The sequence below is a fragment of the Eubalaena glacialis genome, chromosome 15 (genome assembly GCF_028564815.1).
Source record: "Eubalaena glacialis isolate mEubGla1 chromosome 15, mEubGla1.1.hap2.+ XY, whole genome shotgun sequence".
NCBI lineage: Eukaryota > Metazoa > Chordata > Mammalia > Artiodactyla > Balaenidae > Eubalaena > Eubalaena glacialis.
This window is the reverse complement of record NC_083730.1, coordinates 78,733,869-78,874,551: the sequence shown is the minus strand read 5'-3', so window position 1 is coordinate 78,874,551 and position 140,683 is coordinate 78,733,869. Positions and strand designations below refer to the sequence as shown.

General features: G+C 51.8%; 4 protein-coding genes, 1 non-coding gene and 1 pseudogene across 8 annotated transcripts; 4 read left to right on the top strand and 2 right to left on the bottom strand.

Moving 5' to 3' along the window:
* Positions 1–209: 209 nt before the first annotated feature.
* LOC133076071 (small nucleolar RNA SNORA70) lies at positions 210–341 on the top strand. Its single transcript, XR_009697481.1, has one exon. It is a non-coding gene; the product is annotated as a small nucleolar RNA SNORA70 (small nucleolar RNA).
* Positions 342–15,920: 15,579 nt separating this feature from the next.
* SDS (serine dehydratase) lies at positions 15,921–19,788 on the top strand. Its single transcript, XM_061170092.1, has 7 exons — positions 15,921–16,073; positions 16,370–16,409; positions 16,629–16,768; positions 16,867–16,958; positions 17,716–17,943; positions 18,745–18,869; positions 19,580–19,788. Exons 1-7 carry the CDS (start codon positions 15,921–15,923, stop codon positions 19,786–19,788), a joined length of 987 nt encoding a protein of 328 aa, XP_061026075.1.
* A 3,385-nt stretch (positions 19,789–23,173) lies between these two features.
* Positions 23,174–51,048, bottom strand: PLBD2 (phospholipase B domain containing 2). Of its 2 annotated transcripts, none has more exons than XM_061169808.1 (12): positions 50,670–51,048; positions 39,905–39,998; positions 37,636–37,794; positions 35,747–35,847; positions 35,313–35,527; positions 29,680–29,777; positions 26,809–26,969; positions 26,117–26,212; positions 25,785–25,856; positions 24,980–25,135; positions 24,270–24,432; positions 23,174–24,166 (listed from the first exon to the last, which is right to left on the bottom strand). In XM_061169808.1, the coding sequence occupies exons 1-12, from the start codon at positions 50,957–50,959 to the stop codon at positions 23,999–24,001; spliced, it is 1,773 nt and encodes a 590-aa protein (XP_061025791.1). In that variant the 5' UTR covers positions 50,960–51,048; the 3' UTR covers positions 23,174–23,998. The 2 variants fall into 2 exon arrangements, with proteins under 2 accessions (XP_061025791.1, XP_061025792.1); XM_061169809.1 differs by having other exon boundaries at positions 24,980–25,132.
* A 10,767-nt stretch (positions 51,049–61,815) lies between these two features.
* On the top strand, positions 61,816–62,189 carry LOC133075650 (small ribosomal subunit protein uS8-like; annotated as a pseudogene).
* Positions 62,190–64,500: 2,311 nt separating this feature from the next.
* On the top strand, positions 64,501–102,811 carry DTX1 (deltex E3 ubiquitin ligase 1). Its single transcript, XM_061169000.1, has 10 exons — positions 64,501–64,685; positions 65,183–66,165; positions 83,346–84,024; positions 98,592–98,653; positions 99,069–99,230; positions 99,534–99,595; positions 100,229–100,387; positions 100,482–100,643; positions 100,734–100,823; positions 101,542–102,811. The coding sequence occupies exons 2-10, from the start codon at positions 65,907–65,909 to the stop codon at positions 101,764–101,766; spliced, it is 1,860 nt and encodes a 619-aa protein (XP_061024983.1). The 5' UTR covers positions 64,501–64,685; positions 65,183–65,906; the 3' UTR covers positions 101,767–102,811.
* Positions 102,812–104,474: 1,663 nt separating this feature from the next.
* On the bottom strand, positions 104,475–133,153 carry RASAL1 (RAS protein activator like 1). 3 transcript variants are annotated; one of them, XM_061170433.1, is made up of 21 exons: positions 132,969–133,153; positions 128,845–128,901; positions 126,232–126,345; positions 126,012–126,073; positions 121,553–121,682; positions 119,395–119,476; positions 119,120–119,251; positions 117,238–117,326; positions 116,861–116,978; positions 116,574–116,727; positions 116,131–116,195; positions 115,726–115,838; positions 113,452–113,644; positions 110,406–110,543; positions 109,701–109,845; positions 108,320–108,492; positions 107,021–107,158; positions 106,798–106,933; positions 105,945–106,065; positions 104,899–104,975; positions 104,475–104,637 (listed from the first exon to the last, which is right to left on the bottom strand). In XM_061170433.1, the coding sequence occupies exons 1-21, from the start codon at positions 133,031–133,033 to the stop codon at positions 104,498–104,500; spliced, it is 2,442 nt and encodes an 813-aa protein (XP_061026416.1). In that variant the 5' UTR covers positions 133,034–133,153; the 3' UTR covers positions 104,475–104,497. The 3 variants fall into 3 exon arrangements, with proteins under 3 accessions (XP_061026416.1, XP_061026414.1, XP_061026415.1); XM_061170432.1 differs by lacking the exons at positions 104,475–104,637; positions 104,899–104,975 and adding an exon at positions 105,329–105,602; XM_061170431.1 differs by lacking the exons at positions 105,945–106,065; positions 106,798–106,933 and having other exon boundaries at positions 104,550–104,637.
* Between the last annotated feature and the right edge of the window lie 7,530 nt (positions 133,154–140,683).

Genomic DNA, 140,683 nt, shown 5'->3' with positions numbered 1-140,683 from the left:
GCATATAAAATAATACACATAATTTTATGGATGTTATTGCTTAGGAAGAAGCTAAGGCAGGTATTAAAGTTTAAAAATGGAGTTTTTTTTCTTTTTTCAATATTCAATAGTAGCAGTAATTTTCTGGCATGAAGAGGCAGTAACAATTAGAACATAGACCCTGAAGCCAGGCTCTAGTACAAATACCAGCTTTGCACTTACTGGCTGTGGCTTGGGTAAGTTATTTAACCTCTCTGTGCCTTGGTTCCTCAAGTGTAAGATGGGGATAAAATACTATTTCCCCAGTAGTGTATGCAGCCTGTTGCCGGTATGGGTTGCCCTAAGGGAGCTTGGAGACAGCCTTTTCCGGTGGACAGTCATGTCTGGCATGCAGTCCCCAGTCTAGGCTCCAGACAGGTATGCGCGGTGCCTTTAGAAAGCCCCAGGGCATAGCGGCCAGGGTCCACACTGGCCAAGTCGTAACGTTCATCCGCACCAAGCTGCAGAAGAAGAAGCGTGATTGCGGCCCTGCACGGGCGGAGTTCAAGTTCCCCGGCCTCTGGAACATTCACATCCCCAAGAAGTTTAAGCAGATGAATTGGAAAACATGGTGGCAGAAAAGTGGTTCATCCCGGATGGCTGTGGGGTCGAATACACCCCTCACCGTGGCCCCCTGGACAAATGGCAGGTCCTGCATTCATGAGAGCCTTGGCGCTGTCCTCTCCTTACTCACGCCCACCAATAAATACTACTTTCCTGTCCAAAACTTAAATTAAATTAAAAGCTATTTTTCCTTACATTAAAGCAGTATGGGAGGAAGACTTTGAAGTTTTGATTATAATACTGAATTTCCATTTGGTGGGTAGAAAAAAAAAAAATACTGCTTCCCTAGTGGAGTTGATGTGAGGATCAAAAGAGTTAACAGATGGGGACTTCCCTGGCAGTCCAGTGGTTAAGACGCTGCGCTCCCAATGCATGGGGCACGGGTTCGATCCCTGGTCAGAGAGCCATCCCCCATGTTGCACAGTGCAGCCAAAAAACAAAAAAACAAAAAAAAGTTAACAGATGTAAACTATTTAGAACAGTAGGAAGTACTCTGTGTTTGCTGCTGTGGCTGCTAGTGTTGCTTTATCAGTATTATAAAAGATGTGACACAACAGTGTGGCAAAAATTGCAAAGGCAGCACATGAATGTCTGAAGTTTGGGAACATGACATCGTTCTATCACAGGACGCTTACAACACCCTGGGGGAGGTAGGTATTGTAATGAACTCCACATTGTGGAATCAGATTTGGCTCAGAAAGGCCAAGTCATTTTCCTGAGGTCACACAGCAGGGGCAGAGCCAGGGCTTAGACCCAGAGCTCCTGACCTGGAAGAGGATGGAGTGGGGAAGCCAGAGTGGCTGCATCAGAGAGCAGATGAGGCTGGAGAGGGGTCCAAGTCACTGACCCATTCCCTCCCAGATCCACATTTGTTAGCCAGCCCCTGTCCCTGACACCTCAGGCTGCCAAACACCCTGGCCAGTCTCCCGGATTATTCATTAAGCTTCATTTCACCATCCTCACCCCCAGCTGGCCTTCTTGTTCCCAGGGCAAGGGAACTGCGTAAAGAGGAGGGATGGAGTCTTGGACACAGGTAATTGGCCCTCTGAATTTGCAGGTTTAACCCTGGACTCTGCGTCATACACTTTCCAAGCCACAGAGGTTCAGTTCCATTAACAGGTAAAAGAACTGGAGTTCATGCAGTCAAGCAGCCAGTCTAGTTAGTGAGTAGCCCAGCTGGGATTTGCCCTGGACCTTCTAACACCCAATACATCTTAGCTAATGTCTCAGACCCTTGCCAAGATGATAAATCATTCTAGAGCAGAGAGGGTCTCAAACTAGGGGGCCATGTTTTTGCTGGCTGGAGCTGATTCACTCTGTCCTCTGTAGAACTACCCCGTGGGGGATAGTTCTATTTGCCACTGTCCCCATCTTTCTCTATTGCATCCCTAACACCCAGAAGGCTCCTGCCTGGTTCCTGGAGTTCTTTGAGTTTGAAACCCTGTGCAGAGGAACTCTCCCTCTCTCCTCTTGCCCTGAAAAGGAAAGGAGTCAGTTATTAAGGGAGAAGCTGAGGCACAGAAAGTTTAAGTGACTTGCCCAGCAAATAGCTCACGGGACCAATCATTGAGGGATACCACATCCAACATGGATGTTCTTGTCCCGAGACTTACAAATTCACAGCCATGATATCTGAGCTGAAAGAATCTGTCAGGGCCATCTAAGCCATCCTTATTGTGGATGGGGAAAATGGGGCCCAGAGGAAAAAGGGGAACAGTTCTGGCCCTATGTTCAGATTTTTGAAATAAAGATAAATGGATAGACAGCTTGAAGGGTGCAGTGTATTAAATATTGCACAATATATTAAACAATTAGGGAATCTAGGAGGTGATACAACTCGATATACTTTTATACATTTAGTAGCACAAGTAAAGGCACAAGCCATGCGATTGGAGGAAAAACCCAGGACTGAACTGAGTGGTCCTCGGTTACTGATAGAAGCTCCCTGTGACTTCAGACCTGAGACCGAGGAGTCGGTCAGTATATAAAACGCACTGAATTCAAGACAGACAGTAGCAGCAGGGTAGATATTAAGGAATTGGCTCTTGCCAATTAGGATTGGCAGTGGAGGCCAGTCTGAAGTGAGCAGGGTGGCTGGAGACTGGAAATCTAGATGCTGCAGCTCAAGTCCAGGATCTGTAGATTAGAACAGCAGTCTAGAGATGGAATGATTAGTGCATTCTTCAAAAATCCCAGATTTTCCAAACAACTTCTTAGGATGCTTTCCTCAAACAGGGGTGTAATGACTTTTTTTTTAAAACAAAAAACAATGTTGCTTTTAACAAGACAACAATAACCAAAAGTTCCTGATACACCAGTCTATGATTGCATCAATACCTGTAGGTTCATGGAAAACAATACTGATAACATCATTTGTCCTGGGGAAATGGGAGAGGTGGGGATGAGGGTGGAGTGGGGCAAGGAGGCGGGGGCCATCATGGAAACATGACGATGAAAATGGTCCGTAATCTTCGCTGTGCAATATGGTAGCCACTCACCACCCATGCCTACCGAGCTCTTGAATTGTGATTGTGCAACTGAGGAACTGAATTGTAACTTTTGTTTAATTTTGATTAATCTAAATGTAAATAACCTTAGGATGGATAAACAACAAGGTCCTACTGTATAGCACAGGGAACTATATTCAATATCCTGTGATAAACCATAATGGAAAAGAATATGAAAAAGAATGTATATATATGTATAACTGAATCACTTTGCTGTACAGCAGAAATTAACACAATATTGTAAATCAACTGTACTTCAATAAAAATTTTACTTTAATGTAAATAACCAGAGGTGGCCAGGGGCTACCATACTGGACAGCATGAGCTAGAGAATCTGTCTAGGAGGCAGTGTGGACCCAGCATGAGAGGCATTATTGTCACCAGGGGAGGGGGAAGCGTGTTAGTCAGGCCTTCGGCTTTGTGTAATGATTCCCCCACTGAGACAGACAGATCCAAGTGACATGCAGACAGAAGGGCAATCACAAAACAAGGACAGGAAGTCCCCCGAGTAAATATGGGATCTGTGCGCCATACAGATGGACGCAACTCAACAAAACTCCACACCTGGAAGAAAGAGGAACGTTACAGTGGGGACACCTGACAGCCAGCACCTGGGCCAGGTGATCAAGGTCAGCATCCACAGTGATGAGTCATGTTGGTAGTTGGCCTGGTCTTAATGGGATGGGATGAGACATCGCCTCCATGGTCTTCCTCCCCAAATCCTATAACCCCCGTCCTTCCACTCATGAGAAAAAACATAAAATCCACGACAGTTCTGTTCAAATCTGTCAAGGTCATCAAAAACAAGGGAAGTCTGAGAAACTGTCACAGCCAAGAAGAACCTAAGGAGACAGGATGGGTCAATGTAACGTGCCGTCCTGGATGGGATCCTGGAACCGAAAAATGACGTCAGGGAGAAACTAAGGAACTCAGTAAAATATGGACTTCAGTGAATAATAAGTATCGATAGTGGTTCAATAATTGTGACAAATGTACCGTGTTAATGTAAATTAATAATAGGGGAAACTGGGTGTGGGGTATATAGGAACACTCTGTACTATCTACGGAGTTTTAGATTTCCATTTCTGTAAATCTAAAACTATTCTAAAATAAAAAGTTTCTTTTTTAAGTCCCTATACCCAAACCTGCAAAAGTAGCGGAAAATAACAATATTTCTTACAAGAGGATTCTTTGCTTTGCAGAAAGATTCTCCTCAGAGAGTGCTTCAATAACGAGGTGCTTTTTTTTTTTTCATTCTCATTCAAAGCGAGCTTAACTGACTAAAGTCCTATGTTTTAAAATGGAGGGAGAAACAGGCCCACTGCTTGGATGCAGATGTTGAGAAGCTAGCCGATGACAGAGAAAAAGCTGGAAAAGAAATTGACTACAACCATTAAATAAAGAGCGGGCAGGGGCTTCCCTGGTGGCGCAGTGGTTGAGAATCTGCCTGCCAATGCAGGGGACGTGGGTTCGAGCCCTTGTCTGGGAAGATCCCACATGCCGCGGAGCAGCTGGGCCCGTGAGCCACAACTACTGAGCCTGCGCGTCTGGAGCTTGCGCTCTGCAACAAGAGAGGACCGCAATAGTGAGAGGCCTGCGCACCGCGATGAAGAGTGGCCCCCACTTGCCACAACTAGAGAAAGCCCACGCACAGAAACGAAGACCCAACACAGCCAAAAATAAATAAATAAATAAATAATAATAAAAAAATTTTTTTTAATTAAATAAATAAAGAGGGGGTAATGAACAGGAGCCAGTCTGGGATCAGCAGTAACAATTTTTTCCCTTTTGCCATAGTTATGTTTCTGCATAATCAGGGGAAATGCATAGCAGAGTCATGCATGATGGAGGAATAATATTTTGAGAATATTAACTTTAACTCCCTCCCCCTCACTTCCCTCCCCTGGGGAGGAGACAGACAGTGAGAGACAGCGAGTAACAGAGAGACAGAGACAGACACAGAGAGACAGAGACAAAGAAAGAGAGACATTGAGAGACAAAGAGACAGATCAGAGAGAGACAGAGAAAGAGAGAGAAAAAGAAAGAGAAAGAAAAAGAAAGAAGGAAGGAAGGAAAGAAGGAAGGAGTCCTCATTTGTAACATTTGTTGATTTTCATGGTATCAATAGTCCCCCAGCGGATAGTTTCAAGCTACCAAAGTTTAACGACTTACTCAAACTTTCCTGCCGATTTACAGTTGATAGGCGTCTACTCCACACTTCACTGCTGGAAGAGGGGGCGTGCACTTTGCCTCAGGGAATGGTGATAAGAGAAAGTTTAAGGCAGTGGCCAAAACAGGGAGGGGAGTGAAGATACCTTGAGTCTCCAACCTTTCTCTGGAATGGTTGCCCGTGGCCCCCAGACTATGGGACAAGGATTCCCGTGGCTGGGAATGAGGAAGGGCCCCCCAGCAAGCTGGGGCGGGGGTCAGACAAGTGAGGACCAGGCAGCATCCCCACCCCACCTTGTGTTGACTCAGCCCTGGAACGTCACTGCCACCCCTGGTGGGGAGGGGGGAGGGAAAACCCCTCAGTGCCTCCAATTATTTATCTGCTTGAAACAAAAATTAAGCCGAGTTAGAGGAAAATTAAAAAGTCTTCATTTGTTGCACATGGGGTTTGTGTTCTGAGACTGAAATCCGCTGCGAATATCTTGGTTTTCTGGTCAACTTTGGACAAAATCCCTCATTAGGCCATTTGGACCCAGTCAACTCCTCACACGTTGATTGATGGGTGATGATAACCCCAAGGGGGAAGCCCCGCTGTGGCCAGTTTTAGCCATAGGGGCCACCAAGAGGCTGTTTGCCATGTTTGGGGATGACGCAAAGCCGGACAGCATCATCACAGACAGCACCGTCAAATGGCCCGAGGAGGGTTCCAAAAGGTCTTGGCCAAATTGAATGATGGATTGAAGCCAGGTGAAGGAAAATAAAGAGGGCTAGATGTCCAGTAGTACAGCCAGGGCCACAGAGGTTAAATGCATTAAATCCAAAACAAGGGAGGCGTGATTGGATTGTATTAATCGCACCAAGAAAAAAAATATTTTAACTTCTCCGGGGGTTGATTGAGTAGCATTTGGACATAGAACCACAGTTTTGTTCCCTGACCAGGGATCGAACCCGGACCCCCGGCCATGGAAGCACAGAGTCCTAACCACTGGACTGCCAGGGAATTCCCAGAACAACAGTTTTTAAGATAAAGCACATTTCACCCACATGAGGTTAATTAATTCACTTGGTCATATTAATAGCAGTAGAGAAGATAGAACAAGGGAGGATAGAGTCTCATTCCATATTACTCTTAAACAGAATTTTTCAACCTCAGCACTCCTGACATTTGGGGCCAGATGATTCTTTGTTAGGGGGTGGAGGGTGCGGTCCAGTGCAGTATAGGACGTTGAGTGAATGGAGGGGAAAGTGGGAAGTCCAGCGGGGAACAAGTTAGTACAGACCTGCCCTCAGGCTGCTCATGGTCCCCTGGGGTGACTCTCCAGGGGCTGCCAGGCTGCAGAACCTCAAAGAGGCTCCAACCCAGACTTGATGGGGAATAAACATGAATGAGGAGCCAGGCTTGGAGGGAGGACTCAGGAAAAGGGGACCAGAGGGGTGGGAAAGTCCTGGACAATAATAACACTACCAAAGATAATCATAATAGCAGCTACTATTCTTTCAGTCCTTACCCCGTGCCTGACACTGGGCTGCCACTATCTCTGTCTTGCAATACTCAGGAGGTATCATCATTCCCATTTCTTGGGGCAGGAAACTGAGGCTTAGGGAAGTTAGGTGACCACCCCAAGGTCACACAGATGGATGTCAGTTTCAGTCCAAGTCTGATGGACTCAGGAGTCAGAGACCTTAACTAATCAGGAGACTCTGGGGCTTGGCTGCACCTACCAGGGAGGGCAAACAGAAGTGAGAGCTGTCTGTTCCTCCTCGGGGTTGTGAAGACAGTCGACATCATCCCCACTTCCCACAACCAAGGAAACACTGATCTGAGTGTGATGCAACAGAGCCAGCAGGCAGAGGTGAGAGAGGCAACTTGCCCAAGATTCCACAGCCAGACTCCCACCCTCCTCCTGGGACTACCGGCTCTGCCCTCACCTCCCTACATTGGATAGATCCAGGCCTCAGTTTGCCCATCTGTGAAATGGGGGAAGGGGACTTTCAGTTTCCTCCCCTGTTTCTCAAGACCTTTCAAGGGAGGATTAGATGGGAAAGGAAAGCCCTGGTTCCCTATTACATAGAGCTAGGGATGAAAATGCCCTCTTGAGTACCAGAAAAAGAAAATAGCCATCACCTATTAAGAGCCCGCTATATGCTGGGCACTGTCCTTACAACTTTACATCAATTAAGTCATTAAATCCTCACAACAAATCTAAGGGGTGGATACTACTATCAGTTAAAGCAAGTTCATGGCAAAAGTTGGATCTGAACTTGGTCCTGTCAGGAAACTGACTCACTTGCTATCTGGAAACGGACACGCCTTGGATGCTAGAGTCATGGGCATGAACTGATCTGGCTGAGGTCTGTACAATGACAGCGGCCAGCCTCCCTCTAAGACCCTACAGCAGCTGACTGGTCACAATGTCCCCATCACACCGCCACTCTACCTGGTTCTCCATTTGCTCTCCAGGGTGACCATGGGTGAGCCCCCTGCCCTGTTAGGGTCTCGGGTTTCCATCCATGTGATGGGACACAGAACCACACATATACCCACACATGTACATATTTTTTTACATTTTTTAAAAATGAAGATATGCCCAGACTGCAAGTGTCCATCAACTGCTGAATGGATAACAAAAATGTGGTCTATCCATACTATGGAATATTATAAAGATATAAAAAGGAATGAAGCTTTCCGGGCGGCGGGGCCGGAACCCAGGTCCCCACCCACGCCAGCGCCCCCCGCCGGCCGAGCCCCGCGCCCCGCGCCTCCGTCCCGGGTCACGGTGGTCGGAGGTGCGCCCGGGTCCGCGGGACAGCCAGGCGCAGAGGTCACTTGTGTTGGGGTGGGTGGTGCGGCGAGGATCCGGGGCCTCCGCGGAGCATCGCGGGTCTGGGGCTGGGGGCGCCGCGGCTTGCTCTGCTCTCCGCACTCTCCCGGCTCTGAAGCCTTGAGAACACCGCTAGGCAGCGGTAGTTTAATGGGGAGTTTGCCTGCTGGGAACTAGGGGCCTGCTGGGGTCTCAGTTCTTGGCTGGCCCCGGAACACGAGGTTGCCAGGCGTGTGACGGCAGCAGGTAGGAGAGAGCCGCTGGTGCGGTGATGAGCAGGAAAGGAAGGACACGGGCTGTTGGCCTGTGAACCTAGGCAAGAACGACCAGCCAACACAATCCAGACCAAGGTCCGTGCGCCCAGCTCGGTCCTGGGCGGCTGGTCAGTGGAACAGACCTGCAGGTGTGGCTCTTGTCACTCTAGGACTGGCTTCAGGATAGAGCCTGCTGATGAGCCCAGGGCACCGCCCTCAGTTCTCCAGGAGAGTGCGCCTGAGTGGAGCCAGGGGGGTGTGCCCGACTCAGCACGGTGGGCGGCCACGCATGTCCAGTCTGCTGGCAAGGGCAGTGGGGAGCCGGGGAAAGTCATGGCCTTGCGAATGTCCTCTGATGAAAAAGAACCTGCAGGCTTAACTTTGGCGTGGAACATTGGTGTGTTGAAAAGCAGTTCTGTGTGCTGTTCCCCCTTGGTGTGGCTCAGCAGTGCTGAGGCAGCAGGCGGGATACAGAAGTGTGAGCGGAGACCGTCTGGAATCCCCGAACTCCAGGGAAACTAGAGGTGACAGCCAGCCTAGTGAAGAGGACAGGAGTTGGGGGCGATGGCGGCAGCCCAGCAGGCGCCCCTCGTCTCAGGGCCCTAATCCTGGCTCCAGCCGGGTGATCAGGGGAGCTGCAAGGTCTTCTGGGCGAGCAGAGCCCACAGTCCTGAGCTGTTCTTCGCTGTGTTTGGGTCATCTCCCCCCATCCAAGGGGAGAAATCTAGATGAGGTTTAAGAATTAGTGCTTTAGGGCTTCCCTGGTGGCGCAGTGGTTGAGAATCTGCCTGCCAGTGCAGGGGAGACGGGTTCGAGCCCTGGCCTGGGAAGATCCCACATGCCGCGGAGCGACTAGGCCCGTGAGCCACAATTGCTGAGACTGCGCGTCTGGAGCCTGTGCTCCGCAACGAGAGAGGCCACGATAGTGAGAGGCCCGCGCACTGCGATGAAGAGTGGCCCCCACTTGCCACAACTAGAGAAAGCCCTCACACAGAGACACAACACAGTCATAAATAAATAAATAAATAAATAAATAAATAAAAATTAAAAAAAAAAAAGAATGTGGATCTCATAGTTGATACCTCGGAATATGTGTTTTCAGCACAAGGTGTTAAAGTGAACGGAAGGATTCAACGCCTTTTCAAGGAGGGTGTCCCCATGTGGGCAGAACTAGAGAATAAATGGGTCTTGAATATTAAAAAAAAAAATTAAAATAAATAAATAATAAATAACAATAAAAAGGAACGAAGCACTGACACATGCTACAATGTGGTTGAACCCTGAAGACAGAATACTCAGTGAAAGAAGCCAGACACAAAAGGCCACATAGTATATGATCCCATTTATATGAAATGTCCAGAATAGAAGAATCCATAAAGACAGAAAGTAGATTGGTGGTTGCCAGGGGCTGGAGGGAGGGGGGAAAAGGAGCAGTGATTGTTATTGGGTAGGGGGTTTCTCTGTGCGATGATGAAAATGTTCTAAAGCTGATACTCTGTAAATGGGTGAATTGTACGCCTTGTGAATTGTATCTCAATAAAGTTACTTTTTTTTTTGGCTGCACTGTGCAGTATGGTGTGCGGAATCTTAGTTCCCCGACCAGGGATGGAACCCATGCCCCCTGCATTGGAAGTGCGGGAAGTCCCAGTAAAGTTACTTTTTTTTTTAAATGCCCAGACAGGATATCAAAAACGATATATATTTTGTCTTTTTCTCTCTTGTTGGTTCTTATATGATTGATTTTCTTAATTTGGTGTTTTTCAAATCACAGCTGTCATCCATTCTTGTCGAAATAAATGGAACAATACATAGAGGTCAAAAGAAAGAATTAATCGTCTTGTTTCCACCACTTGCAGCTTCCCACCACCCAGTCAGGGCGCTGCTCCACTGGAATGGAGCTTAATCCAGCACTTAAAATAGCTGCCTTCCTCATGTGGAGGTAGCATCAAAAGCCTAAATCTGGGACTTCTGACTGTGACCAGGCTGGACCAGATGCCCTCCCTGACCCCCACCTCCAACCCCTCCATCAGCCTTGTATTCACGAAGGACTCAGAATTCCTGACTTTGCATTTGACAACTGAAAAATGTCACTCTTCACCTGGTTCTACAAGAATGAAATCGCTAGCCACTGCAACCTCTGACCTTCAACACACCCTGCCCAAAAGGAGTTCAGGGCTGCGATCAGGAGTGAGGCACTCTGTGCTCTGGGAAAACTGGCAGAACAGGCCTTCAGACAGTTGGATATTTTCAGGAAAAATTTTTAGGAACCCAATTTCTTGTATCTTCTCATACCTAGAAAAGCACTAAAATCATTAACGGAGATGTCTGCTCCTGGTGACTAGCAGCAACGTTGTACCGAGATGTTTGCTGGATTGCGTGTACCCCCTTCACCAAATCTTATATGTACTGACCTCCCCCCCACACACACCTCTTTGGAGCAGCTCCTTAGAGCGATCTGGGAGGATGTCTCCCCCCCACCCCGGGCTACTGTCCTCAGTAAGTTCCCAAATAAAGCTGAAACTCACAGCTCTCACCTTGTGAGGTTTTATTTCAGTCGACTTATTTCATCCCTGCCTCCTGGGTGACCTTGGGCAGTTTTACTTCATCTCTGAGCCTGTTCCCTTACATGTGACGTGAGATTCAAAATGCCCACTCACCTAGTTATCTGAGGGTTAAGTGAAAACCCACATAGGAAACACTTGACCTGGAATCAGGCACAAGCAGATACTCAGGCAAAGTGAGCACCAGCTGTATACACTCAGATGCACACCGGGAGGCTGTGGTTACGCGTGAGCTTCCTGATGCCCACATCCCTTCAGCTCCGCCACCCTGGATCCCCAACACACACCTGTGGATGTCCCACTAGGAAGGGGGGTTTGGGATGGCCTGTGGAAAGTCAGAGGGGGCCAGCAAGAGGGGACAGCTTGTCGCATGGAGGGGGATGGCTGTGTGGGCTGTTTGTGCCCTCTCTGCCCTCTGTCTCATCGATATTCTCGTCCTGGCCAGTTGGACAAGAAACCTTTGTTGAAGGGGCCAGGGAGAAAGCCGACTGGGTGTGTGTGTGTGTGTGTGTGTGTGTGTGTGTGTGCGCGCGCGCACCACCCCTGTGGGGATACAGACCCCTGCAGACAGCCAGCGACAGATCCGAGGCTTGGCATGGGGCAGGGAGGCAAGACCTTCCACTTCTGTGATGATGAAGATGATGGTGAGGATGATGGTGATGGCTGCCAGCATTTACTGAACACTCACACTCAATTCCATACATACATACGTTATCATGTCATCTCATCCTAGGAGGGAGGTACCATTATCATCCCCATTTTACAGATGAGCAAAGAGTCCTCAGGAGGCAAAGTGACTTGCCTAGGGCCACGCAGCTAGTAAAGGGCGGAGCCAGGATTTGAACCCTGACCCTCCTGGGTCTTACGCATAAGGCTGTCTGCCCCTTTAGGACAAAGGAGTCATAAAGGATGACAGGGGACGGCAATTTTAAAAACTGTGTTTAGATTGCAGTTTTGGGAGTCAGACTGCTGCGTTCAAGTGCCAGCTCATCCCTCTTACTGTGTGCCTCAGTTTCCCTTTCTGTAAGATGGGGATAATTATAGTATCCACTTCCTCCACTGTTTGTTTCTTGGGTGCCTACTAAGTGCCAAGCACGCGCTAGCGACTTTAAGTGCGTTGTCGCACACCCTCCTCCAGCAGCCTCCTAAAAGCCCTAGGGAAGTAGGTGTTTGTCCTCATTTGCAAGTGAGGTTGTGGGTGGGGAAGGGGAGGTGGCTAGCGGGACTGGAAAAATGACAGAAGCAGCTGCCAGAGAGGCGCAGCTAGCTGCCGGTTCCCCTCCTGGAAGCCCCCGGCCTTGGGCCAGGGGGCGGGACCTGGCGGGGGTGTGGCCTGTCCTGGGGCCCCATTGGCTGCCCGGAGGCGCCCGGGGGGATAAAGCCCGGACCCGTTAGCCCCGGGGCAATTCTGAAGACACTCTCTACCTGTTCTGCACTTCATCTGTCCGTGGGCCGTCTACCCATCTAGACCATCTCCAATCTATCCCTCCCTTGCTCGCACGCTTTGTCCAGCCGCCAGCTCATCGCCTTTGCCCGGTAAGCGGCCCCATACATCCTCAGCTCCATCCCTGCGACTGGAGTGCCTGCGGCCAGCCTGGGTTTTCCCAGGGGAAGAGGGGGAGGTAGAGTCAGTTGAGCATAAAAACCCATGCTTTGAAGCCAGACTGTCTCGGTTCACTGCCAGCTCTGGGCCTCAGTTTCCTCATCTGTAAAGTGGGGGTAATAATAACAGAACCTTCCTCTTAAGGTTGTTGTGAGGGTGAAATGAGATAGTGCACTTAAAGTGTTCAGTCCGTGTATAATAATAGTTCATTTTTATTGAGCTCTTACTGTGAGTCACGTGAGACTGTAACTTCTGACTGCCGGGTGACAGGTAGGCAGACCGCAGCTTCCCGCGCCCTCTCCCTCCTCCGCGCCTGGCTCAGCCTCCTTTTTTGAAGTCTTACCTTCCTTAGCAGGTGGGAATGGCCGCCCAGTGCAGTTTACAGATGCCCCCTTTCCACAGGGCACTGTGCTGGAGGGACCCTGCCCCCTCACCTGAGGGCATCCGAAGGCACAATGGGAGATGGGTTGGGGGGGTGTTCCAAATCCACCTGAAAGAGGTGGGTGCCTCCCCCCGCCCCAACCAGGAGGGCTCCCTGAGGCCAGGACTTGGCTACCTGCATAAGACCTGCATAAGAACTTAAGGTCCAGTCAGCCAGAACAGGAGTGCCATTGTTTGAGGAATAACCTCCAGGAGCTAAAAGTTAATTCAAACAGATGTGGGGATGCCCCTGTTTTGGAGTGCCTCCTGTCTCTGACTTTTATTCAGCAGATCTAGGGGAGAGGTGGTGTGTGTTTGGGCCCCCGCAACCCAGGCCCTGAATGTCAGTTAATTCAGACAGACATGGGAGGCTCATATTTGGGGGGTGCTAAGGCTGCTGGGGTGGTCAGGAACGCCATCCCCCACTTTTCTTCCAAGCCAGGCATATCTGGACCATTCCGGGAGGGGGGATGCCTGGGCCAGGAGTAGCCAGGTCCAGGGGCTGGACCAGTGGAGTCACTGGAAATGTAGTGGGGGGATGGGAGAGGGTAGCCACCCTTGCCTGGCCTTCTAGAATGGGGGGGAGGGGAGGAGCAGATAGGCTGTTCAGCCACCCACTGATCAATTCTGGCTCCGATCAAGTTGGGGAGAATCAGTTTCCCCTGTGACTCAGCAGGAGAGGCAGGATGGAAAGCCTGCATGTGTATGCGGGGGTGTGGTCAGACTCTGGGCCACCTTAGTTTCTCAGTCACCGAGAATCCGTTCAGACAGGGGAGCCTGAGCCACACCCATGTGTCCTGGAGAGAGCCTGGCTCTGGGCCTAGACTGCCTGGTTCAAATCCTGTCTCCCCCACTTGGGAATTCTCTGGCAGTCCAGTGGTTAGGATTCCACGCTTTCACAGCCGAAGGCACAGGTTCATTCCCTGGTTGGGGAACTAAGATCCCACAAGCCACGCGGCACGGCCAAGAAAAAAAATCCTGCCTCCCCTACTCCCTAGTTGTGTGAACTTGGGCAAGTCAATACTCCAGTCTCTATTGCTGTGTGACAAACTGCCCCAAGGTGAGTGACTGAAAACAACAGTAGACATTCTTTACCTGTCATGACTCTGGGGCTTGATTGGACTCAGCCAGGTACTTCCCACTTGGGTCTCACTTGGGGGCTGCAGTGTGATGACAGTAGCTGGGCTAGAGTCATCCCTAAGTCAGACCCCATGTCCGGCCATCAGCTGGAATCTCAGCTGGAACTGTCAGGCAGGGCACCTACCTGTGGCCTCCGCGTGTGGCCTGGGCTTGCGCCCATCATGGCATCTGGGTTAGGACAGGGAGCTTACCAGCCAGGTGGAAGCTGGGTCACCTTACATGGACCAGCCTTGAGAGCCACGCTGGGCTAGAGCCACACACTAGAAATCAGGACTTTCTTTTCCTTTGGAGAGGCCATAGTTAAATATTCACCAGCACATCACTGCTTGGAGGTCACATAGTGTCACTTCCACTGCAGCCACAGCGCCCCTCCCACCCCCGACCCAGTTCAAGAGGAGGAAGCATAGACCCTACCCCACCTCCCATCTAGATAAGCGTCAATGTCGCATCATAAGAGGTACACGTGGTCAACCTGAAAAACAGAGTCCGTTTACTCACCATGAGAACTAGAGAATAATGACACCTCCTAGGACTGTTAAAAGGGTTAAGTGAGTTAATATTTGTAAAACTTAAGGCAGTGCCTGGCATATGGTAATCACTTTAGAAATGATTATTAAATAATATAATAATCATTATAAAAAATAACAATAATAAAAAGCTTCCCCTAACTGGGTACAGGGCTTTCCGAAGGTTAGTTTTTTCAAAATGCATATTTCGGACTTCCCTGGTGGCGCAGTGGTTAAGAATCCACCTGCCAGTGCAGGGGACATGGGTTCGAGCCCTGGTCCGGGAAGATCCCACATGCCACAGAGCAACTAAGCCCGTGGGCCACAACTACTGAACCTGCGCTCTAGAGCCCGCGAGCCACAGCTACTGAGCCCACGTGCCACAACTACTGAAGCCCACGTGCCCTAGAGCCCGTGCTCCGCAACAAGAGAAGCCACTACAACGAGAAGCCCCGCGCGCCACAATGAAGAGTAGCCCTGGCTCGCCGCAACTAGAGAAAGCCCACACGCAGCAACGAAGACCCAATGCAGCCAAAAATAAATAAATAAATAATTTTTAAAATAAAATTTTTTAAAAATGCGTATTTAAATAAGTAATATATATGCACATGGCAAAACATTCAAATTGTACGTAAGGGGATGCCGAGTGCCAGTTCTCCTCAGAGGCCCCCACCCTGACTGGTTTCTTGTGTGTTTCCTGAGATGTTCTGTGCACACGGGAGCATGTGGATTGTGTGTGTGTGCGTGTGTCCCTGCTTTTTTTGCACAGACTAGACCTGATGTCCCGCCCCTGTTTCAGCCACTTAGCCATCTTGTGCCTCATTCTGAATCAGCACCTGCCAATCTATTTCCACCTCGTGCTCTTCAAAAGCTACAAAGTCTGGATGTTATTTCTTTTTTTTTTTTTTTTTTTTCTTTTTCGCCGCGCCATGCAGCTTGTGGGATCTTAGTTCCCCGACCAGGGATCAAACTCAGGCCCTCGACAGTGAGAGCGAGAAGTACTAACCCCTGGACCACCAGGGAATTCCCTGGATGTTATTTCTGATGTTTGTAGCTTCCCAGCATAGTGTATGTGTGTCTTGGGGTGGGCAAGGTTGAGGGGGGCAGATGACCCTTATGCCCATTTTACAGATGAGACAGCTGAGGCTGAAGGGAGATTCCTTGTCCCATGTCAAGTAGGTGGCTGAGTTGAGATTTGAACTCAGGTCTCCAGGTTGCTATAATCTGGGCCTTGTGCTTGGCCTCCTGGGAAGTTAGGGACAGGGTCCCTCCCAGCCACACTGCCTACTGAATGGCAGCAGCTGCCACCAGGGCCAGCTCCCCTGACCCTCTGGGTTTCCTTCCTTTCTCCCAGCAATGATGTCAGGCGAACCCCTGCACGTGAAGACCCCCGTCCGTGACAGCATGACCCTGTCCAAAGTGGCTGGCACCACCGTCTATCTCAAGATGGACAGTGCCCAGCCCTCTGGCTCCTTCAAGATCCGGGGCATCGGACACCTCTGCAAGACGGTACAGCACGGGCTCTGCATCATCCGGGAGAGCGCGGCAGGTCCTCCTTCTGGACAGGCCAGGCCCAGTGCGGTGTGAAATCCTAGGAGCTACAGGCTAGGCCCTGCAACCTCCCCGCAATGCCTGAGCACCCACCATTAACGCCTCCTCTGGTTAAGGGGTGCCAGTTCAGAGGGTCCCCTTGTGGACTGATCCCAGAGCCATCAGTGGCCTGCCTCTCCTTCACCCTTCCCTGAGCCAGTCTCTTTGGGGAGGGAAGATGTACGGCCTGATCCCCTCCCTCTTTGTCTCTACAGTGGGCTGAGCGAGGCTGTGAACATTTTGTCTGTTCCTCGGGTAAGTGGCCTGCATGCCTCCTCCTGTCCTCCGCTGTGTGTCCTGGGGCCAGGGGCTCCACCTCTCTGGGCCCTGGTTTCCCCAGCAATGAGCCGTTGCAAACATCTGCAGAAGTCCCAATTTAGAATTCCAGCTGGAGGCCAGCAGTCACCCAGGGAGGGTTCAGAGCCTGGAGGTCAGGGAGTCCCACTAACACTATCCGCCCCCCACCCCTGGCAGCAGGCAACGCAGGCATGGCAGCTGCCTATGCGGCCAGGAAGCTGGGCATCCCCGCCACGATCGTCGTGCCCAGCACCACGCCTGCCCTCACCATCCAGCGGCTCAAGAATGAGGGCGCCATGGTCAAGGTGGTGGGTGAGGTGAGTGCCAACCTGGGGCAGGGGCCACGGAGGGCACCTGGTAGCAGGGCCAGGTCCCCCAGCCCCTCACCCCTCCCGCCTCCTCTGTGATCTTGCAGACATTGGATGAGGCTGTCAGGGTGGCCAAGGCCCTGCCGAAAAACAACTCAGGCTGGATCTACGTCCCTCCCTTTGACGACCCCCTCATCTGGTACGTGGAGCCCAGGGTCACCCGCGGTGGGTAGTGACCACCCCACTACACCACTGAGTAGACACCTGCCATGATGCACACCATCACACACAGCGGTGTACACGTGTGTGCACATCATCATGTAGAAGCACACACACAGGCATGGCAGCTGGTGCCCACACACACGTGCACCAATGCCCATTCTCCTTGACCATGAGCCAACACATGGGCTCAGATACACAGGTGTGTGTGATTGGGTCCCCCGGAATCAGACCCCGAGACAAAGATTTCAGGGAAAGCAGTTGACTTGGGAGGTGACTCATTAGAGGAGTGAGGAGGGAAGCCAATAAAGAGCACTGATGGGCCAGTGACCACTGTGGGCAGCTGGAGCTTAATCCCTCGGGGGACCCTGAAGCCAGTGTGGAACATGAACCAGAGTTACCACACCTGCAGAAGATGATGCTGGGGCGTCTGTGCATCAACTCCCGTAATTCTTAATCCACATAGTTGGTTGAGGGCTGCTCCCAGGGGGTTTCATCTCCTGGCACCGCCAGCTGCCACAGTCATAGTGCTCCAGTGGCCAGAGAAAGCCCTCAGGTAGAGATGCAGATGCTGGCAGCTGGAAATCAGGGTGGAGTCGGGGACGAGGGGACCAGCCCCGAGGCCCATCAGCTGCCTGGGATGAGGGCAAATACAGAGGGTAAGTGGCATCTTCAGCACTGCCTGGGGTCTCCAGGAAGCCCAGCTCTGACCTGCCCCGCCCCCCCACCTCCTCCAGGGAAGGCCACTCTTCTATCGTGAAGGAGCTGAAGGAGACGATGAGCACAAAGCCGGGGGCCATCGTGCTGGCGGTGGGGGGTGGAGGCCTGCTGTGCGGAGTGGCCCAGGGGCTGGTGGAGGTGGGCTGGGGGGACGTGCCCATCATCACCATGGAGACCATCGGAGCCAACAGCTTCCACGCTTCCACCAAGGCCGGCAAGCTTGTCACCCTGCCCCAGATTACCAGGTAAGTAGACAGGGGTGCTGCCACTATGTTCCGCGAGCGTTGGGGAGCTCCCCCCTCGGTGCTGGCTGTGAGGCAGAGCCCGATGCCAGTCCCATTTTATAGGTGAAGAAACCGAGGCTTTGGTCACTTGCCCAGAGTCACACAGCCAGTGAGTGGTACGGCTGGGACCAAACCCAAGTCTGTGTGACTCTGTAACATGAACATCACACTTCCTTGCATGAAAAGTCTAATATTAATCATTAATTGGGTTCCTCTGTGGCGGGGTTTTACACACCTCACTAATTTACCAACCATTTACTGAGCACCTAATATGTGCAATACACTGGCTGATCCTGGGGAGACAGTGGTGAATAAACACAGCTCCTGCTCCCAAGGAGTTCTTATCCCAGCCCCAAACCTTTGACAGATGGTGTTTGATTAGGATTAGGTTTGGCCACATTATACAGGAGCCCAAAATAACAATGGCTTAAACAAAATTGAACTTTATTTCCTCTCATATATAAAAAAAATCTGGAGGTAGGTAGTCCAGGGGCAACTCCACGAAGCCAGGGGCCCAGGATCCTTGAGTTTGTTCTCCGTAATCCTTATCATGTAGACTTATGGCCCAAAATAGCTGCTTAAGTGCCAGCTATCACACCCATACTCCATCTAGCAGGAAGAAGTCAGGGCAGAAGCTATGCCCCCTCCCTTTAAAGACACGATACTTCCATTTACCTCTCATTGGCCAGAAGGTAGTCACGTGGTCTGCCTCCCTCCTCTCTCCTATCTCTTCCCCCCCTTCTCCATCCTTGCCTCTCCCAGTGTCGCCAAAGCCCTGGGCGTGACCACTGTGACAGCACAGGCTATGAAGGTGTTTCAGGAACACCCCATTTTCTCTGAAGTTGTCTCGGACCAGGAGGCTGTGGCCGCTGTTGAGAAGTTTGTGGGTATGTGTCAAGTCCTTTCAAGACCCAACCTGCTGATTCAGGACCTAAGTGGCTGTCCACTTGGCATGCCAAGGGATCCCATTCACAGTTCTGTCTCCCATCCCTCCCTGGAATTTCCCATTAATGGAAGTTAATGCAATGCAGTGGTAAAAATGGAAAGACCAAAGGGACAAATGAAGAAGTAAGTCTGATAACATAACAGCAAGGAAAAATAACGGAGTATCTAAAATGTTGGCTCTGAGTTTCCCGGTAGCCAGGGTAAAAAAGGAAACTATGGGCCTCAGTGTTGGATTCAGAGGTGGGTCTGTAACTAAGTTGGACTCTTACTGGGTTCATCCTGGGACAGGGATGACAAACATACACACACACATACACACACACGTAAGCTGCCACTTAATTCTCCTATACTCACACTTAGTTTGGCTAATCAACCCTGGCACTCTTGCTCAGATGATTCCTCAGAATCCTCAACACGGTGCTCAGGAAATTACAATCATTTTATCAGTGTTAGCACTGATGATGAAACTCAGCCCTGGCTCAGACCTTGGAAGTTCAATGTAGGGTAATGATGGCGGGGTGGGGTTGGTCCAGGACCAGAGTCTGTGCCCAGGGCTGAGAGCTGATTGGCTCATGCTTTACCAGTGGCCCAACTGTTCCCTTGCACCCTGCGGAACTCTGGCTCTACCCTCACCATCCCCCTCCTCTGGCAGATGACGAGAAGATCCTGGTGGAGCCCGCCTGTGGGGCAGCCCTGGCTGCCATCTACAGCAACGTGGTTCAGAAGCTGCAAGGAGAGGGGAAGCTCTGCACCCCACTGTCCTCCCTCGTGGTCATCGTTTGTGGGGGCAGCAACATCAGCCTGGCCCAGCTGCCGGCGCTCAAGAAACAGCTGGGCATGAAGAGCGGGCTGCCCCAGTGAGGACACCTCCCCTACCAGGGAGTTCAGCCCTGGAAGGGCTGGAGTTTCATCCAGTGACTTGTTGTTAAATATGATTCTTGTGTCTGTTGGGAGCCTGTGGCCCGGGCCAGCCGGTAACCTCATTCTCACGAGAACACTGTGCGGAGGGCCCGGAAGGGAAGCAGCCAGCAAGGCTGTGAACTGAACTCTTTAGTATCTGTGTGACTGCTCTGTGGTCCCTCCCCGCCCCCCGCTCTTATCCACCCCTGCTAGGGTGGCAACCGCCCACATGGAATAGACCAGGTACCCAGAGCAGGGTGGGCAGGAGGGATAGGAGCCACAGCAGTGGGGCCTCCTCAAGATGAGATGTCCCCGACCCAGGCTTTCTCCCTGGGAAGGTGTACAGGGCCACCGTCCAGGGTGGAAGAACCATCTTGTCTCTCCTCCCAGAAAGCCCAAAGTCCATCCTTACTCACTTTTCTAATGTGCAAACTTTCACTGAAGAAGAAAAGCATTATTTATTGAAATGAAGCTCCTTTGAGTTTCTCCATCATGGCTGTCTTCCTCCCTCCCTCCCTTCCACCCCACCGTGCCTCCTGTCACCCCCAGCTCTCAGCACTGAGCACCGTTCCATCCTCCACCCGACCCCCACCCCTGGGAACCCTGGGCTCCCACTTGGAGGCCAGGATCCCAACTCCTGCTGGGCTTGTGTGCCGGGAAGGGGCATCCCTACATGGCAGGGAGAAGGTGAGGGGGAGCTGTGCTGAACACGAGGGGTTTGGGATGGGATGCGGGCCTCCAGTGGAGGCAGAAGAGTCCAACCTCATTCTGATCAGAAGTCCTTCCTGATAACAGAATGATTTTTATCACAGAACCACTGGGAGCGGAGTAGTGAGCCCCCCATTCATGGGGGTGTGTAAACTGACACTGGACACCCATCTCTGGTCAACATCAAGCAAACCCTCTCAAACACAAACCCTCTCTTCCAAGGACAGCACATTACTGAAGACAGCCGATAAACCAGACAGAAGAGGAACTGCCGGGGTTGCCTGGAGGTCCTGAAGGGAACCCCCCCATAGCCACTCAAGAACATCCCTGCACTGCCTATAGCAGCCCCTGGGACACTAGTGGATCCCCAAGTTCAAAGTGAAGTTTGAGAACCAACCTAACCCTTCGGGATACCACACAGATCCACGTGGCCTTGCGGTCCCCCACCCACCTTGACCAAGAGCAGGTGCTGTGAAATTCAGGGAAAACCCATCCCAGCGACAGCCCTACGTGCTGATTTCCAGCCAGGAGGGACAGCACATGTACTTTAAAAACCCAGGAGAGAGGACAGCAGGAAAGGGCAGGCAGGGATGGGAAATCATCAGCCCCTTGGCCCCAGAATTGTTCCCAGGGGGACAGGGCCTAAAATGGCATTCAGTTCAGGGAAACCTGCCCAGAACAGGAGTCTTCAGCTCCCACTGTCCCGCCTGAATCAGGCACAAAACCCCCAAAGAAGGGAGGCAGACATCTCTGCCCACTAAAGGAGGAGCCACTGTGGGCCAGGGCCGACCAGCTGGCCAGACCCTTGTCCTGCAGGGGAGGGCAGAAGTCACAGATGAGCCTGCGGCTGCCATCTTGAAGCTGAGGATTGTGGGAAACTCCCAGTGCAAAGATGCTGAGGGAGACTGCCTTTCAGGCTGCCCCTGCAAAGGTGGGTCCTGCCTTTACTGGATCAGCTGAAGCTCCAGTGGGGGACCATCTATATGACCCCCCATTCTCTGTTCAGTCACCTTAGCTTCACACCTACCCTTAACTCCTGAAAAGCAGAAAGAGGGACCAGAATCATTCTAGGGAAGAGACAAGAGTTGCCCCTTCCTACAGAGTGGCCCTGTTTGAGTTCCACCAGCCTGAGCCTCTGATTGCTCATCTGCCAAATGGGTCTCATAAAAGCCTCAGCCTCAAGAGTGGCTGGGAAGATCCAGTGGCCGGCGCACAGTGGTGGGGGGTGGTGACCTTTGTTCTGCTGGGGCCTGCGCCATCACAAGGAGATGGGGAGGGAGAGCTGTGTCCCATGGGAGAGTCTGCAGACCTGGGGCCCCGTCCTAGTTCTGAAGGGCCCAAGACTTGAGATTTCAGGCACGTCACTTCCCTTCTCCAAGTCTACATCCTCATCTTTTAACCACATGTGAACATCCCGGCCTACCCCACCTAACAGGGCTGTTGTGAGCTCAAGAGACCTGGGAAAGACAACACTCTTAAGGGAGCTGGGAAGTGTACCGGCAGAAAAGTTAATTTTTAGAACCACAAGTTGTCAATTCCCAGATAACAAGAATTGTAAAGCTATGGTGAGAAAAAGCAAACTTCCCTGGTGGTCCAGTGGTTAAGACTCCATGCTTCCACTGCAGGGGGCACAGGTTAGATCCCTGGTCAGGGAACTAAGATCCCACAAGCCACACAGCGAGGCCAAAAAAAAAAAGAAATAGCAAATCCATCCCCAGCCCTCAACTGTGCTTTAGTTTCTCCAGAGCATTTACCAGCATCTTACACACTGTATGTCTATTTTCACTATCTATCTACCTCCCCAATGTAAGCGTCACAAGAGCACGGATTTTTTTTTTTTTGGGTGGGGATACCTTTTGTTTTGAGGTATCCCCAGGACCTTATAACAGTGCCTGGCATGTTCTAAGCATTCGATAAATTCTCGCTAATGAATGAACGTTGAGTGTGTGAGGCCCCGTGTGGGCTACGTCACAGCCACCTTTGCAGCAAATCCTCACCCTCCCCCCACCAAACGTGCACACACATGCGCGGGGAAATGCTGCTCACATGGTTACCTATTTTACAGATGAGGTAACCGAGGCTCAGAGAGATTAAGTCCCATAACTAGTAAGAGGTGGAGACAGGATTCGAACCCAGGCCTCGGACTCCCGGGTTGTGTGCTTTCCTCTCCCTAAGCACATCGCATTGTACGAGTCTCCACTGTAGGCTTTGGGTAAGATCAGGTGGGGAGGGACTCTGTGTTGTGTTGATCTGTCCCCCCCCCCTCAACCCCCAGTAGGATTTGGGAAGGTCTTGGTGGTTAAGAGAGCCCTAGAACAGGACCCAGAACAAAGTAGGTGTTCAATAAACATATGGATAGAAGGATGGTCGGATAGATATGGATGGATGGATGAATGGGTAGATGGGTCAGTATCTGGATGACGGATGGATGGATGGATGATTGGAAAATGGATGGATGGATGGATGGATGACTGTGCAGATGGACAAGGGGTGGGTGGGTTGGCAGGTGAATGAATGTATAGATGGACAGACAGAAGGATGGACAGGAGATGCATAGGTGAATGGTCAGAACCCAAACCTGAGAAGAGAGAGGGCGCCGACCCAGCCTTCCCCACTGCCCCAAGAAGCACAGCACAGGGGCCATGGCCTCTCTTTTTAATGGCGGCACAGCCTGCGATTTGGTTTCTGTAGCAGGGGACCTGTGGGCACTGCCCTGAGGCCAGGGGCAGGCCTGGGTTTGGGGGGGCACGGGCCAAGGCTGGAGCAGGGGGCTGACACTCCTGCCTGCCCCCGGAGAGAGAAGGACACTCGGGCCCTTCCAGCCACAAGTGGCCAGAAACTTTGGTTCTTGTTTGGTTTCAAGTTTCTGTCCTCAAGGAGGCTGTCCAGGAGGAGAAACAGGGGAGCTACTTCCCGATGGAGCAGAGTGGGGCTGGGGTCGGGGGTTGGGAGGAGAGATGCCAACCGGAGGCAAGGCCCGGGTCTCGGGGGCTGAAGCTCCAGAGCCGCCGGCAGGAACAGCACTGGGAAGCAGGCACTGGAACAGGCCTCTCCTGCCGGCCCCACTAGGGGCCCTGGAACCTGGTCCCAGGATCCGGCTCCCGCCCTCAGGAAGGGGCGGCACGAGGAGGGGGCCCAAGGCTGGAAGAGAGAGAAAAGCAGGGAGAGAGAGAGACGCAGAGAGGCAGAGGGAGACGAGAGGCAGAGGGAGACGGGGATGGCATCACCCACTTAGGGGAACAGAGTCAGTCCTGGGTCCCATTGGGTTCCGTTCCCCACACAGGAGGCCACCCAGATGAGAGTGAACCTGGCCGACCCAGGTCCCCAACCTGGGCACAGCGGGGGGTCAACGCTCACAAGGGGGACCGGGGCGGGGGGACAGCCAGGAGGGCAGGGTGGCAGCCAGTCGGGTGGCCCCGCTGGGGTCAGCAGGGGCAGAAGGCAGCAGAGCAGAGATGGAGCCTCAGTCCCACCAGACCTCGATGGGTGAGAACTTCCAGAGATCGGGCTGGCCCATGTGCAGCAGGCTGCTGAAGGGCGAGGTGCTCCACTGGAACGGGGGCAGCTGGTCCCACGTGGGGCCGCTGGCCGCCAGGAGACGCAAGGCCTTGGCCAGTGCCGTGCTGGTCACCTGGGGGTAGAGGGGAGGGCAGGTCGTTGAGTTGTCCCAACCTGCGAGGCTCTGCTGCTTCCCGCCCCAACTTGGACCCCATCCACAGCCCCAGGCCCGGCACCTTCACGTCGATGCCCCCGTGGGAGCGCTGGTGCAGGGCCTGGAAGGGGTAGGAGCCATTGGCTGGGTTGAGGTCAGAGCGGGCCGAGATGGCATTCTCCCCGTTGGGCTTGGGGTTGCAAGCTTTGCACAATGACAGGGGGTCATGCAGGAAGTCGTTGTACCTGGATGCGGAAAGAGAGGAGACATCAGTGGTGCGGGGAGCGGGGGAGGCCAGACTGCTAGCGGCAGCCCCTCACCCAGCCGCCTGCTTGCAATGTGCCTGGCTCCCTCCCGCCGCCTGGGCTTCAGTCACCACCTCCCCCTTCAGCTGGTCACTCCACAGGCAGCACTCAGCCTCGGCTCTGCCATCCCTCCCTCCGGGAATCCCTCTGGGCCCCCATCCCAGGCCAGGCTAGAGACCCCGTTTTGTCCCTTCATAGCATTTCCTGGAGCTCAGACGGTCCCAGTTACACGTCCACATCGGTGTGAGTACAGGATGGATTTCTGCATCCCCCAAAGGACAGGGAGGTCACTCCACAGCTGTTCGTCATCCTCACCCATGACATGAGGACAGCAAGAGGGCTCAGCTGAGCGCTGCCTCGGTCCTGCTGTCCTGGCTGCTACACAGTTGCACCACCCCCCTGCCGCCCCCCCGGGCTTGTTGGGAAGTTGAAATGAGTTACAATAAAGCCCCACCACATGACTCTGGGCTCATGGTCCCTCACGTACCTCATAAGCCGGATCATGGAGTTCAGGTCGTGTACCAGCGACTGGTTCCGCCGGAAGATCTGGGCCCGGGGGCTCCCGTCGTAGGAGAACCAGTCCCCAAAGTGGGCCACCAGGGCCGGCAACCCACTGGTGTTGAACACAGACTCAAAGGACCTGCTGGGAACGAGGATGGTCACTCACGACCCCCACTGACTTCACCCGGCCGTGACCGTGGCCAGGGAGGTGAAGGGGGCAGTCGTGCCAGGACATTAACACCAACAACCACGACAGTCGGGATAGCAATAATCATGTCTTTTGTTTGTGCTGTGGGGTGGCCAAGCTAGGGCTCTGGGGTCCAAGAGGCACGGGTTCAAATCCTGACTTCACTGTTGGCCACCTATGGAACCTTGGAGAGTTAGGTACTTTCTCAAGGCCTCAGTTTCATCATCTGTGAAATGGGAATAGGAGCCGTGGCTACCACGCACGGTGGCTGTACGGATCAAAGGGGATAACCCAGGTAAAGCACAGTGAGGGTCAAGAGGTGCTGGCTGTGCAGCCCAGTTAAAGCAGCTCCAGCTGGAGAGCCACGGCAGGGGTCGGCACCTAAGCCAGGCCGCCCCCTACCACCCTGCGGTGGGTGGGTGCAGACTGGGAGGCCGAACGGATGCCAACCTCACAACTGTACCCTAAAACCGTCAGGGCTTTCCTGGAGAAAATGGGGGTAGGGCGGGTTTCTTTGTGGAGTTAAAGAATCACCTGGGAAGCACCCCTCCCCAGCACGGAGAGCTGAGCAAAGGGTGGGGAATACCAGGAAGGGGGTACATACGGGATATTGTAGCTGGCCCAGTAGGTCTTCTGATAGAGTTCCGAGGTCCTGTCGGCCACCACCACCATGCCCCTGCGACCGGGAAGGGACACGGGGCAGGAGTGGTGAGAAAGGGGGCTCCTGTGGGCGCTGCCCTGCTCAAGGACCCTCAATGGCTCCCCACTGCCTGGGGCTAGATTATGTCCCCAATCTTTAGCCCCAATCAGGGGCTGCCTTCTCCTCCAGGATTGCCTTCCTGAGGTTTCCCCTCCCGCACACGATTCAGCTGCCTCCAGGCCTCTGCCTCGGTAGTTCCCTCGGCTGGAACGCCCTGCGCCTTTCCGGGTACTCACGGGAGCTGCTCCAGAATGGTGAGCACCCTCCTCCCAGGGCTGGGCCCGCCGGGGACAAACGCCTTGTAGTCCACGATCATCCACTGGTTGTTGTACCTGCCGTGCCCAAGGAAGGAGGGCTGAACAGACCCTGGGGTCACTGCCCCAGCCTCCCCCTGCCCCCAGGGCCACACACAGTCAGGAATCATGGGGCCGGGGTGGTCTGGGCGCGTCCGGCCATCCGACCGTCACCCGGACGCTGCAGCTTGAGCAGGCGTCCTCAGACTTTTCTCTCATCATGCTGCTTACCTGCTCCAGAAGAGTCTGTGGCTCCCTAGTGCTTACTGGAACAAAGGTCAACTCTGCGCAATGTCCTAAGACCCTGCCCTATCCAGTTCCCGTGTCTCTGGCTCATGGGGCCCCCACCCACCCATGTCCATCTCCTCGGATGGCCCTCTCCACTGTCCCCAGAGCTCGCAAGTTCCAAGTGTCTTCCTGTCCTTCCTCTGGGAGCCTTTCCCTGGGTGGAGGAGCCTGCAAGAGGGGGGCAAATCCTTTCCTTCCCCGTGCCTCAGTTTCCCCACGTGTAAAACAAGGAGAGGACTCTGCAGAGGGTGTGGGTTGTATGGCCCTGGTGCCACATCAGGTCTCCCAGGGTCTGAGCATTAGTGGGGAGGTTGGGTGGGACGGCCGCAGTGCCAGAACCCACTCACGTGCCACTGTTGAACCTCTTGAAGATGTCAGCCCAGGAGTCCCCGTCCAAGGCCAGGCGATTGGCCACAACATTTCGCATCCACTCCAGCACACAGCCCTCGGGCTGCACGTACTTCCACAGGGCCGAGTTCCGGTTGCCGATGGTGGTCTCCAGGGCCACCTGTGGGAGAGCCGAGGGGGCGCTGCACGAAAGAGCCCCCTAACTCACAACCGGGGCGTGGTGCCACCAAGTGGCAGCGCTGCATCAATCGTGGTTCAAATTTGTTGACTAGTTTTTTAAAACTTCATGTCCTGGCTTAGGTGCATGTTCCTCACTAGTTCTTTGGATGAGCATTGAGGGGGTTCATGATCAAGATCATGCATCCACCTTTGCCCTGGGAACAGCCCCTAAGAGAGCCCAGGGTGCCGCTCCTACGGGACCCACTCCCCCTACCAAGTGGGTCAACTCTTTCCCCAGAGAGATAGCATCCCATCTCTACCCCTTCCCTGCAGTTCCGCAGGGAAAGCTGGGAGGCTTGGGGCTGCTAGCCTGGTGGACTACGACAGTCCCCATGAACTCTTACAGCCCTCCGGGGGAAAACACAGCACGGCTATTAAGCCCCCTTCTTCTTGAAAGGTAAACTGAGGCCTGGAGAAGCTAAAAGACTTGCCAAAAGGTCATGGCCGCTACATGGATGGGCCAAGATTTGATCCTCAGATTTCCAACTCTTAAATCGGGGCTTGCTCCCCTACAGCAGGATATTAGCATGCTTCTTCCTTTTTTATACGAAGCTGGAAAACAACTACGAGATAGCAGTAGCCATCAATATGATGTTTCAAAGAGGAATCTGCAAAGCAAGCCTCTCAATAGCGATGCCCAGGTAGGAAGAGCTTCTCTACTCCCTCCACACTGTACCCTCCTCATCCCTCTAGTGTCCCACGTCATCGCCAGGATTCAGACCCGCATGGCCTCAGAAGCCCTGGAGGGCAGTTTCCTCTCTCTGCGCCAGGGGCTGTTCTCAACCTGGGACAGTGCTCAGGGAGTCTGCAGACTTGGGCGGGGAAACATTACATCTTTATTTCCACTAATGTCAAACCGAAATGCAGCATCTCCTTCCATTGCTAATGAGGTGACACAGGACAGTGTTATTAGCGGTACCTGAGATCGTCACCAACAGAAATCACGGATGTTTTCCCACCATAGGACAGGACTGCACACATCTCAAGATATCGTTTACGCTCCTCATACTTCTAAATTATGGCAGGTAGCCCACCTGCGACTGGAGTGTCTTTCTTTTTTTTTTTGGCCACACCTTGTGGCATGAGGGATCTTAGTTCCCCGACCAGGGATCGAACCCGTGCCCCCTGCCTTGGGAGCACGGAATCTTAACCACTGGACCACCAGGGAAGTCCCTGGAGTTTCTTATTTAACGTGCTAATAAAGCAGCACATACAGGCTGACCCGAGAGATACTGCGGGTTCTGTTCCGGACCACTGCAATAAAGCGAATACCACAAGAAAGCAAGTCCCATGGATTTTTTGATTTCCCAGTGCATATAAGAGTTATGTTTCCACTATACTATAGTCTATTAAGTGTGCAATAGTATTATGTCTTAAAAACCAACGTACATACCTTAATTTAAAAATAGAAAAAAAAATACAAAACAAAAAACCAATTACAATAGTCACATCAAAGATCACTGACCACAGATGACCATAATGAATATAGTAATAATGAAAACCTTAAAATATTGTGAGAATTACCAGAATGTGACACAGAGACACAAAATGAGCAAATGTTGTTAGAAAAATGGCGCTGACAGACTTGCCCGATGCAGGGTTGTTACAAACCTTCAATTTGTAAAAACTGCAATATCTGCAAAGTTCAATAAAATGAGGTATACTTGTATATTACATTAAAAGTTTACTTATATAATATTTTGATAAATGCATGTCGATATAATTGGTTTCCTTTATAATCCCATATATGTTGGCTTGTGCATTTAAAAGCATTATTCTGAGAAGGGGTTCATGGCCCCAGACTGCCAAAGGAGTCTGTGGCACAAAAACAGTTAAGAACCCAGATGGAGGTAAATTTCCTTCCCGGACACTTTTCATAACTGGATCAAACTATTTCAACTGTCCTTCCCCAGGCTTCACTCCTGCTTTCCCCACCCCAGACCGCAGCAAGGGGGTCCCCTCACCCACTGCCTGGCCCCTCTCATGCTTCTTCCCACATTTAAGGGAACTAAATCCCACGCTCCTCTCACAAAGTAATAGAAGAAAAAGAGCCCCTTCCTCTCCCCTCCCCAGGAACTGGCGTCTTCTGCATCTAGGATTTTTTTTTTAAGTGATGTTTTTTCTCCTCTGCAGTGTTACCCTGGCGACTACAGGGCTTGCTGTGTCGTCTAGGGGTGCCAGGAACAGATTTCTAAATGAGTTTGGAGCCCAGCCAGGAAAACCGATAAAAACAACACATTGTAAACAACATTTATTCAGAAAACCCAGCCAGGTTTAGAGGGGGTTTTGTGGAAAGCAAGAGGGAAGGCTGAACGAGAAAGAGCAGAGTCATGGTAGGGAGAGAGATGGCTTGTCCTAAATACATAAACACAAAATGAGGTCACTGGGGCCACGGATATTTCAAAAGGGCCCAAACCAGGGATTCCTGAGGAACTGCAGGACAATGCAGAGTCCCAGGCCGGCTGCAGGGTCTGGAGGCCCGGGCGTGACCTGGGGAGCGACATTTTACAAGCGCTTCCTGGTGGAGGACGGCCTCGGCCCTGGGGTGGTGGTGATGCGGGAATGGGGGGTGTCTGCGTCCCCCTGCTGTGCCTAAGCTGCTGGGTGCGAAGCTGCCCCGGGGAGAAAAGTGACACCAGAGGATGACTCACCAGCCCGCTGCCCAGGATGTAGAAGTCATCACAGGAGAAAATGGTACCAGGGTAGGATGAGAAGGTCACCCTGTTGCCGGGAGCCCGGGTAGATTGCTCTGCAGGCGGGAGAGTGAGCCCGGGGAGGGGGGGGGGCAGGGGAGGGGGCCTGGTCAGACAAGCGCATACGGAGAACCCCACTCCCCCCTCCCAGCAAGACTTGGGAGTCTCCAGGTGGAACGGCAGGCTTCAGAGGAAGCCCCTACTCCATTCTTTCTGAGAGTCAGCAAACCAGGCCATTTGTGTAAAAGCTAGTAGCAATATATATATATATATATATATATATATATATATATATATATATACATATATATATATAATTTTTTTGATTACTGTACCTTTTTTTGGCTTTCCTTTTTTTTTTTTAATTGCAAAAACCTATTGTGAAAAAGATAATTCACAGAGCAAATACCGAGAAGTCTGAGAGCACGGAGTTTGTTTTTCTGGTTTTTTTGGGGGGTGGGGGGAGGGTTTATCTCCTGCTTTACTGAGGTATAATTGACAAATAAAAATTGTCTGTGTTTAAGGTGCACACTGTGATGTTTGGATAGACGTAGACACTGTGAAAGGATGGCCACAGTCAAGCTAATTTACACATCCATCACTTCACATAGTTACCTCTGCTGTGTGTGTGGTGAAAACACTGAAGTTCTACTCTCTTGGCAAGATTCAAGTATACAATACGGTGTTGTTAACTACAGTCACCATGCTGTGCTTTAGACTCCAGAATTCATTTGTCTTCTAACTGGGAGATGGTACTCTCTGACCAGCATCTCCCCATTTCCCCCTCCCCCCAGCCCCCTGCAACCATCATTCTACTCTCTGCTTATATCAGTTCAACTTTTTTTTTTTTTGGCCATACCACGCAGCTTGCGGGATCTTAATTCTCCAACCAGGGATTGAACCCAGGCCCGCAGCAGTGAAAGCACAGAGTCCTAACCACCAGGCCACCAGGGAATTCCCTCAAGTTCAACTTTTTTAGATTCCACGTGAAAGTGAGATCATACAGTATTTGTCTTTCTCTGACTTATTTCACTTAGCATAATGGCCTCCAGGTTCACCCATGTTGTCGCAAATGGCAGGATTTCCTGCTTTTTTCAGTTGAATAATACTCCATTGTGTGTGTGTGTGTGTGTGTGTGTGTGTACGTGTACATTTTCTTTATCCATTTGTCTGGCGATGGACATTTAGGTTGTTTCCATATCTCAGCTATTGTGAATACTGCAATGAACATAGGAGTGCAGACACTTCCTCAAGATTTTATTTCCTGGAAGTGAGATGGATGGATCATATAAGAGCACAGGCTTTGTGGGGAGGAGACCTGGGCAGAATCCCGGTTCAGGCCCTTATCAACTGTTTGATTTATGTCAAGTTACTTAGCCTTTCTGATCCTCAGTTTCCTTATCTGCAAACTGGCAATAATAATCCTTCATCCCACACAGGGCAATTGCAAAGATTTAATTTATAAGATCGTGGAGGTAGTTCCTAGCACAACAGTGGGTACCCAGTAGGCCTACAATCAAGGTTACTGCGTAACCAGACCAGCACTTGTCAAGGGATGGACTTTTGGTACAAAGTGTTCTGGGGTGGGGATGAGGGCCCCTAGGGACGAGGGGATGGACCAAAGGAGCTATTTCTATATAACTAATGAATAGATAAAAGTAAAAAGGGCAAAGTCATCAATGAACAGCTAAAACTGGAAGGGAAAACAACCAACACCAATGGTGGTTTTTCAGGGGCTGGTGGCAGGGCGGGTTACAAGTGATTTTTATTCCTTCTTTGTGCTCTATTTTCTAACTTTCTACAGTGAACATGTATGACTTGAGTAATTTGTTTTTTTAACTATTAAAAATAAGTGTAGAATACAAAAAGAAATAACCCAAATATCCATCAATAGATGGATGGATAAACAAACTGTAGTATCTCCATGCGGCGAAATATTAGGCAGTCAGAAAAAGGAATGAAGTGCTGACACCTGCTACGACATGGAGAAGCCTTGAAATTATGACGCTGAGTGAAAGAAGCCAGTCGTAAGAAAACCACCATTGTATGTTTCCATTTTTATGGGCTGTCCAGAACAGGTAAATCTACAGAGATAGAAAGTAGATTGGTGGTTGCCAGGGGCTGGGAGGAGGGGGAAAAGGGAGTGATTACTCAGTGGGTATAGGGTTTCCTCTCTTGGTGATGAAAACGTTTTGGAACTAGACTGAGGTGGCAGTTGCACACCACTGTGAATGCACTAAATGCCACTGAATTGTTCACTTTAAAATAGTTAATTTTATGTTATGTGAATTTCACCTCAATTAAATAAATAAATAAATAAATAAAACTAGAAAAAACGATTTTTTTTGGCTGCACCGTGAGGCATGCAGGATCTCAGTTCCCTGACCAGGGATCAAACCTGTGCCCCCTGCAGTGGAAGGGCAGAGTCCTAACCACCGGACCGCCAGGGAATTCCCTTAGAAAATTTTTAAAAATTAGTGCAGGTTTATACGAAGTTCTAGAACAGGCAAATCTAACCTCATGGGAAAGAAATCAGAAGAGCGGTTGCCTGGGGAGAGGGGGGGAAGCTAACTGCAAAGGTCACAGGGAACTTTCTAGGCTGACGGAAATGTTCTATATCTTTATGGAATGGTGTTTACATGACTGCAGATGTTTGTCCAAACCCATCAAATTATATGCTCTAAATGTGTATGTAAGCTATCCATCAATAAAGTGAATTTAAAACAAAAACAAAAAGAGAACAAACTTCATCCGGGACATCATTTATCACCCAGCAGAACGGCAAAAAAATTTGAAATGAACCATAATACCCAGTGCTAGCAAGGCTGTGGGGAAAGACAACATATTCACAGAATGGAAGTGTAAATTGGCCCAACCATTTTTTGAGGCAATTTGGCTGTTATCTATCTAGAAACTAAAATTTTAATTATAGTTAAATTAAACATCTTTTAACCCAGCGTTTCCACCAGGAAACACATCTGGGGGCCCACTTGCTTGCTGTAGTACTGTTTGAAACAGCAAAGACCTGGGAATTCCCTGGCAGTCCAGTGGTTGGGACTCCTTGCTCTCACTGGTGAGGGCCCAGGTTCGGTCCCTGGTCGGGGAACTAAGATCCCACATCCCACAAGCCTCACGGTGCGGCCAAATAAAGAAATAAATATTTTTTAAAAAGAAAGAAGGAAGGGAGGGAGGGAGGGAGGGAGGGTGGAAGGAAGGAAGGAAGGGAGGAAGGGAGGAAGAGCAAAGACCTGGAAATGGTCCATATCCTCAACTGGGGACTAATTAAAATTTAACGTCCAGCTGTTAAAAGGTGGACCGAACATGGCAACATCAAAAGCTCTCCAAGGCCGGCTGTGGAGCAAGAGGAACAAGTGGCAAACAATCCACGTAGCATGATCTCATTTATGTTTTTTTTAAAAACCCAGAAAGCAAACTTTTTAGGGCTGTGCAACTATTCTGTAGAATACTGTAATGGCGGATACATGTCATTGAGCGTTCATCAAAAGTCCATAAAACTCTACAAAGAGTGAACTCAAATGTAAACCATGGACTTCAGTTGACAATAATGTATCAATATTGGTTCATCAACTGTAACAAATGAACCACACTAATGCAAGAGGCTAGTAACAGGGGAAAGTGGGAAGGGGGATATATGGGAATGCTCTGTACTGTCTACCCAATTTATGTCAATGTAAAATTTTTCTAAGAAGTAAAGTCTATTAATTTTAAAAAGGTCCATATATACACACATATAAATGCATCCCCCCAAATCTAGATAGATCCAAACCAAAATGGCATCAGTGCTTTCCTCTTAGGAGAGATCTGGAATTTGGGACGAAGGTATCAAGGGAGATGTATTTCTTCATCTCTATTGCTGGAATCTGTGGCAGTGAGGGTGTATTTACATATAAATAGTATAATAAAAATATTGATAAGTTAAAACAAATGGAAAAGTGAGGTACATTTTTTAAAAGTCTAAAAAAACATAACCAAGTGTTTGCAGAAATGATCTCTTGTGGGATGTGGGGTGTTCCAGTGACTTTCATTGTGTGTATGTGTGTTTTGCCACATTTTCCAATTTTCTATAACATACGTGTATGACTTATGTAGGTTTTTCAGATATTAAGACAACAGTGGATACACAGCAATGGGAACGACAGATCTGCAGCTACAGAGGACAACGTGGATGAAACTCACAGACGTTACACTGAGTGAAAGAAGCCAGACGCAAACAAGCCCATGCTGCATGATTCCATTCGCAAAACATTCCGAATCCATCAAACCTAATCCAGGCTGTGAGAAGTCACTACGGGCTGGGGACAGTGCCTGGAAAGGGACAGGAAGGAAGCTTCTGGGGGCTGGGAATGTTGTTTCTCTGTCTGGATGCTACACACACAGGTGTGTGTTCAACATGCAAAAATTCCAGCTGTACACTTATCATGCACACACTTTTCTGTACAAATGTCAATTGAGAAGTTTAAATTTAAATTAATGGGCATTAGGTTGTTTCCAAACCACTAATGCAGCTGACATCCACGTATACAATCCCCTTGCAGAAATAGAAATGTTTCTCCAGGGACAGATCTGAGCCAGAGGGTTGCTGGATCACAGGCGAGACAGATTTTAAATTTTGTTAGACGCCAGCTGGGCTCCTCTTCAAAGTGGCCGTGCCAGCTCCCACTCCCGTTAGCAGTGAATGAGGGTATACATTTCCCCACCCTCTCGCCACCTCCTGGCAACATTAATTTTTTTAAGTTTGGCCAAGAAGGAGGCACTGCAAACATTTGGCAGTGGCTACCTCTAGACTTAACACTGGGGCCAGGAATGACAGGCACACTATCCAGCACTTGGGCCTTAGTGGCAAGGTTTTCACATTTGACAGGAAGAACGTATTCATCCACTCCTGTGTAGCTGTTTGCAAAAATGGCTGTAACTCTCCCCATGCTTGTATCCACGTCATCTGCAATGTGACTCTGCAGTTCCTTACATCACATGGTCGGGTCTATTTCCCCACTTCGTGAATCTGCACGGGTCACTTGACTTGCTTTGAGCAACAGAATGCTGTGCCAGTTTCAATCAGCCCTCGAGAGGCCTTCCACACTTCCCTGCCCACATGTCACATTAACAAGCCTGAGCTAGCCTGTGGGAGGATGAAAGACCACGTAGCCCAGCTGTCACATCATCCCAGCTGACAGCCAACCCCGAGACGTGCAGACGAGGCTATCCTAGGTCAGCCAGCTCACCCCAGCTGACTACAGAAGCATCAGTGAGCCCGGCCACGATCAGCAGGCTTGTCCCAGAATAACAAAACCACCCAGCAGACCCATGGCCATGTAAGCAAAAATAAATGGCTATGTTTTAAACCTTTGTTGTTTTAAATTTGGGGTGATTTGTTACGCAGCAGTAGCTTACTGATACACCTTGTGAGATAAAAATTAAAACGAAATAAACATGTTAAAAATAACACGAACTCTTAGAGTGGCCTTATGGTGACCTCAGTGTATACGGGGCTGAGGCCCACACCTCCCAGTACTATGCCCACTGTGTACCCACATACATGCTCACACACAGACCCACCCACATCTACCCACCTTGGGGCCCTTCTCTGAACTGGAACCAGTACTTTTTCATGATGCGCAGCATGTACTGGTAGGAGTGCCAGGTGTTGTGTGCGACCAGGAGGTCACTCTGGCCAGGCAGCAGCTTGATGAGGGCGGAGCAGGAGCCAGAGCCCATAGCATGCTTGGTCTTGGTCTTATTCAGGGCCAGCTCTAAGTCTTCGAGGTCCCCAGAGATCTGCAACAGGCTGAGGAGGGTCAGAGTGCCGGAGGGTTACCACGCCTGCTGGGAGTGCCATTACATACCCATTTCACAGAAGAGGAAGCTGAGGCACTGGGAGGTTGGGCGACCGGTCCGAGGCCATGTAGCCAGGAAGTGGCAGGGCTGGTATTGGAACCCAGGTCTGTCTGACTATAAGGTGTGTGGCACTTTCCCCTGCCCTGTCCACTCTGGGGGTGGCACTTACAGGAACCCCAAGGGTTTGATGGTGAACTTCCCAGTTGGAAAGGTCACACTGCCTTCATAGCTGTCCTCTAGGCCTTTCAGCTGCAGGAGGGTCAGCCGCACCTAGGGGGAGGGGGAGGGGGCAGGGGGCAGGGGGCAGAGGGAGTGTGAGGCCTCTCCCCCAGGCTCATGCCTTCTGCAATGGGAGGGGCTCCAGCAAGGGAGGCTCAGGTGCACCCTCCAGGCTCCAGCCAACCCTGACCCCCCCCTTAACCACCACCCACCCCTCCATGCCAAGCACCCTCCTGTCATCATTTAACTATATGTCTCCATCCTGTGGCAACCCCAAATCACCCCACTTAAGAACCCAACTCAAACCCACCTCCTCCAGGAAGCCTCCCAGCCTGCCCTGGCCCACTGTTGACTGCTCCCTGTTCTGAGTTTTACTGGCTGTGCTGCTGGCTCAGCGCACTTGTCTCGTGGCTGACTTCAACCCACTGTCACTGTCATTGTTCTATAACCATGGAGTATATCACTGTGTCCCCCACCGGGCCTTGGCCTGTGCTGGGCATACACCAGGCACTTAGCAAGCATCCTTAAGATGGATGGACAAAAGGACAGATGTATGGATGGATGGATGGTGGCTACCGAGTTAAATGAGAGAAGGACAGAGAGAAAGGCGATCATCTAGATGGACAGGAGAGTGAAGAGAAGGACAGATGTTCAGGCAGGTGCCGAAGCAGATGGACGGGACCAGAGGGATTCACTCCTTCATCTGTAAATACTCAACAAACTTTCACTTATAAAGCACCTACTATGTGCCAGCCCCTGTGCTAGGTACTGGGGATACCACAGTGGACAAGGCAGATGTGGTCCTTGCCTTGTCCTCATGGGGCCCAAGTCCAGTTGAAGACAGAATCTGAATGCCTCACAAGAGTGCTACGAAGAAGTGCAGGGAGGGGACGTGGAGGTGAGGAGTGGTGGGGGTGAGCCAGGCAGAGGGGGAGAAGGAAAAGTGTTCCAGGCAGAAGGAACAGCACATTTTAAAGCCCTGAGTGAAGAGGTAACATCTTGTTCAAGGAACTGGGAGGAGGCCAGGGAGGCTGGAGCACAGATCGAGAAGGTCAGTAGATGAGGCTGGGGAGGGAGAGGGTGCAGGGGGCTGTTGAGGCCACATTAAGGAGTGTGGGCATCACCCTGGAGAACGGGGCAGCCCCTGGCGAGATGTACGAGCAGCAGAGACAGAGCAGAGGGGATGGACCAACAGATGAACAGACTGAGAGGTGCCTAGGCTCTGGCCAGAAGGAAGAGGAGGAATGAAGCAGGGAACGTGGTCCGTCAGAAAGATGGCTAGGCAGGTAGATGGGAGGGTAGATGGACAGATAGGTAGATGATGAACAGAGAGAGAGAGACAGGCAACCAAATGGGGTATATCAACAAGGCGGGTGGATAGAATATCTGACAACTAGGCTAAGATGGGCAGGTTGGTGACAGATGAATAAATGGGAAGAAGAGAGTGAAAGATGGATAGACTTGTGGGTGGGTGGACGAATGTGCTGAAAAACTAGATGGATGGATGGATGGATGAATAGATGGATGGATGAACGGGTAGATGGATGGAGGGGTGGGTGGGTGGATGGATAGCCGGATGTATGGGAGGGAGAAAGGGAAGGATGGACATGGAGGGAGGGAGGGAGGGAAGACTGGATGGATCTGTGGATGGATGAGTAGATGGATGGGAGGATGGGTAGGTAGATGGGTGGATGGATGAGGGAGGGAGGGAGGAAGGGAGAAAGGGCTGGCTAAGAGGAGCAGGGGACAGCTAGGTTTACCAGCTGGAACAGTAGCAGCCGCAGTGGTAGCAGGTCCCCAAAGCAGCCCCAGCCTTCCGAGCATGGGGGCCACGCCCACCTGGTGCCAGTAAGCAGAGCCATTGTTCAACTCCATCTCCTTCTGCATCCACTCCAGGTTGGCCTCCAGGAATTTCTTGAGCCTCTCGCAGTAACTGACTTCGTACTCGAAGGGGCCGCAGTAATTCACCACCGTGTTCATCCAGTGCATATAGATGAGCTGTGGGGTGGGCGAGGACAGGGGCGGGGCAGCGGGGCTGCGCTCTTCCCTGAGGACCCCACTGGCCCCCACTCGGGCTCAGAGTCCTCACCCCTATCCAGGTCTCCAAAGAGTCGAGGAGCTCTGGGGAGGACACCTCTGCACCTTTGCTCACGCTGGCTTCTCTCACCCAGCCAGCTCTCACCCCCACCAGGGCCCAATGCCTCTGGATGCCTCCCTCCTCTGAAAGCCTTCAGCACTCACAGTCTGTCCTAGATTACGCCTCCTCTGTTACTGGGGACAGCCCCCCCCCATCTATACATGTATTCAGTGACTCAACTACCTTTTTTTTTTTTTTTTTTGAGCACCTACTATTGTCCTGTCCTGAGCACTGAGGACACAGCAGTGAACCTGGCAAGAGAACCCTGTGCCAGTTCCACCAGCCCTCAAGAGGCCTTCCCCACCTCCCCGCCCCGACGTCACATGAACAAGCTGGGCCGGCCTGCTGGGGGGTGAAAGACCATATGAGCCCATCGTCCCCGTCACCCCAACAGATGGAGAGCCTCCCTCAGGGGCTGCTGTGCAAGCTCAGAGAGGTAATGTGGGCAAAGCCGCTGGCACGTGTGTCTGGGGTTCCTCACGTGAGAACCACTTAGGGCCTTGCCTCAGTGTTCCTGGCTCAGGCTACGGGGCCCTTGAGAGATGGAATCTTGTCTCAGATACCACCAAGCACCCAAAACAGCGTGGCCTGACCCAGTGTCTGACACCTCCCCAGACATCGAGGTCTCAGGAGGGCATCTCAAACTGCAGCTGGGTGTCAGAATGAGGAGAGGGAGTTTATTAAACGCTGTCACACTGTACACCGTCTCCTGTGACGTGCTCTGTCCCTCTCACCACCATGCATCTCACACCCATCCACTCTGCTCGTTCGTTTTCACTGCTCTATGATCCTGTGTGACAGTACTGCAATCCGGTTACCCGTGCACCCACCGGTGGCGTTTGAGTGTGTTTGCCTCGGGGCTGTTTTGAACCCCTTGGGTCACCTCTAGGGTACACACCGAAGGAGTGGGGCCCCTGGGTCCTAAGGCATATGTGTATTCAACTCTACACGTTAATGCCAAATTACATTCCAACGTGGGTGTCACCCCTTCACGCACAGTGCGGGAGCACGGCCAGCCCACCACGGCCTCACCCACTCCTGATGCAGTCTGCCTTCTGAAATCTGTGATTATCACTTTTAAAAAGCCCAAAAGCAGGTAAAGCAAAATAATATGTTGTTTAAGGTTTCATCACATGTAGTAAAACTAGTTTAAGCAGAGGAAGGGAGTGGAAATAACTCAAATGTCCACCCACTGATGAAAGGATAAATAAAATAGTCTATCCCTACAATGCAATATTATTCGGCCATAAAAAGGAATAATGTACTAATATACACTAGAACGTGGAGGAACCCTGGAAACAAGTTAAAGAAGCCAGCCACAAAAGACCACATATTGGATGATTCCTTTCATAGGAACTGTTCAGAATAAGCAAATCCGTAGAGACAGAAAGTAGATTAGCGGTTGCCAGGGGCTGGGTGGAGAGGGGAAAAAGGGAGGTGACTGCTAACAGGTATGGGGTTTCTTTCGGGGCTGATGAGAAGGTTCTGGAATTAGATAGTGGTGGTGGTCGTGCAACCTTGTGAATATACTAAAAACCACTGAACTGTACATTATAAAATGGTGAATTTTATGGCATGTGAATTCTATCTCAATATAAATGAATGAATGAATGAATGAAAGGGAATGACAGCCACCACATGTAGTGTGGTGGGTGTCTCTGGGGTAGGAGAGGCAGGGGAACGGAGTTGAGAGGGGGTTTCAATGGTTTTAGTAACAGTCCAGGGTTTAGTTTGGGTGTTCATTTTATTACTAAGCTTCGTAACTTGGAATGTGTTGTGTATTTTTTATATGCATCAAATAGCACCCAGTGTAAATTTTTAACAAATACATGTGAGCCTTTTCTCCCCAACTAGATGGAAGGATGGGGGTGGGAAAGCCCCCTCTACACATATCTCAGAACCCTCCAAAGCTCCCTGGGGAACACACTTGATGGGCGGGGGGAACCCCGGGGTCCCGCATCTGGCCCTTACCTCCTCGGACACAGCGGCCTCCACCACGCCCGCTGCGTAGGCCTGCAGGCTATCGTTGTATTGGCCATTTGTGTGCAGCTCCAGAAAGGCCCACCTGCAGGGGGAGGAGAGGGGACACTTGGTCAGCGAGGGGGTGAGCGTGAAACGGGCCCTCAGCTCGGCATGCACCTGTCTGCAGTTTTAAACCATAGAAAACAATGCAGTGATGAACTGCCATTCACGTGAATGTCTGTCGGTCTGTCTCTGTGCACGTGTCAGGCTAAATCCCTAAAAGAGGAACTGCTAGGTCAAAGGGCACATGTATTTTTAATTTTAATAGATACTGACAAACAGCCTCCCCCAGGGCTGTACTAATCTTCATTCCCTGCCCCTCCCCCACGATAATACCAGCTAATATCTACTGAGGGTTTCTCCTGAGTCAGGCACTGTTCTAGGCACTTCCATATCTATTAACTCATGTACTAGTCCTCATGACAATCCCACAGTCCTGCAAGGCAGGCACCATTCTTGTCTCCATCGTACAGGAGGGGAAGAAGTTCAAGCACAGAGTTACATACCTGCTGTGGTAGATGGCATCGCAGCCTCTTCCCCCAACGTCCCTGCCTTTTGCTGTGTGGCTTTACATCCCTCCCACCACTGGCCAAATGTCCTTCCCTGTCCCCTTTATTTGGGCTCAGTCATGTCATATGAGTTGCTCTGGCCGATGGAATGCGGTGGAAGTGACTTGTGTCAGTTATGAGATTAGCCTTCAAAGGGCCTCCCGTGTTTCCACTTGTGTCCCTGCTATGGCCACGAGAGAAACATGCCCGGCCAGCTCACTGGTCCCAAGAATATGAGAGACACATGTTGCTGACCAGGTCAGCAGAACTATAGCATGAAGCAGAGCTGCCCCAACTGCTCCAAGGATCCACGAGCATAAACGGTTGTCATTTCAAGCCGCTGAGTTTGGGGGCAGTTTGTTACTACACAACACTGTTGCCCAATACTAGCTGATACACATACCAAAGGTCACAGAGCTAAGAAAGGGCAAAGCTAGGGTTCAATTCCAGGCAGTCTGGCTCCCAGGATGCAGATTCTGATCAGGAGGTCTGGGGTAAAGCCCAAGACTCTGTATTTCTAACTAGCTCCCAGGTGATGCCTGGGGTATATACTGCATTTCTACAACGTACAAACTCCTGTCTGTGCACTTCCCTGCTTAAAATCAATCTTTTTCATCCTTACTAATGTGACAGTTGAAAAATTCAATCATGTAATTATAATCCTTTAATGAGTTAAGTTACATATATTTTCTTATTTCTTATTGGTCATTTATAGTTCTTTGGTTCATGTCCTTTACTCATTTTTATCTACCGTGGTTTTTTTCATCTTATTATTATTATTATTTTTCGGCTGCATGCTGGCTTGTGGGATCTCAGTTCCCCAACCAGGGATTGAACCTTGGCCACGGCTGTGAAAGCACCAAATCCTAACCACTAGACCACCAGGGAATTCCCATCACCTTTTCTTATTGATTGGTGAAATTCTCTATATACATGTTAGCCCTTGGCTTGTCACTAGTATTGAAAATGCCTGTATTTTAATTGATTTTTGCTTTTGTTTTTGCCATATGGTAGTTTTCAGTTTTGTCCTATCAGTCTTTCCTTTATGGTTCTGGATTTCATCCTTGCTCCAAGGACACAAAGAATATTCACCCAGGTGACTTCTGTAACTAAGGAAAACACTTGTGAAGGCAATTTCTATTAAGAAAATGAGGGCAACAGAAGACACTAATGAGACCTTGAAGAGGCTACACAACACGGACAGCCAGGCTCAGCCAGGACTGTCTCACAGGAATTTGGCTAAAAAGTCACCAAAGAGCTCCAGGACAGGCACAGCTCTGCCCTAGAGAAGACACAGGAGAGGAAATGACTATCAAAATACTCACACCCTATAGTTTTGGCAATCAAGCTTCTTTGAGCACCTACTGGGTGCCAGACACCGAGGGTATACAAGAATGAATATATGTAACTGCTATGACGAGAAAAGGAAGAAAGTACCCTGAGGAGGTACGCTCCTGCTGCTACTGAGTAAAATCTAGGAAGGCTTCACAGAAGAGGTGACAGCTGCTCCAGGTTTTGAAGTTTAAGTAGGAGCTTGCAGGGAGAAGGGGGGTGGGGAGGAAGGAGAGGGAAAGTAAAAGAAGGAAGCCTGAGCTCTGAGAGTTCCAAAGCAAAGAACCTGGGCTACAAGATAAAATGGAGCTGTGGGGACTGGTAATGAGGCCCTGCTACGGTGGATAACAATAGCCCCCAATGCTAAGCACATCACATGTCTACTTTTCTCTCTAAATTCTCCCAGAGACCCTATGACATGAGTTTGATTCTCCCAATTTACAGATGTGGGACCCGAGGCTCAGAGAGGTGAAGTCACTTGCCCAACAGAGCTGAGACTAACATCACCGGGCATGATGTGCCCTGAGCCTCTACCTTAACTGAGTTTTGTGGGGGATTGTTTTGTCCTTGAAGGTGAAGGAGTTAGTTCTTATCAAACAAATCTAACAGCCATGAATTTCTGGCTAATGACTCACATATAATCACAGATATGGACAGAAAAACACAAGAGACTAGAATCAAGGTCTTAAATTTCAAGGAGAGTGGAGGACAAAGACAGTCTGGGATTGTGGGTCCCTCAGGCATCATTTGAATCCCCAGGTCTCTCTCTTATCAACTGTGTATCTTTGGGCAAATTGCTTAACCTCTCTGGGCCTCAGTTTCCTCACCTGTAAAATGGGCAAAGCGATTCCCACTTCAGAGGGTTGCCATGGCAAGTGCCAGACGAGAACTCACGTTTTATACTCACTAAATATGTGTCTCATCATGAACCTGAGAGGGGAGGTTTGGAGCAATCCAGTAGACTTGGTGATGGGAAGAAATTTAAAATAGGGTACAGAATGTAGTTCCCCTCGTGATTAAAAAAAAAAAAAAAGCGGCGGAATCAAGGGAGAACATACACAACTTACATAAAACCAAAAAGGCTGTTCAGATGCCAAGTCCTGGTTATAACTGAGAGGCCAGTGGCCTTCTTCCAGACAGCGCCTGCTTAAAAGCTCTCCTTCTGCAGGGAGCAGGCTCAGTCAAGGCCACAGTGCTGAGGCCCTGAAGACAGGCAGCAGCTAGGAACTCACCCTGTGACCGGTGCTCACACAGCCCTCACGGATATGTATCAGCATCCTTGTTCACAGCAGCATTTTTTTTTTTTTAAACATCTTTATTAGAGTATAATTGCTTTACAATGGTGTGTTAGTTCCTGCTTTACAACAAAGTGAATCAGTTATACATATAAATATGTCCCCATATCTCTTCCCTCTTGCATCTCCCGCCCTCCCACCCTCCCTATCCCACCCCTCTAGGTGGTCACAAAGCACCGAGCTGATCTCCCTGTGCTATGCGGCTGCTTCCCACTAGCTATCTACGTTACGTTTGGTAGTGTATATATGTCCATGCCACTCTTTCACATTGTCCCAGTTTACCCTTCCCCCTCCCCGTATCCTCAAGTCCATTCTCTAGTAGGTCTGCTTCTTTATTCCCATCTTGCCCCTAGGTTCTTCATGACCATTTTTTTTTTTTTGATTCCATATATATGTGTTAGCATACGGTATTTGTTTTTCTCTTTCTGACTTACTTCACTCTGTATGACAGTCTCTAGGTCCATCCACCTCACTACAAATAACTCAGTTTCGTTCCTTTTTATGGCTGAGTAATATTCCATTGTATATATATGCCACATCTTCTTTATCCATTCATCTGCTGATGGACACTTCGGTTGCTTCCATGTCCTGGCTATTGTAAATAGAGCGCACAGCAGCATTTTTGACTAGAGCTGAGGAAAACAGGACCCTCCCAAAACATCCAGTGTTAGGGGCCTGATACAATAATCTATCCATATATGCGGTGGGCTTCTAGGACCATGTGGCAGACCGCCATGTGCTGATGAGATGTCAGACACAAAGTTTTTTTTAAAAAAATAAGATCAGAGAAGGACAAACAGTGGACTCAGGATAACGCCATGTACAAAAACATTACACACACACACATACCAGTACATATACATATGTATGTATGTATGTATGTTTAGGCCTGTTTATGCATAGAAAATTCTAGAAGAAAGAACATTGGTTATATATAAAAAGAAAGAGTGGGGAGCACAGTTTACCTTCCACATTCCACCTCACCTTTCTAAACTGCTAGAAATTTTTTACCATGGAAAGTTAAGTACTTGTGTAATAATTACAAAGATTTAAAAGAGAGCAGTGTGACTCTTTCAAGCTGGACAGAAAGGAAAAGGATGAGTGGAGAGTGACAATTCCCCCCCGACCCCCCCCCCCCCCAGCCAGGCCACAGTACTGTAAATATGGAATTAGTCACTGCCCTTGTTGGAGGGAGTGCCTTCTGCATTCCTCTCTGGACCGCCTTATTCCAAAGGGCAACTGGGGTGATTCGGTTTGGATGGGGTTTGTGCACTTTGCTTGAGTTCTCAGAAAACCTGGCTACATAGGTGTCTGCCTATCTTTCCAGAATACCTTGGAAAGAGAGAGATTCCCATTCATGAGGAATTTCAGTGCTAGAGCCCCTCTGGCTGATCTCTGAGGATCCCTCTGTTGCCTCGGGCCCTAAGCCCTAATCAAATGATTTTCTTCCAGGCCCCTGCAAGGCTGGCGCCATCCTCCTCTTGGGGGGTGAGGCAGCTGCCGACTGCCACCTGTAGGAAGTGTCCAGGCAGAGATCTGAACCTAGATCTCTCTGATGTTAAACCTGAAACCCTGCCTCATACCACACCTCCACGCTTTCCCAGCCTCAGCTTCCCCATCTGTAAAATGGGAAGGCTTGGACATCAGCAAATGGCTTCTGGAATCCCTCACTGCTGTGCTGGCTGACAACTTTGGGAGACTCTACCCCAGTCCCTGGCCAAAACAAAACAAAACAACAAACCACTGGAAAGAATGTGTTTCTAAAGCAAAATGTCCCCATTAGACTGTTCTTGATTCAGAGATCATGTCCTTCCTGCTTGTTTGGTTCTAAAATAGCTGATCTTTTATTAGATGAAATGGGCAGAGATCAATAAATATTGTTCTGGTTTGTCTTTAATGCACTTGTTTGGCAAAAATAAAAAGTCGGCTGCACTGAATCTATTTCCCCAGTCTTTTTTTTTTTCTGGAAAGTGTATGGGCCACACTGTGGTTTTATATCAGGGACAGCTAATACCTCTGAGATGACTCCAGGATCTAATGAAGAGGCCACGTTTGGGAAAAGCCAGACCATTCTTGTGAGATGAGCAGCGGGTCACAAATCTCCCCTCACCTTCATTGTCCCTTCAGTGTATAGTGTGCCCTGGACACCCGCTACTATGCGGGATGTACCACCTCATCTGTGGCTATCACTCCTCTTCCATTCTTGATGGTGTAAGTTTATCTTTTGTGACTTTTCAAAGAAACAGTTGGATAACTAATAAGAACCTGCTCTATAGCACAGGGAACTCTACTCAATACTCTGTAATGGCCTACGTGGGAGAAGAATCTAAAAAAAAAAGAAATGTAGATATATATATAACTGATTCACTTTGCTGTACACCTGAAACTAATACAACATTGTAAATCAGCTATACTCCAATAAAAATTTTTTTTAAAAATTAAGGAGAGAAGAGAAGAGCTAACACCCATCCTTCTCAAACTCTTCCAAAAAACTGCAGAGGAAGGATCACTCCCAAACTCATTTTACGACTCCACCATCACCCTGATACCAAAACCAGACAAAGATACTACAAAAAAAGAAAATTACAGACCAATATCACTCATGAATATAGGTGCAAAAATCCCCAAGAAAATACTAGCAAACAGAATCCAACAATGCATTAAAAGGATCATACACCATGATCAAGTGGGATTTATCCCAGGGATGCAAGGATTCTTCAATATACGCAAATCAATCAATGTGATACACCATATTAACAAACTGAAGGAGAAAAACCATATGATCATCTCAACAGATGCAGAGAAAGCTTTTGATAAAATTCAACACCCATTTACGATAAAAACTCTCCAGAAAGTGGGCATAGAGGGAACCTACCTCAACATAATAAAGGTCATATACGACAAACCCACAGCAAACATCATTCTCAATGGTGAAAAACTGAAAGCATTTCCTCTAAGATCAGGAACAAGGCAAGGATGTCCACTCTCACCACTATCATTCAACATAGTTTTGGAAGTCTTAGCCACGGCAATCAGAGAAGAAAGAAATAGAAGGAATACAAATTGGAAAAGCAAAAGTAAAACTGTCACTGTTTGCAGATGACACGATACTATACATAGAGAATCCTAAAGATGCCACCAGAAAACTACTAGAGCTAATCAATGAATTTGGTAAAGTTGCAGGATACAAAATTAATGCACAGAAATCTCCTGCATTCCTATATACTAATGATGAAAGAGAAATTAAGGAAACACTCCCATTTACCATTGCAACAAAAAGAATAAAATACCTAGGAATAAACCTACCTAGGGAGACAAAAGACCTGTATGCAGAAAACTATAAGACACTGATGAAAGAAATTAAAGATGATACCAACAGATGGAGAGATATACCATGTTCTTGGATTGGAAGAATCAACATTGTGAAAATGACTATACTACCCAAAGTAATCTACAGATTCAATGCAATCCCTATCAAATTACCAATGGCATTTTTTACAGAACTAGAACAAAAAATCCTAAAATTTGTATGGAGACACAAAAGACCCCGAATAGCCAAAGCAGTCTTGAGGGAAAAAAGCGGACCTGGAGGAATCAGACCCCCTGACTTCAGACTATACTACAAAGCTACAGTCATCAAGACAATATGGTACTGGCACAAAAACAGAAATATAGATCAATGGAACAAGATAGAAAGCCCAGAGATAAACCCTCACACCTATGGTCAACTAGTCTATGACAAAGGAGGCAAGGATATACAATGGAGAAAAGACAGTCTCTTTAATAAGTGGTGCTGGGAAAACTGGACAGCTACATGTAAAAGAATGAAATTAGAACACTCCCTAACACCATACACAAAAATAAACTCAAAATGGATTAGAGATCTAAATGTAAGACCAGACACTATAAAACTCTTAGAGGAAAACATAGGAAGAACACTCTTTGACATAAATCACAGCAAGATCTTTTTTGATCCACCTCCTAGAGTAATGGAAATAAAAACAAAAACAAACAAATGAGACCTAATGAAACTTCAAAGCTTTTGCACAGCAAAGGAAACCATAAACAAGACGAAAAGACAACCCTCAGAATGGGAGAAAATATTTGCAAACGAATCAACGGACAAATGATTAATCTCCAAAATATATAAACAGCTCATGCAGCTCAGTATTAAAAAAACAAACAACCCAATCCAAAAATGGGCAGAAGACCTAAATAGACATTTCTCCAAAGAAGACATACAGATGGCCAAGAAGCACCTGAAAAGCTGCTCAATGTCACTAATGATTAGAGAAATGCAAATCAAAACTACAATGAGGTATCACCTCACACCAGTTAGAATGGGCATCATCAGAAAATCTACAAACAACAAATGCTGGAGAGGGTGTGGAGAAAAGGGAACCCTCTTGCACTGTTGGTGGGAATGTAAATTGATATAGCCACTATGGAGAACAGTATGGAGGTTCCTTAAAAAACTAAAAATAGAACTACCATATGACCCAGCAATCCCACTACTGGGCATATAACCAGAGAAAACCATAGTTCAAAAAGCCACATGCACCCCAATGTTCATTGCAGCACTATTTACAATAGCCAGGTCATGGAAGCAACCTAAATGCCCATCGACAGATGACTGGATAAAGAAGATGTGGTACATATATACAATGGAATATTACTCAGCCATAAAAAGAAATGAAATTGGGTCATTTGTAGAGACGTGGATGGATCTACAGACTGTCATACAGAGTGAAGTAAGTCAGAAAGAGAAAAACAAATACCGTATATTAACGCATACATGTGGAACCTAGAAAAATGGTACCGATGAACCGGTTTGCAGGGCAGAAATAGAGACACAGATGTAAAGAACAAACGTATGGACACCAAGGGGGGAAAGCAGCGGGGGATGGGGGTGGTGGTGTGATGAATTGGGAGATTGGGATTGACATGTATACACTGATGTGTATAAAATGGATGGCTAATAAGAACCTGCTGTATAAAAAAATAAATAAAATAAAATACAAAAAAATAGATAAAGAAAAAAAGAAAAAGAAACAGTTGGGTGGTATTTATCCATTTTACTGGGCTGGGTTTCTGCCTGTTGGGTGGTAGATTTGGGATGTTTCCCAGTTTCCTAATAGGTTAGTTCCCTCTTATTGGTATTCACTTCTTCTCCCAACTCGAAGGCTATTTAGGTCAATCAGCAGGTTGGGGGGCATCAGGTCAGAAAAGGAGGAAAAGGTAAGGTTGGAGGGTTCGGCCTCCCCAGGACCAAGACCAGAGCCAGGTTGGCGCAGGCGCTGCCTCTGGGTGCATCTCTGATCCCCTAGCATTAAATCTAAATGTTTCAGGCTCCATGGGGAGTGTCAGTGCAGAGTCAGATACAGCACAAGTAAGAGGAAAGATTATGGCAATCCCAGGATTGCCTGACAATCCCAGGATCTGGTGAAATCTGGGAGCCAGAAAGGAGGAAGGATCCCAATTCTAGGTGAACAGAAGAGTCAAACCATGATTTCTACCCTCCAAAAAATAAGACAGTCACCTGCAAATCAGCGGTTTTGCTGCTCGAGGGCCAGGACACCCCAGATGTCTTTCTTACATCTCACTCCTGAGTTCTCAAGAGGGTGTCTTTGAGGGCCTCCGTTTCCCTGCTTATAAAATGGGGGCTTCCCATACAGTTTTCCCTACATCATAGTCCCAAGTGCTGTCAAACCCACAGGGAAAGGGGCAGACTGGACAGAAAAGATGCTGGAACAGTGAAGTGAGAGCAAGAAGTGTGGAAGAGACCAGGGCTCACTTCTCAGTTTCCCCACCTGCAAAATGGGGGCAGAAGACACGCGCTCCTTTCTCTTTCATTCACTCCTTCCTTTAGTAAATAAACAGAGGTGCTTCCTGTGATCCCCCGAATTTCCCTTCGAGCCCCACCTTCAGGGAAGGAAACAGGCTCAGAGAGATGAAGTGATTTGCCCAAGGTCACACAGCGCCAGAGCTGAGCCTGGAAGAACTTTCCATCCAGCACAAGCAGGGGAGCCCTCTCCCCACTTCTCTGTTTTCCATAATTGACAGCAACACAGCCTAGTGGGGAACTGCTGGAGCCAAAGCCCCCTCCCCATGCTGAGCCTTACCTCTGTGCCCCCTCCCTAGCATCCAGAGATTGTCATCTCTCTTAGCTCTGCTAAGCGGGGGCCCAAAACATATGAGTCAGCAGAGACTGGGTCACCAGATTCCAGAGTCAAGTCGCCACAGAGTTCTGATTGCCTCTACAGACGCCAGCCCACTCTGTGGTTTCCTCTCCCTGGGAGCCTTCCCAGATTAGCCGCACCCAGCTCCTGGGTCTGCAGCAAATCCTCTCCCCACAATCTCTGGTCTGTCTATCTAATACACTCCCAAGTGCCACAAAGCACCAGAACGGGGGTGTCCACAGTGTCCTATGTCTCCCCAACACCTGCAGAAATGAATGCAAGCCAGCAAAATGGATGGGGGCAGCAGTGGGAGATGCCATGCCTGCTGGAGGGGGTAATGTATTCTAAGCACTGGGATGACCCCAGGATGGGATAGTGCAGGTGGGGGTGGGGAGTGGGGGGACACAGGGTTCCCCAAGATTCCCCAACACAGCGTGTATCCAGGGTCTGGGCCTTGCTGACAAGGCTTTGAGGCAGATGTTCCCCACGCCCAGGATTTTCCCTCCTGGCACTGTCTCCCTGACTGAATGGGGACCCCCTCAGCTCTGTGTCCCCATAGCCAAGAGCACCAGGTGAGTGAATGAATGAATGGGCACCAGCCCTAGTACAAGGCCTGAGAGGGGCACCACCCAACTTCCCAGCCAGAGCACATCATCAAAATCCAAGCCACAGATGGGGAAATGAGAGCCCAGACAGGCAGAGGAGTTAGGTAAGAGCCATACAACAGAATGACAGCCTGGGTCCCAGTGATAAGGATAGTGACGGTGACTGCCAAAGATGGAGTGCTTGGCTCCATACTAAGTATCTGGCCAAGTGACTTACCCCTGGACCAGGAGAGAGGAGGGAAGCAAGGAGCAGAGGCCAAGCAATGATACAGTCTGGGTCTTTGTGAATTTAGGGACCCTCTGTTTTCAGACTGGCCTGGAATCCAAGCTCAGTCCTGCTGTTCTGGCTCTGGAAAGAAGGCAGGGGGGCTGGCACCCATGGGGTAAGCTAAAACCAAGGAAGTGAGAATTTGTCCTGGAGAGCCATTACCACCCCTCTGGTCATGGGGGTGAGATGAGGGTTGAGGCGGAGAGTGCCGGCCTACGTGGGAATAAGAGTTACTGTATCACTAGGGAAACAGAGGTACTGTCATCCCTGGCTGAAGGCAAAGGACTGGTCCCCATGAGCTGAGGCATGCTGCATCAGCCCCACCCAACTACGGTGCAGCAGCCTCAGAGGTGGGACACTGACCCCCAGGGAGACAAGGATGGGACTCTTGTCACCGGCAAGAGGCTGGTCCTAGGGGCAGGCGAGGTCCGGCGCCCACGCAACTCCCTCCCCCGGCTGGTCCGCGCGAGATCGGGCCAACCCTTACCCGGTCTCGCGGATGGCGTTGGTAAGGTTGGCCCAGGCCACGGCGTCAGGGTGGCGGCCATCTACCAGGCGCAGCTGGCCCGTCTCAGGGTCCAGGAGCACCGAACGGCAGCGGGAGGCGGGTGGGACCGGCCTCCCCGGTCCCCGGTGACCCCTCGGGGTCGGGATTGCGCCGGTCAGGCCGCTCAGGAACAGCCCGACCAGCAGGGCCAGCACCAGGGCCAGCGCCAGCGCCCGCGTCAGCGCCCTGGCCAGGCGGCCGCCCGGGGCTCCGTACATCGGGTCCACCATGACGGTGCGGAGCGGGGCGCCGCAGCCCGGCTCACGTGACTGCACTCCGCTGCGGAGGGCCGGGCCGGGGCTGGAGGGAAAAGGCCGTAGGCGGTGGAGGGGCGGGGCTTGGGCCAAGCCCTTCCGGGTGGGCGGGGCCCGGGGGCGGGACGTAAGGGACAGGGCCATCTTAAAGGGGCCCGGCGCCCTCGTCAGCCTGCTCAAACCTTGCAATGACACACTTCCTCTCAGCTTTTTATTTTTCAAAAGTTTGAACCTCAAGAAAAGTTGCAAGAATAGTAAGGTATAATAAATATCCATATGCCTGTCATCAATTGCTAATATTTTGTCACATTTTATTAACTGTCTCTTCATACTTGTATGTAATTTTGCTCAACCATTTGAGAGTTCATTGACGACATCGAGACGCATCAACCCTAAAAACTGCAGGTGGTCATATAAGAGAAAAGACATTATCCTTCATAACCACAGTACCATTATAACACTCAGGAAATTTACCATTTACTTAATACTATTGTCTAATACAGGGTCTTTATTCGAATTTTACCAGTTGTCCCAAAAATACTTTCTCTGTTTTTCTTTTCTTTTGACCCAGTATCCACTCCTCACACAATACACAAGAATAAACTCCTGGGACTTCCCTGGGTGGTGCAGTGGTTAAGAATCCGCCTGCCAATGCAGGGGACATGGGTTCGAGCCCTAGTCTGGGAAGATCCCACGTGCGGCAGAGCAACTAAGCCCGTGCGCCACAACTATTGAGCCTGTGCTCTAGAGCCTGCGAGCCACAACTACCGAAGCCCACGCACATAGAGCCCGTGCTTCACAACAAAAGAAGCCACCGCAATGAGAAGCCCGCGCACCACAACGAAGAGTAGTCCCCACTCGCCGCAACTAGAGAAAGCCTGTGCGCAGCAACGAAGACCCAACGCAGCCAAAAATAAATAAGTAAAAATAAATAAATTTATTTTTAAAAAAAGAGTAAACTCCTAAATGATGAGCATCTAGATGTAAAAAATGAAACTGCAATTACTAGAAGTATATGTATGTGTGAATTCCTCCATAACTTGTGTGTGGAAAAAAAAAGGCCTCTAACTATGACTCAAAATCCAAATGCAATAAAAGATTAGTACATTTGACTACATAAAACTTTCATTAACTTTTGCATGTCGAAAACACCATAAGCGAAGTCAAAAGACAAGTGACAAACTGGGAGAAGATATTTATAACATGTATCATGGATAAAGGGCCATTCTCACTAATATATGAATAACCCTTTAAATTTGAGGGGAAAATGTGAAAAACACATAGAAAAATACACAAAAACTATGAACGGACAATTCATGAAAAAAGATGTTAAAATGATCTTTAAACATGGAAGATGCTCACTTCATTGACCATAGAGAAAAGGATAGTGGTGTTGGGATGGGGGCAGGGGAGTGGGTTTGGTGGCTGTAGCACTGAGAGGAGAAAGGCCTTGATCTGGGGGGGAGTAGTTTGGGGGGGATGGGAAGGATGTTGAGAGATAAGTGCCTTGTCTCCTTCCAGCCTCGAAAGGGCCTGCAGCAAGTGAGTAGACTGATGGGATTCTACCCTGGGCCTCTCTGCCTCTGAATTCTAAGCATTTAACTTCTTAACTATATGGACTCCTGTAAACCTGGCTTTGGAAGCTAGTGAACCATTGTGGATCTCAGCCTGCGTGGAGAAAAGGTTCAAGTGGCCATGGGTCATCAAAAACAAAAAGATTCTCCTTGAGTGATAAGAAACCTCCAGAATACTCCCAGCTGAGCCCTGAACCTGAGCAGCAGCCCCCTACCCCAACTTGGGCCAGGCGACCCTCACTGCAGCTGTAATGATCCAAGTCCCAGAGAAAAACCCTCACCCTCAGGGGTTACAATCCCACCCGAGAGCCTGGCAGACATAGAAAACCCTCAGCTACAGCCCCCAAGGTCCCCATTGATTAGCCCAGCCCTTGGGCATTGGCTGAAATGAAGACTCCAGTCTAATAACTATCATGATTTCAAAGTAGTGGTAAGTCAAAGATTATTGTGTTTAGCCACTGTGATTCCAGGTTTGTCTGTTGCGGCGGCTGGCATTAAATACCCTGACACCTTCAGGCCCCAAAGTTAGAAGAGAGCAAAGCACACTGGTAGAGAGTAAATGATGCGCTGTCATGCCTTCAATTAAAAACAAAAAAGCGAGCTAACATGTACTGAAGTTATTATGAACCAGACATTGTTCTGAGCACTCAACATTCATTAAATCATTTAATACTCATACTCCACACCTAGGGGACAGGTATCTATTATCATCATTCCCATTTTACAGATGAGAAAACAGAGCTACAAAAAAGTAAAGTAACTTGCCCAACATCACACAACTAGGAAGAGTTGAAGCTAGGATTTCAACTCAGACAACCAGACTCCAGGGCCCATGTGTTCATTCCTTACCTAAAAATGGCAAATGCAGGATCCACTGAAATGCTGCCACTGGGGTGTGCAAGGCACAAACAGGATCTGTCAGTGACTGCAGCCACAGTGAAACTGCTGAGGAGAAGGGCAAAGGAGCAATGTAGGGGCTCAGAAGTTCTCAGTCACTCCTCGGCTGGGTAACTACGATAGGTTGAATAATGTCTTTCCAAAGATGTCCACATCCTGATCCCCACAAGTGACAAATATGTTACCGCACATGGCCAAAAGAACTTTGCAGATGTGATTAAGTTAAGGGTCTTGACATGAGGAGATTGTCCTGGATTATCCAGATGGTGGGCCCAATGTAATCGCAAGCGTCCTTAGAAGAGGGAGGCAAGAGGTCAGAGTGAGGAAAGGCGGTGTGATTGGAAGATGCTACACTGCTGACCTTGAAGATGGAGGAAGGGGCCACAAGCCAAGGAACACAGTGGCCTTTAGAAGCTGGAAAAGGCACAGAAACAGATTCTCCCTTGAAGCCTTCAGAATGAACACAGTCCTGCCGACACCTTGACTTTAGGATTTCTGACCTCCTGAACTGTAAGATAATAAATTTGTATTGTTTAAAGACACTAAGTCTGTGGTCATTTGTTACAGCAGCAATAGGAAATGCATATAGTGGCCTTGGGCAAGGCTTTTTGACTTTCTGGACCTCCAGAGCCTCATCCATATGATGAGAAGAATGATATCTGTCTCCCTTGCCTGTGGGGATACTTAAACAAGACAATAAATGTGAAAAGGCTTGGAAAGTATCCTATAAATGAGGATTGAATTTTCCAACCCATTTCAGGATACCCTTGACCTCTCTTACTGGCTGTTAGCTTTGGGGTTGAGAGCTCCTCCTCCTCCCTCTCTCCTTCCACCCCCACTCCCTGCTGGGGAAATCTCCACGGTCTCCCGCCTGCAGAGTCAGCTTCTAGAAGAGCAGATGGCTGTCCCGGTATCAGTGGGTTGGCCAGAGCCCAGGCTGGGAGGCCATGGGACGGAACCAGATTGTCACATCAGAGAGGACAATGGCTGGTGGTGGCCACTTCTTCTTCTGCAACTGGGCTGCCCTGTCTACCTGACCAGCTAGGGTCTCCCAGATAGCCTGTTAATCGTCAAGGGCACTGGGCAAGCCATGAAAGCTAAGCCTGCAAAGGAGACCCAAGCCAACTCTCTACACACTTGGTTTCCTTTATCGGACTCTTGCCTCTACCAAGTTTAAGTCATCCATTGGTTCACTCCTCAGCATTTAAGGAGCATCAAGTACACACCAGCGCTGTTGGTTGCCTACCCAGCAGTAATTCCTCTATTTTCCCTTGCCACCCAAAATCATCCACCTGGTCCCAGGGGATGAGTCTTGATTGGTCTAAGCCAGTTCTGGCATCCTGTGTCCCCTTTCCAGTGATTGGTCTAGAGGTGGACATGTGACCTTATTCTGGCCAATAAAACATAGAGAGAAGTCTGCTAAGGGATTCTGGGAAGACTGTCTTCCAGTCTATTCCCAGAATGTCTATTAAGAGAGAGATGGGCAAAGAAAAGACCTTTTTAATCTTCTTTTCCCTGGCCACTGCTCTGGACAGTATTGTTGTCTGAGATTGTGATTTCTGGAGTTCAGCAGCCATCTTGTAACCTTGAGGTGACAATGTTAAGGCTGAAATATCAACACATCTAGGACAGAAAAGCAGAAGGATGAAAGAACCTTGATAGCTGGGATGGGTAATTTTATGTGTTCCCTCGGCCTGGCTATAGTGCCCACAGGTTTGGTTATACACCAGTCGAGATGTTGCTGTGAAGGTATTTTTAGATGTGATTAGCATTTAAATTGGAAGACTTTGAGTAAAGCAGACCTCATTTTCCAATGAGGGTCGGCCTCATCCAATCAATTGAAGAGAGAGAGATAAAGCAAGCAAATATGGTAAAATGGTAATATTTGAAGACTCTGAGTGAAGGATATACAATAATTCATTGCATTCTTTGCAACTTCTCTTTAAGTCCAAAATGAATTTTTTAAAATAATTTTCTTTTTATTTATGTATTTATTTATTTATTTATTTATGGCTGCATTGGGTCTTCATTGCTGCGCACGGGCTTTCTCTAGTTGCGGTGAGCGGGGGCTACTCTTCGTTGAGGTGCGCGGGCTTCTTATTGCGGTGGCTTCTCTTGTTGCAGAGAACGGGCTCTAGGCGTGCGGGCTTCAGCAGTTGTGGCACACGGGCTCAGTAGTTGTGGCTCACGGGCTCTAGAGCGCAGGCTCAGTAGTTGTGGCTCACGGGCCTAGTTGCTCCGCAGCATGTGGGATCTTCCCGGACCAGGGCTCGAACCCGTGTCCCCTGCATTTGCAGGCGGATTCTTAACCACTGTGACACCAGGGAAGCCCCCCAAAGTGAATTTAAAATAAAAATGTAAACAAAAAAGAAAAAGAAAAAGGGAGCCAGGTACAAACTTGATTTGTTTGATACAAATGCCTGAGCTTTCCTTGGCAGCCCAGGGTTGGAGTACCAGCTCCCAGAAACCCAGAGATGATCTCAGGTCAGTCACGGGCCCTTTCATACTCAAAACCAGTCCTTTTTCAACAAAGGAGGCATGAGGATTAATCCCTCTGAGCCGTGAGAATCCTTTGCAAACTGTACAGCATCACATACACACCAGGAGGGAGAGTTGTGGTAGCGATGCTTTTATTACAGCAAATACTCCCTCCTGCATTTTTACTTTGAGAGGATTGGATTTTCATAAACAGGATTTGCTGGAAGCTACGTGTGCCCATAGGAAGGCAGAATGACACTGGCTTCAAATCCTGGCCACTATTTAGTGGCCATCTGACCTTGAGCATGCAACTTGAGTTTTCTGTGCTTCAGTTTCACCATCTGTTAAATGGGGATAATAATATTATATCTCATAGCATTGTTATAAAATTTAAATGGGTTAAAATATATGTTAAAAAGTGGAGGACAGTGCCTGGCACAGGCATAATGCTCTGTGACCACTAGCTGTCATCATCACCACCATCATCACCAAGATTAATAGGATTACTGTCAAGATCCTGGGCTGTAGAGAGACACACAACTAAGTTCGAGCCCTTGATGTAAATATTACTGGCTGGTGACATTAAAGTTAGTTACTTGTCCCTCCAGCCTCTGTGCCTCAGTTTCCTCATCTGTAAATGTGGATGATGCTAACACTTTCACTTGCTAACATGAGGATTAAATGACGGCAAACATGGAACCCACTTAGTCCGGTACTGGGCACACGTAAGCCTTCACTGAATGGTCAGGAGGAAAATTACCTGCAACACCCATGAGGATGGTTACTATCAACAAAATAGGAAATAACAAGTGTTGGTGAGGCTGCAGAGAAATTGGAACCCTTGTGCACTGTTGGTGGAAGTGTAAAATGGTGCAGCTGCAGTGGAAAACAATACAGCGGTTCCTCAAAAACTGAAAGTAGATTTACCAATTGTATTAGTCAGTCCAGGCTGCCATAACAAAATACCATAGACTGGGGGGCTTAAACAACAGAAATGTATGCCTGGAAGTCTAAGATCAGGGTGCCAGTTTGGTGAGGTTCTGGTGAGAGCTCTCTTCCTGGCTTGTAAATGACCGCTTTCTCGTTGTGGCCTCATGTGGCCTTTCCTCAATGTGTGAATGAAGACCGGGAGAAGAGAGAGAGAACTCCGTCTCTTCCTCTTTTTATAAGGCCACCAGTCCTATCAGATCAGGACCCCAATATGGCCTCGTTCAACCTTAATTACCTCCTAAAAGCCATGTCTCCAAACAGAGTCACATTGTGGGGTTAGGGCTTCAACAAATGAATTGGGGGAGGGGGAGGAGACACAAGTCAGTCCATAGCACATAAGATCCAGCAATTCCACTTCCGGGTATAGATTGGAAAGAATTGAAAGTTGGATCTCAGATATTTGCACACACATGTTCATAGCAGTACTATTTACAATAACCAAGAGGTGGAAGCAAACAAAATGTGGCGTGTACATACAGTGGAATATTACTCAGCCTTAAAAAGGAAGGAGATTCTGACACAGGCTACAATAGGAAAGAATCCTGGGGAAATTATGCTAAGTGAAATAAGCCAGTCACAGAAAGACAAATACTGTATGAGGCCATTTATAGGAAGTCCCTAGAGCAGTCAAATTCATAGAGACAAAGTAAAACGGTGATTGCCAGGGCCTGTGGGGAGGGAGGAATGGGGAGTTGTTTAATGGGTATCGAATTTCAGTTTTATGAGATGAAAATGTTCTGAAGATTGGTTGAACAACAATTTGAATATGCTTAACACGACTGAGCTGTATGCTTACAAGTGGTTAAGATGATAAATTTTATGTTGTGCGTTTTTACCACAGCAAAAATAAAATGAATTACCTGGAAATCCCTCCAGCATTAGAGCAATGACCCAAAATAGGCCACCAGGGGGCGCTATGCTTCCATTTCAATTCACAGCCCTCCCCGCCCTTCCCACCCCGGGACGAAACTGGCGGTTTCTAGAGGGGGAAAAAAATGCACTAGGTTCCTGGAGAAAGTCAGAGCTCCTCTCTGCTCCCCGCCTTCCCCAGATGGACCAGCTTTGCATAAACCCCAGAGCTGCACCGCATCCCTGCCACATGCCCGCCACAGCCGACTCTGAACCCTGTTCTTTCTCTGGGTCCCCTCCCTCCGTGCTAGAGACACAGCGGGTCCTGGATGGAGTGCGCCCACCACGCCTAGCTGCCCGCGGGCCTCCAGATTGCCCAGGGGCTGGAGAAGAGGGAGAAGTGACAAGGATTCACCTGCCCCCAAGTTACCCAAAGATGAGGGGACACGCCAATGGAAGTGAGTCAGAGACCTCCTATCCCAGGTGCAGGGGCGTCACCGTCAACCAGACATGGGGTTTTCCCACTCGGCTGCTCACTTTGTTTGTCATAACCTCCCTGGGTCTCAGTCTCCTCATCTGTAAAATCTATATTAATACCCAGGAGGATGGAAAGAAGTTAATAAAATCCCTGATGCTTAAAAAGCACTCAGTGGATGGGCTAATTACCATTCCATGCTCCATATCTGATGCCGGCCTGGGTCTCCTCCCGTCTCCGGGTGGTTTTCTACTGCACAGCATCCACTCCCGAGTTTGCACTTATCTCTTGAGAAACCTCTCCTGGAGTAACCCACACCACGGTCTTCTGAACCAGACAGGTTCAGTGATTTAACCAGGTAGGACTCACTGGGTTGCAAGTAATAGAAACTCAGTTAAACTACCTCAAGGAAACTGAAGTGTCTCATGGAATCCAAGAAAAAAATCGAACAGCAAATTGCTGAGAAAAGCAGATCCAGGATCTGGGCTCTTCGGGGAACCCTGGACCATCTTTCCTGTCCCCTCCCCGAAGCCTGCTTTATTCTCTCTTCCATGCAGGACAAGTGCCCACACTCCCTCCCTCCAGCCCACGGACCCTGCTGCCATTCCTAGAGCATGCCAAGCACACTCCCACCTCAGGGCGTTTGCACTGGCTTTGCCCTCTGCCTAGGACACCCTTCCTTACATGTCTCCTGTGGTTCACTACCCCCTCCTTCAAGTCTTGGCTCAGATGTCACCCCAGTGGCGCCTTCCTTGATTAACTGATTGAAAATTGCAAACTGGGACTTCCCTGACGGTCCAGTGGTTAAGATTCTGCACTTCCACTGTAAGGGGCTCCACTGTAAGGGGCGCGGTTTCAATCCCTGGTTGGGGAACTAAGATCCCAGCTGCCAAAAAAAAAAAAAAGAAAGAAAATTGCAATCCACCTCCCACCAGCAGCATGCTCTAGCCCCTCTCCTGCTTGCTTGCTTTTTTTCTTTAACCCAAGTTCACAAAAAATAAAGAGGGGGTAATCATAACCCTTGATTCATAGCCTACTCTCATCAGCATTTAATTATTAAATTTAATAATATAATAAACACCTGTGAAACCACCACTCGAAACAAAAACTATAGCCTTGACAATAACCTACATCTAACCAGATGGTTCCCCCCGCCCCCTCATAATCCCCTCACCATAATCTTCATCCTGAATCCTATAGTTGTTCCTCCCTTGTTTCCTCTTTATAGTTTATTATTGCATATGTGTGTATATGCTTTTAGTTGCTTTTAACTTGATAGGAAGGATATCGTGTTTATGTAATGGGATATTTTTCATTGGATATTCTGTCTCAGAGATCCATCCACATTGCAATGTGTGGCTATAGTTCCTGTGTTTTGACTGCCAAGTAATATTTCATCATGGGAATTTATTCATCTGCTCTCCCATAGATGGGCATGTGGGTGTTTCCCAATTTTGGCCACTTAGTGGACAGCGCCCCTATGAATATTCTTCCATGTAATTCCTGGTGTAGATGGGCCAGCATTTCTCCACGGTGCATACTTTGGAGTAGAATTGCTGGGTCGTAGGATACATACATGCTTGGCTTTAGGAGATAAAGCCAGACTGTTTTCCAACATGGTAGCACCAATTCACATCCCCACCAGCAATGTTAAGAAGGCTTTATTTTTCTCCACAGCACTTACACTTTCTGATATACTATGTATTTTATGTATGTCTTTGTTTACTGTCTATCTCTGCCCTCCACCCCACTAGAATGTCAGCACCAGGAGGGCAAAGGTTTTTGACTCTTTTGTTCATTATTGTATTCCCAGTGCCTAGATCAGTGTGTGGCACATAGTAGATGCTCCATAAACATCTTCTGATTGGACGAACAAGCGGATGGCCCAAAACGAGAGCTGAGAGCTCATACTATGTATTATCGGCCCAATTACCTGGGCTGATTTAACCCTCTCTCAGTTTCAATCGCCCCAACCCAGGAAAGGACCACTGGCCAAAAACTACTGATGCCAGGACCCCCCAGTCCAACTAAATCAGAGTTCCTGAGGGTGGGGCTTGGGACATGGATAGTTTTTAACCACTCCCCAGGAGATTCTCCTGTGCATCCAGAGTGAGGCCCAGAGCTCTAAGGTAAGCCATTTGTCTCACTCAGAGATACTCAGGCCCCACACAAGTCCTGCTGGATCCAAATTTTAGGGTCAGGCTCAGGGATCTGTGTTCACCTGGCAGCAACCCCACAACCGGGACATGTGGCCATCAGAGCAGCTCCCACCCTGGCCGCTGTGACTGTGGACGCTCCTCGCCCACCAGGGCCAGCTGTGTATGTTACCATTCTGGGGTTTCTCTAATTCCACCACCAGTTCTCAGCTGGCCGCGAATGACCTTGTACCACTCGCCACCCCACCTGCATCCTGCAGCCCGGAGGAAGTCCCCTGTTTTCAGCAGAACGCTCTGAGTTCCAGGGGCCCTGTTTCAGTCCCCAAGACACCCAAACAATCTTTCTTGCTCTGTTTCTTATTTGCCACTTAAACTTTCCCCCTGCTGCTGTAGGAAAGGTCACAGCTGGTCCACGCACCAGGATGTAGGGAGCTGGAGAGAAGAATTTGGAAAAGTCTTAACTCACTTGGCTCCTCGGGGTGGAGGGCAGGGGTGACATCTGCCTCCCAGGACTCATGCCCCGATTATACATGACCTTGGTATGGTCTTCAGGGTCACCCATCCTGTTCTGTGTCTCAGAGAAAACGGTTCCCACATCTTCACTTCTCCCTCTGGGGCACTTAGCCCAGCACTGGGCATACAGTAGGTGCTCAATAAAGTCTAGTTACTGTCAGGCTCTTTCAGACACAACTCAGATTGCATTAAATCCCCTTCAGTAACTCCGCATGGTTCTCAGGATAAAAATCCCAAACCCATGCTGGGCTCTGTATGGTGGCCCTGCCCACCTCGACTTGCCCCACGCTCACCCCTGATCCATTCTCAGTGGCCACTCCAGCCTCCTCTCTGTTGCTTTAACACACCAAACTCTTTCCCACCTCTGGGCCTTCGCACATTCCTGCTCCTCCTCCCACTGGCTTAGCCACATTAAGACTATGGATCCTTCGGGGAGTAGCTGAAATGTCACCTCCTCTGAGAAGCCCTCCCTGACTCCCTAGACCTGGTGGGACCCCTGGTAGAGGCCCTCATGATATCCTGAACTTCTTCATGGCTCTTGCAAAATTTTAATCATACTTTATGTGATTCTTTGATTCACAGCTCACTCTCCCACTAGACTCTGAGAAACAGGAGAGCAAGAACCATGCTATTTGGGTTATCTCTGTGTCTCCACAGATAGCCTAGTGCCTGGCTCATGGGCTGGGTCTGGTATTTTTTGGATGGATAGATGGAGAGATAGATGAGTGGATAGATGGATGGAGGGATGGGTAGGTAGGAGAAAGGGAGGGAGGGAGGGAGGGTACTTGTACAGCTGAATGTACAGATGAATGGTTGGATGGATGGATGGTTGGATGGACGGATGGATAGATAGGAGAACAAAAAATGAGTCATCTCTTTCTGCCGTATTTCCATGCTGCTACAATGGTGCACATGAACATCCTGGCCAACGCTCTTAAGAGCATCAACAATGCTAAGAAGAAAGACAAACTCCAAGTTCCTTTAGGTCATGCTCCAAAGTCATCGTCTGGTTTCTAATTGTGATGATGAAGCATGGCTACATCAGCAAATTTGAAATCACTGATGATCACAGAGCAAGAAAGTCATTGTGAAACTCACACACAGGTTAAATAAGTGGGATCAGCCTCGGATTTGACGTGTCACTCAAAGATCTAGAAAAGTGGCAGAATCATCTTCTCCCAACTCACTGTACTGATGACCTCAGCTAGTATCATGGCCTCAAGGAAGCAAGACAGAAACACACAGAAGACAAAATCCTGGGATTCTTCTACTAGGGATGTCATACATACATACAATACATTTTTAAAAGAGTTCATGATGGATTGCTTTTCTTCTATTGGCTTCTCCACTGGTGTCTGAGTATCTCCCCAGTGGACTGTGAGCTCCTTGGAGGCCAAATTCCTTTCCCCTCCTTGGAATCCCTTTCTCCCAGGATGCCTGGGGAGCAGGGCTTTGTACTTCCAGATGCTCCACAATCCAGTTGAGAGGGGCCATTAGGGCCACGCTGCACCAGATCCTCAGGTGGTTGCCATTCATTCGTCGCTGAACAAACACCATGGCAGTATGGTGATGTGGGTGGTGCAAAAGGGTTTGGGATTCAAATTCCAGCTCTGCCACTCACCCCCTGTGGGAACTTGGGCAAGCCACCTAACCCCTTTGAGCTCCAGGAGATTTTTTCTACCTGTAAAATGAGGACAATATTACCTACCCTGCAGTACAACTGTGAAGAGGAGCGAGCATTATGTAAGTGCCTTGGCACATAATAGGCACTCAATAAACGACAATGCTTATGTAATAAACACCAGCCACACCACACAAAGATAGACACAGTCTCTGATCTCATGGATGTCTCACTCTAGCAGGGACAGATTCCACTGAAGCGGCTAGTTGTGATATAGGGTGTCACATCAAGGTATGTGCAAAGGAACACAGAGGAAGATGGGATGAGTTCAGAGAAGGTTTCCTGGAGGAGGTGACATTTAGTCAGACCTTAAATAGCATTATACAGTCTGGAGCCTTGGCGGCTTCTTTCCAACTTGCTGCTAAATTTCCATGTGACCTTGAGCCAGTTTCTTCTCTACCCTGAGGTCCAGATCCCCTTCTGTAACATAAGGTTGTTCAGTATCAGCTCCAAATCTTTTGGGTCACAGCCTCCTTTGAGAAAAATCTGATGAAAGCCAGAGCCCTTCTAGAAAAAATGCACAGACATATAAGTTTGCCTGTAATGGGAGGATGGGGCTCGTGGACCCCTGGAAAGCCATCGGTGAACCCTAGGCTAAAATCCCAGAGCTCAGCCATCCTGTTGGAGCGGTAGCACTGCAGAGCTGGCTCTATACAGAGCCTCTGTCTTTAGCCTACAGCAGGCAGAAGCAGACAGAATCATGCCCAACCTGGAAAAGCCCCTTGAGCACTGGACAGCAGGAGATTGCAGGGGCCCCGGGGCGCAGTGTCAGGGGAAGATCACTCCAGCTGTCTGGGGAGCCAGAGTTCGGTTCTGGGAACGCTCCCCTGAGCAGTCTGCCCCTGACCTTGCCTAGTTTATCACCATCTGCCCTGGAGAGGAAGAGGAGCGTGGGCTGCTCTGGACAGGCTCCCAAACAGGCCGCTGACCTCCGTCTGCCACCCAGGCTGGAGTTCCCGGACGCATCCTTCATCTTCCCTAATCTAAACACCCGCAGGCCCCGGGTGGTCCATCCCCCTCCAAGATGATGTGTGTTCTCAGTTGCATTCAGCCTGCCAGAGGAGGGAGAGCTGGTCATCCCATTAACACTTGAGCTGCTGCCACCACCTGCCTCCTTTTCCATCCAGCCAACACTCACCGAGCATTTATCGAGCACCTGTTGTTTGCAGGCATCCCTTAATGAGATGACGGAGGGCCTACCCTTACCTTCCTCCAAGGTCTCTGCCTCCTGGCCTAGGTCCACCTCACCCTCCTGGAGGCAAGATGTTGTTGCCATCTTACTTCCCTGGGGCGGGTTAGTTGCCTTGGGGAAGTGGGCTCTGGGCTGGCTAATTGGGTACTGGGAGGAGAATCAGCGCTGGGTGCTGTCTGGGCATGGCTCTAAGCTGCTGTGTGATCCTGGGCCTATTTCTTACCCTCTATGGGCCTCAGTTGTCCCGTACTTACACTTCAGATTCTATGATTCCCTCTGCCAGCCCCTCCTCACTCCCCCCTCCCAGAATAGTGGAAGGAGAAAAGAAGCCTACCCTAGAACGCTTTAAGATCTTTCTTTAAACAACCTCTGGATCTTATTCCATTCGTTCAAGCATTTATTGAGCATCTATTCTGTACCAGGCCCTGGACTGGGCAACTGGAATGTAAAGATGACTAAGATTCAAGCAGGCGTTCCAGTGGACACCCCACTCCATGCCTTGCACCCTGCTGGGGTCAGGAGGCCTCGTGGGGTCCCAGGTGGGCCTAGCCGAGGATATGGGGCGCCCGGGGACTCGCGTGTCAGCGCCGCTGGCGCTTAGGGCCGCGATCTGTCTCCTCCCCTTCCTCCTTCTCCGCCCCCTCCTCCTTCCCTCCCCTGAGCACCGCCGAGGCCGCCTCCCACCCGCGGGATCCCGGCGGCCGGCAGCAGGCTCACGCGTCCGTCGGTCGGCGGGGTAGTCTGTAAGCGTGCGGAAAGCCCAGCGCCCCGGCGCGTGGCCTGGGAGGGAAAGGGCACGGAGGGGGGGACAGCGGCTCCCTCCCACTCCGGGGGGAGCCCAGGAGGCGGCGGTGCTGAAGCGTGAACCGGAGAACGAGGCAGAGCAGAGGAGAGGCGGTGAGAGCGCGGGGTGCTTAGGGACCCCACCCCCGGCTCCTCTGGGAGGCCCGCGCGCGCTCTGGGGAGGTCTGGGCTGGGGAAGGAGGGCTGTTCCGCCAGGGAGGGAGGCATAGACGATCCAGCTCCCGGCTTCGCCTCCTCGGTGACGCGACCCCTGAGGGGCCCTGGGCCGCGCCTGCAGCGCCGCGCATCCTGGCACATCCCCGCGCACCCTGCATCCCTCGCCGGGAGCGGGCCCCGGAGGAGGGGAGCGCTCAGGGAGCTGAGGAGGGGGCGCAGCAGGCGAGGAGTTTCGGGAAATCGCGCCCCCGGCCCCAGCCCTCCCTTCAGGCCTGCCCCAAGGGAGCGCGACCAGGCGACCCCCTTTAGCCCCCCTTGCTGCCCCCCCCCCCATCGGTTCCCCATTGTTCTCAACCCATCGCTCTCCCGGGAAGGGGGAGGGGGTGCCGCGCTCTATTCTTAAAGGGCCCTCTCCCCTTCTTGTCTCCTGGCAGGTCGCGAGCACGAGTGGGGTGGGGCGTGCCCACGGGCCCCCGCCCCCCTCGTCCCCCAGCCCAGCTCCGGAGCCGCAGCCCCGGCCGGAGGGCAGGGAGTACGCGCCGCACCCCTCCCCCGTGCGTTCTTCAGCCACCCAGGCCTTCCAGGACGCTGTGGATCGGGGACAACGGGGACAGGGACGCCCCCTTCAGCGGGAGCCGTCGGGGGGGCGGACCTGAGACAAGGCAAGCAGCCCCACTGGAGCCAGGCGCAGGGTCTGGGACGCAGTGGGGAGCGCAGAGGGCTGGCTGGGCGCTGCAGAGCGCTGCAGGCTGGGGCCGGGCCTCCTGGTGACAGGCCCTGCTCGGCCAGGAAGAACGGGAGACCAGCAGGAAAGAGCCCGGACCTAGAGTAGAGGCGGCTGCTTCACTCCCTTATCGGAGCGGAGGGAACCAAGGAATTTAGAGCACCGTTTTCCCCATCGTAAGAAAGACACTTGCTCTCCAGAGCAGCACCTTTATCTGAGACGGCTCTGCTGGGAAGGGGTCTTGGAGCCTGGAACACCACCCCACACTCCTTTAACTGAGGCCTCTGGGCCTCAGAGAGGGCCGGGAGTTAGAAAGGAGGCCGGAGAGTCCTTGCTGCCCCCCTGGGGAGAGAGGAAGTTCCCCACCTGCTCCCAGGCCCAGGAGGAGCTGGGCCAGTAATAGTAGGGTCCTGGCCCCTGAGGCAGCAGCGGCCATGTCACGACCAGGCCAGGGTGTGATGATGCCCGTGAACGGGCTGGGCTTCCCACCGCAGAATGTGGCCCGGGTGGTGGTGTGGGAGTGGCTGAATGAGCACAGCCGCTGGCGGCCCTACACAGCCACCGTGTGCCACCACATCGAGAACGTGCTCAAGGAGGATGCCCGTGGTTCTGTGGTCCTGGGGCAAGTGGACGCCCAGCTGGTGCCCTACATCATCGACCTGCAGTCCATGCACCAGTTTCGCCAGGACACAGGTGAGTGGACTCGCTACCCTCCCCACCCCACCACCACCATCACCACCACAATACCACCTTTCATGGCAGGATGCTGAAATGCCCCCCGGCATCCCTGAAGAGGGAGCACAGAACTGCGGAAGGCCAATCTGCTGATCCAACCCCCTCCCCCCAAAAGGGACAGTCTAGCAAAGTCCTGTTGAAGACCTGGGTTCCAATCCAGCCTCTCATATTAGGAGTGGGGCTGTTGGCAAGTTACATCACCTCTCTGAGCCTCAGTTTCCTCATCTGCAAGATGGATGGGTCAATGTCTCTCACAGCTGTGTGAGGATTCAATAAAATTATGCTCACTGAGCAAAGAACCTATAAGATCATTAGCGCTCAATCATCATAGTAAAAAGGCTTTTCATGCACTTCCTCATTTGATTTTTTCCAACTGTTACAGCCAGTCTTACTATCATGTTAGTGGTAGTAGTGGTAGTAGTAGCCATCCCATTTTACAGATGAAGAAACTGAGTCTCACAGAAGTTGAGTGATTTAAACTTAAAGCTGGGATTTAAGCCCAACTGATTTCCAGAACCGAAACTCTTAACTGGTATCTTATATTGGCTCTAAGTATTGGTATTGTTGGGGTGATGTGATGGTGGTTGTAATGATGGGGGGGTGAGGGTGTTGGTGGTGTTGATGGTGGGGGGGGTAATGATGGAGAAGATAGTGTTGGTGGTGATGTCAGTGGTAGTATTGATTGTGGAATTTGTGGTGGTGGTGTTGATGGTTGTGTTGGTGGTGGTCTTGGGAGTGGTGTGATGGTAATGATGGAGAGGATGAGGTTGGTGGCAGTCTTGGTGCTGTGTGATAGGAGATGATGGTGATAAAAATGGGGAGGTCCCACTCTCAGCATTTTTGTTTGCCACCACTGCGGAGATCTCCCTGAGTCATTGTTGCCTGGTGGTCTCTACGACAATCTTGGTGGGCAGTGGGGAATGGTGAGGTCCTGCCTCATGGAAGCTGCCAAGGAATCCTTGGTATGTTCACCCCCAAGGACCAGCAGCTGGAGGTTTGAGGGAATTACAGTGAATCCCTAGATGACAAAACTGCATGTAGCAACCTTGGGGACAGTAGGACACTTTCCTTTTTAGAGCTGGGCTGTCCAATATGGTAGCCACTAAGCCCATGTGGCAATTTAAATTTACATTTAATTAAAATTAAGTAAAATTTAATTCCTCGGTCCCACTAGCCACATTTCAAGTGCTCAATAGCCGCATGTGTCTTGTGGCTACTGTATTGGACAGCATAGATCCAGAACATCACCTTCACCAAAGAAAGTTCTAGTGGCTAGCTCCGCTCTAGAACATTGCTTGGTGCCTACAGGGTGGTCACCAAGTGTGGAAACACAGGCAAAATCATAACAGATGGTTTGTTGATGTTACTTTTCAGTATGTCTGTGTTCCAAAACACCAGGTATTGGCAGCAGTCACTGGTGGTACCAATCGTTCATTCACGCCATCATCGATTTACTGACCTCCTGTTGTGTGTCAGACCCCGTGCTAAGCCCTAGAATACTGCAAGGAGTAAGACAGCCAAGGTCAGGGAATTCCCTGGTGGTCCAGGGGTTAGGACTTGGCGCTTTCACTGCCGTGGCCCCGGTTCGATCCCTGGTCAGGGAACTAAGATCCTGCAAGCCACGCAGCACGGCCAAAAGAAAAAAGAAAAAGAAAGACAGCCAGGGTCCTTAGTAGAGGTCTATTTGTGGAGGACCTATGCTGGAGATTCCAATGTAGTCGGCAAGCAAGCAAACACATAACCACACAGATAATCAGTTGCAGGTCTGAGAACATGAAATAAACTTGGTCTAGGAGTGGTCAAGAAGGCTAATCTGAGGAAGTCAGGTTTGAATAGAAATCTAAAGAATGAGTGTGGGAGACAGTGTTCCCAGCAGAGGGAACAGCCAGTGCAAAGGCCCTGTGGTGGGAAGGAGCAGAGTACGTTCAAATCCATTGCGTTTGGAGTGCAGTGGATGAGGGGAAGGTGGTACAAGATGAGGCTGGAACAGGGACCAGACATACAGCACTGGACAGCCGTGAAAAGGGCTTTGGATTTTATCCTGAGAGTAGAGGAAGTCACCATTGAGTCCTGGTGCCAATCCTTCCAGAGAGGCAGCGTCCCTGATGGCGAATTGCTAGGCGTCCCCTGCCCCATTCTCTCTGGTTTATCCCGGAACCGTCTCTGGTGGAGGGCAGGGGTCTGACAGCAGGAGTGTGTTTTCTCCTTGGCTCGGTGGTCTGCTTTCTGTAGGTTCAAAGCTAGTGGGGGTGGTGGTGCAGATTTTCCAGGGCGTGACTTATGGTCCTCAGAAGCAGCGATAGCCCCACCCGAGGTTGCCAACTTGGCCACTTTGCCCTTGATCTCCACACCCCTGTTCGGGGCTCCTTTTCTATCCCCACACCCCCACTTGGGCTCCTAACTCCCCAAACTCCCTCCATTCCCCCTTTCAGCAGGTCCCTTACTCTCAATGGCACCCCTCTTATGGGTCAGCCTCGCTGGATCCCCCAGAAGTTCAATTTCAGTCGTCTTCCCACTGCCCCCTCCGGGAGCTGCTCACGCCACACCTGCCCCCTGTTTGCCGGAAAAGGGAAAAAAAAATACTCATCCCTCCACAGGCTCCTGGGAGCCTGCCAAGACCCCCCAGCAAGGGAGGAAGGCCTGGAAACCTATGGGGCCGGCAGGGGACCTAGGATGCCTGGAAAACTGCTAGAGGGAGGGGCAAGATGTCTCCCACCAGACGTGTTATAATGTGATCGCCCACTTCTCCCAGGAGCAATACAAAGTCAAGGAGGGACATCTTGTCCTCATAGTTAATGGTCCAGGAAAGAGCCTCAAGCAGGCGTTGTCACCTGTCCAGACCTCAGTTTCCACATCTATGAAATGGACAAGAGTATCGCTTTGCTAGCAGGACTGTTGAGTTGATGGAGAGAACCACACATGTTATTTTATCCCACAGACCTTAACTAATTACCCACCATGTGCCTAGCATGTGCTGAACACTACAGATGCATGAAAGATGAGTCGGAGATCCTAAATCTTGAAGATCGTGGTACACACACACACACACAAACAATATAAAGTTGTAAAACCCAAAGCTCACGTGTATGTACTGAAATGAACACAACCTCTCTCTAGATTTTCTAATTGTAAAATTCTTGATAGGTTCATTGAAGCTGAACTTTAAGTTTTTGTGGGAGGTAGCAGCATGCCCCAGCACCCTGACTTTGGAGCTGCAGACTTGCTGATAAGGTCAGATAGTAAATAGTTTAGCCTCTGTGGGCCCTACAGTCTCTATAGTAACTGCTGCTATAGCTTAACTCTCCTGCTGTAGTTTGAAAGCAGCCAGACAGTATGCAAATGAATGAATGTGTCTGTGTTCTGATAAAACTAGTTGCAGCCATTGACATTTGAATTTCATATCATTTTCACGGGTCATGAAATCTTTTTTTTTTCCCAACCATTTGAAAATGTAAAAACCACTCAGCTCGTGAGCTGTGCAAAAGCAGGCAGCGGGTGGATTTGACCCGTGGGCTGCAGTTCACCAACCCCTGCCCTAATATGTTCTTAACCTGCCCATGGGGTAGGACAGCAGTGGTGCCACGGCATGCCCGGTGTGGCCTATACAGAAATACTCGCTTCGTGGCGTGTGCCGAGGTGCACACGTGTGTGCATACATGCACACAGCACCAATCTGCTTGACCCACAAATGCCCTGTCTATATGCCTGTCATGCGGCCAGCGGAAGAAAGCCCAGATGTCAGGCTTGGACCACAAGGGAAGGGCCAGGCCTGGTCCCATGGGGGCTGCTGTTTGTTCAGCTGGTGCCCCGTCACCTCTCCCCTGCTGGGCTGTTTTCATCACTCTCTACAGGGGGTGAGGTTCCCTTTGAAGCCCAGCAGGTCTGGAACCCAAGTGGCAGGGATGCTGTGACCCTGGTGTTCCTTTCACAGGCATATGACCTAACCAATTCCTAGGCAATTTCCAGATTTCTCCCTGAGCTCACATGGCTGGGGGCAGGGGGAGGGCCACCTTTCGGACTGACTGGTGACGCCCATTCTCTTCTCCCACTGCTGCTGGGGGCACTTATGGCAGCCCTCTGCCCATTCTGTAGATGGGACAGCGGAGGCTGGGTGAGGCCAGGCTGGGGACCATCCACAACTGCTGTCCCCACAACTCAAAGCACAGCTGTGCCTGGCACTCCCAAGCTGTCAGGCTGGAGTCACAGGTGGCAGCTGGTTTCAGCACCTTTCAAGCCTACATCATCCCTTCTCTGGGTTGCTGGGGCTCCACTCAGCCCTGGTGCCCTTATGGGAACATCCTGTCTGAAGACACACTTAGGCTGTTGGAGACCAGGTGGGGACACCCAGCGGGAAGAGCAGCCATCACTGGGGAAGGCACCGCCAGAATTTAGACTCCTAGGCAGGTCGTTGTATCGATGGAGAGACAGAGGCCCAGAGAGGGTGAGTGACTTGCCCAAAGTCACACAGTCGATCACTCTTCTGGAACCCAGGCCTCTCAGACAGGTCTCAAGGTGGAGAATAAGGTGACATTCAACGAGCCAGCTGAGAGAGTCCGCTCCCCCTTCTCCCTTGAGAGCTCTGACTTGTTGCCAGATTGTGTACCAAAGCAGGAACAGCCTGTGCAACCCCAGAGGCCTCCAGGGCCCAGCTACCCGGTTACAGGACCCCTTGGGACCGTGTCGCAGACAACCTGGAGGGCCCCAGGGGGCTGGGCCTGACACCAGGGGCAAGAAGGATGATGTGTGTTTGGACTGGGAGGAGTCCGTCCACTGGTGGCCGCAGGTCCAACTAGTCCGTACGTGGGTGTCTCCCACCACCACCTGTCACACTGCCTGCATCTCCACCCTTACAGATCCATCCTTTTGCCTCCGGCTGCTTGTCTGGCTCCTGGAGTCTCTTCTGGTACCATAAATTCATCATCGCTTTTATTTGACAGTCATTGGTGCCTGCTCAGTACCACGCCCTGGGCTGGTTCCTAGGAACTCAGAAAGAAGGACAAGACCCCTGCCAAACTGATTTCAGGGTCTAGTGAAGGCAAAGACAAATATCAATACATATCATGGGAATGGCAGTTGAACTCTTGGATTCAGATATAGATCTGAATTCCAGCCTGGCCCCTTGCTGGCTGTGTGACCATGGGCAAGCCGCTTAACCTCTCTGAGCCTCAGATTCCTGCTCTGTAAAATGGGAGTAAGAATAGTCCCTACCTGAGAGGATTATTACCGTGAGGACTGAAGGAGGTAATGTAGGTAAAAGCATGGAGAATATTACTTTGCTCATAGTACTCACGTTCAAGTAGGAAAAATATCTAAACACCTCGTAGGAGAGGTACAGGTTGCCCTTGGCCAAGTGATGTGGGCAGTGTGTGCCTGGGGCCTCTGAGAGGGAGGACTTCCTGGAGGAGGAATCCTCCAAGAGTCTGTATGGTTTGAGGAACATTTCTGGCTGGAGGAAACCCAGGCCTGAGTGGAAAACGGAGGCAGTGACAGAAGTGGGAAGAGGTAAGGAGAGGAAGGGAGGCCTCTTGAGTCCCACCGGGCATGGCTGGGCTGCCAGCTGTCACCCTTTAGCAGCCAGGCCCCAGGGGACCCAGAGTCACACTGCAGGACCAGCCTCGTTAATCATGGGCCCTTGGAGGCCAGAGCTGAAGCAGGCTGGGCAGGGGCTGACGCAGGCCCTTCCTGACCCATTTTATACATAGCAAAGGTGAGGCTCAGAGGGTGGGGAGCCACCTGCCCAAGCTAGGAAGAGATGGGTCAGAGATTCAGATCTAGGTGGTCTGCTGCGCCCGCCCTGCGCCAGGCCTGGCTGCCCCAGCACCTTGGACAGCGCCACCCACGGCTGGACCACTCCTGTGGGGTGTGGGTGTGAGAGATCCTGGGTCAAATCCTCCTCATAGCCTCTTCTCTCTCCTCTCATGTACCCTGCCCCTCCTGCTCCCCTCTCCATCCTTTCCTGCTCTCTCCAACCCCCCCTCCTCATCTGTCCAAGGGAGCTAGGGTCTGACCTAGAGATGAGGGAGGTGATGGAAGCTGTGATGCGGAAGTGTGGGGCTGGAACAGGGGAGGTGATAGGGAAGGTGATGAGAGCCGTGGAGGGGGGAGGGGCCGGGGAGGCGATGGGGCCTATGACTGGAGCTATTGATGGTGGGGTGGAGTTGCGGGTGTGATAAAGGGGACCGTGACGGGGAGGGTAATAATGGCTGTGATGGAGGGTAGTGAAGGTGATAAGGAGTGAAGGGGGAGGCATGGGGGTTCTACAGAGGGGGTGATGGGGGATGTGATGGGAGGGTAATGAGGAGGGGCCAGGATGGGGAGGTGATGGGGACAGGACTGGCCACAGTGGAGCTGCCCATTCAGGCTGTGGGCAGGGGGATCCCTAGCTCCCTCCTCTGTGTGGTATTTTCAGGGTATGGAAGGTGCCCAGGGCCCTCCCATGCCTCCCTCCCCCCCACATCTCTGTCTCCCTGGGCCTCCCTCCTTCCTCTCACTCCTGCATCACACCCAGTGGTAGCCACTCCGCAGGACAGCCTCCAGGTCCCAAGACAGTTGCCCCCCCATGAGTCCCCCTGGCTTCCCAGTCCACAAAGGCACCCCACCAGCCACCAGCTGCCCTTGGCTGATACCAGCTGAGAGCAAGGGGCCCCAAGTCTGGAACTGGCTGCCTCAGGGAGCCTTGTTGGTGAGGCCCAGGCTCTAGATTCCCTTCTTCGCAGCTCTCTGGTGACTGTGGGGTGGGGTGAGGGTGTGAGGGGGTGCTGGCTTTTGACTTTGGGTAAACCACACTCTCTCCATGGGCCTCAGTTTCCTCCTCTGTAATATGGGCCCAACAACAGGACCTATCTCATGGGATTGTGGTCAGTATTAATTTGTTCATTCATTCAGCAGGAATTTAATGAGCACCTACTATGGGCCAGACACTGTCCTAGGCACTAGGGATGCAGCAGTGAACAGGACAGATACAAATCGCTGCCCTCAAAGCCCTTGTATTTTGGTAGGGGCGATGGGCATGATACAGGAGGCCAGACACTGAGGAGGTCCGGGATATGGGGCTGTTCCTGATCTTTGGGCTCCAGGAGCAGGCAGGCTGGAGACTGAGTCTCCCCCAGGTCCTATGTAGCTGCATCCTTGCTCTGTCACCCTGGCCAAGCACCTCTCCCTCTCTGGGCTCCTCCCATCGTCCCTCTGGAGCTGCTCCAGGCTGCCACCTCCACCTGCCTGAATAGGAGTGGCAGGTGGGTGATGGGCGATGGGAGGGAGTCTGGCACCGAGCCGTGGAGCTGAACGCCCTGAAATGCAGAACAAAGGAGGAAGCAATCAAAGAAGGCAGCGCTGGTGACCGGGACAGTCCTGCCAGCAGCTGCAGCGTAGCCACCTCTTCTGCCGATGACAGGCTGGGCCCCGCCGCCACTGAGGCTTTGTCCCCTCTCCTGCCCACTGCAAGCAGAGCACGCCAGGGGAAGCGTAGGGTTCACCTGAAATTGCACATTATGGAGCCCTCCCCAGGTTCCTCTCTTCTAGGGAACAAAGGTTCATTCATGCCAAGGTCTTAGTCACCTGGGGCTGTGAAAATAAGAGTCAAGGAGCCTGGGGTCAAGATCTGTCTCTAAGTTGTAGGTGATTTGGACAAAGCCCCTTTCACTTTCTGGGTTCCAATTTCCCCATCTAGAAAGAGGCTGAAAATTCAGATGCTTCCAGGGCCCGGGCAGCCAGTAGAAGTGTGTGCAGTGGCTGGGAAGGCAACGGCGTTCAACTGTTGTTCTCTAGTGCCTGGTACACAGTAGGCACTCAGTAAACACTTGAAAACATGAATGGAGTAACTGTGACTCAGCTTCTGCTAACTGTTGCCAAGAAGACCAATCCTTGTGGCTGCCTCTTTGGATATTTGGTGATTTTTGAAATCCAGACTTGAGTGAGCCCACCCCAGTTTTTAAACGCCTGGTCATTATATTTACAAGATGTAAATAGCGTGGCGCCCAAGACAAAATCAAATTCACCCTCAACTTGCAATCTCCAGCCTAGTCATTTGTAGTACTCAGGTAGGTTCACTTGTGTGTATTTGGTCATTCATTCATTCACTCACTCATTCATCCATTTAGCTAGCATTTTCCAACTACCTACTTCCCTGCGCTCCTGGCTATGGAGGGATGCTAAGGTGGCTGAAAGCCAGCCCAACCTTTGAGAGGCTTCCAAGCTGGAGGGAACAGACACTTCAACACTTAATGAGCTCTGTGCTTTAATGGCGGTACTGTAGGTGCAAGGTGCTATGTGAGTCCCAAGGAGGGAGTGATTCTCCCTGAGGATGGCAGAGAAGACTTTAAGAGGACAGTGCTTGAGCTGAACCATGACAAGTGTGTAGGAACTCGGCAGGGAGGGAAGTGGGGTGGTGTGGGTTGAAGGACATTCCAGACAGAGGGAACAGCATGTGCAAATACACAGAGGCATAGCCATGTGTGATGTGTTCAGAGAATAACTAGAAGTATGGTGTCGTTAGAGTGTGAGGCTGTGCGGACAGCTTGTAATGGGCCTTGAAGATGAGCTAAAGAGCTTAGACTGATTCATTCCTAAGGGCACTAGGGAGCTATTGATGGGTGTTGGGCAGAAGAGTGATGTGGTCAGACTTGAGTTTGTGAAAGATCCTCTGGCTGCCTTGGGAGAATGCATTACAGGGTGCGAAAGGTGGAAACTGGGACATAGGACGGAGGCCGCTGCAGTAGTCTGGCAAGCAGTCTTGGTGGCTTGGACCAGGGTGGTGGCAGTGGAAGGGGGGAGAAGTCCAAATCTGGCTGGCTTGAATCCTGGCTTAATAACTTAGCTGTGTGATTTGGGTAAATCACTTCACCTCTTTGTTTTGGCAGTTGTACAAGGCAATGATAATAATGGTACCTGTTCTGTAGAGTGTCATGTGGATTAAGAATTAACATGTGAAACACTGAGAGCAGTACCTGGCACAGAGTAGACCCTCTGTGAGTGTTTACCATCATGATGAGGAGGAGGAAGAGGATGTCTGTTTCACAGATGAGGAAGCAGAGGCTTGGTAGGACCAGGGTAGTTGCCCAACACCACTGAGGGCTCCAGGAGATAGAGGACTCTCTGCTCCTTCCGTTTCCTACCCTCTCATCTCCGTCTCTCAGCTGCTGCTGCCGTGCCTGGGGGTCTGAACCCGAGTGTGTTGGAAGCTAGGTGACTGGGAAGCCACACACACAGCCCATAAAGTGGGCAAAGCCAGCTTGCAGCTGCCAGCAGCCTCCAGAGCGAGGGCCTTTTGAAACCAATTTGAAGGTGGTAGCCTCTCCGAGTGCCGTGCAGCCCCTCAGCCTTCCCCAGGCAGGGCTGGAGACCCCCTCCCCTCTCCTGCCCAGCTGCCAGCAGACCCTGGGGAGCCTGGGCCAGCTTCAAATGTGCAGAAACCGCTAATGGGCCGTGGCTCTGTTGACAAGTCCCCTGGGAGAGTTTGGAGGGAAACAGAACACTGCGGGATTATTGATCACAGGGCGGGAGGGAGAGGGAGGTGCCCCGGGTCCACAGACTGCAGTTCGAATCCCAGCCCAGCCACCACCCCCAGGTGGACCTCCAAGTCCTCCCAAGGAGCCTCAGTTTCCCCATCTGCCAAATGGGGCTAACAATAGTGCACAAAACCTCTAGGGCTATCGCGAGGACTGGAGGATGCACATGAGCCCTTAGCATGGTAGCTGGCACAGAAGAATTCGATAAAGCAGGATGGTTATTGTTATTGCTGTCAGGGAGTTGGCCAGCCACGCAGATAATCAGTTGAGGTGTTAAGGGAGAGGGCCGCTATTCCAGAAGGCCATATAACAGTCTGGGTTTGAACCTCAGCTGTGTCCCTTACTCACTGTGTAACCTCCGTGCCTCAGTTTCCTCCCCTGGAACATGGGCTAGTACAAGTGGAGCAGTGAAGGGAACGCCTGGAGCCGGGTGGCCTCGGGATGGCTTCTGGCTGGACCACTTCCTTGCAGATAACCTTGGACATGTTACTACCCTGCTCTGTGCCTCTATTTCCTTGCCTCTAAAATGGGATGGTGAATTCCCTGGCAGTCCAGTGGTTAAGACTCGGCGCTTTCACTGCCGGGGCCCAAGTTCCATCCCTTGTCAGGGAACTAAGATCCCTCAAGCTCCACAGCGCGGCCCAAAAAAATAAAATAAAATGGGATGGTAATATCCCTACCTCACAGGGCCATTGTGAGGATTAAATGAGTTCACATGAGCCTGGGCCACAAAAGTGTGTTCTCTGAGCGAGAATGATGGTCATGGTGGCTTCTGGGTGAGGGGAGGAATCAGGAAGCTACCCCCTTGGGGCCTGGCCTCCAGTGGGTGTTGCACTCACACTTAACCCACTGCCCAACCCCCAGTCACAGGCCTCAGCCAGCAGCGGGACTCCCCCCACCTGACAGGATGTCCCATGACTGCCTCCCACGGGCCCCCCTTCCCGTCAGGGTCTGGGTGCCCCCAAACTGAGGTCACTTCCCTCCGGGAAGCCACCCCCAGAGGGAGTGGTTTGTTGCTGGGCCTTGGGACTGGCTCAGCTCAGGGAGGAACACTTTGGAGGCTAGAGGGGCAGACAGGAGGGCTCAGAACCTTCCCGTCTCTCTACAGAGTCAGCTTTTTCTTAAAGCCAAAAGCTGGGGGGGCTGAGACACCCACACACCCCACCTTCAGGCAGAAGGGTCAGATCAGGACCACGTTCTCCAGCCAAAAACCTCTCACAGTGAAATAACTGAGGGCAAAGCTGAGGTAGTGAGTTCCCCGTCGCTGGAGGTATCCTAGGCTGGGCTACCACTTGGCTGAGTTAAACCCCTTAGAACCAGTCTAACCTGGCCTTTCCTTTGCTCCGTGAATAAAGCATTATCCCCAACCCTCCCAAGATTTCACTCTTCTGGGACCTCAGTTGTCTCCTGTAAAACGGGAATAATTCTGGTCCCTCCCTAGAAGGAACCGTGTGAGGATATAATGAGTTAGTGCAAGGAAAGTGCTGAACACAGCCTCTGGCACATAGTGGGGACTCAGTAAACGTTAGCTTTATTGGTATTGCTGTAGCTGTTGTCTTCCCCCCCGCCCCCCGTCCCCCGTCCCCCCGTCCCCCCGTCCCCCGTCCCCCCTCTCTGCTCCTCCCTGTCTCTTGGCCGAGCTCTCTCGTTCTCCCTGACTGTCCCTGACTGTCTCAGTCTCTAGGCTTCAGGATTCTGTTTCTTTTTTTTTAATATTTATTTATTTATATATTTATTCTGGTTGCACTGGGTCTTAGTTGCGGCATGCCCGATCTAGTTCCCCGACCAGGGATCGAACCTGGGCCCCCTGCACTGGGAGCGTGGAGTCTTACCCACTGGACCACCAGGGAAGTCCCAGGATTCTGTTTCTTTAAGTCTCTCTGCCCCCCACTCTCCTGTATCTGCCTTAGCATTTCCCATTTTGATCTCGGCCCTCTGTGCATGTGTGTCTCTCTCTGTCTCTGTGCCTCTCTCTCCCTCTTTTTTTTTTTTAAGATTTTTTTTTTTATGTGGACCAGTTTTTTAAAGTCTTTATTGAATTTGTTACAATATTGCTTCTGTTTTATGTTTTGGTTTTTTTGGCTGCGAGGCATGTGGGATCTTAGCTCTCTGCATTGGAAGGTGAAGTCTTAACCACTGGACCGCCAGGGAGGTCCCCACTCTCCCTGTCTCTTGCTCCCCCCACCTGTGTCTCGATCTCTCTTTGGTTGTCTCTGCCCCAGGCATGAACTGGTCACTGGCTGCAGTGGCTGCGGCCGTCCCCACACCCGGTCCCCAGGGGCCCAGCTCCTGCAATCCTCCAGCTGACATTTGGCCAAAGCCCCTTTCCCCTCAGTTCAGCTGGAACAAGATTGGAATTTTTCAACCAAACATTCCTAAGAAACGAAGGAGGGGGTAGGGGGGACAGGGAACAAAAGCAGACACAGAAACAGGCCCAGAAATAGTACGTGCTTGACACAGGTTCCTAACTGCCACGGGGACACCGACCCTGGTGGCCAGCGCAGCTGGGTGCCCGTGAGGCCAGAGAAGGGCAGTGGACCCAGCAGAGCCGGTCCATGTTAGAAAGACCAGCCGTGCATCCAGGCCACCAGTCTGAGGCCCTTCCCATCTCCCAGGCTGAGGAACCTCCAGCCTCATCTTAGACCCATTGTTCTGGCCGAAAATCTAGGCCAGGGCCACTGGGGAAGAGAAAGAGTGTTTCCGCCACTGCTCCCTTGGAAATCTCGAGATCGCAGCCCCGGCAGGTCACCAGGGAACCAGCTGGCCCCCCTCGGCCTGGTGCACGGCCAGCGTGAGCTGGGAGGTGGACGGACAGGCAGGCAGGCAGGCAGCACTGGGCGCTTCAGGGTGCAGGGCCCAGCGGGGAGGACGGCAGCTGCCCTAATTACTCCAGCTCGCCAGGTTCCGATCTCGTTTGAAAAGGACTCCAGGGACGCAGCCTTTAATAACTACCAGTAAACAGGCAGGAAAATCAATACCTGCTAAATAGAGCCCTGGAGAGAGGGACTCCTGGGCTGGCTGGCCCTGAGCTGGCTGGGAGGAGCTCCCAGAGTCCTTTGTTACAGAGCTGGCCAATGCTGACCTTTGGAACCCTGGCCCTCCTTCCCCGGGGACCCCTTGTGCACTTTGGCCTCTGCTCCAGTCTGCACTCCCTCTCTATCAAGACCAACCCTCCTCTTTCCCACTCCCTCTGAGCCCTGACCTATGCCAAGTAGGTTGCCTGTTTCAGTTGCAGATGCCTCATTTGCGCCTTGTGCCTAGTGCTGGGAACAAAAACATAGATCTGACCTGGTCCTTGTCCTCCTGAAAGTCATCAACCAGTGAGGGAGATTAAGAACAAAAATAAATCACCTGGGCTTCCCTGGTGGCGCAGTGGTTGAGAATCTGCCTGCTAATGCAGGGGACACGGGTTCGAGCCCTGGTCTGGGAAGATCCCACATGCCGCGGAGCAACTAAGCCCGTGAGCCACAACTACTGAGCCTGCGCGTCTGGAGCCTGTGCTCCGCAACAAGAGAGGCCACGATAGTGAGAGGCCTGCGCACCGTGATGAAGAGTGGCCCCTGCTTGCCGCAACTAGAGGAAGCCCTCACACAGAAACGAAGACCCAACACAGCCAAGATAAATAAATAAATAAATAAATAAATAAATAAATAAATAAAAATTTAAAAAAAATAATAAATCATTTAATGATAGTGCAAAGATATACATGCAGTAAAAAGTTGCATGTGCTAGCTATAGCAGCAGAACGGAAAAGCACTTCCTGGAGGAGGTGGGCACGTAGAGGGTTTTGTTGGGTGAATAGGAGTTTGCCAAGTGACCAAGGGCTGGGAAAAGGTGAATGTGGGTAATGTATATAATAATAACAGCGTCTTAGCTAACATTCCTCAAGCACTTACCGTAGCCAAGCGCTCTGCCAAGCATCTATGATGTGCATTATCTTACTTTGCCCCACAGCAATTCCTTGGGGGTGGGTATTAATACCCCCATTTGACAGGTGAGAACACTGAGGCTAAATGTGGAGCCAGGACTGGCACATGGCCTGTGAGACTTCTGAGTTGTTTCTCTCAACCACTTCACTCTGCCCCTCCCGCCCCTGACCCTGCCCTGCCCAGCTCAAGACCTGGCACACAGAGGTGATTAAATATAGCAAGTTCCCACCCCATGCCTTCCCATTCAGGGGTTACACCTTCCATGTAACACAGCACCTCAACCCTTAACTGGGAGGCTAATGGTGGTACTTTGGACACATCAGACCTGAAGATCACCTGTCACGAGCCCTCATTTTGCAGATGAGGAAACTGAGGCTCTGAGAGGGGAAGACCAGGAGTCAGGAGCAGAGTGGGAACAGGATCCTAGATTTTCCCTCTAACTAATCCCCTCTCAGGCCTGCCCTGGAAGAACACCGTTATCAAGGAAAAAGTCAATATGCGCACGCTAAATTAAAATGATAAAACAGACTGGAGAATGAGGCTGCCCTGGAGGCCTGGGAGCGGGGGAGTTTTCATATGATTGGCACATTACAGGAGCCTGGGGACTCCACGCCCACCACGCCTCTCTCATTACAGCTACAGCTCTGTGCCTCGACTTCCCCAGCTCTCGGAGTCTGGGTGGTTGACAGGGAGCAGGGGATAGCCCATAGACCTTGGGATTCAAACAGAGGAGAGAGCAGAGGACTAGCTGTTTCAGCCCTGGGTCGGGACCCAAGTGAAGGTCAGATAGAGTCTGTGCCCAGGAAAGAGAAGCTTAAGCCAGGCAGGGGAAGGAGGGGGTCCTCAGGATGGACCATGATGGGTCCTCATCCATCTGGCTGCAGATTCCAGGGCCAGGCACCCTGGGGTTGTGCCAGTTGACAGTGGAAACACTCCGCATGTAGGGAGGGCCCACTGCATGCTAGGCACTGTGCTAGGCACAGGGGATAGAGCCAGGAGTAAAGCAGGCGAGATCCCTGACCTTGTACGGGGGAGACAGAGAGTAAAGCAAGTCTGCAGATGAATGTATCATGCAGGTAGCACTGAGTGCCAGGAAGACAGATAGAGCAAGGGAAGAGGATGGCAATGGAGGGCAATGGAAGGGTGGCGTTTCCAATGAGGGGATGTTTGAACAGAGACCTAAAAGAAAGGAGGGAGAAAACTGTGAGAACGTTTGGGAGTGGCTAGGTCATATTCCAGGGGGAGGGGACAGCAAATGCAAAGGGCCTGAGGCTGGACATTGCTTCAGATGTTTGAGGAACAGCAATGGGGCCAGGGAGTGAGTGAGAGGTGGGCTTTATAGACCCGTGGGACTTTGTAGAGGCTTTATAGACAATGTGGTGCTTTGTAGGTCATGGCCAGGACTTTGACTTTGACTCCAGGTAAGCAGGGAACCATGGGACAATTTTGAGCCAAAGGAGAACGTGATCTGACTTGCATTGAATGAGATCCCTCTGGCTGCCGTGTGGGGAAGAGACGACAGAAGGCAAGGACAGAAGCAGTGACCAGTAATGAGTCTACGGCAATAGTCCAGGCAAGAGAAACACAGTGGCTTGGACCAGGTAGATTTGGTGCGATGGGGAGAGGGAGAAGTGGTCAGATGTGGGATGTATTTGAAGATAGAGACCACTGGATTTACTGATAGATTGGACGTGGGGTATGACGTGAGAAGTCAGAGATGGGTCCAAGGATTGGGGGTTTGGGGCTTGAGCAAAAGGAAGGATGGAGCTGCCAGTAACTGAAACAAGGAAGGCTTCAGGAGGAAGCCTGAATACGTCTGAATCTGGCAGAGCTGAGTTTGGGAAGCCCATTGGACCTGCATGGGAAGGTGCAGAGGGAGCAGCTGGATACACAAGTCTGGCTCTAAAGGGAGAGGATATTGGAATCATCAGAGTAGAGACACTATTTGTCTTGATGGATCCTTTTAGCAACCTTATAAGGAAGGTCTGCTTGTGCCCATTTTAGAGATGATAAAACTGAGGCTCAGAGCCATTGAGTCGCCTGACCACAGACACACAGCTGGAAAGTTGGGCAGGTGGGGCTTGAAATGAGGTCTGTCTGCCTCCCAGCCCTGGTGCCCCCCCCAGACCCTGTGCTCTGTGGCTATTCTCACCAAATCCTCCCAGCAGCCCCGTGTGAGAGGGGAGGGGTGGCTCATGGATTATCATCACCTTCATTTTCGAGATGGGGCCACCTAGTCTTAGGGAGACTTAAGGGACTTGCCCACAGTTGAGGAGCAGTCAAGTGTGCAGCCTTCCTGCCAGTGTGCCACGTGAACCAAAAGAATCTCTCCACACTGGCCCCAAGGCACAGAGCAGGCTAAAGGCACTGAGAAGTCTTGCAGCCTGGACCTTATTCATCTCTTTTTAACCCAGTGTCCACGGAGCCTTGCTCTCAGGAAGCATCTAGAATTGGGAAGCATGGAGCAGAGGTTGGGAGCCAAACTTCAGGGCTCCTGTTTTTAAAATGGGAGCATGAATACCCACCTGGCTGGGGTTGTCACATGGTTATGTTCATTTTGAATGACCGCTCAGCACGAAGCCCTCCACAGAGCAGACAGGCAGCATGTTTGCTAAAAGAAGGAACAAATAAACGAACAGATGCATGAAAAAAGAAATAAATAAGTGGATTAAGGAATGGACCAATGCAAGGATAGCAAAAGGCGTGAAAGAATAAAATAACCGAACTCAGAATGGATCAATATCTGAACTAATGAATTCATTCACACATTCAGCAAATATCTAGCGAACACCTACTGTGTGCAGGCGCTGGGGATACAGCAGTGAATAAAACGAAGTCCTTGCCTTGTGGCAGTGACATTCTAGTGGGAGGAGACAGACAGAAAGCAAGATATATATGTAACATATAAAGTATACCAGATGGAACAGGGAAGGAGAGAGGGGAAAGGAGGAATGTGGAAGTGTGCACATTTTTATATAGGATGGTCGTAAGTGAAGGAATGACTGAAATCATGAATAAAGTTGCTGAAGGAGAATAAGTGCAGGCATGAATGATGGCAGGCATGGGTGAATGAGCTAATGAGAGAATTATTGAATGAATGAACTGAGGAATACATGAATGCATAAACCGAGGCATGAATAAAGGAATGCACGAATGAAAGAATTAAGGAATGCATAAATGAACTTGTGCTTGAAGTAATTAATGAATGGATGGACTGATGAATGGATTACTGTATGAGTGAACTAATGAAGGAAAGACGGACCATCACTGTCGGCATGGTCGTGGCCTCTGTTGATCCCGGCTCCCACCCCAGGCTCTGACTCTGCTTCCCACCCCCTCCTTGTCTAAACAGCCCACACCCCCTTCTCCCTTCTCCTCCCCCAGGGCCTGTGATGGGCCACTGCTTCACTGCCTGTGTTGACCCTTGAGTGGTGGGGGCAGCTTGCGTCCCCTGCCCCCCTTGCTGACTTGCATCCCCGTCCTGACACCCCGCTTCTTTGCCTTCCACGCCCCCCTCCCCGGGCCCGCGCTCCTCTCGCCCCAACCCATATGTGCTGACCCTCAAGCTCGCCCCTGCCCGTACTGACCCTCCAGCCCGTGCTGACCCCGGTGTTGTCCCCCGCCCCTCCGGCCTGTCCCGATCCCCCTGGCCGCGGATGTTAACGGCCCTCCGTCCTGACTCCCGTCCCCCTTGTGAGCACAGGCACCATGCGGCCGGTGCGGCGCAACTTCTACGACCCGTCGTCGGCGCCGGGCAAGGGCATCGTGTGGGAGTGGGAGAACGACGGCGGCGCGTGGACGGCCTACGACATGGACATCTGCATCACCATCCAGAACGCCTACGAGAAGCAGCACCCGTGGCTCGACCTCTCGTCGCTCGGCTTCTGCTACCTCATCTACTTCAACAGCATGTCGCAGATGAACCGCCAGACGCGCCGGCGCCGCCGCCTGCGCCGCCGCCTGGACCTCGCCTACCCGCTCACCGTCGGCTCCATCCCCAAGTCGCAGTCGTGGCCCGTGGGCGCCAGCTCGGGCCAGCCCTGCTCGTGCCAGCAGTGCCTGCTGGTCAACAGCACGCGGGCCGCTTCCAACGCCATCTTGGCTTCGCAGCGCCGCAAGGCGCCCCCCGCGCCCCCGCCGCTCCAGCCGCCGCCCGGAGGACCAGCGGGCACGCTCCCCGTGCGCCCCAGCGCCACCTTCGCAGGCGCCGCGCTCTGGGCCGCGCCCGCCGCCGGCCCCGCCGAGCCCGCGCAGCCCCCCGGCGCGTCCCCGCGGAGCCCGAGCGCCCCCAGCGGCGCGCCCACCCCGGGGCAGAACAACCTCAACCGGCCCGGGCCCCAGCGCGCCACCAGCGTGAGCGCACGCGCCTCCATCCCACCGGGGTAAGCCGGGCCCTGGGCGCAGGGGTGGCTGCCCACTGGGGCTAGGAACAAAGAATTACAGTAATTATAATAATCACAAGTAATATCTAGCATCTGTTAAGTATTCACTTTGTGCCAAGCGTTAACTAAGCACCTTAACGCTCATTTATCTCCAGGCACAAGGACCCTGTGAGGTAGGGAGCGTCATCATCCCCAGTTTACAGATGAGGAAACCGAAGCATGGGGAGAGTTAGTAACATTTGCCAGATCACACAATTCACAGTGATGGGTCCATAGCAGCAACTATAATGGTGTACAGTCCATGTTTACTACTTACTAAACTCTTTATCTACACCACCTCATTTATTACACACACACCCCCCCCCAAAAAAATTCCACCATGCCCCTGTTACAGATGGGGAGGCTGAGGCTGGGAGAGGTATGGCACCTGCTGAGGGCCACCCAGGTGGAGAGCAGGGTTTGGAATTCACACCAATTCCAGGATTCTGTGCTGTGTTGTCTTCGAATTTTTAGAGGGTTTCCACCCCTGCCCCAATCCATACCCATGTCATGTGGAGGCTCAAGCAAGCATTAGGCCCTTGTCCAAAATATTTCCCCTATAGGCCACATCTAAATATCACCATCACTTGGGGCTAATACTATGATTTTCAACCTGGGCTTTAGGGACTCCTGGGGTGACCCGAGATAGTGGCAGGAGAGGGTGGTGGTTAAGAAGTCAGGCACACAAGAGCCAGTCTCTCTGCTCTTGTTTTAACCAGAGCAGTCCTTTTTGGAATCTCTTTTGTGGACTGGCTTTCCCAGCAGGATTTCACTGAGGAAGGGAACCCGGCTCATACCAGTTTTAGAAGTCCCTGGATTAAGGCATCCAGGCCTGGGATAGGGACCCAGTGAGCCTGTCAGCTCCCCACCCTGGAGCCCAGGTTCATTTGATCTCAGCAGAGGACCAGGCCCTGAAGTGGTGGGAGAGAGAGAGGGAGGAGCAAAGACCTTGACCTTGAGATAGACCAGAGGGAAGAGGGCAGGTGGGGTGTGGGTCGTGGTGCCCAAAAGGAGGAACGGGCACCAAAAGTCAGCTCTGCTCTTATCCCTCTGGCATGGCCCAGGAGAGCGACCGTGCTGATCTGACCTCAGCAAAGGTCAGGCATGGAGACAACCTTTGAGGTCACCGTATCCAGGTCTCCCCTTTCACCAATGGAAACTGAGGCCTGGGGAAGGGAAGGGACCCTGAATTAGGCTGCCCTTCTGAACCTTTGAGAGTCTGACTGCTTGGGTTCAGATCCCCTCTTGGCAGCCACTTCTGAGCTGTGAGATCTGAGGCAAGTCCCTCCCCTTCACTGAGCCTCGGTTTCATCATCTGTCAAATGGAAGCTGTGTGCCTGATCATAGCACCTACATCGCAATAGTCCTGCAGTGGCAGCCAGGACTACCATTGTTATCCAGGGGGAGGGTTGGTATGGGGGGTAGGGGAGCTGTGATTTTCCATGGGAAGGACTACAGCAGCCACCACCTGCCAGTCTCGTCCTCCCTTCCCCTCCTCGCCACCTTCCCCTCCAGGTCATTCCTCTATGGCCCGACCGTCCCAGTGCCCACAGAGAGGAGCCCTGAGGAGGTCAGGGAAAGCATCTTGGGGAAGCATTGCGGGAGGGGCTTACCCATCTGGGGATCACAGACAGGTATTCACTGTGGCTCCCTGTAAATTGCGACCTGGCTCTGGCTCCCTTATGGAAAGAGAGGGCTGGAGGGCCCCAGAATGACAAGAAGAGTAGGACACCAAGTTGGAGTAGATGCAGGAGGGGGCAGAAGCGGGAAAGTCCCAGGGGCCTTTGCAGCAAGAATTCAAGAACCTTCTCTCCGGGGCTGTATTGTTGAAACCCACTAGTGGATTATGAAATCAGAAGGTTGTAACCAGAATTTTCTGGGAATGGAATGGAATAGAATAGAATAGAAAAGAAAATATTGGCATGTGTCATACATAGCAACAGTAAGAATTGTTCCATGAACCTTTTGCATGATTTCTACATGTGTTTAATGGGTCGCCAGGTGAAATGAATTTCTTAGTCACTGGTGAAACTTTTGAAAGCCACTGTTTTAGGGCAAGCTGGGAATTACTCAGTTTTAATTGCTCAGTATCGGTTCTCCAAATGTGTACTATGGGTGCATGTTTACAGAGACCAACAAGACAAACAGGGTCCAAACTGCCAGACGTACAGTCAGCAAACGAGTAAATGAACACAATTGCTGGAGAGAGAGGGAAGTGCTGGGGAAGGTGGTGGGATGGGGTGGTGTGGTTGAGAGGGAACGGGATAGTCAAGGCAGACCCCACCGAGGAGGTAGGTAGCCGGACCTGGAGAAAGGCTGTTCCAGACAGAGGGAACAGCATGGACAACTTCAATGGGGCTTAAAGGACACGGCGTGTTTAGAGAAGGGCTAGAGGTGTGGGGAGGCCTGGAGTGTGAGGTGCCGGCGAGAACAGAAAAGGGCATCCCAGGCAGGGGCGGTGCAAGTGCAAAGGGGCCGGGGTGAGAATGAATCCAGCAGGTTCTGGAGACCGTGCAGGGTTAGAGGCGGAACGGCAGGGGCTGAGATTTTTTCCATGTTGGGAGCACAGAGCCGGATTGCAGGGCCTGAGGTGGGGCCTGGGCTTGGTGCTGCCAGCAGTGGGGAGCTATAGAGTGTGCTTGAGCTCAGGAGGGCTCTGGAGAGAAGAAAGATTTCTCCCTGGGGGTGCTGATCATTAAACACGTCCTCCTCTGACCTGCCAGCACCCTGCCCTCCCCAGCCATGCGCCCCCTACCCAGTCTGTATCACTCCCCCTCCTCGTCCTGGGAGCTGTTTCTGACCCTCTCTGAGACCAGACATTGGCCTGGAAAGGGGACATGGGGGACTGATGGGGCTCCCTCGTCCCTCCCTGGCCATGTAGACCCTTCCCAGTCTCACCCCTGCCCCTCTAACAGACCCTCCCCAGCCAGACAAGCCTGGGTGGAGGCCCCCCCCAACCCTCATCTCCAAGGAACTCCAGCTAAAAATACCCCTGGTTCAGAGTGGGGGGGTGGGCACAGGACACATGGAGTCTCCTGCTGAGTGAGGGGAGTGGGAGGAAGGAGGCATGGGGATGGCAGACCCTGGTTCCTCCAGACTGAAGCTTCCCGTTGCCAAGGCAACTGAGGCCCTGGTGCAGCCTATGACGGGAAAGGGATGGGGTCTCTGAGGAGCTAGGCAGCCAGGCCCCCCACCTCCACCCTGATCCCCAAACCCCACAGAGCCCCTCATGACCCTTCTCACGGTCTCTCTGCCTCTGTGTTTATGTCAGTCATTGTGCCTGGGCTGCCATAACAAAGTGCCACAGAATGGGGGGCCCAAACAACAGAAATGTATTGTCTCGCACTCTGGAGGCTGGAGGTCTGAGATCAAGGTGTCGGTAGGGTGGGTTTCTTGTGAGGCCTCTCTCCTTTGGCTTACAGATGAGTACCTTCTCCCTGTGTCTTCATATCATCTACCCTCTGTACCTCTGTGTCCAAATTTCCTCTTTATAAGGACACCAGCCATATTGATTAGAGCCCAACCTAATGACCTTGTTTATAACTTGATCACCTCTTCAGAGATCCTGTCTCCAAAGTGTCTGGGGGTTTGGGGGGCGTTAGGACTTCAACACATGAGTTCTGGGGTGAACACAATTCAAGCCACAGCAGTGTGTCTGTGACTTTCCTGTTACAGCTTTCTGAGTCTCAGCCTCCCTTTCAGTCTCTCTCTTTCTCCCTGTGACTGTGTCTCCTTGTCTCTGTCTGTCTGTCTGTCTCTTGTTCCTTCTCTCCTGCCTTTTTCTTTCCCTCTCATCAGCTCTCTCCCTCCCCTGCTCCCTTCTCTCCACCCTCCCTCTCCCCTGCCGAGAGAGGTGCATGGCTTCCCCTCCCTGGCCTCAGTTTCCCCATCTGCCAAATGGCGCTAAAATCACCCCAATCCACACGTGCTGGCTCAGCAGAGCTGATGCGCGTGCAAATGCATTTCAAACCACCGCACATGATCGGTGTGCAAGGGAGGGGTGAACTCTGACGTCATTCTCTGTCATCCTTCTCAACTCCCATCCTCATCTCAGGACGGAGGTCCAGAGAGGGGCACTGACTTGCCCCCAGGCCACACAGCCAGTGGGGCCAGAGTGTCCCCCTGGCCAGGGTTTTTTTCCACTCCCCCTGTGACGGGGCGGGAAGCCAGCTGGCAGCCGGGGCCTGGGGGACAGACACACAGGGGTGGGAAAGATCCGCCCTGTCACCTGAGAGGGCAGCATCCAGCACTTTGGAACACAGCTGTGGGACAGACTCAGAGTTTCCAGCCCACGTGGTGGAGGGGAGAGGGAGGGGGACAGCTGCAGGCCTGTTTCCATTTACTGAGAGCTCAGTATGTCCCAGACTCCATCTCACGGCTTTTACATGCATCGCCTCTCTTGATGCACACAGAAACCCAAGGTGGCAGGTCCTAGTATCCCCATTTTTCAGATGAGGAAACTGAGGCTCTGAAAGGCTGGCACTTGCTCAAGGTCACGCGATTAGGACTCTGATTCAAAAACCCCAGTCGGCCACAGTACTGGGGTACCCCACCCCCCTGGCTGCCCACTCCAAGTTTCCAGCCAGGGTCCCAGAGACCTGGCCCTGATTCCACAAGGTGTTGTGGAGTCCAGGGAGTAGACGGACCCACAGAGGCTGAGTTTGGGCCCAGCTTCTGTGTCTCCTCTCACTGTGTGACCCTAGTGGAGCTCATTGCCCTCTCTGGTCCTGTTTTTGCACCTATTAAGTGGGGCTGGCAACAAAGACCAACATGGGGGCAGATATCAGAGTGCCTGCATTTTCAAATCTGCCCCTAGCAGTGGGAGAGGCGGCTTACCCCTGCCCCTGCCCGTACATCCCTATCAGACGAGTATGATGTTGCCAACCTAATCAGTGCCATCGAGATGCCATTTGAGTTTTTTTTTTTTTTTTTAATATTTACTTATTTATTTATTTATTTTTGGCTGCGTCGGGTCTTAGTTGCAGCATGTGGGATCTTTCGTTTTGGTGCATGGGCTCTTGGTTGGGGTGCGCGGGCTTCTCTCTAGTTGTGGTGCGCAGGCTCCAGAGCGCATGGGCTCTGTAGTTGCGGCACATGGGCTCACTAGTTGTGGCGCATGGGCTCAGTTGCTCCGCGGCATGTGGGATCTTAGTTCCCCGACCAGGGATCGAACCCGCATCCCCTGCATTGGAAGGCGGATTCTTAACCACTGGACCAGCAGGAAAGTCCTGCCATTTGAGTTTTCATACCTCTGGTTCTTAGCCTGAGAACCTCTTCCTGTTTACTGGCCACCAGTGATTCCTTCTTTTACCAATCACTTGTTTATTTCTTTTGCTTCTCCTTCTCTTGGGCTCTTTACTGCTTCCTTCTTGATTTGCAAGCGCTCCTCCTGCATTAAGGGTATTAACCCTTTAACTATCATCTTCCCCCAGTTTGCTGTTTCTTTTTACCTTCTTTATAGCCTATGTTTGTCTGCTTTTTAATTAGTTAATCTTTTTATGTTCAGCAACTACTGTGTGCCAGGCACTGTTTGGAGCCCTGGAGATACAACCATGAGCAAAACAGACAATCCCTGCCTTCCTAGAGCTCACATTCTAGTGAGAGACAGACAATAAACAAAATAAATAAATTCTAGAATATGGTAGAGAGTAGTAGTGATTACAGAGGTAAAATAAAGAAAGGAAGGGGTGTAGCGGGTGGTGGGAGGGATATAATTGTAAACAAAGAGTTCAGAAAAGGCCTCACTGAGAATATAACGTTTGAGAAAGGATTGAAGGAGGTTGAGAAGCAAGCCACGCAGAGAACTGGGGGGAGAGCATTGCAGACAGAGGGAACAGCTTGTGCAAAGGCCCTGAGGCAGGAGCGGGCCTGGTATGTTCGAGGAGGCCAGTGTGGCTGGAGAGGCTACAGGGGATGTGGGGTGGGAGAAGAGGTCAAAGATGAAATGGGGCCAGTCCTGCAGGGCTCCGAAGGCTGTGCTGAGGACTTCGGCTTTTACTCTGCATGGGATGGTAGCCAGCGGGGTTGGGAGCTGGCGCCAGACTGGCGTGACTTTGTTGTCACAGGTTCAATCTGGATATGGAGAATAGGTGGGGAGGTGGGCTTTGATGTGGTGGGTGTGTTTGGGTGTTTTCCTTCTTCTTTTTATTTCCTGCAGTGATTTTACATTTATGTTCTAAAGAATCCACATTTTGTTTCTCCGGCTCTTTCCTGGGTATTACGTTTAAATGCTTCAAAAGTAACAAAGTCCCGAAAGGCACAACATGAAAAGTCTCACCCTCACCATGTCCTCACGGGGCCCCTGGCCTGCCCACCCTCCCCCTTTTCCTGTCCTGGCTGGAGTGCCTTGGCTGTCACCCTGCCTCTCCTCTCGCTGGGCTCCCCCAGCGCCTCACCACAAGGTCAAACCAAACTGCCCCATCCCCCCGCCCCCCAGACCTGAAGCACTTCCTGCCCTGCTCCCTGGGAGGCCAAACCACACACTTCTGTCTACGTGGCTGCTGCCTGGGCCGCCGTGGGAACCAACCGACAGCCCTCCCCTCCCCTCCCTTCCCTTGCCTGGGCTCCACCCCGCGCCGACGGAGCAGGGAGACCAGGAGGGTAGGGGAGGGTGACACGGAGCCCCCAGGCCTCTGGATAAACCTGGGCCCTAAATGACAGCCACCCCTCAAAATATCACTCTAGGGGGACTTTAGTACCGTTGAACCCCTAGGCGTGGACGGGGTCAGGGATGAGAGATCCCATTCGACAGAGGGGAAACTGAGGCCCATAGAAGCTCAGCAGCTTGTTCAGGCGGGCGGGGGGTTGGGTGGGGGAGGGGTGGGGATGGCTGGAGCGAGGAAAGGGGAAGCGAGCCAGGCCACGGCAGCCGTTGATGGTTTGTGGCTTTTGCTGGACCCATGGGGCACCCTGTCTCCCTGGAGCTTGCCGTGACGTTCTCAGCCCTCAGGCTCTGCAGAGCGGTTGGGGGTGCAGACCTGGCTGACCCCGGACTGTGGGGGTCAGGGGTTCAGGTACAGGACGAGAGGGCACTGAATGGGGGCAGGTGACAGGAGCAGGCCCAAGGAACATGGGAGGGGGTCCCATGCGCTCTTCAACTTCCTTCTCCCCATGACATGGCGCTCTCACTTCTGCCCCCTCCTCACCCACTTGGACCCAAATGACTGAGCCCTGAGCCTCCAGAGGCTCCCCAAGGGGCCATGGGGTAAGTGCCAGGTGTCTGGAGAGCACCTGAGGCCAATCAGAGGACCTGAAACCACCATCAGAGAATGTGACATGCCTGGGGCCTGCCAGGGGCATGGAGGAGAGGGAGAGGACAGGGAGGCCAGCCTAGGTTGTGGCTTCCTGCTTTTCTGGGGCCCTGAACCCCCTTGTTGCTTGGGACAGAGAGGAGTGGCCAGAGCAGGCAAATGTATCCACTCATGAAGCCCTCCAGGCCTCCCAAACCTGTGCCAGCTCCAGGGTCCAGGTCAAAGGCTCTGGCCCACCTCTAGGGCACGGAGGGCTCAGAAGGCTGGCTCAACTCCAGGTGTTGAGCACAGGTCCGCCTGGTGGGCTCAGCTCTGGCCTCTGACTCAGAAACTCCAGGACCACTAACCAGCTGGTTGACCATCGTGAAGCCACTTCCCCTCTCTGGGTCTCATTCCGATCATTTGCAAGATAAATGACAAACAGATTTCAGTTCATGTGCTGGCTCTGCTTGAATGGAAATGACTTCCTGGAGCACTCTTGACAAGGATTCTGAAGTTGCATTTTAGCTTAGTGGAAAGTAGTGCTGGGATTTATTGGTGATGCCTGCCATGGGTGCTAGATAGGCAGTAATGGTACCCATGTCATGTATTTGCCATCCCTGCTCCAACCTTGTCTCTGGGGGCACATTTGGTGTTAGAACTACTGTTTCTTTTTCTTTTCCTTTTTTTCTTTTTTTTATTAACTTTTATTGGAGGATGGTTGCTTTACAATGTTGTGTTAGCCTCCACTGCACAACAAAATGAATCAGCCGTACACATACAGATATCCCTTTCCTTTTGGACTTCCCTCCCATTTATGTTACCACAGTGCATTAGGTAGTTCTATACAGTATGTTCCCATCAGTTGTCTATTTTATACATAGTATCAATAATGTATATGTGTCAATCCCAGTCTCCCAATTCCTCCCACCCCACCCCTTTCCCCCTTGGTATCCATACATTTGTTCTCTAAATCTGAGTCTCTATTTCTGCTTTGCAAATAAGATCATCTATACCATTTTTCTAGATTCCACATATATGCATTATTATACGATATTTGCTTTTCTCTTTCTGACTTACTTCACTCTGTATGACACTTTCTAGGTCCATCCACATCTCTACAAATTACCCAATTTCATTCCTTTTTATGGCTGAGTAATATCCATTGTATATATGTACCACATCTTCTTTATTCATTCCTCTGTTGATGGGCATTTAGGTTGCTTCCATGTCCTGGCTATTGTAAGTAGTGCTGCTATGAACATTGGGGTGCATGTGTTTGTTTTTTTTTTAATAAATTTATTTATTTACTTATTTATTTTTGGCTGCATTGGGTCTTTGTTGCTGCTCGCGGGCTTTCTCTAGTTGTGGCGAGCGGGGGCTACTCTTCGTTGCAGTGCGTGGGCTTCTCATTGCAGTGGCTTCTCTTGTTTTTTTGAATTATGGTTTTCTCTGGATATATGCCCAGTGGTGGGATTGCTGGGTCATATGGTAGTTCTATTTTTAAGAACTACTGTTTCTAAGCACACCAGGCACCCTTCTGAAGAGACCAGAGAACTGGTAGACCGATTCCTTAATTGGCTCAACTCCTCCATTCAGTGCTAACTGAGTATCCATTTGCACCGAGTTTCATCCTCAATCCTGGGGTCAAAGGACTGGGTCAGAAGCTCACAGTCTGGTGGAAGAGATAAGAGTGGAACCCCACAACTAGGAAGCAAGACAGGAAATGCGTCCTCAAAAAAAAAAAAAAAAAGATAAACACAGTCCCCTGGGAATTCAAAGAAGGTGTGGTTATGTATTTGCTTGAGGTCGATCAGAAAAAGCCTCATGAAGACAGTGACCTTTGAACCTGTCTTCAAAGGGAAGATGTGAATTGGGAATAGACAGTATGGACAGGCAGGGGAAACAGTGTGACAAAGGTACGCAGACAGGAAAGGGCAGGGAACAGTGTGAGGAACAGCAACTAGGAAAATCTCCCCAAGTTATCTCATCCTGCCTTTGAACCTTGCCTCCCAGCCAGGGCAGGTACAAGGCATCTCTCTTTGCTCTTCTGTGGCAAAGGAAAGAGAGGGGAGCCAAACACCCTAACCCTCTTTCCCAGACTTGCCCTGGGGAGATTTTTTTCCTCAGATAACAGCCTCCTGCCTCAGTCTCTGAGCCAGGGTGAGAGAACTTGGTTTCGTGTCACGTGGCTGAGAAAACAGACTCTGGAGTCTGACATCCTGGGCTCACATTTGGGCTCTACCACTTACTGGCAAGTTACTTCATCTCTCTGGGCCTCAGTTTCCCCCTCTGTAGAATGGGATATCACAGACTTGTTGGGACGATTAGATGAGGGAGGGAAGGTCTACAACAGAGTCTGAGACATAGCGAGCTCTTGGAATTATTGACCCCTGGCCCATCTCTGTGTGGCACGTTCACTGAGACAGTTTTCAGGAAATGTCTGGGTTCCCCCAAACCTTGCCATGGAATCTCTGCCTTGAGTTGGATGGGGAGCATTTCTGGGAACTTCTTAGAGAAGCTTTGCTCGTGCTGTTCCCACGCATGCCCACTTAGCGTGCTCACTTTAGAATGAAAGTTGGCACAGAGTCTCCGAGGGCCTAAAGGCTACAGAGGGGCTTCTCTGGGGCAGCTGCTTCAAGGCTCACTTCCAATGTGTGCAAAAAATGCACGGGGAGACTGCGCCTGAGCACGTGAGCGTGAGTCATCGGCTTGGAACATCCCCGCAAAATCCAGTCTTCCTTCCTTCCTTCATGCAACAAGTGTTTCTTGACAATCTACTATGTGCCACGTACTCACGGTGATGGCGGGTGGTGAGGAAGGTCTCTCTACCGAGGCAGCGCTGAAGCAGACCTAAGGGAGCCACTCAGCATCTGCGGGAAAAGCCTTCAGGCGGAGGGCACAGCAAGTGCAAAGGCCTTGAAAGGGCTCAGCATTTCAGAGCAGAGGTGTGTGGAGTAGAGAGATGGAGGGGGTAGGAGATGAGGTCACAGAGGCAGGGAGGGCCTGGTCATGCTGAAGACTTTATAATATCAGGCTGTGATTAATGCAATGACAAAAAACATTAAGTAAGGTAAGGGCAAAGGCAGAGGGCTTCTCTAGAATAAAGTGGAAGGGAAGATCTCTGATAGGGTGACATTTGAGCAGAAACCTGTGTTAAGTGAGGGAGCAGAGCGTGAGGATAATCTGGGGAAGAGCATTCTGGGAGAGGAATCAGCAAGTGCAAAGGCCCTGGGGTGAGGATGTGCCTGGTATGTTTGCAGAATGGCAGGGAGACCAGGGAGGCTGGGATGGAGTGGGTGAGGGGTGAGCACAGGAGAAACAGAGTTCAAGGGGTAGGTACTGGCTATACTGCATATGGTAAAGAGGTTGGATTTTACTCTAAGCAAGGTAAGAGCCACAGGGGATTGAGGGCAGCGGAGGAACAGGATCTGATGCAGGGGTGGGCAAGGCAGCGGGACCCATCCCTGCCCTGGGGCAGCCAGGGCTGGCTTCTGGTCAGAGCAGATTTCAAGGCCTGAAGGATTCCTCTGACCCTTTGCCAGGCAGGGCCCCAAGAGGGCAGAGCAGGGAGTGAAGGCCGGCCCCGCTTCCGGGAGGCCTGTGGGCAGCAGTCTCCTGTCCAGGGCAGGAAGATGTTCTCACTGACTCGGAGGAAACAGCGCATCCCACATCAAAAAGGGGCCTGGGTGGCTCCCACGCTCTGGCGTCGTGGGAACCCAGCTACCCTGGGTTCTCGCAGGGGGCCCGCAGATTGAGAGAGGCTGGGGGCCACCTGGGGACTGTCCCCCAGCTTGCCGATGGGTAAATAAAAAACAGCCCCACCATCACGCCCCACTCACAACCCTCCTCCCAGGAGCAAGACTGACTTTTGTAACCCAGGGCTCCGTGGTTTTTAAAGCGTGCCAGAGATTGAAGGGCTGCTAAGATCTAAAATACTCCCTTTCTGGGGTCTCTCCTGCCTAACTCCCTGGCCAAAGGCTCAGCAAGACCAGTGTCATGAGCTGGACCAGACTTTGGGCATTATATAGACCTGGGGTAGCCAACTGTCCTTGCTGATTGGTAGAGGCTGCCTAGAGAGCTGTGCTGATGATTCTGCTTGGCTTGAGAAAGTGCTGTGATGGATTAGTGATGTCTGCCACAGTTAGGAGACAAGAAGTGGTGGTACTCGTGCCAAATACTTTTATTTCCACCATTTTACAGATAGCCCTGGAGAGAAGGAAGGATGTTTTCTCATGAGATAGACAGGAAGGAAGGAAGGGGATGGGAAGACCTGGATATGTAGAGGACCTTAACAGTGTGTCTACACTAGAAGTGTTTTAGGGACTTCCCTGGTGGTCCAGTGGTTAGGACTCTGCATTTCCACCGCAGGGGGCATGGGTTCAAACCCTGGTCGGGGAACTAAGATCCTGCATGCCTAATAATAATAATAATACACTAGAAGTGTTTTGAAGGACAGTTCAGGAAGAGGAGAAGCTGGAGGTGCCTCCATGCTTTCCTGTAAGAGGATGGGGAGGGATGAGATTAGGGTGGTAATACCCCTGCAAGGAAGGTCCTGGAGGATTATGACAAACCTGGGGAGGGGCAGGTGGGTACTCAGCCCCCATCCCTTGGGTCCCAGCAGGCTGCTGGAAGGAGAAAATTAGGACACCTCCACTCTCACCCCTGCACCAAACTATGAACTTTATGTGTTTTAGCTCATTGAACCTTCACAAGACTCTAGCCCCATTACAGATGGGGAAACCGAAGCACAGCATCTTTCCCCCCTCCCACACCTCAGCTGTCCAGCCCCTGGGGGCCCCCAGGGGTACCTGCCCTCCGCTGCACCTCCCTCAGGAGCTGTGTTCAGCAACTCTGGGTCACCAGAGTGTTTGGTGACCCCGATGTCTGCTCCAGATGCTGCCACCACCAGTCAGAGGGGTCTGGGAGGAGTGCCCCGGCCGACCAGGTGTAAGCCCGTGCCGCTGGGCAGCCACAGAGTGGACGGCTGTGTGCAGTGCGTGTGTGTGTGTTACTGTGTGTGTAAAGTGTAAGTCCCCCAGCCAAGTGTCTACCTGTCAGTGTTGGGGAGCATGGGTCATGGTGTCTGTGTGTCCCCACGTGCAGGTGGCAGGGTCCCTTTGCAGGTTGCAGACTGTTGGGTGCTTGTGAGGACCAAGATGTCCTTACCCCGAATTTGGGGGAGGGGCGGCTGTGGCCGGGCTGGACAAGTGTGCACGAGCTGGCTTCTCTTGTCCAATTCAGTGTCCTCATGGTGTGCGCACGTGGGTATCTCTGTGTGTGCTGTGTTCCCTGGAGTGTGTGTGTACATGTTTGTATGGTGTTCTCCATGGAGAGGTGTGTGTATCTGTCTGAACCTGTGTGTGTTCATGGGGTGTGTTCCCTGAGGTGTGTCTCTGTGTACCTTTGTATGTATGCGTGCATGGTGTGTATTGCCTGGTGTGTGTGTTTGCATGCAAGCGTGTGTGGCACGCTTCCGAAGTATATGTGTGCCTGTGTCTGTATCTACGTACAGGGAGGGGGCTTCCTGGATTGTGTGTGCATGCCTGTGTGTGCATGTATCTGTCGTGTGTTCCCTGGAGCATGTGTGTACATGCGTGGGGGGCATGTTTTCAGGAGTGTGTGCCTGTTTGAGCAGTGTTCTCCGTCTATGTGTGTGTGTGTGTGTGTGTGTCCTTGTGCATTTGGCGTGTTCCCCAAGTATACGTGTGCATGTATATATAGCCCATGTTCCCCCTGGGTATGTGTGTGTGTGTTTCTGGACCCACTGCAGCAGCATGAAAACCTGCCAAACGTACCATTTGCTTAAAGACACTTTCCAGCCAGCTTCCTGGTGCCAACTGTACCTGCTGGGGCAGGTGTCCAGGCAGCACTGGCCAGGCTCAGACCTGAGCAGGCAGGCAAAGGGGGCTGCAGCAGCTCCTTCCCCAGCTGTCAATGCCCGCATCCCTTCCAGCACTTCCTCCTGGCACATCCCCAAGCCCCTCAGGCTGCCCCGTGGCTTTTATTACACTCCTTCTCTTCATCAAAACTTACCCATCCGGGGTTCCATGCCCATCAACAGGAAGATACCAGTTCATCCACAAAACTAAGCCCTGAAGTCTAGACTCAGGCGGGCACACTGTACAGATCACAACAAGATTTCTCCTTCAGCCCTCCCGACAGCTTTATAGGTGAGGTATTATTGTCATCCCCATCTTACAGATAAGAAAACTGAGGATCACAGAGGTTAAGTGACTCTCCCAAGCTTATCACTGCAATACTTTCATGGTTTCCTATCCAAGATGGAGAGAAGTTACACCGTAACTTAGTGAGTTCAGGTGCAAGAGAGGTGAAATTAGCCAGGATTACACAGCGATGGTGATGATGGTGGTGATGACGGTTAAAGCTATTAGAGTCTTTATTAGGTACCATGAATTGTGCTCAGCCCTTGACATGTAGAATTTCATTGACTCTTCACAGCAAACTTAAGGAAGGTGCCATATTATCCCCATTTTACTGATGGGGAAACAGGTTTATGAGAGGTGTGATGATGCGTCACGTGTCATCCAGCTGCTTAACGGTGGAGCTGAAATATGAAAGTAGCTCCGGATGATTCCAAAAGCCAGACCTCTTTGGAGGGAAGGGCAAAGAGAGGAAGCAGGCTACATTTTCCTAGGGCCTCTTCATTTGAAGAGGTGACAATGCCTTAGTCACAGGAACTGACATCAGTAAATATTCCAGAGGGGGGAAATGTTCATCATCAAATGTCTTTGGGAAACCTGGATTTACCATTGGTAACTATATTTCCTTATGCAGGACTTATCAGAGCCTTTAATATGCCCATATGTGTTGTGAATTTCCAAGTGGGAGACAGCAAAGTGTTTCCTAACTGATCCCTAAATCCTTCTTTCCCAGAACCTTTTATGGGGATCAGTGCTCCATATAGCAAAGTTTGAGAGCAGCTAGAATGGCTCAATCACAAATAGTTGGGTTTCAGGCACAGTGGCCAATGAAAGGGAGCAGTTGGGAGCCAAGTGCTCTCACCACGGAGGAGGCCAGCTGTGGAGCAGGGGAGGGTCAGTACTAAGTCTAGGGGTTCATTCCATCATCACAGAGGCGGAGGTCCTGGTCACACCACATCCCATAATAGAAGGATGTCAGAGTAGGAATGGAGTTCCCTGGTGGTCGTTCTAGATAACTGGGACAGGCACAAACGGGTCAGAGTACGGCCGGCCACGAGCCAGAGCCAGAAGGCAAAGCAGAGTCCCCTGATCTTCTGGTGCGGGGGGGCTGCAGCCTCTTCTCTTCTCCCCTCAGGGTCCCTGCGCTCCCGGTGAAGAACTTGAATGGCACGGGGCCAGTCCACCCGGCCCTGGCAGGTGAGTCCAGTCCAGGACGGGAAAGAAGGGCGGGGCCCACAAGGTGGCAGCCCCACCTCTCGGCCCCTTGGCTTTGGCCCCTTGGCTTCGGCCCCTTGGCTGCGGCCCCTTGGCTGCGACCCCTTGGCTCCGGCCCCTTGGAGGGCGTGGCCAAGAGGACACACCCCCTGCCTTTGGGCCATAACACTGGGGTCCATGGGGCCCGCAGAAGGGACTCCACTTGGCTTCAACCTTGGGTGGGGGCTAAGTGGGCGGGGCCCATCGGGCACCCCACCCACCCATCTGAGGATTCCTGGGCTTACCAGGTGGGCGGAGTCTGGGGAGAGACCCCATGGGTCCACGCGATGTTGGGAGAGCAGGGCGGGCGGGGCCTGGATGAGCATCCCGCCCCCTCACTGTCGCCACCTCCCCCCAGGGATGACCGGGATCCTGCTCTGCGCTGTGGGGCTGCCCGTGTGCCTGACGCGGGCCCCCAAGCCCATCCTGCACCCACCGCCCGTGAGCAAGAGCGACGTCAAGCCCGTGCCAGACGTGCCCGGGGTGTGCCGCAAGACCAAGAAGAAGCACCTCAAGAAGAGTATGCCTCCCGCGCCCGATCCTGACCCCTGAACTTGACCCCACTAACCCTTGACCGCAACCCCTCTGGCCCTTCAACTCCAATTTGGTCTAAAGACTTGTGACCCCATCTCAGTTCTGGTTCCCTGACCCCATTCGCCGCCAACTCCGATTACATCAAACCTCAAGCAACCCTTGACATGTGACTCCTGCCAGCCCGTACAGCTTCTGACCCCACCCCTCTGACCCCTGACCCTGTCCTCAGCCAAGCCCTCAGGACGAGACTCTGGGTACCCTCAAGCCCACCCCCACTCTGTCCTTGCAGGTAAGAACCCTGAGGATGTGGTTCGAAGGTACATGCAGAAGGTGAAGAACCCACCTGATGAGGTGAGCCCCTAGGGGAGGGTACCTGTGCGGAGGACAGGCAGCCTCACCTCCAGAGATGGAGAGCCCAGCCCTCACCTCCTCACCTGGTTCTAGTGTTACAGTCTCTTCTCCCGGTTTGTGGGTTTGCCTTCTCACTTTCTTTACAGCGTCCTTTGATGAACAGAAATGCTACGTTTAACAGAATCACATTGATCAATCTTAGTTTTTGCAGCTTTTTTTTTTTTTTTTTTTGGCTGCGTTGGGTCTTCGTTGCTACGCGTGGGTCCTCTCCAGCCGCAGCGAGCGGGGGCCACTCCTCGCCTCGGTGCGCGGGCCTCTCACCGCAGCGGCCCCTCCCGTTTGCAGCTTATTTTTACCCATATTTTCCACCGAATGTGTTTAAGTTTTGCTTTTGGTAGTTAAGCCTTTAATCCGTCTGGAGGGGGGTGTGAGCAAGCCATCTCTTCCTCTGCATGTATCTGAATTCAGTACCTGGGGGTGTCCTCTCCCTTTGATAGATGGGGACCAGAGAGGGGGCGGTCTCTTGCCCTTGGGGGATAGGGGGTCTGGCCCCCGCCCAGGAGCAGCGCTGACTGGGGAGGGGTGTCCCGCCCTCCCCAGTCCTCAGTCTCCCGTCTGTGCCCCCTCCCCCAGGACTGTACCATCTGCATGGAGCGGCTGGCCACGGCCTCCGGCTACGAGGGCGTGCTTCGGCACAAGGGCGTGCGCCCTGAGCTCGTGGGCCGCCTGGGCCGCTGTGGCCACATGTACCACCTGCTGTGCCTCGTGGCCATGTACTCCAATGGCAACAAGGTGGGCTGGGTGGGGCAGTGGGTGGGGAGTAGGCAGGGGGGCCGGGCGGGGCCAGGACACCTGGGGACCTCACGGCCACTCTGCCCCACCCCAGGATGGCAGCCTGCAGTGCCCCACCTGCAAGGCCATCTACGGGGAGAAGACGGGCACTCAGCCACCCGGGAAGATGGAGTTTCACCTCATCCCCCACTCGCTGCCCGGATTCGCTGACACCCAGACCATCCGCATCGTCTACGACATCCCCACAGGCATCCAGGTGAGCCCCCAGGCCCCTGGCTTTGAGCCCTCCCGAGGCCACCGCCACCGCCGCTGTCTGTGGTTCAAGCCCCTGCTGCCTCTCCCACAGGGCCCCGAGCACCCCAACCCAGGCAAGAAGTTCACTGCAAGAGGCTTCCCGCGCCACTGCTATCTGCCCAACAACGAGAAGGGCCGGAAGGTGGGTGCCGTGAGGGCGCGGGGCTGTGGGAGCAGGCTGGACCCCCAGCCACCATCAGCTGGACCTGTGGTCCCCGTTCTCCCCAGTCCCTGCACCAGCACTGACCATAACCACCCAGTGTGTGTGTGTGTGCGTGTGCGTGTGTGTGTGTGTGTGTGTGTGTGTGTCTAGCCCTGCCAGTCGCCTCACACACCTCATCTCATTCACCAGCCCGCTGAAGTCAAGGTCTTGACCTCATTTTAGAGATAAAGAAACGAAGCCTCAGAGAGGGCAAGTAACTTGCCCAAGGTCACACAGCTAGTAAACAGTGGAGCCAGGATTTGAACCCAAGCAGTCTAGGTTCTTCACTGCCACGCTAGAGACTGTCTGCTTTTACTTTTTGTTTTTCAAGAGAAGCCAGAAATTCTGATTTTCACCTGACATCCCCAGGTTTTTGAATATTGCCAATGAAGTCACAAAGTGGCTGTTTGATACAGCATGAGGTCCAAACCAAACACAGCTGAGGGCCATCAGTTTGAGACCCTTCACCCCAAAGAAACAGGCTGATAACATGGAAAGTGCTTTTACTGGGGGAGCTCAGAGTGGGAGTCAGTCTAGGGCAGGAAGTGGCCACGCTGGGCAGCCACAGGGAATCCTGCAGGGGAACCACAGTGTGGTCAGGGAGGGACTCAAGCTGTGGGTGGGGCTGGCTGTGACCCTTGCCTGCCCCGCCCTCCAGGTGCTGAGGCTGCTTATCACCGCCTGGGAGCGGAGACTTATCTTCACCATCGGCACATCCAACACCACGGGCGAGTCGGACACCGTGGTGTGGAACGAGATCCACCACAAGACCGAGTTTGGATCCAACCTCACGGGCCATGGCTACCCGGACGCTAGCTACCTAGACAACGTGCTGGCAGAGCTCACAGCCCAGGGTGTGTCCGAGGCTGTGGCCAAGGCCTGAGACCCAAGGCTGCCCACCTTCCCTCCTGCTTTGCCCCTGGTCCAGCACATGCAGCACATGCCTCCCTCTGCCAGGTGTGTCCTGGCGGCCCAGGTTCAGGGCTGGGGAGGAGCCTGCAGGAGGAGCCAGAAGCGCTCCTGGGATTTGGCTGGTAGCAGTTGGCATGATGGGAGGATGGCAGGCCAGCCGGCTTCGACCCTAGCTACCTGAGAGGGCCGCAAGGGTGTACCGGAAACCACAGCAACCTCCCTACCAAAAAGACAGAGCCCCACCCCCTCACACAAACACACGTGTCCTGTTGAACACATGCACGCACACCCACGTGCCTCTACTTACCCCCAGACTTGGGGGGAAGAGACAGAAAGACCCCTGTGATACTCCATGTGGATTCCCATCTGTGTCTCTATCGCATCTGTACAGGCTTGTCTGCAAACAGAAGGACTCGGGTCAAGCACGTGGGGGCCTGGTGAGGCTCCGGGAGAAAAGGGGGCACTTGGGAGCCTCAGCCTCCCCCCATCTCTGCCACCCACTGATGGGCAATTGTGGGCCCACAGGGTGGAAGCTCCCAGAATATTCAGCAGTTTTGCAAAGGGGTGGGCCAGGGAGACAGACGAGGAGAATCTTATTTTGTGCTTGTGTCTCTTCATCCTTCTGGGACCCTGACCTCCTTCTTCTCCCCTGCCATCCCCAGGCCTTACGTCTGTCCCTGATAAAGGCACTGTTTTCCTTTCCTCCCCACCCCATCCTCTCCACCAAATCGCTCCCAATGTCAAGATCCAAAGGCTGGAGCTTCTGGCTTCAGGAGTGAGACAAGGAGGCCTGGCTTAGGCCAGCAGGTTTAAAAAGCAGACCGGACAGCAAAGAGTCCATTTCCCTTTCCTTGGGAGTGGGCAGTGGGGTGGCTGATGGTCTCGGCCAACCAGGGGCCTGTTGCCCAGGCAACTCACCAGCTCTGCCTCTGTTGATTGGCTGCCACGGCGGAAGTCAGCCAAGATTTAAAGGGACGTCAGTGATTGCTCTTTTGAAAATCTACCAGTCCCACTGTGGGTGGAGAAATAAATGGTCTTTCTCCTCCTCAGCTGGGTCTTTTCCTGTCAAGAAGGGGTGTGCGTGGCTCTGTTTCTGGGGGCTTTCGGTCCGTCCCATGGGGGAGCTTGCAACAAAATGATGACCCAGGACCATTGCCCCGTCAGCCTTGGGCAGCTGGAGATGGAGGGTCCCCATACTTCTCTTGTCCTGGGGCAGGCAGGGGGTGTGATGGTGGCAGAGGCAGACCCTCCCAGTTCTACTCCCCAAGAGGGCACAGGTGAAAGCTCTGTTCTCAAGCACGGGCACAGCAATGCACACAGCTGCTCCCCGGTACAATTACTAGGAATGAGGAACTTGGGCTGGGAGCTGCGAGCCTCCTGGAAAATATGGAGGAGCTGGGAGACGCCGTGATCGGCTCGTTGGAACCTCAGAGTCCCAGCCTCTGCCCTCAGGGAGGAGGACCAGGTTCTGTCTAGGGAGAGACAGGGACGTATCCCAGGATCTGCAGCAAGTCTCCCGTCAGTCTCTGCAACATCCCAGGATGCTAGGAGGCTGTGGTGGATGCCGCGGCTCCAGGCGACCCCTTCTGGCCACCCTCAGGATAGCACTGCATCTTTCCTGCAGTGGTCCATGTCACCACCACCCCACCCCACTCCCCCAGCCAGATAGGCTTAGGTTTCTGTCCTACCCTCTAGTCAAACAATACTGGAAATGAGTCTTTGGAGGCCCAATTCTGCCAGTTGGGTGTTCCCAAACATTTTACCTTCTGTGATTAATTCTCAAACAAAATCTCACCTCAATATACAAAATCACCCAGCCCCATGGTCCTCAAATCTCATGTGCATCCACACCACCTGTGGAACTTGTTTAAAACCCTGATTCCTGCCCTCACGCTCCCTCAGATTCTGATTCAGGAGATCTGGGGGCGGTCCCAGGAATCTGCATTTCTAGCAGACAACCTGAGGGTGGGCTTTGAACCACAGTCTGAGAAATCCCTCCCTGACTCCCACGCTATCCCCATGGAACCCATTTTGAAAACCACACATCTAGACTCACTCCCTCCTCATTTTATACAGGATAAACTGAGGCTCAAAGAGAGGGAAAGAGCCTGGTCCAAAGTCTCCCAAGGGTCTGGGTCACGCACGCTGGGCTCTCAGCCTCAGGTATTCCTGAGGGCACCTGATTCTGGAGGCTTGTGGTTAGGATTCTCGGCCAAGGACAGGGTTCAGGAGGATCAATGTGGCTACAGGGATTGGCAGACATGAAAACAGGAAGGGCTGAGCCTCTTTAGTGCCTATCTGGGGCAACAAGGCCACATGGGCATCAGGGATTCAAGTACAGCTGTATCCAGCAGCTCAGGGCCAGCAGCTCAGGGCTGGCCATGTCAGTGTGGGTAGAGGCCAGTCCTGTGAAGCAGAGACCTCAGGCTGAGACAGGTGGGTCAGGTTCCTTATTCCATCCACTCCAGAGTGCCTCAATCCAGAGGGTAAGACCCATTCAGTGCAAGGCTGGTCCCCTGCCCAAGGGTTTCCATGCCTGGGTTCTGGGCTTAGGACACATGGGATTTGGATATTTCCAGGAGCCTGCAAGCCACAGCATCAACGAGGTACCAGACAGCCACGAGGAGACTCCTGGGCCAGGGGACACTGAGAAGGGCCCACCGGCTCTTTCCGCCTCCCTCCAGGCTGGCTCTGGCATGTCCTCAGGGCCTCAGGGGGCCTGGGGCCACCTTCCGCTGCTCCTGATGCTGGAACTCCTCGTGGGCTTGATCCAGGTCTGCGAGCACCTCCAGCAGACGGGCAGCTGCCTCTCTCTGGTGAGCCAGGGCATCAGGACAGGCCCCTGGGAGAAAGAAAAGGAGGCCACAGGGGCTCAGCGAGGCCAGGGCAGGCTGCTGTTATTCAGATCCTGTGGCTTCCTCGGGCTCCGTATGTGCCTGGTGCCCTGAGATCCTAAAATGTGCCAGAGCCGCATACACACAGCCCTCTGGCCTGCTGGTGGACTGGAAAGAGGAGAGTGGGAGGGGAGGAGAGGGCGGAGTGCTTAGCAAGTTGTGGGAGGTATCAGAGAGGGCAAAGAAAAGGGACCTCCTTATCCCCTTACCTTCCGTGGCACTGGAGCCCTTCTCTGTGTCTGCCTCGGGAGTCGTATCCGGGGTGGAATCCTCCAGGAATTTCATCCTGAAAAGTTAAGAGGGAGAAAACCAAGCTGGTTCCTGAGTCCCAATGCTGCTCTCAAACCCAGAGATTCTGCTGGTTGAAGGAGACATTACAGGTTCCCACTAAACCATCATCATCATCACAGCAAACATGTATAGCATGTCAGATCCTATTCTAAGCCCTTTACATGTATAAACTCATTTAATTAGCACAAAACACATGTAGGTACTTACTATTAGCTCCATTATACAGATGATCACTGAGACACAGAGAAGTAATGTAACTTACCTAAGGTCACACAGCATAATAATAATTGTTACCCTTTATTGAAAGTTAATTATGTGGCCAGGCACCTACAAAGTGCTTTACCTGTATTAGCTCATTTGTTCCTTAGGACAACCCCATGAGGTATGTACAGTTGGTACCCTTACTTTCCAGATGAGGAAACTGAGGTAGAGAAGGTAAGCAACTCGCCCAAGATCACACAGCCAGTGAGTAGCCAGTCCAGGATTTGAACCCAGGCAAGCCAGCTTCAGAACCCACACTATGAGTTGGAACAAATCTCCGTCGCTGAATGACAGTGATCCTGAGGCCAGCCAGCAAGGTGGAGGGACACATCCAAGCTCTGTGCCCTGTGTCTCTGGAGTCCTGGGTATCAAAAGATCCCAAGATCCATGGGACTTCCCTGGCGGTCCAGTGGTTAAGATTCTGTGCTTCCAATGCAGTTGGTGCGGGTTCGATCCCTGGTCGGGGAACTAAGACCCCACATGCTGCGCAGCATGACCAAAAAGTAAAAATGAAAAAAAAAAAAAAATCCCAAGATCCAGTTCCACATTAGGGTCCACCTGAGGATGCTTCCCTGGAACCTGGGCCCCTGGAAGCTCATCAGATGCACATGGAAAGAAAGAATATGTGGACATGGGGAGGGCACAGTGGGTAGCTGCCCCAGCTGGTCATAGTGAAGTGGGTTGGGTGGTGGGGAGGACCCACCTGAGCCGGTCCCGCCCTAGAAGCAACTGCCGATACACCATTTGGGTCTCAGCATCGGGATCCAGCGGGTCACTCCAGTCGCCCAGGGTGACGGCTGAGTGCGTGCGGCTGCAACCGGCAGCTGAGGGGGACACGGCATCATCATTAACTTCCCATTCCCCTTTCAGAAGCCCCATGGCCAAGCCCTGCCCCTTCTGCCTCTAAAATCACCCTTCAAACCTACTACTTCCCTCAAGCCCCACTGCCTCAACCTTCGCCCAGAAGAGCCATAGTCTCACTTCTCTCCATCCCCCTCCCACATTCTAGGCTCCAGCCACAGACCTTTCTCAATCCTTCAGCCCACGTTTGCTCTGCCTGAAACACTCTTCCTTCCTCCAACTTCACTACTTAACTCTTATCCTTCTCAGGTCACATTTAAGCAGCACCTACTCCAGGAAACCCTCCTTGCTGTCCTACCCTGGGGCTGGGTCAGAGGCGTTCTCTGGAGTCTCAAAAGCCACACCTTGGCACTTGTAACAGTGTATTACAATGGTCTGGTTATTCACTTGTTTTCCTTGAGAGCAAGCCTGATGTCTGTGTACCACTAGACGCCTGGCGTTTAGTGGGCGCTTAAAAGATACCTGTGTGCCAGGCAGTGTTCTAATCGCTTTGCATATGTCAACTTATTTACTCCTCACAGCAATCCTACAAGGTGGACACTATTATCAACCCCATTTCACACTTTGGGAGACTTTAAAGCAAGAGAGAGGTTAAGGAACTTGCCCAAGGTTGCAGCGCCAACCCAGGCGGAGGTGGGACACTCTCTGATTGACAGGTGTGGAGGGCGGGGCCTGAGTCCGCCCCGCCCCCTCACCTGAGCGCTCGGCCTGGAGGCAGCAGGTCCAGTGCGCGCTGCGGAACGCACCGGGGTGGCAGGCGGCCAGCTTGTCCGGATTGGGGGCGCTGGCCTTGCGCAGGGCCGATAGCCACTGGTTGAGCTCGTTCACGTTCTTCAGGGAGTTGGTGGGGGGCGGTCAGAGGCGGGATGGGACCCAAGGGGCTCCCTCCGCTCCTCCCTCATATTCGCGGCGCCTCACCTTGCACTGGAGGTAGGTGGTGTGCAGCGCTCCCGCGCCGTCCTGCGTCACCACCTGCATCACGTGCGGCAGCTGGAAGGCGCCCTCGTCCACGCGCTCCACGGCGCGGATGTGCGACACCGGGATGGAGGAGCGCGTCTGTGAGAGAGGACTGTCGCTGCCGGGCGGGCTGGGGGCTGGGGCTGGGGTGGCTGTGCCCAGGGACAGCTTTCCTGTGGGTGTGTGCCCTGGCGTGGGGACATTCACCCCGTGCATCTGTGCTATGTGCGTGTCCACTTGGCAATTCCATGAGTCCTGCAGTCCTGGCCCATCACCCTCTAAGTGACAACGTCTCTGGACATCAGTTTCCACCATCCTCCTCCTCCTCCTCCTCCTCCTCCTCCTCCTCCTCCTCCTCCTCCTCATCGCAACCCCTGACACAGCACTTGAGATGTAGTTTAAGCACGATACATTTCTCAACTTATTTCATCATTACAACAAATTTCTGAGGCTGGGTCTATTATTCCTCCCAATTTATAGATGAGGAAACTGAGGCACAAGAGGATTAAAGGACCCTCCTGAGGTCACTCAGCTGGTGGAGCCAGAATTGGAACCCAGGGAGTTGAACTCTAGAATCTACACTCTGCTGATAAAGTAGAAAGAATAAGTTGTGGGCACCCTCTCCAGCGTTAGCTATTATGATCTGTAGATGTGCACAGAAATGGGTAGATCCAGTGCGTGTCTCAGTTTGTGCTAGACTTGAATGGCAGCCCCATGAGAGCAGGGAGTTTATGTCTTGTTTACTGTGATATCTCCAGTGACTAGAACACTGCATGGTACATAGTAGGTGCTCGAATAAATGCTTGATGGATGAATGAATGAGTGAACAAATGCCTGGATGTGAGTGCCCGTCCAGCCGGGCACGTACCTCTGGGTGAACAGATCCAATTTTCTGTGAGTCTCTATGGTATGTGGGCAGAGACCTGGGTGGGCACATCTGAGTGGGGTTAAGCAGTGTCCATGCCCTGTGCATGTCCACATCTGGGAGGATACGTCCCAGCCACCATAGGTGCGTGTTCTGAAGAATGTTTGATGCTATGTGTAGGTGTTTGCCTGTCCGTGTCCTGTGCCCACACTGACCCAAAGATAGGAGCAGAGCCTGGCCTCAGACTTGCTGGACTTGCTAAGCTGCTAAGCTGCCACGGGGCCTTGGGCAGTCCTTGTCCCCTCCTGGACCTCAGTATCTCCCTGGGTACAAAGAGGCAGCTCTATGAGGGAGGCCACCCCTGGAAAACCCTCCACAGTGGGCTGGAGCCCCACCTGCCACTCAGGATTCCTGGAGTAGGAGAGCATCTCCCCGCTGAGCCGGAAGTAGCGCTTCTTGAACGCAAAGCGTGTGGCCAGGCCGGAGGGCTCTTCCTTGCGCTTGAGCAGGTAGCCTTCTCGAACGGTCACCGAGGGCGGGACCAGGGCCCTGACTGGGCCCCCAGGCTCTGGGAAATGGGGAGGGGGGACTGTGAACCCTTCCCACCCAGGCTCAACCTGCCGAGGGCCTCATGGAGGAGCGTGATTCTTGGCTCCCCTAGAGGCAGGAGGATGGAGAAGATGACTTTGGACTCCACTTTCTCCATAGGGAAGGGGGGGTGTGGGGGTGGCAGGGAGTGGGGGGCCCAAAGGTGGCCTTGGCGATCCCTTTCCAACTTGAGGGATGTGCAGGCAGCCAGCGGGGGGAGCCACGCCTTACGGAGTCAGTCCAGGGAGTGCCCTGGATCTAGCCACCCTTAGGGGGTCCAGACACAGGCCCTCCCCAGCACACAGGGACCCACCAGGCCACAACCAGGCCTCCACATTTCAACAGGTTGCTCCTATGTGACTTGGACCCAACTGTCTCATGACCCGGGCTCCACACTGTGATATAGACTCACCCCCAACTCCTCTGCTTAAAACTATCCTGTAGTTCCATTTCACTCCAGGTGAAAGCCAAAATCCTTACAGCGACCCCACATGATCTGCCCCCCCCACCTCTCTTTCACTCCCTCTCATTCATTCTTCTTCACTGGCCCCCTCACTGTCACTCTCTGTCCCCACCTCAGGGCCTTTGCACATGCTGTGCCCAGCCTGGAACACTTCCCCAGGATGCTCATGGCTTGCTCTCTGTCCTCTTTCAGGTCTTTATTCTAATATCACCCTAGTGAGGGCATTCCTGGCCACCCTCTCTAAAAGAATGACCTGCCACCGCCAGCCCAATATTCCCTTCCCTCTTTTATTTTTTCTCCTAAGCACTTATCACTCCGTTAACACATGTGATTTGGTAATTAATCTTGTTTACAGCTTGTTGTCTCCACTAGAATAAAACTTCCACGAGAGCAGGAGTTTCTTCTGTCTCGTCCACTGCTGTTTCCCCAGCACCTGGAACAGTGTCTATTACAAAGTAGGCACTTAATAGATATTTGTCAATTGCATGAGTACCATGCCACGATTCCCGCTCACATCTCCACACGGGCTGGAATGGTCTGGAGGGCCTGAGTCTGTTCGTCTGTGGGACCTAGCACGGTATGTGCCAGGAAATGTTAGTTGACTGACTAGCTGACCCACAGGTCCACGGTCTCAGTGCTAGGGGTGGGGGAGGGGTGGTAGAAGGGCAGGTCCCGAGGGTCCAATGGAATGACAAGCTGGCTGTGGTAGGGCCACAGGAACTCACCCTCCTTCCCATCCACATCCACCAGCTGGTCCAGGAAGTCTCTCACACGCGAAATACTCTGCAGCAGGAAGGGGTGTAGGGGGGCCATCCACAGCTCCTTGCCCTGGCCCAGCTGCTGGCCCAGGTTTCCAATGCTCTGCACAGCCTGGAGCAAAGAAGCAGGGGATGCCAGGGCCAAGGTGACTGCAGTGAGGGAGGCCCTCTGTAGACCCAGAACAGAGCCCCAGAGTCCTGGCTCCCAAATCAGTGCTCAACAAAAGGAGAAAACTCCTAGCAGCACCTGCTTTAGACGATATCTGTCCCTCTCTGTGCACAGATATGTATCCCCAGTGCTTTTATTTTGTCCCCTCCTGAACCCAGATAACCCCATTCAGGACTGCTTGATCCCATCATGCATACTCGAGCCCATCAGAACCTCAGAATGTGACCCCTTTGCAAAGGATGGTCTGATTCATACTAAGGCATAAATGACTGCTAGCCTGCTTCCCGCTTTCCCCCTGGAAGGGTAGGGGTTTTGTTCCAAAGAGGGAATTAGAAAGAGAAATGAATGCTTTCACATTCAGGATGGAAAGCTAATGGTGCCGTTTCAAACAGAGGTTTCTCTGGGTCTCATTTGGGTCTTCCACGGGTCTGGCCTCCGCTCTGTTCCTCCCATGCTTCTCACTGGCTAAGGGCACCCAAGATGGGGGGCTCCACTGCCGGCACCTTGGCAAGCAGCAGCAGTGAGCGGCTGGTCTGGGGATCTGCATGCTGGTCCCGGAGGTCAAACAGCTTCGGGGTGAGGATGGCAGGAGCGAAGAATCGCAGGAAGAGAAAACCACTTATGGCCAGGTTCTTCACATCCTGCAGAGAGGAGCAGCAGGTGAGAGGGGTCCCTCAAATCCACTTCCCAGCTGGGGAAACTGAGGCAGCAAGGACTAAAGATTGGTGGTACAAGGGGAAGTAGAATGGGAGACAGGTCAGGAGGCCATCCTGGTCTGCCGAGGAGGCTTTTCCTCTCTGGGCCTCAGTTTCTCCACCTGGAAAATGGAGTAATAATACCAATCCTGCACGATCAGACTCAGCCAAACATCCTCAGAGTCTGCTTTGTGCCAAGCACTGTGCTAAGGGCACAGCCCTATGAAAGAGGCATCATCATTATTCCCATTTTACAGCTGAGGAACCAGAGGCTCAGAGATGTCAAGTGACTTGCCCAAGGTCACACAGCTGCTGAGTAGAAGAGGCAGGATTCAAACCCAGATCTACAATTTCTGATAATGAATAGCAACAGGCCAAATACTTCTCCATACATTTGCTTATTTAATACTCACCCTAGGAGGTGCTGTATCTCCATTTTTGAGAGGAAGCAACTGAGACCCAGAGAGGGAAGGTCACTTGCCCAAGGCCACACAGCTGTAAGTGGCAGAGCCAGGATTTGAACCCAGGCAGGATTTGAACTCTGCTCTTCACCACACTCTCCTGCATTCAACACTAGCTACTGAGTGTCAAAAACTAAGCCTGAACTGTCACATTTACTCCTAAAGCAATCCCATGGGGGTAGATACTATTATCTCTGTTTTCCAGATGAAGAAACCGAGGCTCAGTAGTGAACCCAGTTCAGCTGGCTCCCTTGCACATCCCCCAGCCCCAGCCTCTGCCCCCTACAAACTGTAAAGTATGGCGCCCCTCTGTGTGAGACCCAGGCCTGGTCCACCTGCATGCACATAAGGCTGGTTCCCCCAGCTCCAGCAGAGGGGACCTGGGGAGAAGGTGTCTCTCTATCCTGGGTGCTGGCTCCCCCCAGGTGGCTCCTCACCTACCCCTCACACTCACCAAGCTATATTTAGCCCGAGAATGTGCTGCAGTGTTTATTTAGGGGTTGTATTCACACATAAGACAATACCCTCTCTGGGTGTGTGCCAACTTCCCGGGGGCACCTCTGCGTTGACAGTGAGCCCTGCCAGGAGCTGGGCACCTGGAGCTGCCCAGAGGTGGGGATGGAGGTCCCACTCATCTGGAACCCTGAACTGCCCCCAAGGCTGCCCCCCCAGCCCGCCATGTTCCAGGGTAATTTTAGCCTTTGACATCAGCTCATTAACTTCCTCCTTTCTTGAGAAGGAGGAACAAGTGTCAGAGCGGCAAAGAAAGGGGCTCCCTTGGGTTCCCGCGACCCCATCCATCCTCGTGGGCCTGAGGAAGTCTCTGCTCCCTGCCCGTGGCCTCTGCCTACCGTGGAGGCTGCAAACTGGGGGACACTTGGGTGTCATTGATCTTGGCTCCTCCCACAAGGGCCAGGCTGTCTGGGGCGCTGGCCTCCCGCTTCCCTCCCTTCCTCCCTGCCTTGGCTGTGTCCCACTTAGCACCTCCACTGGCAACCCAGGCAAGAGCCCTGCAGCTGGTGGGTAAATCACCCCTGTCCCAGTTTGGAGGCCCAGAGCTCACTCCTCAGGCGGGGATGAGGGAAGAAGGAAGAGATTCCCACTGCGAGTCTGGAGGCCTAGCCTTGAGTCCATGACTCTTGGCCAAGGAGCCTCACCTCTCTGGGCCTCAGTTTCCCCATCTGTAAGTGGGGAGAGGTGTGGCATAAATCAGGACCTCTTAACCCAGGCTCTAGGGGTTGGGCCATTACATCTCCAACATTTAGCGGGTCCTAGATCTTTCTGCAAAGCAAACCCCAGTCTGCATTTCTATTATGTCAGTGCTGTGTAAGACCTAGCCTCACTCGGTGTCATTTGTAAGCAAGGACCGTGACGACCACCTCGGAAGGCATGCTGAGCATTAAACCTGGGGGTCTCAAACTGGTAACCCACAGGCCAGTCCAGCTGCAAACGTGTAATGATTGGCTCAAAGTATTATTGTTGTGTTATTATTGTTAGGTAAATTAGTGCCAACATTTAAAAAATAAGATTCCACACATAAAATCCAGACTGTTGGATTAAAAAACAAAAAAACAAAAAAACTCTGAAGATCTGGCAATATTGGGTCCCCATTCCTACATGGCAATAATTGATTGTCTGGATCTGCCCCTTTAAGACAAGCTGTGGGAGCTCCAGTTTGCCACAGTCCCTACCACTCCCTACTGCACGACACCTTGACTGCTCTGTTCATTTACTTTACCTGCCTGAACCCTATAGCACCTGGAGTTCAACTTTTGTATCAGTATTAGAAAAGCACTAGCATGTGCAGGGATTTATTTTTAGACTTTATTTTAGGTGTCTGCTACTGAGTACTGTGTGCCAGCCATCTCTGTCTCTCTGTCTGTCTCTCTGTCTCTCTCTCTCTCTAATAGCTGGAATTTAAGAAGCACTTGCTTTGCGCCAGACTGTATTATTTGTTGGTTATGAGCACAGATTCAGGAGTCTGCCTGGGTGGGTGCCTATTCCATCACTACCCCCTCCTAGCTGTGTAACTTAACCTCTCTGGGCCTCAGTTTCCTCCTCTGTAAAATGGAATAATACTGGCACCCAGCTCGTAGGGTGGAAGTGAAGACTAGACGAGGTAATAAATATGTAAAACAAGGTCTGACTCCTAGAAAGGGCTATATATAGTGTTAACTGCTATTATTATTATCATCATCATCATCATCATCACCCCTGGGTCCCAGATCCTATCAGAACACTGTCCCCACTTCTGCCAAGACACACAGCACTTCAGCGTGGGCAGCCCAGGTTTTGTCCCGCCCCTGCCCTTCCTCTCCCTGTGACCCTGGACAAGCTACTGCCCCTCCCCAGCCTCAGTCTCCCCATCTGCCCAATAGGAGTGCCTGGCCCACCTCGTGCTCTGCCTGGGGAAAGCGCTCCTCCACGCACTGGCGCAGCTGCTTGAAGGCGAGGCGGATGGCGGGCGGGCAGCGCCCCACGGAGCCCACAATGGCATTCATGATGGGCCCCAGGTAGCCCGTCAGCAGCCCCAGGCTGACCTCCCGCACGTGCTCCTCGGAGGGCGCACCCTTGAAGGAGATTCTCCTGGGGGAGCAAGTGGAAGGCTCCGCCTCAGAGCCTGGCATCTGCCTGCTCAGAACCCTCCATGGGCCCCCACTGAGCTCAGAGAGCACCCACCTTCCCATCCCATCTCCACGGCCTCCCCTCCCACAATTCCACTGCAGCTGCTTAAACACACGGAGCTTATTTCTGTCTTGGAGCCTTTGTACCTGCTGATCCCCCTGCTGGGAATCACCTCCTCAAAGAGGCCATCCCTCCCCCACTGCTCATCATCACGGACCCTGGTTCAGTGCATTTTCAGCATGGACCTGCCAGACACACACTCCTGCCCCAGGGCCTTTGCACTTGCTGTTCCCCTTACCTGGAACACTCTTCCAGCAGATCTGTGCATGACTCCCTCCCTCAACTCCTCCAAGTCTTTGCTTCCACGTCCCCTTCTCTGGGAGGCTGTCCCTGTGACCACCCTACAGAATATCGCAAGCCCCTCCCCTGCTCCTGGCTCTTCCCAGGACCCTCCCTCACTTTATCTCCCTCCATTCCACTGATCACCTGCAATAACCTTCTTCTTTAGCTTATTATCTGTCTCTCCCGAGAAGAGGGATGTGTGTCCATTTGCTCCCTGCTACGAACTCAGCATTCAGCCCAGTGCCTGGCACATAGTAGGTGCTTAACAACTGTTTCATTGAATGGACAATGGAATAGCACTTTTCTGTCTGCAATGATCTTGTTCCCTTCCTTCCTGTCCCCATGCAGGTTTAGGGTCTGTCTTGCCTACCCTCAGATTGTGAATTCCATGGAAGCCAGGCTGGGGGTTCTCAGCCCCACTGTGCCCTGGACCCAACAAGCTAAGCCCTGAACTAATTGTCTCTGGCATTGAATCATTTAATCCTAATGGCAACCCAATGTTAGATTAAGTAGGCTGATTGTTCCCATTTAACAGATGAGGAAAATGAGGCGCAGAGAGGTCCCCTTGCAAATAGGTGGCAGAACAGAGATTATAACTCAAGACTGCCAGTTCCAGAGTCTGTCTGCAACCCTGCCCTGCCCAGGTTCCTGGATGCTCCTGCTCCCTGCGGGCGCCCACTGACTCCCACCATCCTTGCCAGGTGTGCTGGGAAAAGCCCTGGCCTAGGGGTTTCACAGATGGACTCTGCCCTTCTGCTCAGGGCCTGGATTCAAATCCCCACTTTGCAACTTCCCAACTGTGCAACCTTAGGCAGGTGACCTCCCCTCTCTGAGCCTCAGTTTCCTCATCTGTAAAAAGGGATCCTAATACCTGCCTCCGGGGTGGTCGGAAGGTGTGGGCAGCACTTGCTGGGCAAGGCCCAAAGTGAAGGAAAGACCCTCTCCTGCCTCCACCATGGTCCCCAGTGGACTGCCCAGCAACCGGCTCGGATGGCTTGGCAGGAAAAAGCCCGCCCACCCTGGCTGGAGGAGGAAAGTCCTGGAAAGAAAGGAGGAGCCCATGGGCTTCCCTGGCGGTCCAGTGGTTAAGACTCTGCGCTTCCACTGCAGGGGGTGCGGGTTCGATCCCTGGTCAGGGAACTAAGATCCCGTATGCTGCACGGCGCGGCCAAAACAAAAAAAGAAAGGAGGAGCCCAGGGAGGCATGAACTGACTCCCCCGACCCCATCACTGCCCTGCTCCCTAACCCCATGTCATCAAGCGCTGCAGGATGCCACCTCTGCTCACAGACCCATGCAGAGCCCTCCCCAAAGGGCCTCAGCCACCACCACCACGATAACAGAAATAACTAGGACTTATGGAGTATTAGTTAATGCTGGGCTTTGTGTGTATAACTCAGTTAATTCTCATGACAATCCATCAGGTAGATATTCACGGGGGTTTAAGTAACTTGCCCAGCAGGTGTGGCAGAGCTGGGATTTGGACCCAGGGAGCTCATGTCTCAGAGTCCTGCCCATAACCACTGCACCACACCGTCTGAGGGGCTGGGCGCTTGCAGGGGAGGCTTTGAGGTAGAATGCGGGGCTCCTGAGCAGTCGTGCTGGAGGGAGGGGTGGGGGGCAGTCGGCAGAGACCCAGCCTGACAAGGCTGCAGGCAGACAAGGGGGCCATGGAGGGTTCACCCCTCGGGCTCGGCTCACCTGGTGCGGCCCAGGTCCACCTTGCACGGGTCCAGCTCCATGTACTTCTTCTCCTCGAAGACGCGGTTAATCACCGGCCTCAGGACCTCGTGCAGGTAGGGCATGCCCACGAGCTGCGGGCAGGGGGCACCACACAGGGCGGGGCTGAGGGCGAGGCCAGGGTGTGCCCGTGAGCGAGGGGCAGGGGGACCACGCAGGGAGAGGTTCAGAGCGAGGCGGGGGCCTGCCCAAGGGCTGGGGTTGGGGTGCAACTCAGGGCTAGGCCAACCACCAGCCACCAGCACCCCAGCTCAGCCGCCCAGTGCCACCTGAGGCTGGCCACGCTCTGGGGTCCGAGTAAGCACTGGGAAGGGAGTTCCCCTGAGGAAGCTGCCACCGGGCCCCACCAGGCCTTCACTTACTCACCTTCAGAAACTGTTCCATTGACTTGGATGCCAGGGAGTTAGAACGGAAGAGGGTGTTGGGGTCAGCTGGGAGGACAGAGGGAAGTGTTTCCTGGGATTTGGGGGGCTGAAACCACCTCACCCCACCCACCCAAGGTGGGGGGTCATGATTCTTCCAGCCTCAGGAATTGAGGAGATTTGCAACGTCAACTCCGTTCACAGTACAAAGGCCCAGAGTGGTTAAGTGAGCTGCCTAAGGTCACACAGCTCATGAGTAGCAAAACCAGGGCCTGAACCCAGGACCATGCTCCCAGCTGACTGGGAGTGCACAGCCTGTGCCACCTCCGACACATACAGACACAGCAGCCCCTGCCCTCTGCCTGAGGCCCCCCCATTTCTCCCCCAGAGACGCGCTGCAGACTCATCCTTGGGGAGTGATGCCTGAGGGTCATGCAGGCAACTCACTGGTCCGTGCCACCTCACGCCGGGTGAGATAGTCCAGAAAGGGCCCAGCCAGGCCCTGGCCAAGAAAGAGCTTCACCAGCTTGGTGGCAAGCTCCTGGCGGCAGTCCCCCGAGGTCAGCTCCTCCAGGACAGCCAGGGGGCTGGCAGCATCTTCCTGCACAAGGACAGGAGGCAGGAGAGGTGGCCTGGGACCCTGGGACCCCAAAGCAGAAAAGCCCAGCTAGACATCCCTGAAGCAAGGGGAGGCCATGATCCAGATCCCTGCCCACCCGCAGTGATGCACCCACCTCTGCCGGCCCCAGCACAGACTCCATGAGCAACTCCCTGAGTGGCTGGTAGTACTGGGAGGGCAGGATGCGGTCCTCGGTCAGGCGCACCTTCAGCCGCAGGGCACCCAGGCTCCCCCTGGCCAGGGCCAGATGACAGGTGAAGGAACGTAAGTATGTATGGGCCAGCGCGGTGAGCCAAGATAGGCAGGTGTGAGTACAGGTAAAGAGCATAGATATTTGTAAAACAAGACAGGTGTGGACAGGTGTGGGCAGGTGTGGCCAGTATAAACAGGTGTGAACAGATATCGACCGGTATAAATACTGTAATAACACAAGCTGAAGGTGGTACCCAACATGGTTCCAGCCCAGCCTCCTCCCTCTGCACCCACGTTTACCCAGAATCCTCCTCCGCTCTGGGAAAGGGCAGGAGGTGGAACCAGCCATTGGGCGGGTTCTGCTGTAGGACCTGCGGGGGGAACTCCACCTGTGGGGGGGACACACAGACCCTCAGCAGAGCTCTGCCCCACCCAGCCTTGGAAGAAGAGGTCGGGCTGCCCACCCAAGGAGGGGCGGCAAAACCCGCCAAGGGCTACCTCCTCCTCCCATACCGTATCCTGAGGGCCTCCAGGGGACACTTAATTTACAGTTGAGGAAACTGAGGTTCGGAGAAGTGGAGTGACTTGCCCAAGGTCACACAGCTGCTAGAGACAGCATGTCTGGACTGAGTGTATTTTCAGCTCTGTTTAGGGACGAAACTTGCATCTACCAAAAGGCATAAAGGGAATTCCCTGGCGGTCCAGTGGCGCGGCCAAAAGTAAATAAATAAATAAATAATAAAGACAGTCCAGAAGGCCCGCAAGCCCCACCTCCCTCTCTTTTTAAATAACAACTTTACAGAGATATAATTCACATCCCATACAATTCACTGATTTAAAGCGTATAATTCAGTGGTTTTTAGTATATTCACAGAGTTGTGTGACCATCACCACTAATTTCAGTCCATTTTCTATCAGTTCCCCCACCAAAAAAAGCCTATACCCATTAGCAATCACTCCCCATCCCCCAGCCCCTGGCAACGACTAATCTACTTTACGTCTTTACAGATTTGCTCGTATTAGACATCTCATATAAATTAACTCATATAAGATGTGGGAGGTTTTGGGCTGACTTCTTTCACTTAGCATTGTGTTTTCAAAGTTCATCCACGTTGTAGCATGTGTCAGTATTTTGTTCCTTTTCATGGCTGAATAATATTCCACTGTGTGGATATACTACATTTTGTTTATTCGTTCATCTGTTGATAGACATTTGGGCTGTTTCTACTTTCGGCTATTATGAACGATGCTGCTATGAACATTAATGTAAACTTTTTGGTGTGGTTATAAGTTTTCATTTCTCTTTGGTACACACCTAGGAGTAGAACTGCTGGGTCATGTGGTAACTCTATCCTTAATCATTTGAGGAACTGCCAGACCGTTTTCCAAAGCCGCTGCACCATTTTACAGTCCCACCAGGAGTGCATAACCAAGTCTTCCTCTTATTTGCTCTAACCTTGCCTCCTTTTAAAAACTGTCAGCCTTTGGAGTTCCCTGGTGGCCTAATGGTTAGGATTTAGTGTTTTCACTGCCGCGGCCCAGGTTCAACCCCTGATTACGCAGTGCGGCCAAAAAAACCCAAAAACTGTCAGGCCTGAGTATACATCCACTACTACTGAGAGGCAAGAAAAATCACACGCATTTTACAGATGGGGAGACTGAGGTTCCAAGAGAAAGACCTTGAGCCCAGTGCTTCCAGGAGTAAGAGTTAGACTTAGATTCTGGAATCAGAGAGACCTGAACTCAAATCTTGACTCTGCCATTTCTTAATCATATGACCTTGGGAAAGCCACTTAATCTCTCTGAACCTTCGTTTTCCCATCTGTAAAATGGGGACAACAATGGTCCTAGCCTCTTAACAGTGGCCATCAGGGTTACATAAATGAGGCGATGCTGGAGAAGCACTTAGCACAGGGCTAGCACACAGTCATCCTGGGTACTCTCATCCCAGAATAAGAATCTGGGCCCACCCTGTGACCTTGGACCTTCCTGCACCAATGGAACAATGGCACTCCATCACCCAGGCCTGGCCAGGGGACCTGAGGAGGCAGCCTTCACATCTACCCTTCCAAGCAAGCCCGAAGATGCCCAGCCCATCTCCCCCTTCCCCCTCGGAGGCAGTGGGAAGCCATGGAGGGTGTCAGGGGTGCTCAGCCATGGAGGGTGTTGGGGGGGTGCTCACCATGCCCAAGAAGTCATTCTTGCCAACCATGTCCCAGTCCCAGAGCTCCACCCGCAGGGGGGATGGGGAACCTGGCATCTCCCACAGCTCCAGCACCTCATCCCAGTGTGGGAAGCGAGTCTTCTTGATGGTCTGGGAAAGGAGAGAGTGAGAGAGAGAGCTAATGGGACCACTGTCCCCATTTTACAGATGGTAAAACTGAGGTTCAGAGAGGTTAAGTGGCTTTCCCAAGGTCACCTGATGCCCCACTCTCCCGGCTTCGCTACACCACTTACCGAAGTCTCCAAGCTCTGGCTGCCCCAAAACACACGTGCAAATGGGTCAGATGTGCCGGAGATGTCTCGGGGGGCCAGGTCCCTGGGGACAGATGAAGTAAGGGGTGGGGGGGTCACAGGACCCTTGAGGACCAAGACCCAAGCTGGACCTTGGAAAGGGGGTTCAGGGTAGACCATTCAAATGCTGCTGGTTTCCAAGGCAACGAACTACCCCATTGTAGGGATCCAGCGAGGAGCATCCCTCACCAGGCCCATCCAAACCCAGTATCCTCCTATTGACTAATGCTACCCTACGAGGACACGCTACTATGTCCCTATTTTCTAGGGAAGGAAACTGAGGCACAGAAAGGTCAAGTTGAACATCACAAAGCAGCAGGTGAAGGTGCAGTGAGGAGGGGGAAGGGAGCCTCAGTTTCCCTGGAGCCCCTGGATGGGAGACCAGATGCCAGATGCCAGGGTTCAAAGCCTGACTCTCCCATTCACTGGCTGGGTGACACTGGGAAAATTCACTTCACCTCCCTGAGCCTCAGTTTCTTCATCTGGAAAATCGGAGTAATAACAGACCAACCTCACAGGGCCAAGGGTTAAATGTGACAATATGTGTAAAGGGCTCAGCATAGCAGCCGGCAGGTGGTAAGTGCTCAGCTCACTCATTCACTCAACAAACACTCATGCCCACACCGTGCCTAGGACGAAGAAAAGGCATGAAGCAGGGACCCCCTGCCTCTGGTTGCCATGACAACTCAAAGGCTCACCCCAGTCAGCCTCCCCCACCTCTCCTTCCCAAGGTCCCCCAAATCCAGGGACATTCCCCCACACACACACCCAGGGGCTGCTTGTTTCCTCCCGCTGCTCCTCTCCCACCCCTGCTCGGCACCCAAAGCCTTCTTTGCTTTCCTAGGAGCCAGCCTAGTTGCTAAGCAACTGCAATCAGTCCCTCTCCTGCTTGCAAGGATCCTGCACAGCTTTGTGACTGGGGAGGAGGCCATGGGCACAGAGCAGATGAGGGGTCCCTGCCCCATACGGAGTCCTTTTGTTTGTCCTATGCCTGCCTGCTACTCCATCCAGACTCCAGGGAGCCCCAGCTGGGGACAGAAATCTGGAGGTCGTAGGAGAGGCACAGAGAGGGCAAGAAAGGGCTTTAAGGTCACAGAGCAAACTAGAAATAGAGATCCAGCCCAACCTGGGCGAGGATTGGCCTAAAAGTAAGGGTCGAGGGAGTAAGGTGTTGAAAAAAAGGCAGAAAACAAGATAGGAGATGGGAGGGAAAAGAGGAGTGGAAGTATTTAAGGAAATAGAGTGATGGGGGAGCTGAGAAACAGAGAGGAGTGATAAATAGGCAAGAAGGAAGATGAATATCCCAGGAGCTGGTGCCCCTGGAGGTTCATCTGTGGGTTTTACTGGTCGTACATCCGTCTTCTTTCGTATGTTTCTTTGGGACAGGACCTACCCCTCCCTCTCTCCCAGCCCACATGACTTATGTGGGTTGATCCCTCCTTCCACTGCAGGAATGGGCTTGGAACTCAGGCCTGACCAGTCAGAGTCAGTGTAATTGGTTTAGTGATAGGCATGTACCCCAGACTGGGTCAGTATGAATTAGTCCCAGGATATTGGTTGGCAATGGTGAAAGACAGAAGTTCTTTTTCCATTGGAGCTGCCAAGTTGATACGATGCCAGTCTGGGGCTTCTGGGGTCATCTTTGCCCCTACCTGGGGAGAGACTGTCTGAGGATGAAGTTAATACAAAAGACATCCAAGGAATCTATGTCTGTAGATTCCTGATGTCACTGTTTGAGCACCTGGATCCAGCCATGCCTGAAGCTACATGTCATTCATACAAGCCAATCTGCTTAAGCCAGTATGAATTGGGTGTCTATCATTACAATTTGATTAATACACCTCCACACTCATCTGTCTGGTCATCCTGAGTATCTGGCCTTTGGTTGCTGGTCACTGGGGCCCCAACAAAGATTTTGCTTGTGCTTTAACCCAAGAAATTTGCAACCTGGTGAGCTTGGACCATTTGCCTGCCAGGGATCCTGGTTGTGAGCCCAGAAGTGTGACAGGAGAGAGGTGGTCTCAAGACAGCTGGGAGGACCCAGTGGATTTCTGCTCATTCTCAGACCATCCCCCCATCCAATCCCCCGTCATGACCATACCTGGCCTGGAGCACGTGACAGCGAAGACAACGGCCCCTCACATCCTCCAGCATCTGCACGGCCAGGCAGATCTCACCCTGCACCTCTGCATCAGGGTCCACATGGCTCAGGTTGATCCAGCTATCAATTCCTGGAGGGCGCAGGCACTAACATTCATTAAGCACCTACCGTGGTCTAGACATTGCATTAACTTAAAAATTCAATTAACATTAAAAAGGTATTGAGTCTTGGACCTCTCATGTTAGCCTTCTGTTGTAGGTACTGTAATTATCCCTACTTCCAGATGAGGAAAATGAGGCACAGCGAGGAAAGAGCTTTGCCCATGATCCCACAGCTAGTAAACAGCAGAGCTAGGATTTAAACACGGGCAGTATAGTTCTAGGGCCAATGCCCCTAACCATGTACTATCACACTCTTCATCCTGGTATATAAAGCCCTGCATCATTTAGTCCCAATATACTCTCCCCTCAAAAAAAACCTTGGACATTCCTATCTCTGAGCCTTCATTCAGGCTCTCTGCTTGAATCAATCAAGTCAATCTTAGTCTCAGTCTTAACCTCTCCGTCTCTCCTTCTCCCTCTCTGTCTCTCATTTCTCTCAACACTTTAGAGATGTTGTTCCACTGACTTCCAGCTTTGATTGTAGTTATTGGGAAGTCATTTCAGCCTAATAATTGATCTTGTGTGAATGGTCTATCTTTTCCAAGTTTAAGGACTATGTCTTTGATGTTTGCAGCAGTTTCCCCACAATGTGTCCAGGTAAGGATTTTTTTTTTTTTTTTTATCCTGCTTAGTACAGGTTGTGCTTCTTCTACTTATGGACTCATGCCCTTCCTTGAGTTTTGGAAAATTCCAGGTCGTCAATTTTTTTTATCATTTCCTCTCCCCAGCTTTTTCTATTTTCTGCTTCTAGGACTCCAATTAAACGAATGTTAGACCTTCTCAGTTATTTTCTATGCCTTGAACTCCTCTTTTATACTTTCCTTCTCATTTCTCTGGGCTAAGGTTTAAATAATTCCTTTCTGAATGAACGATCTGCTGTTGAACTCAGCCACTTAGTTTTCAATGTCAACAATTGTACTTTTTATCTCTAAAAGTTTGATTTGGTTCTTTTCCAAGTCAGTCTATTTTTTTAATGTATTGCTTTAATTTATCGTGGTTATTGCTGGCCCTTTCTGGTGATTAGTTTATTTATTGAATTTTTTTAAATTTCTATAATCATAAATACAAAATCTAAAGTCTTTATGGGTCTAAATCTGATGGCCATTGTTTCTGCTGACTCTTGCTCATGGTGGCATGGCACACTTCCTTGAGTGTGTAGTGTTCTTTGATTGTGAAGTCATGCTTGTTGGAGCTCACTCTGTGGGAAATTCAACATGAAGATGCTTATCCCTGGAGAGCAGTGGTGGTTGCTTATTCTGGAACCTTTTAAGGGTCTCAATCTAATGGGGAATTCTCAGATTCAGTAATACCTGCCTTCCCCCTAGCCTAAGATTTAGTCTGTTTGCTGACTGTGAATTTGATACTGACATTTACTTTCAGGGAAATCCTTCCTTACTCCCTTGCTTTTTGCTCACCACTCCCTGTTAGGTTTTAGCTCATGATTTGCAGGAGGCGGGGGGAGGAACACTGAGGGTTTTTTCCTTCTTTACATCCCTCCAACAATGTATTAGGAACTGCATCTAATTCAGGATCTCACTGTTATGTGGCAGGAAGGCCCTTCTGAGGATCTAGTTCCCTCATGCTGCTGGAAGTGTAAGTTGCATCTCACCTCTCTAGCTCCACCGCTACCCCCAAGTCCAGGATGCCATCAGTTCTTCTCACTTGATTATTGCAACAGATACCTAATTGATCTCCCACATCTACTCCTGTCCCACTGTGATCCAATATCTACACGGCAGCACAGAAACCTTCTGAAAATGTATCTAATCTCTTCTGTCAGTGCATCCTCTGATATTATGGCTCCAATCTCTTCACTGTCTTACTCAGGGACCATCGATGACTCCCTAGTGTCTCCAGAAGAAAGTCCAGACTCTGGCCTCCTCCCCTATCAACCCCCATCAAGTATTCCATCTGGCCTGGCTTACACCTGACCTTAGAAGAGAATCCATGGAGATGTGCCTTAGCATCTTTGCCAAAGCACCTTTAAAACCAACACATTCCCCTTCCTCCAGGAAGCCTTCCTTGACCACACTAGCCCTCACTGCCCTCTATCATGCCAGTGATGCCTCACATACCTCCACCCCCATATTGCTGTCATTTTAAAAAATAAAAGGCACCCACAGACACATGACAGTTTCGGTTTTTTCTTCCTCCCTGTTCTGGGTAAATGTGTTTTATTTTTCTATCTGTCCATAAGTTCCTTGAAGTTAAGCCTTATATGTCATTAATTTAATTCCACTCCCTTGGGTGGATGTTTGAGGCACACTGGGGACAGCTCAGTGGACAGGTTAAGAACACAGACTTAGGAGGCAGGCACAGCCTGGTGTCAATTCCCACCTCTGCAACTTCTAGGAGGGACAAGTCACCCCACCTCTCCGAGCCTCACTTCCCATCAGCTGTGAATTTGAGATCACTCTGGTGCACACTTCATTTGGTGTTGTGAGGACTAAATATAAAGTACTTAGCATTGTGCCTGGCACATAATAAGCCCTCATTAAATAGGAGTGATGATTATGATGATTGGCACATAGGCTGTCAACTAACGCTCACTTATGAAAAAATACATTATTCAGTAAATGGTGTCAAGACAAGTAGTAGTCATCTAGACAAAAAGTAGTAAAGTTTAATCCCTACCCCATACTTTGTATCTGGGTAAGTTCCAAATATATGAAAGAACTTAACAGCAAAAAAAAAAAAAAAAAAAATGGAAACAAATTGTTGCTTGAAAGAATCATGTAAAAAAAAATTGTCTTAATCTTAGGGTTGAGAAGGCCTTTTTAGGTATCACAGAAAATCAAGAGTCAAAAAAAAATTTCTGACTACAGAAAAAGAAACAAATTTTCTTCTGGAAAAAAATGTAATAAGCAAAGTCAAAATATAAGCCACAAAGGGAGAAAAACATTTTGCAGCTAATATGACAAAGTTCATTTTCCTCACATGTAAAGGGCTCCTACAAATCAGTAAGAAAAGGCAACAACCCAGTGGGTGAAAAATACACATAAAATGTGAATAGACAATAGACAAAAAAGGAAATAAAGTGACTCTTGAATATATAAAAAGGTCTTCAATCTCACTCATAGAGAAATGCAAAATAACCCACACTAAGAGGCAATTTTTTTTACCTATCCGATACAAGATCCAAAAGTTTGGTATTTGTTGGCAAGGGTACAGGATGAGTTAAACTGTTAACTCCTCCAGGGAGGGTAACTTAATTACTATAATACCTATCAAATGTGCTAATGTGGGTACTCTTTGATCCAGCAAATCCACCTCTAGGAATTTATCAAGCTGATTGATGTAACTTGCATATATGTGTGCAGTCACGTTTGTACAAGGCTAGTCATTGCAGCATTGTTTGAACTAGGAAGACTGTCAAGAACCAAAGTGTTCATCAAGAGGGAACAAGCCAAATAAATGATGGCACATCCACACAATGGAGTGCCATGAAGTCATACGAAGATCAAAGAATGAGGAAGCTCTGGGGACACCAATAGGGAAAGATCTCCAAGGTACATGGTGAAGTGAAAAGACAGGGTACAGATCCAATGAGTTTAATGGGCTACCATTCCTATAAGCAGAGAACAAAAACACGTATAGTATAGTGTTAAGATCACAGACTCTGGAACTAGACAACTTGGTTCAAATCCCAGCTGTCCCATTTAATAACTTTGTGATCTTGGGCAAGTTATTTAACCCCCTGTGCCTCAGTTTGTTCACCTATAGAGTGGGCATAACAAGAGTACCTATCTCTTAGGGTTATTACGATAATTAAGTGAATTGATACGTGTAAAGCACTTAGAAAGTGTTCAGCATACAGTAAGCACTATATAAGTGTTTGCTGCTATTACTATTGTTACTTGCTTGCGTATGTTTAAAATGTCCCCAGAAGGACATACAAGAAACTGACAACACTGGGGATGAGAATGGAGTAGCTGGGGGGACTTCCCCGGCAGTCCAGTGGTTAAGACTCCCCGCTTCCACTGCAGGGGGCGCGGGTTGGATCCCTGGCTGGGGAACTAAGATCCCGCATGCCGTGCAGCGCGGCCAAAAAAAAAAAAAAGAATGGAGTAGCTGGGGTAAGAGGGACAGTTTCACTGCTAATTGTATCTTTTGAATATTGACCTATGTAAATAAGCTAACTGCTCAATAAACGAACTAATTTAAAATGAAAAACAAAAGCAACAACCAAAATAATTTTCCCCTGAAGGCTCTGTGCTGCCCCGTGCTGCTGGCTATGCCCTTACAACTGCCACCCCCTCTGCCCTCTGCCCGGCTGGGGGCCAGTGCCCCTCACCCACCTCTGGGGTCAGCTGCAATGGCCTCCCTGCTCAGTGAGATCTTGCCTATGATGTCGTCGTGCCTGCAGAAAGGCAGGCAGATGAGGGTCCAACTTAGGGACCCCTGCCCCGCCCGTGGAGAGGTGGAGGCAAGGCATCAACGGCTGGGTGGGTGGGTACTGTGTATCGGGGTGTCCCGCCTTCCCTCAGACGCCCAGGCTTGGGTCCCCAGCACACACACCCCACGGTATCCTCGTCCAGCACATAGAAGGCCAGCTGGTGGAAATCCAGGGGCAGGTGCACTGTGTACTCCTCCCCCCAGAAGGGGCTCAGGCTTCGCCAGATGGTGGCTGTCCTGCAAAAGGGGACACGGGGGGCTGGGGGCCTTTGGGCCACACAGGCAGCAGGTACCTGGGGACACAAACACACACACACAGGGATCCAGACACATACACACCCAGAGCTACTCAAATACACTCAGATACAGCTACACACACACACTCATACACTCAAGAATCCAGGCATGGAGACACACACAAATACACACACAAACCCTGACCCTCACACACCCAGGGACCTCAACACACACACACACACACACACACACACACACACACCCCGCACACTCCCATGGGGATACACACTGAAACAGAGATATTCACAGATATACCAAGGAAGCCAGAGACACAAAGAGACACATTCACACACATGCAGACATACATATGCATCCTCAAAAATTTCTAGAAACACACATCTGTGTGTTTCTACATATAGACACGTGCAGACACACAGAGAGAAAACAGAAACGTTCACACAGAGACACAGACAAAAGAAATGCCCGAACATGGAGACACACATAGACCCACAGACACACACTCACATACATAGGGTGATACGCAGCAGAGATACACACACAGAATCACACTGACACACAGCAACTGTGTGTCAGGTACTGTCACACAGTAACTGACAAGACACACAATTCCATCCATCCATTCATTCATTCACTCCATAAACACTCACCCTGACCTGTGTGCCAAGTCTTGGGGGCTATGGGGAATCAGAGGAAGAGGTGCCAAGGTCCCCACCCCCACAGAGCCTCGCTCAGCAGACTGGTGCTCCCTCCTGAGCCCTTGTGACACAGTGAGACAAGTTCTGTGATTGGTTAGCTCAGTGGTGCCCACTGGGGTGAGGATAGGAGGGGTCAGGAAAGGCTTCCTGCAGGAGCTAGTCAGGCAAAGCAGGGAGAAAGGATGAGGACAAGTATTCCACATGGCTGGAAGAGCACGTGCAAAGGCCCTGAGGCAGGAATGGTGAGTTTGAGGAACAAGAAGGTGGTGGTTGGGAGGCAGGGAAGTGTGAGGGGCCAGGAGACCACGAAGTCAGCAGGGGCCAGAGCACTCAGTAAGCAAGGGGAACCCCAGAAGGGTCAGGGACCAAGACAAACCCAGAAACAGACACACATACATCTTCACCCCAACACCCCTGCAGACGCACTTCCCTTTACGCAATGGGGAAAAAAGAACCTACTTTGCCCGGTGAAGACACACCAAAATTTACGGTTGCAAAATTTGGTCTGCACACCTGCCACTGTCTTCCTCCTTCCTTCCACACACTCTTCCCCAACAAAGAATATGAACGTGGACACACACACACACACACACACACACACACACACACACACAGCCCAGGGCCCCACCATCAGACGGACTCTTCTTTCCAAACACCCTCTTCCCGTTACCCTGACCTCTTCCCGGCTGGAAGTCCCCTCAGGCTCCCCAGCCCCCGAGCTGAGAGGCTCCTCAGAGCCCAGAGGGGGTGACAGCCTGGGGTCACACGGAAAATCAGTCTGTGGGTTTGGGGGTGGTGTCACAGAATGTGATAAGGGGCAGCACAAGCACAGAGAGAATGATGGGGGGTGGTCGGCTGGTGTGCTGCAGGCTACCCTCCCCCACACGGGCTCCCTGCCCCCAGCTCCCGGCCCATCTGGACCAGAACTGGTGCCAGGAGGATCCTGAATCCTGCTGTCTCCATAGGAACCGAGGCCTCAGCCGCCAGCCCACCCACACCCTTCAGGCCTGCGGGGGCTGAGAGCTGTCCTTCAGCCTGCAGGGCTGGCAACCAAGCCCAGCCCAGCACAGCCCAGCCCGATGTCTCCCTGGCCCGAGACTTGTTCACACACACCAAACATCTTCACATCCTCACATGTGTTCACAGTGGCACCTGTGTACCCAAATAAGCATGCATTGGTGCACACATGCGTGTACACGTGCGCACACACACGTATACCCCCCCCACGCTGGTACACAACGTGAACCTCTGAGCCTGCACACCCCCAGGGACACGCACCAGTGGTTGCAGACATTCACATCAGCCCTCCGACACCCCAACACACACTCACAAGCAGGCCCAGCCGGGCGCACATGCACGCCCACACACACACACGCCCACACACGTACACACCCCGGTGCCCGCAGCACCCAGCAGGCCCGGAACCAGCCAGCCCAGCCAAGCGTGAGATGCCCGTCCCCAGGGAGGCCACTGCGGAAGGTACAATCTGGCCGCCACTGAGTCAGCCCCAGGACGCCAGCAGGGACATCATCAGGACAAGGGGGAAGGGGGAAGATGTCGGCCAGTTGGTGGGACCAGATGGAGAGGGGAGCCGGCGCCCCCTCTGTCTGGGCCCATGGCCAGGGCACAAAGCACCCACCATCAGGCCTGCGAGTCCCCCCCTTGGGGTAAATGTTGCCCTCCCCCAGGTCCTCTTTTCAGCGTGAATTCTTGTGCCTGGACTCCCCAGGTCAAGATGGAGCCCCGTCCCCCGGCCCTGCTCCCTTTGCCCTCCCCTCCTCACCTGGCCACCACTTCGTCGTCCACTTTCACTATGCAGTAGGGGTCACTGCTCCCAGACCTGCGGAAGGAGGAGGTTTGGGGAGCGGGCTTGAGAGAGCAGCCCTGGGTGGGGATCCCAATCTGCCTTCATTTTATAGATGGGGGCAACTAAGGCCCAGAGATGGGAGGGGATTGGCCCAGGGTCACACAGCAAGTTCAGTGGAGGCAGGACCTCTGGGGACCAGCAGACGATGTCATGGCTGCCCAGCCCACCCACTGCGGACCTCCTTGAATGGGCCCTGGGCTTCCACCCAAAGAGATAGAACATTGAGACATGAAGCCAGAAAATTTGGAGTCCCGGTCCCAGGAAGCCCGAAGCGGTGGTCCAGAGCACATGCTCTGCTGGGGAGTCATCCCTGGCCTCAAGGTTACTAACTGTGGAACACTGGCAAGTCCCCTTCCCTCTGTGGGCCTCAGTTTCTCTGCTCTGTAAGTTGGGTGTAATATTTTCACATACCCCTAGGGCGGTTGGAGGAGCTGAAGAAGTTAATGCATGGTGTGATGCATCCTGGCCGACCCCAGAGCTTTCCCCACAGGTGCCTGAATGCCACCCTCAGGGTAAGCATTGCCCTCTCCATTGGGAGTTCCCTGGGAGGGGACTCCCCACAGCTCAGCCTTCAGCGGGGATGGACCTCAGCAGCCGCTCTCACTGCAGGCACAGACTAGGGCACCCAGACCTCAAAACTCAACCAGTAGGAGAAATGGGCTGCATCCCCCTGAGTAGCCATGAGCCATAGGCCAACCAAAGCCAGTTCCATCCCCACTTCATAATAAGAGTTACTAGTCCATCCCAAGCTATCGACCAGGGGCTCTCATCTCTTTCCCCCACCCCCGCCCCCGTCCCATTGCACAGGCTTCCTTTGTCTTCCACTAAGCTCAGTCCAGCCTCAGGGCCTTTGCACTTGCTGTTCCGCCTAACTAAGACACCCGCTCTGTTCCTGATCTTGTCGTGGCTGGCTCCATCCTATTATTCAAACCTCAGCCCAAAAGGCACCGCCTCAGAGAGGTGGTCCTTGATCACCACCGTCCTCCAACAGTAGACAGTGTAAAATTGATCTCCTTGGGGGAGGAGCTTTATCTCCCCACCCCCATCTCCCCCCACCACTGCAGAGTCATAATTCGAACCCAGGTCTGTGGGGCTCAGCACACATGTTCTTAACCAATGCCTGCACCCCAACTCACGATCCCTTGCCCAAATGGCCCCCTCCCCTGACACCCCAGCCCCCGAACTCTCTCTGCCACCCTCTCTCAGTTCAGTTTGTCACTGATCCACAAATGCCTCGGGGATTCCCAGGAAGAGGGACGCTGGCACCAGGAGCTGCTCCAACCTCGTCTGCCGGCTGAGCCCTCCCCATGCCTCGGTTCCCTCTGTGGACTCCTCGCCCTAGTTCCCTCCGCTGGGTGTGCCTCCATTTCCCCATCTGCTCTCCATCCCTGAACACCTCAGGCTGGTTGGTGTCCTGTGTCTCTGAACTCCTCTCTGGGTTCTACCTCTGACCTCCCTTCTGCGTAATGCCCCAGGCCTCAGTTTTCCCATCTGATCTATCCCAAACCCATTGGGCTGAGTAACCCTGGGAGCCTCAGTTTTCCCATCGGGCTCCACCCCCGTGGATGCCCATGGCTGGAAACCCCCTCTATCTCATTTCTCTCTCTGGGTCCTCTCTCCCTGAGCTTCTTTTAGGTGGGCTCCAATCCCCCAGTTTCCCCAGCAGCAGATGTGGGGCAGACGGGCTGGGATCCATAGAAAAGGGCTGGGAGCCACGCCCCCTCCCCTCTACCCAGCCTGACCCCTGGGCCCCTCATGGGAGCCAAGCACGTCAGCTCCAGGGCTCTGACGCACAAGGGCCTTATCAGGCTCCTATCAGGCAGGGGCAGCAGTGGCGGAAGGGGGCTGCCCCTTCCAGACCCTCAATCTCTCTAGACCCTTGGCCTCTCCCACGGCTCCTGCCCCACCTCAAGCATGGGAAAGCAGGCCCATTGGCCATTGCCTGCCCAGTCTGGTTGGGGCATGGGGGCAGTCAGGGTTCAAATCCCAGCTGTGTGACCTTGGGCAAGTGACTTTGCCTCTCTGAGCCTCTGTTTGCCCATTCGTAAAATGGAAATGCTAATAGGACTACAGGAAGTGTTAAGCACAGGACCTGGCCCATAGGAAGCCATCAAAGACATACAGCTGCTATTATTAATGACAGAAATAACTCTCAAATTATCAGCTGAGGCCTCCTCCCAAGCCAGGCCAAAACCCCCTCAAACCTGGTGAGGCTTCAGGAAGAATCTGGGCCCTCTCCCTTAGGAGAGAGGAGAGAGGACACACCCATCTAAGAGTCCCCACGGGCATGGAGATCCCACACGCTCTGAGGGAGCCCCTCTGAAGAAGGGCACCAACAGCCAGGGAAACTGAGGCAGTGTGGCTGGATCCCCCACTGGGGCTTAGTCACTCTCCTCCCTACCCTGGTTCTGGGGCGTGGCCCACCTCAGAGCTCACCTTGGCCCGGGAACTTGGGGGAGGAGGGGTGGCCGAGAGACACTTGGGGGAGGAGGGGTGGCCGAGAGACGCAGGAACGAGGTATGAGTCAACTCCCTCCCCAGGAGAGGCAGAGGGAGCCCCGCGAGCCGTGTCCGGGTCCAAGGACAACATCCGTCACTCCCTCATGGCCCTCACCCAGGACGGTGGAGGGGCCAGAGCACCGTGAGATGGAAACCTGGTTTCTGGAAGGTTCCCCCCCTCAGCCCCCCAGCAGCTGCCAGGTCCCCACTCTTGACCTCACTGCCTCGACAGTTCCAGAATCGCTAATTCTCGGGTGTTCTGAGAGGGCATCTCATAAGAGGGGAATCAGGGGGCTTGTCCAGATGCTGCATTTGCACAGCAAGCGAGCTCTCTGCTTTCCTCAGGTGTGTGTTTTTTGGGGGTCGCTGATGAGGATGGGGGGGAGCTAGAACTGCTCTACGCAGCTTCCCCCTTGACATAGCTGCAGGGTTGGGGAGGGGGGATGTTCATGACGTCAAAGGCAGGATACTCCTCACGGGGGGCCCACAGCTGGGGGAGTTAGAGCATAGCTAAGCCCCAGCCTGTGCGAAGGCTCAGAATCCTGGTTCCTGCTCACCCTGGCCAGCGGGTAAATGCTAAGAGGTTCTCCACCCTCAGCTGCATGCGGCTTGGAGACTCCTGTCCAGGGTTCCCATTGCCCAGACGGGAAATCCAAACCCAGAGAGGACCAGGTTCAAGGTCACACAGCCAATGTCCTGCCAAGGATCCCACACCTGTTTCAGGTGCTGACACCCTTAGAGCCCCTTCTGGGCTCCAGGCCAGGCAGGAGGGGGGACCCCTCCCCCCATTCTGCTGATTCAGCAACTGCTGACTCAGCCCTGAGGGAAGCACAGCCGAGGACTGGTACTAAGGGGAACCTGAGGGTCCTCCAGTCCCATCACACCTGGCTAGGGAGGGGGCTGCAGGGGGAAGTTGGCTCTTCGAGCGGCTTAGCATCCAGGGAAGGTCCCCATTGGGCTGGGAGCTGCTGGCTGGGGAGCTTAGGGTTTTGGGTCAAGAGGACCCCAGTTTCCCCCAGGCCTGGCCGGTGGGCCACCTGGTGACACTCTGCAAACCTCAGTACCAGATGCACACAGAGGAATCCTGGGGCCACCTGGATCCCAGGCCCTCTGGGGCTCCTCCCCAGGGTTCTCTTAACAGATGCCCACCCAGGCCTGGAGAAACCCCACCTCCAACACCTGCCTGGACTAAGAAAGAGAGCCCCCCACCCCTAAACCCCCTCCCCAGCTCTGACAGAATCCGACCCTCTAATCCCCAGGGCTGAAGCCCTGGAAGACCCCCTTTAGTACGTCCCAGGAACAAAGACACCCCCTTCCTGGGGGCGAGGCGGGGCATCTGCTAAGTCTTGGTGTCCCCTCCCACCAGGAAGCGATGGGCGTGGGGCCTCCCGCCCCATGAAGGTGGATCTGCCCCAGTACTCGGTCTCAGACGAGAACCCCCGCCCACTTCACCGACCTTCCCTGGCACGCGGAATGGGCGACCCCCGTCCCATCCCATGCCCGGCACGGCCCCCATCCCCGACTGGCCCCGGGGGTACTCACACGTCCTTGGCGGGCAGCGCCCGGCCCTCCACGACGCGGACGTTCAGGGAGCTGCTCTTGGCCATGGCGCCCAGCCCCAAACTTTCCGGCCAGGAGAGCGTCCAGGTTCCGAGGCTGTACCGCGGCGGGGAGGGCGTCTACATGTCACCAACAGCGAGCCTGGCACCCTGTCCCGGGATCCCAGCGCCGCCTGTCCGACACGCGGGTAGCTGAGCGAGAGGTTTCCGAAGGAGGAGAAAGGATAGGTGTCCGGGGAGGGGACGCCCCCGCCAGACTCTACATGTAGGAGCTGGGCGCCGAGCCGGCTGAGCGCGCGGGGGACACCGCCAGCCCTTGCCTTCTCGTCTAGCGCTCCGGGTGGGCAGGCGGGGAGGGCAGGGGGCGGGAGGGGCGGCCCAGGGCCCTCCCCGCAATCCCGCCTCCCGCGGGGCCCCCCGCCCGCCAGTTCCCGGGGCCCCTCGCGCGCCCTCTGCCGGCACCCCAGCCAAGCGTGCCAGAGCGCACCCGCCTCGGAGCCCCGAGCGCCTGGAGACTGGGACTGCCAGGTGGAGAGCCGCCCACGGCCATGATGGGCGTGGCCGCAGGCTCCTAGTGAGTTGGCATCGGGCTCAGAAGACACAGTATGTCCCCTGCCTGCCCTGCCTCCAACACGTTCACACCTCCCCGGCTCTCCCCTGCCTACCATCCCGGCGCCGCCTTCTCGGTCCGACCTCCTTGCCCCATCTCGGAGCAGTATCGGAGATCGCGGGAGGCGTCGCTAGAGAGAGTCACACCCTCCCTGGGGGTCCTTTTCAGAGTCAAGGGAGGGGCCGCGAACATCCCCTTCCATCTCTTTTAGTTTCCAATTAAACCCAGACTGTGCGTGCGGCAGATCCCGCGTCACTGGCTGGCACTGCGGGGGAGGAAGCCGCGGCCGGAGGGGGAGGGGAGGGCTTGAAGATCACCACCACAGCGATTATAAAAGTCATCTACAATTGTTTGAACGCTTACTGTGTGCCGGGCACTGTTCTAAGCGTTTTACAGGGATTATCTCACCTTCGTCCTCACAATAATTCTATGCGTTACTTACTATTGTACTAGTTCCCCCCCCCCCCTTGTATGGACACACAAACTGAGGTTCAGAGGGATTAAATAGCACTCGGAAGGTCTTACAGTCAGTCATTGATTTGCCTTTCTGGATTTGAATGCTGACTCCGCCACTTGGTAGCTGTGTGGTCTTGGGCAAGTCTCTTAACCTCTCTGTGCCCTGGTTTGGTTTTCTCATCGGTTCATATGTTATTATAGTATCTCGCTCACAGGGTTTTGAGAGAATTAGATGAGATAAAACAGATATGAAGGAAGCAGATACAGATCTCAGAACACCGACAGGCACATAAGAAGTTTTCAGAAAGTGTTTGCTATTACTATTATTGTTCTTCAAGGCATAGCTCAAATATCACCTCTCCTAGGAAGTCTTCCGGGATGTCCTCCCATGCCAGGCAGAGGTTTTCTCCCCTTTTTCTCTGCTCCCACAGCTCCAGGTTTGCACAGTTTTTGAGTTTTAAATGTGATAATGTGACCGGAAAGGCCTGTCCCAGGACAGATACACACACACTATCTCTCCCCATGAGTTTGTTGTTTACCTGCCTAAGAGTTCTCAGAAGGGACTCATTCCGGTCAGGTCAGCCCAGGGCTGGGCACCAATGTGAAGGCTCTACTTATTGAGTTCGGGAGTCAACGCCCAGACCAGCAATTCCAGAAGGGCCCTGCCCAGCCACAGGAGCAGCCCCGTGATCTGCTTCCCCGTCTCCCTCCTTGACTTCCCACCCAGCACCCCAGCCAGGCTGGTGAGGAATTCAGATCCCTGGAATTCTCTCCCTGGCTGGCCTCCGTCTGGTGAGTCCTTCCAAAGTCTGGGCCTCAGTTACCCCATCTGGGAAATGGGCCTAGCAGGGCTGGCCCCAAGGCTTAGAAGTATTGCAACATCCTTCAACAGGGTATGAGGGGTGATGCAGCGTTGATTCCAGAGCAGTGGTAGCCCCGAGGGAGTAGTTAAAGCCCTCCCATAATCTTTATCAGTTACCCCAGATCCTCAGGAGGGGAAAATGGTACTTGTTATGTGACTGCTACTTCAAGACAAGTGTCCTGCCTCTCCCCGCCCCCACTCACCTAGGTGGGAGCTTGTGGTGAAACCTTTTTCTTCTGAAAAAGAGACCTCAGATAGGCTATCCAGCCCCCAGGGACCCTTGATGGAACCTGGGGGCCTTGTCCTAGGGCCACCTGGGATGCCAGCCAAACCACCACTAGCTATCTTGGCCCAACTTCCAGAGCTGAGCAGGAAGTCACATTCCCAGACCCCCCCTCCCCAGGCTCCCAGGGGGGTTACAAAGGCTATGGACTGTGCCAGCCAGGCCTCCAGGGAGCTAGCTCTGTCACCTATCCAATATCCAGCGTCTGCCCCTGCAATTTGCCTGGAGTTGTGGCCACAGTCTCCATACTTTCCAAATGGCCTGGCTACCTCCTGTTGTTCTGAGAAGCTTTGACCTGAAACTGGCAGAGGGTTTGAGGTCTCCTAGGGCAGCTCCTGTCAAGGAACCAGAGGGGGAAATGTGGCCCAGAGGAGTGTGACCTGCTAGAGGCCATTTGGGAAAGAAGAAGGCAGGCTCCTGAGAGCCCAGGCCTGGGCTGTCATGTGGAAAGGGTCTCACCTTTCTCATGAGATTGTTGTAGAGTTAATCAAGACAGCTGTGTAAGGCACCTGGCATCATTCCTGGCACATAGTAGGTGCTCAAGAAATGGTTAGCTGCCTCCCCTTCCCCATCCTCTAAGCCTCTTCAAGACAAACCCACTATCATCTTCTTGTCAACTCTGTACATAGTCTACCGCCCATGGGATGCACATAGCAGGTGCTTTGTAAAGCCAAGTGGGAGGAGATACTGGGCTGAGGATTTAAGAGCAGAGGTTTTAGCGTTCAGCCAACCTGGGATTGAATCCTGGCACCTACAGGTATGAGCTGAATGCTCTTGGGCAAGTGAGTTACCCTCTCAGTGCCTCAGTTTCCTCATCGGTAAATTGGGAATAAAACTAGCGCCCACCTCATAGGCTGGGTGTGAGGATGGGATGAATTAAACGTCAAACGTTCAGCACAGCCTGGCATACAGCAAGTGCTCATAAGTGTCATGGCCATAATGGAACATCCTGATCCCATCACTGTGCCTGACATTGAGCCCCACTGGGTGACTGAGCTCTGAGGCTGGGTCCTAAGGACTTTGTGGCTGGAGCAGAGTGCCAGGCCCAGCCCTGAATTCCAGAGATGGATGCAGCGGCCACACTTCAGTGGAGCCTGTGCGGCTCCGAGTTGCTGAGTTGGGGGAATCTGGGGGTTTGCATCCCAGCTGTGAAATCTGATAGCAAGATCTCAAGATTGGGCTCCTGCACCCCGATGGGCCTCACTACCCAGGACGAGTCCCACCCCCTTTGTCTGAGATGCTGGGCCTGGGGCCCAGGGAGGGCTCGCAGACACAGAGTGGAGAGGGCTCCTCATCCCAGAGTGGGGATCAGGCCTGGGCACTGACAGGGGTGTGCTGAAGCCTGCTCCTACTGGTTCCTGAGAGCCGGCTGTGCCCATGCCTTTCCAACCCTGTGTTCAGCAATGCCGCATCAGGAACTTGAAATCAACCACAGTAGGAGAATTTGCACCATGGAAATCAGCAAATAAACACTACAATTTTTTTTGGAGAGGCAATTTAACAACACACCACTGGGTCCAGGATTCCCTGGCCGCATGGCCCTCTCGACCCCATTCCTGAATTCAACACCTTTAAGATTTTATTCATATTCCCCCCACCCCACCCCCTGATACTACCTTTGCCCTATCCTTCCACCAGGAAAGCCTTTACATTCCTTTATCTACCTATTTTCTGGTTTAAGTCCCACAGATACAATTAAATAAAGATTAGGAGGGGTGGGGTGAAATAAAGTGCAGATAATGTGAGAGCAGTGCCATGGAACACTAGATAGCTGTGTGGGTTTTTTTCAATATTTGTTTATTTATTTATTTATTTGGCTGCTCCAGGTCTTACTTGCGGCACGTGGGATCTTCTTTGCGGCATGCAGGATCTTTAGTTGCGGCATGCGGGATCTAGTTCCCTGACCGGGGATCGAACCCGGGCCCCCTGCATTGGGAGCACAGAGTCTTAGACCACCAGGGAAGTCCCAGCTATATATAGCTGCAAATGGCATTATGTTCTTGAAGACTATTTAATGACAGGAAAAGTGCTTTAAAAAAAAAAAGCAGGTCATAGGGAATTCCCTGGTGGTTCAGTGGTTAGGTCTCCATGCTTTCACTGCCAAGGGCATGGGTTTGATCCCTGGTCTGGGAACTAAGATCCCGCTAGCAGTGTGGCGCAGCCAAAAAGAAATGCAAGTCGTGGGGAAAACACAGTATATACAACCATATATAGGCATGATACTGATGCCATAAAGTATTATATATATATAAAATTCTTTTCTTACATTATTCTTTTCATATATATAAAATGTTTACATATTATATATAAAATTCTTTTCTTACTTAACAAATGTGTATTGAGCACCTACCATGTACTAGGCAGTGGGGATACAGTGAGGTACACACAGCCCAGCCCTGCTCTCATGGGCTCTCAGGAGGGTGATACAGACAAAAGTAATGGGCAGCTAGGAACAGACTCTCAGTGGGAAGTACGAAGTGATATGTAGACAATAAAGCAAGCACAGAACTGGAGGGCTTTCTCTGACATAATGGCATGTGCTTCTTTTTAATCAGAAGTTATAATCAGACAATAATTCGTACTTCCTCTGGTCTCTGAAAGCCCCGCTGCCCTTGCTTCGTAGCTCTGCTCACAGCCTCGGGGGAAGCCTGGAAGGTGGCAGGGAAGGCAGTGATGACCGCCCCCCACTGCCCGCCTGTTGGCACCGCTCTGTGACCTTGGTCTCTTGTTCCCTTGTTTTGTGGGGATTTACATGCTTGTCTTATCTCCTAAATGTCAGGGACAATGTCTGATTCATGCGGTGCCTCCCACGCCAGTTGGCACATAAGAAGGACTCAAAAGATACTCTCTGGGTTAAATAGAATCCAGTTCCCCTCGAGGGCTGGGATCTGGCCTCTCTCCTTGTGGCAATGGTCATATTCTTTTTTACTTCCTTTCTCCCCACGGCGCCTTAACTTTGCCAACTCACCACCTCCCCGCTACACCTTCACCCCCAAAGCGGGAGACAGACCCCTCCTCTGGCTCCGCAGACTCGTGCATCTCTAGACATCAGTTTCCCCTGCTGGGACGTGGCACCATCCCTTCTGAGGCCACCAAGAGCGGGGCAAGACAGACCAGCCCGTAACCAGGTTGGGGGTGAGGAGCGTGATCTTTATCTCGGGAACACAAAGCCTCGTTTGTGAGTGCCAGGCACGATTCTGGGCAGGAAGCCACGTGGGACAGACAGGAGGTAGCGGTGGGAGGAGTGGGCAGGATTTCCAAAGCCCCTCTTGCGGGCAGGCTGCCGAGGAAGCAGGGCCTGTAAGTCCCCGCCTCCCACAGCCTGAAGACAAGGTGTGCGTCTGCAGGCTGCACCCCGGCTTCCTCCTTCCTCAGCCCAACTCCACAAAGTGCCCTCCCCTGCCCCCGCTTTGGAATGGAGAAGTAGGAAGGGGGAAGCTGCCCAAGTGTGAGACTGGGGGTTGGGGGAATGGGGGGGTGGGGAGAATGGATATTTCCAGAGCTTGTGGCTTTGTGGCCAAGGGCAAGGCCAGCTGAGAAGTTGTGTCTTGCTGTCACTTAGCAGCTCCACCCACCCCATCCCCCAGGACATGGAGACAGAGACAGGGGGGAGGTCCTGCCTCAGCAGCTTGGCAGGGGAGCCCCGGAAGCATTTGGAAGCAATGCCCCATTTAACAGAGAGGAATGCTGAGGCTTGGGGTGGGGGTGGGGGGGTAGATCCACTGGCCACAGAGCTAAAGCCACAGCTCCAGCCTTCTGAAGACAAGTGTGTAGGGACCTCGCCTCCTCCAAGCCATGAGCAGTTCCAAAGCAGGGATGAGTTATCTCTATATAAACAAACCACAGGGCCCAGCACCTCTCAGCCTGTGTGTTCTCGGAGGAGTCACTTAACCCCCCCTGAACCTCCATTCCCTGTTTGTCACTTCTAGGCCGGGTATTGCCCTTCCTTGGCCCTGTGCAGTCCTGACCTGCACCCTCATCCTAGAATTCTGCACACCAACCTACAGACCTTTGTTCTCTTCTAGGAGGGGCCATATCCTCTTGCCTCAGGGCCTTTGCACATGCTGTTCCCAATACTTGGAATACCCCTCCTCTCCTCTACTCACCCCCCCCACCCTTCAGGTCTGGGTTTACATGTCACTTCCTCAAGGAGACCTCCCTGACTCCCTCCTTGCACTTCTGCACCTCCCCTGGCAATCCTATCAGCATGTAATGACATATTTGCAGGGTGATTTGATTCATCTGGCCTCCCCATTAGCCTCTAAGACCCATGAAGGCAGGTTTTGTCTTATCCACTGCTGTATCCTCACACAGTGCCTGGCACATAGAAGGTGCTCAATAAACATTGTCAAAAAAACCACCTCTAAAAGAAGAGAAATTAAGAAGGGAAGATTCACACCAGCTTCAAGATGATGGTATTCTCTAGGGATGGAAGGAAGGGAATGGGTCTAAGGAGGAAAAGATCCAAAAAGGGCTCCACTCTATCTGGAGTGTTGTGGTTAAGAGGGTGGACTCCACACCCAGATGGCCTGAGTTCAAAACCCGCCTTAGACTTGACACCAAAAGCACAATCCACAAAGGAAAAAGTGGCAAATTGGATCTCATCACAATTTAAAACTTTGCAAAAGACCATGTGAAGAGAATAAAAAGACAAGCTACAGACTGGGAGAAAATATTCAACAGAGGGCTATCTGGAACATCCAGACATATATCTAGAATATTCAGAGAAGGCTCAAAACTCAACAGTTAAAAAAAAATCCAGTTAGGACATAGGCAACAGACACGAACAGATATTTTGCTGAAGAGGATATACAGATGGCAAATAAGCACATAAAAGGATGTTCATCATCATTAGCCAGTAGAGAGATGCAACGTAAAACCACAAAGATATCGCTACACACCGATCAGAATGGCTAAAACAAAAAATAGTGATGGCAGTGAGGATGTAGAAAAAAACTGGATCACTTATACATTGCTAGTGGGAATATAAAATGGTACAGCCATTCTGGAAAAGAATATGGCAGTTTCTTAATTTAAAAAAACCCAAAAAACAAAAACCCTAAATGGCACTTACCATATGACCCAGCAATTGCGCTCTTGGGCTTCTATAGCAGAGAAATGAAAACTTATGTTCACTCAAAAACCAGGACAGGAATCTTCACAGTGGCCTTATTCACAATAGCCAAAGATAGGAAACAACCCAAATATCCTCCAACATGAGTGATTAAACAAACTGAGGCATATCCATCCCATGGAATGCTACTCAGCAATAAGAAAAACCAAACACCTGTAACAACCAGCATGGATCTCAAGAGAACGATGTTGAGGGACTTCCCTGGTGGTCCAGTGGGTAAGACTCCATGCCCCCCCAGTGCAAGGGCTCCGGGTTCATTCCCTGGTCAAGGAACTAGATCCCACATGCATGCCGCAACTAAGAGTCCACATGCCACAACTAAAAGATCCCACATGCTGCAGTGAAGATCCCGC

What these genes read in the sequence shown, in the direction of transcription:
- PLBD2 (XM_061169808.1), bottom strand. Translation starts at nt 50,959, where the DNA reads ATGGTGGACCCGATGTACGGAGCCCCGGGCGGCCGCCTGGCCAGGGCG. An exon ending in ATCAAACCCTTGGGGTTCCT is followed by an intron (nt 35,528 to 35,746) that starts GTAAGTGCCACC and finishes GACCCTCCTCAG; the next exon opens with CCTGTTGCAGATCTCTGGGG. An exon ending in GTTCAGAGAAGGGCCCCAAG is followed by an intron (nt 29,778 to 35,312) that starts GTGGGTAGATGT and finishes TCCCGCCTGCAG; the next exon opens with AGCAATCTACCCGGGCTCCC.
- SDS (XM_061170092.1), top strand. Translation starts at nt 15,921, where the DNA reads ATGATGTCAGGCGAACCCCTGCACGTGAAGACCCCCGTCCGTGACAGC. An exon ending in TTTGACGACCCCCTCATCTG is followed by an intron (nt 16,959 to 17,715) that starts GTACGTGGAGCC and finishes CACCTCCTCCAG; the next exon opens with GGAAGGCCACTCTTCTATCG. An exon ending in ACCCTGCCCCAGATTACCAG is followed by an intron (nt 17,944 to 18,744) that starts GTAAGTAGACAG and finishes TGCCTCTCCCAG; the next exon opens with TGTCGCCAAAGCCCTGGGCG.
- RASAL1 (XM_061170432.1), bottom strand. Translation starts at nt 133,033, where the DNA reads ATGGCCAAGAGCAGCTCCCTGAACGTCCGCGTCGTGGAGGGCCGGGCG. An exon ending in GCGCTGCCCGCCAAGGACGT is followed by an intron (nt 128,902 to 132,968) that starts GTGAGTACCCCC and finishes CTCCTTCCGCAG; the next exon opens with GTCTGGGAGCAGTGACCCCT. An exon ending in CTAGGGCGGGACCGGCTCAG is followed by an intron (nt 105,603 to 105,944) that starts GTGGGTCCTCCC and finishes TTTGATACCCAG; the next exon opens with GACTCCAGAGACACAGGGCA.
- DTX1 (XM_061169000.1), top strand. Translation starts at nt 65,907, where the DNA reads ATGTCACGACCAGGCCAGGGTGTGATGATGCCCGTGAACGGGCTGGGC. An exon ending in ACATCCCCACAGGCATCCAG is followed by an intron (nt 100,644 to 100,733) that starts GTGAGCCCCCAG and finishes CCTCTCCCACAG; the next exon opens with GGCCCCGAGCACCCCAACCC. An exon ending in ACAACGAGAAGGGCCGGAAG is followed by an intron (nt 100,824 to 101,541) that starts GTGGGTGCCGTG and finishes CCCGCCCTCCAG; the next exon opens with GTGCTGAGGCTGCTTATCAC.